General features: G+C 38.4%; 1 protein-coding gene and 1 pseudogene across 2 annotated transcripts; one reads left to right on the plus strand and one right to left on the minus strand.

Moving 5' to 3' along the window:
- Nucleotides 1-248: 248 nt before the first annotated feature.
- On the plus strand, nt 249-115754 carry VCAN (versican). Of its 2 annotated transcripts, XM_007193043.2 has the most exons (15): nt 249-794; nt 12654-12729; nt 27261-27638; nt 30784-30958; nt 31043-31170; nt 45818-46111; nt 52976-55960; nt 74270-79501; nt 82847-82960; nt 85200-85313; nt 90214-90372; nt 91636-91718; nt 109024-109168; nt 114291-114473; nt 114620-115754. In XM_007193043.2, the coding sequence occupies exons 2-15, from the start codon at nt 12660-12662 to the stop codon at nt 114745-114747; spliced, it is 10188 nt and encodes a 3395-aa protein (XP_007193105.2). In that variant the 5' UTR covers nt 249-794; nt 12654-12659; the 3' UTR covers nt 114748-115754. The 2 variants fall into 2 exon arrangements, with proteins under 2 accessions (XP_007193105.2, XP_007193103.2); XM_007193041.2 differs by lacking the exon at nt 52976-55960 and having other exon boundaries at nt 258-794.
- A 14682-nt stretch (nt 115755-130436) lies between these two features.
- On the minus strand, nt 130437-130879 carry LOC102999343 (40S ribosomal protein S15-like; annotated as a pseudogene).
- Between the last annotated feature and the right edge of the window lie 13300 nt (nt 130880-144179).

The raw sequence follows: 144179 nt of genomic DNA on the forward strand, positions 1-144179 counted from the left end.
CCGCGTAAACACACTGTAACCAAGTTCTTTGCTGATTTTACAGAGTTTCATTTGCTCCCAAGAACTGACGGTACTCAATTGTCTAGTGCTGGCCTGCCCCACAGGAGCCTGGGGGCTCCTTTCCCCTAACCCAGAACTAGCAGCACGGGGGGCGGGGAAGCGGGGGTGGGGAGGGGTGGGAAGGCAGTGGTTTCCTTGCGCACAGCGCGATGTTACTTAGTGAGTCGCTGAATGGGGAGCGCTGCTGTCCCCAAGCCGATTGGTACTTCTTGTCAGGAAGAAACGCCGAGAGGTGGGAGTGCCTGGGGAGGGAGGCAGGCGGTCCCTACCGCAAGCGCGGGGAGCTGCCTTTCCGCTCCTTTGCCTGCTTTCCAAGCCTGGGCTGTTAGGAGTGGCTGCAGCTGCGGAGCGCTCGAGGAGCCTGTGAATGAACCCTCCTCCTCTTCCTCCTCCTCCTCCTCGCTGAGTCTCCTCCTCGGTGCTGACGGTACTGTGATATAATGATGATGGGTGTCACAACCCGCATTTGAACTTGCAGGCGAGCTGCCCCGAGCCTTTCTGGGGAGGAACTCCAGGCGGGCGGGCGCAACAGCCGCGAACATTAGGTGCTGTGGACAGGCGTTGGGACCGGGCTCTGCGGTCAGCCCCGCATCCTCCCGCATCCTCCAGCACCATCCCGCACCCTTCCCCAGGCCACCGCGCTTCCTATGTGACCCGCCCCGGCAACGCCGAGCCCATTCGCGCAGCGCTGAGGTCAATTTTCCCCCTCAACTGCAGTAAAGCCGCCTTTCAAGGTAATCACGTTTCTTTTGTTCCCCCTTAAAAAAAAGAAAAGAAAAGAAAAGAAAAAGAAAAACTTATAGGAAAAAAAAGAAGTACGTTGTAATTGGTAGAAGGCTTTAATTAAGGCTAAGAGAACTAGCTCTGAGAAATTAAGAAAATATGTGCACTGTAAAAAATGCAGGTAACTTTCAGAAGGATGTTTGGAGAGAAGAATACAGAGGGACCTTGGTGCTGAAAAAGATCCAGACAAAAGAAGCCCGGGGTGGGGTGGGAGTAGAAGGACAAATGGAATTGGGGGAAGGGAGGGAAGGGAATGCAGAGAACCCCTAGAAACGTCGTGGGGTCTTGAGCTGGAGAGGAGGGACCCGTGGCACCTTGATCCTTTTTTTTTTTTTTTTTTTTTTTTTAACCTGCTCGAGGCAAAAGTTTGAATGGGGACCACCGAGACTTGCCCACATGCAAGTCCCCGAAGCCGCCCTGGTGCAGGCCACCTGGTTCCCGGCCCCTGATGTGTGGTCAGTGCCCGGCGTTCCTGGAAAGCTGCTCCCAAGCAGCGTCTGACAGGGCGATCCGGGACCTGCGCGGACGTGACCCCCTCAGCCTGCGGGCGCTCTGGGAGGAGGTCCGGTCGGGGAGGTGCGGGGTCCCCGGTCCGCGTCTCTTCGGCGACGCGGGGGCTGTCAAGGCTCTCTCCGGTGCCCCTGGGTTCTTTTGTCCTACGCGCGGTGCGCCGGAGCCGGCCGGGAGGGAGCAGGGGATGGGGGTGGGGTGCTTGGAGCGCCGCGGAGGTCTGCGAGGCGCCAGGGCGGGAAAAGCTTGCCCCGAACCAGTAGGGATGTGCAAGAATTTTATCTCGCCCTGAGGAGCGAAGTGGAGGCTTTTGCTCTCAACGAGCAAACCAGCACTCAGATCGCTCTTCAGACAAAGGTGGCGCGGGGACCCGAATCTGGGGCCTCTAGGACCAGCCCTCTCGCCCGGACTACTGCAGTCCTCCTTTTCCTTCCATTTCCCCACCCCCTCCCAGCCCGCGGCCCTAGTTGAGCAACTTTACTGGCGGGTCTTGCGGCGGCGGAGAGCGAGTGGCGGCAGCTCCGGGGGACGCCCTCGGCTGGAGCGCCCCACCGCCCTGCGGAGGCGTGGGCGCCGCCGGTCTACAGCCCTGGTGCGTGAGGGCTGGGGGGCATCAGGGCTGTCCAGGCTCACTGTCTGTGTCACTGGGCGTGGAGCAGTCAGTGGGTTAGGCAGCGGAGAGCGAGGTAGAAAACTAGTGTCGTAGCTTAAACTATTTGCTCTCGGATCCAGCTGCGCCGTAGCAAGTCCTGCAAGTCCCCGGGAGATGCTACGGGAGGGAGGAGAAATCTACGCGGCGCCTGGAGAGCTGTCCCGCGGTGCGCACACCCACAGGCGGAAAGACAGTCTCGCTATCTGTGTCCCGTTTCTCATCTTTGTCTCTCCCTCTCTGTCTCCATCTTCTCTGCCTCTCTTCCCCTCTTCCAACCTCTGCTCGGTCTCTTTCGCTCCTGCGTCCCCTCCCCCCACGGCTGACAAATGAATGGCTAGTGTGAAATCCCTGCCTCCCCTGTCCGCGGAGGCTGGCAAGGAGGGAGGAGCGAGGGAGGCGGTGCGCTCCTTCGGATCTACCCCCACTTGCAGTGCTTCGAGCTTGCGGAACCCAGATGTCTAGGAATAGGGAGTTTCTTGGTGGGTGTGGGCGCCCCCTGATGGAGAAATGCAGCACATGTGGAGGACAACGAGCCCCCCGCCACCCCAAACCAAATGAGCCGCTTTCACAGCCATGTATTCAAGGATGGAGCACCCTAGCTTCCCCTTTAGTTGTTAGTTTTCTACTTCGGAATCTGCGACGTAAATCTAGGGGTTTGGAGGGCCCAGGAAGGAGACTTGTCTTTAAGGGCCGAAGAGCCTTCTCCCCAGTCAGCTGAGACATGCGCGGCACTCTGGGCCAAGCCTGCAGTTTGGTGGACTAACGCACGTGGCCAAGGGAGAATCCAGGTTTCGGGGGGCTTGGCGCTCAATCTTTCATGGGCGTCACTTTAAGAAAGATCATACAGAATGCCGTACTTTTGGAAATTTTATTATGGCCCACGACCACTCGAACCCAAAGCTAGGGCCCCGCCCCAGACCATTGCCTAATAAGGGACCCTAATCCAACGTTTAAATTTTCTCAATTTCACAACACTCGCCGAACGTGGAAATTTGGGAGGAGGGCGCCGGGAGGAAAAAGGAGAGTTGGGAAGGAAAGGGACGGTGGGGAGAAAGGGAAGAAGAAAGGAACAGAGACGGGGCACATGCACGCAAACAGCCGGGAGCGGACCGGCCGGGTTCCTTTCAAGGTTTTGGACTAAATTTCGCGTCTGCTTTTAAGCCATTGTTTAAATCCCCAAAGCGATAACAAACCCTACTGAAGCGGCGTGCTGGGAGGGATGGCGGAGGAACTAGCCCCTTAGAGAGGCTGGGGCTGGGGGCATCTCTCCACTCCCCAGCCCGCGCGAAGGGAAGAACCGCACCGGGCGCTTCCCGCAGCGGCGGGGCTCACCAGCCGCCGCCACGTGGGCTGGGGCTTCAGCTCCCGGCCCGAGACGGGTGTGACTTCTTGGGATCGGAGACAGCTGCACTGCGGGACCGGCAGTCGCTCAGCGCAGAGGCTGGCGGGGCGCCGCCTGGGTCCCCGCCTAGAGGCCAGTGGGGGCGTGGCTTTAGTCCTTCCGCGGGACAGGGGCGGGGCGGGGAGAGCTGAGCCGCTGGGCGGGGAGAGCGCAGCGGCGGCGCACCCAGCGCTTAGGCTCCGGGAGGGTGCTGGAGCCGACCAGACTTCTATCCTGACGGCGCTAAACACTCTTATTAAATAAAAAACCATTTGAATTTTTTTTTGCCTTGCTTCTTGGGAGTGGTAGGAGGAGTTTTCCCCTTGCGACAGAAAAGAAGTAAAGATTTACTCCAAATAAACATTTTTGGCAGAAATATGAGACGAGTTTATTCTGTGATCCATATATTGACTTTAAAGATCACTTTTAGTCAATTACAGGATAATCACATTCCATACGTCCTAAAGAGTTCGTCTAGCATGGCAAACAATTGCCATTGACAGGACTGATAGATTCCATGAGCGCAAACCTTAGGGGCTGTGAGTGTAACCCTGGTCCCTTCGCATCAGGAGCTTTAGCTCGGGCCCGGCCCATAGTGGGAGCTCAGCTCATATTTATGAAATGACTGAGCGAGTGACTTGGGGGAATGCGGCTCAGAGTTGATGCTGCCACTTAGTGCTACATTTTAGACTCTCCTACTTCTTCGCTTTATCTTGGAAGAACAGAACTTTAATGATCTATTCCATCTCCAATTCTGACATCTAATTGATCCCCTTTCCCTTCCTTTTTGACTCCTAAAAGCTGTGACCTAAATTCTTTTAAACACTGCTTGGCAATTGTGCCAACCCTAGAGTGAAAATATTCCTCTAAAGACCTAAAATGGGATGTTTTGAGTCTAATATAAAAATAGGAAGGCGTCAATGGAAGCAACAACTAGTTTTCTGAGATAAAATCTGTTCCAGTTTGGGGAATATGTAACTTGGGATGTGAGGGCATATCAAGCAGAAGGTCTCGGAGGCTGACTTCTGGTTCTGAGTTCTATGTAAAAAAAGGAAGATTTTACAATTGTATGTGCCTGTCCCAACCAAACTGCAAAAGGCATGGATTCCAAAGCGGCTGAGCAATTACTTGCTCCAGCAGGAAGTCCACGGTCCTTCGTCTTGTGGGTGGTGGGAAGAAGGAGGGGATTCAAGACAGTCGCTAAAGATTTGTGTAAGAATTCAAAGTTTCGCTTTGTTTTCCTTAGTAGATAAAAAAAAAAGAAATATAAAGTTAGCCCTAAATTGTATTTCCTGCTTTTAATTTAAAGTTTAAAAAGAATTTAAATTTAATTTTAACTTTAATTCAAATTTAAAGTTTGAAAAGAATCCTCCTAGATTTATATATGTTTACAGACATAGGTTTCTTCTTTTTCTCTGTGCCTACAAACTGGAAGGAAATACCTGTGCTATCCTAAGATACCTATGTCTGCACCCTTGTGAATTGTTTGGAAAGGACCTAAAAAGTTAATTTAAGGCTGAATATGATTAATGTTAAAGATATGGTCATTGTTCTTTCTTTCCTCACATTATTACTCTTAAATACTTTGTGGTTAATGATTGGTCAGTAATTGAACATCAGAGCCTTTGAGAGCACAAAGATCAACCAACACTGTCACCCAACAGCCATATAAATAAGCTCTTTTTGCCTAGTGGGATTCAAACATTTTTGTTGACTTTATTCATGGACAAACATCACTAGATACTGTATTTAAAATGAGATATTGCCCTGTGACTGAACAGAACTTCTCCAGACCCATAGTTCTTTTGAGGAAGAGAATGAATGACTGTAGTAGGCTATTATTCCACCACCCACCTAGAGAAACCAGTTAGGACTCACAAATACTCATTGTTGGGGGTTACTGGCTCTGGTATGAGAAAACATGCTGATTGTTGCATAGGTCTGTACTTTACCAGAAAACACAAGGCCCGTACTCTCTCTGATTTGGAATCAGAACAAGGAGAAGTAGAGATAAATGTCCTGGCCAAGCTCCACTTCAGTTAGTGAACGTTTGCCAGTTTCCTCTGGTAGCCTAAATGTGGTTAATTACATATATATACATTTATATGTTTATATTATGTATATGTTCTCCAGGGTATTTGACTGCCGTGTTCTTATCACTGAATGTGCCAGGGGTGGTTCTATTTCAGTGGTCAGTGCAAAGCATCCTTATGTAATGTGTTTGTTTGTTGTGTTTCCCTGAAATGCCTCTGGATAGATCTATCATCTTTAAAAGGGTGTAAATGCAGATCTACATTTAAATTTACCTTTTTCTCTGTATACATCCTTCTTTTTTCTGTGTACATCCTACTTCATTCTTCTTAAGAATTTTAAGAGGTGTTTATGTCTATAAACATGAGATTACATAGTTTATGATAAACACATATATAATATGTAAGTTATAATGTTTTTATTATTAAATTACTGAGTTGGTATTACCTGTGGTGTAGTGGAAGGAGCATTAGGCTTAGAATCAGAAAGTTTGCGTTGCATTTCCTAGTTGAGAAAACCAGGTCAGACACAACTTTTAGACATTTGGTGTCAAAAATCTATTAAATGGATATGCAGTTATAAACATCAAAAGGGTGAATACCTGTGAAAGGGCTTTGATAAATGAGAACTCCACAAATAAATGGTGTTAAGATATATCCCTGGGGCTCATATTGATCTAATTCTATGATCTTAATAATAACAGCATTGCCCAAATCATGTATTTCCTACTAAACCTACAAAATGTATTAGAGAGGGACATACTGTTTTAAGAATTGTCTAGTTTCACACTTGTATGTGGAATCTAAAAAAAACAATACAAATGAACTTATTTACAAAACAGAAATAGACTCACAGACATAGAAAACAAATTTAGGGTCACCAGAGGGGAAAAGGGGAAAGGGATAAATTAAGAGTTTGGGATTAACAGATAACACACAACAGTATATATAATAGATGAACAACAAGGACCTACTGTATAACACAGGGAACTATATTCAATATCTTGTAATAACCTGTAATGGAAAAGAATCTGAAAGAAGAATATATATATGTGTATATCTATATCTATATATCTGAATCACTGCTGTGCACCTGAAACTAACACAACATTTTAAATCCACTATACTTCAATTTAAATAGAAAAAGAATTGTCTAGTTTCATTGAACAGAAGACAGAGTCCAGAAATAGGCTCAAACGAACACGGAAATTCAGTGGAAATGAAGAATTATTCAATAAATGGATTGGGCACAGTGGATTGGTTCACTCAAAATACAAGTCAATCTTTACCTCATTTCTTATCCCAAAATAAAGTTAAGATGGATCTAATATGAAATGTAGGGAATGACATTTAAAAAAATAACTAGAGGAAATTATAAGATTTTTAAAATAATAATCTAGGAGTAAGGAAACCCGGGCTAAGGAAAAGGTGAAACCCGTGCTAAGGAAAAGGTGAAACCCGTGCTAAGGAAAATGTAAAACCCAGAAGCCATACTAGAAAAGATTAATAAATCTGACTAATAACAATTAAATTATTTACATGAAAACAAATAACACATCTGGAAAATATTAGCAAAATATGAGAGACAAAGAGCTAACAACTATTTTGATATGCCAGGACCTTTTACAAAAACTAAACCACAATCTATCCAAAAGAAAAATTGGCAAATGTTTTATGCAGGCTGCTGGCAGAAAGAGAAAAATAAATGTTTTAAAATCATCTGAAAAATTGCTCAGTTTCATTCATAGTTAAAGAAATAGTAATTAAAACAACAATGATATTCTGCACCATTTTTTCATCAATAAGAGCTGTAAAGATAAAAAAGGTTCAATGAAAGTTTGTGTTGGTCAAGTTGTGGGGAAACTGGATCTCTCATATATGTAAATAGGTTCATCTTTTTTAGAAAGTGATTTGGTAATAGCTATCAAAAAAATTTTTAAATGCATATACCTTTTGACCCAGCAATTCCTCTTCTAGATATTGTCATATAGACATTGGTATGAATGTCACCCAAAACAAATGGCCAAGGATGCCCTTTGCAGCATTATTTCACAGCAAAAATTTGGAAACACCTTAAAGGCTCATCACAGGAACTGGTAAAATAAAAGATGCTACATTTATCTAGGGGAAAACTATGCAGCTGTTAAAAATGACACAGACACACTGTATTAGCTGATTCAGAATATTCTCTGAGATAAACTGTGTTTTAAGTGAAGAAAGTAATGTACCAAATAGTGTAAAATATGCACCCAATTATGTACAAAATGGGCATATTCATTCATTCAACAAATATTTACTGCGTGTCCTAGGCATTGTGGATACAGCAGTGAACAAAACATCAAAGGCTACGTTCCTGGAGCTTATATTATGGAGGGTAGAGAAAAGCAATTCCCAAATATTCATATACAATGGGGAGATGTGCTATGATGTAAATAGAGCATGAGAATGGGAATGCAGAGTGCAGTGTGTTTTAGATCGAGGAGGAACAGGTTCACCAGGCAGAGAAGAGAGCAATACTAAGGAGCAATGACATGAAAAAGCTTAGCCAAGTCCAGGTGCAGGAATCCAGCCACGTGTTAGTGGTATATTCACACGGTGCCATTATTCCTGTGAAGCAGATTCATGACACTTCCTGTTTAAACCATGATATCTCTCTCTGCATTACAGCGTTTCCTCCTTTGAGAAAGCACTCCGTGGCAACATGATAGACAATGCTCTTTACATCTACTTTGTGGCTGAGGTATCCTGGACAATTGGTTGTCTAGGGTAACTAATTCAAAAACTAGAACACAAACCACTGTGTCTGCATCCTTAAGTCACCCTTTGCTCAGTGGAGCTTCCCCAAGATCAAGGGAGAATACTAAATATCTGTTTACTAGAACCTTGGATCTCTCTTTCTCTGAGGCAGCCCATCACCGGCCTGACCGTTATCCCCTCTGCAGACATCTCTTATGGATAGGAGTCCTGTTGACCTTGTCTCTTGTGTCTCCCAGGCAATTAAACAGCTTCAGTCAGCTGTGACTTGATTGTTCAATGACTTTTTCCTCTTCTCATTGACTTCGCTGGAATAGAAGACTAAATATAGGCACTGGCTGTCATATCTCCCAGGTCTTTCTGTGCAGACAGACTCGTTATCACTAACAAATAATGCTTACAAGACCCACACAGAAGAGCAGAAGAATAGAGATGGGGGTCGGAGTGGTGCTAAAAACAAAGAAGCTCCAGAAAGTTTCTCATTTAGTAAAATCAAAGAAGGCAAACGGTGTGCTTTAACAACCATGACCATGAACACAGTCTTATAAAAATTAGAGAAATGGAATGACATCCCTGGACTCTAAGGAAGAGGCAATGGAAATATAGTTCTGAGGTCAGAACTGTGGGCATTTGAGTTGCAAACTCTGGTGACTACAGGGAACAGGCATGGAGTGGAAATGGATGAGAGGCTAAGTGGGGCCAGTGATAAGCTTGGATGCACAGAGCCAAGGCCAGAGGCTGCTGCTTGCTTAGTGCTAATGATTGGCCAGCTAGAATATGGACCTTGAGCTGCTAGGTCTGATTTTCCAAAAGAAGGCAGAGATCTGGGACTTAGTGTGAACTCTCCAATTTTTAAATATTGGCAACTTATTTAAACATAGTTTTGCAAATGTATTTAAAACATGACTGGGCTTCCCTGGTGACGCAGTGGTTGAGAATCTGCCTGCCAATGCAGGGGACACGGGTTCGAGCCCTGGTCTGGGAAGATCCCACATGCTGTGGAGCAACTGGGCCCGTGAGCCACAACTACTGAGCCTGCGCGTCTGGAGCCTGTGCTCCGCAACAAGAGAGGCCGCGATGGTGAGAGGCCTGCGCACCGCGATGAAGAGTGGCCCCCGCTCGCCGCAACTAGAGGAAGCCCTTGCACAGAAACGAAGACCCAACACAGCCAAAAAAATTAAAAAAAATTAAATTAAAAAAACATAAAAGTGCAGTTCCATCACATTTAAAAAAAAAAAAAAGAGTTAAAAACATGACTGATCTCTCCCTTGCACTTTTAATGCACTGGCTCCTTCCCTAGCCTTGTCTTAGTGACAGTCTTACTTGAGCAAATGATGAGTATACTTGTTATATAGATGAAGAACTGTTTCCTCCCCTCCTTCAAAAAAAAGCCACTTTTATAAGAATGAAGTATGGCACAAAGAGTTAGACTTTTGAGTATCTGCCTTGGACAGGAGATCAGGATGCAGAAGACCCATTCCTGGTCAGGATTACATCTTCCCCTCTGGTTTTGTTATAAGGTCCAACACTCTAGACATTGACAAACATCAGATATTATTGAGTCACAGTAAATATTAAATGTATTTCAGGTGTTAATTGGCCCACTCACCCATGTTTAAAGAGAGTGCTGACACTTCTTTTCAAAGTGTATTTCTGAATAGGAAATAGGGGCATTGGTCACACATTTGGTCAACAAACCTACCTCAAGGGTCTACTCTGAAGCTGGCACTGTGGGTGAAATATTGTGGGAATTAGTAAGCTGAATGTGATACCGGCTCTGCCTTCCAGAAGCCTACTGTTCTACATAGGAGATAAAACATGTTTCTAAATAATGATTCAGAACACATAGAAATAAGTTATAGGACAATTTACTGTGAGCATGAAGTTGTACACAGCTATAGTAGTAACCCAGGTTATAATTTTCAAATCTAAGAGCTTTAAATACTTTTCTTTTTACTACTAGTGATATGAAACCAGGAAGAGAACACTGGTAGAAAGCTTGAATTAGAAATTTTAATAATAAATATTGAGTACTGAATATGCTGTGTATCACTGAGCTATATTTTATATGCATTCTTTTATCAATTCTCATTGTACTGCTTTTCACTATTAAATAGCTACTGGAAATGAGAGAGTTAGTAACTTACCCAAAACCACAGAGTATAAGCAGAAGATTTGGAACTTGAATTCAGGGCTATTTGACAATGGAAATAGACTTTTAACATTAAGCTTATAAAAGTTTCCTGAAAAAAAAAAAGAAAATATTAAGAAAAATTTTTCTTGAAGGACAATAGGAGATTATTGTTTGTAAGCACAATTAAAGAAAAGTTTCTTATTTGGATTCAGTTAGTACTCATGGAATACACTGTCTTTAATAGCATTGTATGATACAATCTAAAATTTCATTTTGTTGAAAACTGTAGGGTATGTGAAATTGATGTCTTAATTTTTCCCTGAAATATTGTTATAGTATTGAGATACAGGTATATACTTCCTGCTTGCTGTGGTATCTTATTAAAAAAAAAGAAATGTAGAAACCTAATTTCCCAGTTAGTGTGTAACAACATCTATTAGCATATCTCAGTAATTATATGATAAATAAACTTAATTATCAAGGTTACTTTAGGATTATCAACTGTATACTTTTCATTGTAAGTTGTCAAATGGCCTATTGATGGAAAATATGAGACATATAATGTATTAGGTAAAAAAATGGTCTTCAGGACATATCTAGAATTTTATAATTTTTTTAGAAAGGTTCTAACACTTATTTCAATATATATAAAATAAAGCAATCAGGTAGAGAAGAATATCAAGAGTAAAGGTATAGCTGTCATAAATTATGAAATTGAATTTGAGCCCAAATTGGACTTGGATTCATTCTTATAGCACTTACTTCTTTTTAATCTAGGTTTTCTAAATCATACACAATTTAGATATTTTCTAAGGCAGTTATGCAGGGCACCAACTCAAATATGTGTCGGTTAGGATGCCTTCAGCAACAAGCAACAAAAATCCTTGATTTTATTGGTTTAAATAATAAAGGAATTTATTATCTACTATAAAGAAAGTTCAAGGTTATGGTTGGCCATAGGTCTAATGCCTGAGCACTTCAGCCCTGCCTCTCCTGATTCTTTTTCAGCTTCATCCGAGAGGGTATCTTATATACCCATGGGTGCAAGATAGATACAACAGTTTCACGAGGTATATCCTATCCTGATAATGTCCAGTGAAGAAAAGCAACCATCGCTTCCTTTTTTCTCTTCTTAAAATGAATATACCTTTCCCAGGAGCAACCCCTCCACGCAAGATCCTCTCACATCTCATTGGCCAAAATTGCATCATATACTCATTCCAAAACCAGTCATTGGCAAAAGAAATGGGACCAATGTAATTGACATAGAATAATCAGGATCATCCCCTTGGGCTGGGGTTTGACCCAGGTTCCACTAAAGTATATGGCTGTGTGAAGGAGGGTAGATACTAGAATGGAATTAGAGTTTTGTTAGAAAAGAGAAAGAGGAATGGCTACAGGATAGCCAACCAACAATGGCTGTTATAGAACAGTCCTAAATGTAACTGAGAAGGGAATAACTGTGGAGATCAAATAGCCTTCTGCAGTTCTTCTGAGCTTAGCTCTTTGATTTCTAGATGGTCCCCAACAATGGTACTTATCCTCCTCATAATGATAGCTTCATAGATATTTGAGCTGGAAGGGAACCATGCTGAGACCCAGATTTGTTAAATGTCTTCACACAATAAATTAATGGCAAAGCCAGGGCAGGGTTTCTTGACTCTCAGTACAGGGTGCTTTCTTTCATTCCTTACCCTTCAGACAGTTGGAACTGCTTTAAAACTCATGGCAAGCACTGGCTTTTTCTGCAATTAACAGCTTCTTATAATATATTTATTTTGTTTGTTCAGCCTCCTAGAAACTAAATTGAGTTTGTGCTTTAAAAAGCCTGCTGAGATCCTTGTTCTCTGTTCTGATACCACGTGCATGAACCACCAACGGGTTTCCTCCTATCTCACATTTGATGTGAATCCCTTTCTTTCAACATCTCTCTCAATTGCTTCCCCATCTTCTCTTGCTCCATCTATGACCAACTTCCTGTTTCTAAATAGATTTTGTGGTCGCCCCTCCCTCCTTGTGCCAGCTCCTAGCCACTAGTTACTTGGGCTGTGGTCTATATTGTTCTTCCAACAGCCTACCCTGTTGTGGTTGCCCCCACATCCACATTGTTATGTGTCCCCAGTTTGGGTTCTGGGATTATTTTGGTAACTACCACATTGGGTGAGAGTCAAACTAATAATTTAAGTGTTGGGACAACTTCTCCTACTGCAAGTCTCCTCCTGTTTTTACAATCCAAGAGGAGCTGCTTCTTGTACTCTTATTCCCTATAATGCACAAATAGAATGTGATGTATGGCCTCCCACAAACCTGAATGCTTATGATTTACTTTGTGTTTTTCTTCATTTCTAGGACAAGATGTTGATAAATATAAAGAGCATCTTATGGATGTGCTCTACCTTAATAGCAGCCCATGCACTACAGAAAGGTGAGTGTGGTAACAATTTTTTTAGGACTAATTGAAATAAAAATTGAAATACTGGGGCATGGAATGGGATTATGGAATCATTAAAATAAAGGATGAATTTTTGATCTATTCATTGCTGAACACTTTTAGCTAAAATATTATTAGGTTGAAAACAGTGGTTTTAAATAAATCAATCATAACAAAATAATGAACCAGGTGCTAAAGAAGCAAGTGGGCTTTCAGTAACTTCCCAGGTTACTTTCAGACTGTGCAAAAAGGCTCACATGTGGGCCTGGGCATATTTTTAAGTTCTGCTTTCTTCAACACTGCTCAAAAATTTTCTATATTAAAAAAAAAGACTATTAAACATTCAAGAGGATAGAGTTTGAAAAAAGTAAAGAAGATAGAGAGAGGGCTGATAGCCAAGTTTTTCCCCCACCTCCATTTCTTTTTTCCTTCCCTCCCTTCCCCTTCCCTTCCCTTCCTTTCCCTTCCCTTCCCTTCCCTTCTCTTCTCCCCACCCCCTTTCTAGTAACTGGATAAGTACACATCCACTGTTTTTGTTAGCTGTAAATTATATATCCATCTAATGAGGGTTCTGTGATTCCAAATTTGTGGACTCTGGTCTATGAAAAAAGATACTGTGCTGAGTTTCAGTGATCTGCTCCCATCAAGGGTCTCTCCAGACTCAGCTTCCACTTCTTTCTCATACTCATTCTATGCTTCTGAGTCTCTGCAAGAATTTACAATTCCATTCATAGACCTTCTTATTCCCTTTTTTTTACATGCAGTTCCTTCTGCTTGACAGTCCCTTCTCTTGTTCTCTACAGTTCCACTTCAGTTCATTCTTAAGACTCAGAATTTAAGTATCATTCCATCTATTCATCCATCCATCCTTCCACCTATCCGTTCATTTTTCCATCCATTGACAGTATTGTTTGAATACATTCTATGTGCTACATGTTAGTCTGGGTCTCCAGGGATATATCAGTGGATGAGTCATACATTGTCTTGGATTTCTTTAAACCTAATCTCCTTAGTTACATGAGGTAAGCGATAAACAAGTAAACAAACAATCCAAGTACTTCCGAATAGATGAATATAAAGCAGAATGACATCATAGGAAATGGCATAGGGTGGGGGGCAGGGGGGTGATAAAGCGTCTTTGAGAAAGTCATACTTAAACTGATGTGGGAATGATGAGGAAAAGCCAGCCAGCTAAGATCTGGCCCAAGTTAGGTAGTGTGTTTGAACAACAGAAAGTTCACTGTAGTTAGAGAGCAGTGATCAAGAAGAAAGTAGGAGATACAGACAGAGAGATAGCCAGAGGTCAGTTCATATAAGTAGGAACAATATCTAATACTTAGAAAAGAGCTTCCTATGAGCCAAGAACAGTTTTAATGCTTAACATTAACTTATTGAAACATTCATTATCTATAGAGGAAACTGAGAACCTAAGAGACTTGCTCAAAGCCACACAACCAGTAAGTAGCAGAACTGGGAGATAAACCAAGGCTGTCCCAGGAGTGTGTGAGCTTTACCTCTGTTACATTTCTCATCTATATAGGGCATTGTAGCTTTAGAAATGACTAGATTTTATTTCCAGGAAGCACTGAAGGAAGCGCTGAAGGGTTTCAGCAAGTGAAAGACATGAGTTGATGAATGTTTTCAAAGTTCCATGTTTGCTATTCTATGTAGATTTGATTGTAGGAGAGCAAGAGTGGCAGCAGGGAGATCATTTAGGAGGTTATTGTGGTCACCTGTGTGTGAAATGGGGCGTGGCAGAAGAGCTGGAGAGAAGTGAATTTGATACATGGAGATGGAGGAGTCAGACCAACAAATGGATTGGATGTGGTGTGGTGAGGGCAACAGAGGAATCAAGGATGAGCTGACTTCTGAGATGGTTCCCACCTCTCATTCCCCTTTCCAGCCAATTTAAAAGCCCTTTCTCTATGTTCCCGTTGTCCCCTGTGCTGTGACATCTATTATAGCCCATAATAGATGGGCTATAATAGCTATGATAAGTTATTCTTCATTTTTCTTCCCAAGGGGAGTGTAGTTTCAAGAGAGCTGTTTTTTATTTTCTAGCAGAGTTCCTGACACACTGCTAGCACTTAATCAATTTATGTGTTGAGTGAATAAGTGAATGAATAAATAAACAATGTGTGAATACCACAGTGAATGACCTGGCTGGCCATCAGAGTCTAGGCTCCACCACTCCAAGAGCCCAGGAGCTGTCCTCTTCAGCATTTTCAGGAAGTAAACGTTGAAGGTCACAGAGAGGAAAGGACAACGGCATCCAGTGAAGAGGGAAGACATAGAAAGGAGATAGAGAAAAGGAGTTGGTTTGGGTGGGAAGTAATAGGAGGGAATTATAGAGAAAGTAGTGGGAGAACCTTGAGGAACAGGGCAACTATCCCTCCCCTTAAAACAAAGAAAGAACTCATACAAACAGTAGGGAAACAAGCAAACACTTATGGTATAGCTCCTTGATGGTATTTTAAAATAGTAATAATAGCTAACAGTATTGAGTGATTTCTACGTTAGGCCTCGTTCTAAGTATTTTACTTTGTTAACCTTTTTTAATCTTAGCTCTCCGATGAGACAGATACTTTTATTCTCCCCATTTGGCAAATGAGGAAACTGCAATACCAAAAGATTTAGAGACATAGCTAATGTAGAAATCATACATCAATTTAGTGATTGAGCCTGGAGGTGAACCCAGGCAGTCTGGCTCCACAGTCCATGCTCTCAACCACTGTATTGTACTTTACCCCAAGCATCAAGTTCTTTGCAAATCTGTAATCACTGTTAAGAGATGTCATTAGTTTGGGGCTAATTTCAGAAGAATTTTTACTTTTTTATGTGAGGGGTAAAAATTGAAAATGTAAGATCCATATGAAACAGATTTGCCAAGTTCATAGTGAATCACAGAGCAGTAACTAGTTGAGTCAACACAAGTACTCTTATCTTAAGGTTTTCTCTGTTTATGTCTAGGCACGCAAAAGGTCAATAACTAATGAACACTCTGTCTATTGGTTTCTGGATTTATTTTAATGCATGAAGAGCTCTTTGCTTTAAAAATACCCTTTATATTGATTATCTAGCATTGACCCAGTTATTAGGATATTCCTCTAATATTAATAAATGGAGCCATGCACAATTATTAGTAAATGAATGAACAAGAGAGTGACATTAATACGTGAGAGGGTGATAAATTCCCCTATACTCACTCTGACATTTATTTGGCCAAGGTCTGTGTGTGTGTTTGATCAAATTGTGTAGATAGAATTTGCATCATCCTTGCTCTGCAGAATTTATTGGCAGAGAATGAAACATAACTGATCATTCATTGTTCAGAGATTTCTCCCTTACTGTATTCATTTAGACCACAAACTATCTGGTGGGAATAGTGAAATTTTTCTTTTAAAGCAATTATTATATATTTTTTGAATTTTATTTTATTTTATTTTTATACAGCAGGTTCTTATTAGTCATCAATTTTATACACATCAGTGTATACATGTCAATCCCAATCTCCCAATTAATCACACCAGCCCCCCCCACCCACTGCTGCTTTCCCCCCTTGGTGTCCATACGTTTGTTCTCTACATCTGTGTCTCTATTTCTGCCCTGCAAACCAGTTTATCTGTACCATTTTTCTAGGTTCCACATATATGCGTTAATGTACGGTATTTGTTTTTCTCTTTCTGACTTACTTCACTCTGTATGACAGTCTCTAGATTCATCCATGTCTCTACAAATGACCCAATTTCGTTCCTTTTTATGGCTGAGTAATATTCCATTGCATATATGTACCACATTTTCTTTATCCATTCGTCCATCGATGGGCATTTAGGTTGCTTCCATGACCTGGCTATTGTAAATAGAGCAGCAATGAACATTGGGGTGCATGTGTCTTTTTGAATTATGGTTTTCTCTGGGTATATGCCCAGTAGTGGGATTGCTGAGTCATATGGTAATTCTATTTTTAGTTTTTTAAGGAACCTTCATACTGTTCTCCATAGTGGCTCTATCAATTTACATTCCCACCAACGGTGCAACAGGGTTCCCTTTTCTCCACACCCTCTCCAGCATTTGTTGGTTGCAGATATTCTGATGATGCCCATTCTAACCGGTGTGAGGTGATACCTCAATGTAGTTTTGATTTGCATTTCTCTAATAATTAGTGATGTTGAGCAGCTTTTTGTGTGCCTCTTGGCCATCTGTATGTCCTATTTGGAGAAATGTCTATTTAGGTCTTCTGACCATTTTTTGATTGGGTTGTTTGTCTTTTTAATATAGAGCTGCATGAGCTGTTTATATATTTTGGAGATTAATCCTTTGTCTGTTGATTCATTTGCAAATATTTTCTCCCATTCTGAGGGTTGTCTTTTTGTCTTGTTTGTAGTTTCCTTTGCTTTGCAAAAGCTTTGAAGTTTCATTAGGTCCCATTTGTTTATTTTTGTTTTTATTTCCATTACTCTAGGAGGTGGATCAAAAAAGATCTTGCTGAGATTTATGTCAAAGAGTGTTCATCCTATGTTTTCCTCTAAGAGTTTTAAAGTGTCCGGTCTTACATTAAGGTCCTTAATCCATTTTGAGTTTATTTTTGTGTATGGTGTTAGGGAGTGTTCTAATTTCATTCTTTTACATGTTGCTGTCCAGTTTTCCCAGCACCACTTATTGAAGAGACTGTCTTTTCTCCATTGTATATCCCTGCCTCCTTTTTCATAGATTAGTTGACCATAGGTGCGTGGGTTTATCTCTGGGCTTTCTATCCTGTTCCATTGATCTATATTTCTGTTGTTGTGCCAGTACCATATAGTCTTGATTACTGTAGCTTTGTGGTATAGTCTGAAGTCAGGGAGCCTGATTCCTCCAGCTCCGTTTTTTTCCCTCAAGACTGCTTTGGCTATTTGGGGTCTTTTGTGTCTCCATACAAATTTTAAGATTTTTTTGTTCTAGTTCTGTAAAAAATGCCATTGGTAATTTGATAGAGATTGCATTGAATCTAGTTTGCTTTGGGTAGTATAGTCATTTTCACAATATTGATTCTTCCTATCCAAGAACATGGAATATCTCTCCATCTGTTGGTATCATCTTTAATTTCTTTCAACAGTGTCTTATAGTTTTCTGCATACAGGTCTTTTGTCTCCCTAGGTAGGTTTATTCCTAGATATTTTATTCTTTTTGTTGCAATGGTAAATGGGAGTGTTTCCTTAATTTCTCTTTCAGATTTTTCATCATTAGTGTATAGGAATGCAAGAGATTTCTGTGCATTAATTTTATATCCTGCAACTTTACCAAATTCATTGATTAGCTCTAGTAGTTTTCTCGTGGCATCCTTAGGATTCTCTATGTATAATATCATGTCACCTGCAAACAATGACAATTTTACTTCTTCTTTTCCAATTTGTATTCCATTTATTTCTATTTCTTCTCTGATTGCCGTGGCTAGGACTTCCAAAACTATGTTGAATAATAGTGGCGAGAGTGGACATACTTGTCTTGTTCCTGATCTTAGAGGAAATGCTTTCAGTTTTTCACCATTGAGAATGATGTTTGCTGTGGGTGTGTCATATATGGCCTCTATTATGTTGAGGTAGGTTCCCTCTATGCCCACTTTCTGGAGAGTTTTTATCATAAATGGGTGTTGAATTTTGTCAGAAGCTTTTTCTGCCTGTATTGAGATGATCATATGGTTTTTCTTCTGCAATTTGTTAATATGGTGTATCACATTGATTGATTTGGTATACTGAAGAATCCTTGCATCCCTGGGATAAATCCCACTTGATCATGCTGTATGATCCTTTTAATGTGTTGTTGGATTCTGTTTGCTAGTATTTTGTTGAGGATTTTTGCATCTATATTCATCAGTGATATTGGTCTGTAATTTTCTTTTTTTCTGGTATCTTTGTCTGCTTTTGGTATCAGGGTAATGGTGGCCTCATAGAATGTGTTTGGGAGTGTTCCTCCCTCTACAATTTTTTGGAAGAGTTTGAGAAGGATGGGTGTTAGTTCTTCTCTAAATGTTCGATAGTATTCACCTGTGAAGCCATCTGGTCCTGGACTTCTGTTTGTTGAAAGATTTTTAATCACAGTTTCACTTTCATTACTTGTGATTGGTCTGTTCATATTTTCTATTTCTTCCTGGTTCAGTCTTGGAAGGTTATACCTTTCTAAGAATTTGTGCATTTCTTCCAGGTTTTCTATTTTATTGGCATAGAGTTGCTTGTAGTAATCTCTTATAATCCTTTGTATTTCTGCAGTGTCAGTTGTGATTTCTCCTTTTTTACTTCTAATTTTATTGATTTGAGCCCTCTTCCTCTTTTTCTTGATGAGTCTGGCTAATGGTTTATCAATTTTGTTTATCTTCTCAAAGAACCAGCTTTTAGTTTTATTGATCTTTGCTATCGTTTTCTTTGTTTCTATTATTTCTGCTACAATCTTTAAGATTTCTTTCCTTCTGCTAACTTTGGGTTTTGTTTGTTCTTCTTTCTCTAGTTCCTTTAGGTGTAAGGTTAGATTGTTTATTTGAGATTTTTCTTGTTTCTTGAGGTAGGCTTGTATTGCTGTAAACTTCCCTCTTAGAACTGCTTTTGCTGCATCCCATAGGTTTTGGATCATCGTGTTTTCATTGTCATTTGTCTCTAGGTATTTTTTGATTTCCTCTTTGATTTCTTCAGTGATCTCTTGGTTATTTAGTAACGTATTGTTTAGCCTCCATGTGTTTGTGTTTTTTACGGTTTTTTTCCCCCGTAATTGATTTCTAATCTCATAGTGTTGTTGTCAGAAAAGATGCTTGATATGATTTCAATTTTCTTAAATTTACTGAGGCTTGATTTGTTACCCCAGATGTGACCTATCCTGGAGAATGTTCCATGTGCACTGGAGAAGAAAGTGTAAACTGCTGTTTTTGGATAGAATGTCCTATAAATATCAGTTAAATCTATCTGGCCTATTGTGCCATTTAAAGCTTGTGTTTCCTGATTAATTTTCTGCTTGGATGATATGTCCATTGGTGTAAGTGAGGTGTTAAAGTCCCCCAGTATTATTGTGTTACTGTCGATTTCCTCTTTCTTTTTCTTTTTCTTTTTTTTTAACATCTTTATTGGAGTATAATTGCTTTACAATGGTGTGTTAGTTTCTGCTTTATAACAAAGTGAATCAGTTATACATATACATATGTTCCCATATCTCTTCCCTCTTGCGTCTCCCTCCCTCCCACCCTCCCTATCCCACCCCTCTAGGTGGTCACAAAGCACAGAGCTGATCTCCCTGTGCTATGCGGTTGCTTCCCACTAGCTAACTATTTTACGTTTGGTAGTGTATATATGTCCATGCCACTCTCTCACTTTGTCACAGCTTACCCTTCCCCCTCCCCATATCCTCAAGTCCATTCTCTAGTGGGTCTGTGTCTTTATTCCCATCTTGCCACTAGGTTCTTCATGACCTTTTTTTTTTTTCCCCTTAGATTCCATATATATGTGTTAGCATACTGTTTTTGTTTTCCTCTTTCTGACTTACTTCACTCTGTATGACAGACTCTAACTCCATCCACCTCACTATAATAACTCAATTTCATTTCTTTTTATGGCTGAGTAATATTCCATTGTATATATGTACCACATCTTCTTTATCCATTCATCTGTTGATGGGCATTTAGGATGCTTCCATGTCCTGGCTATTGTAAATAGAGCTGCAATGAACATTTTGTTACATGACTCTTCTTGAATTATGGTTTTCTCAGGGTATATGCCCAGTAGTGGGATTGCTGGGTCATATGGTAGTTCTATTTTTAGTTTTTTAAGTAACCTCCATACTGTTCTCCATAGCGGCTGTATCAATTTACATTCCCACCAACAGTGCAAGAGGGTTCCCTTTTCTCCACACCCTCTCCAGCATTTATTGTTTCTAGATTTTTTGATGATGGCCATTCTGACCTGTGTGAGATGATATCTCATTGTAGTTTTGATTTGCATTTCTCTAATGATTAATGATGTTGAGCATTCTTTCATGTGTCTGTTGGCAATCTGTATATCTTCTTTGGAGAAATGTCTATTTAGGTCTTCTGCCCATTTTTGGATTGGGTTGTTTGTTTTTTTGTTATTGAGCTGCATGAGCTGCTTGTAAATCTTGGAGATTAATCCTTTGTCAGTTGCTTCATTTGCAAATATTTTCTCCCATTCTGAGGGTTGTCTTTTCATCTTCTTTATGGTTTCCTTTGCTTTGCAAAAGCTTTGAAGTTTCATTAGGTCCCACTTCTTTATTTTTGTTTTTATTTCCATTTCTCTAGGAGCTGGGTCAAAAAGGATCTTGCTGTGATTTATGTCATAGAGTGTTCTGCCTATGTTTCCTTCTAAGAGTTTGATAGTGTCTGCCCTTACATTAAGGTTCTTAATCCATTTTGAGTTTATTTTTGTGTATGGTGTTAGGGAGTGTTCTAATTTCATACTTTTACAGGTACCTGTCCAGTTTTCCCAGCACCACTTATTGAAGAGGCTGTCTTTTCTCCACTGTATATGCTTGCCTCCTTTATCAAAGATAAGGTGACCATATGTGCGTGGGTTTATCTCTGGGCTTTCTATCCTGTTCCATTGATCTATATTTCTGTTGTTGTGCCAGTACCATACTGTCTTGATTACTGTAGCTTTGTGGTATAGTCTGAAGCCAGGGAGCCTGATTCCTTCAGCTCCATTTTTCTTTCTCAAGATTGCTTTGGCTATTCAGGGTCTTTTGTGTTTCCATGCAAATTGTGAAATTTTTTGTTCTAGTTCTGTGAAAAATGCCAGTGGTAGTTTGATAGGGATTGCATTGAATCTGTAGATTGCTTTGGGTAGTAGAGTCATTTTCACAATGTTGATTCTTCCAATCCAAGAACATGGTATATCTCTCCATCTGTTTGTATCATCTTTAATTTCTTTCATCAGTGTCTTATAATTTTCTTCATACAGATCTTTTGTCTCCTTAGGTAGGTTTATTCCTAGATATTTTATTCTTTTTGTTGCAATGGTAAATGGGAGTGTTTTCTTAATTTCTCTTTCAGATTTTTCATCATTCGTATATAGGAATGCAAGAGATTTCTGTGCATTAATTTTGTATCCTGCTACTTTACCAAATTCATTGATTAGCTCTAGTAGTTTTCTGGTAACATCTTTAGGATTCTCTCTATATAGTATCATGTCATCTGCAAACAGTGACAGCTTTACTTCTTCTTTTCTGATTTGGATTCCTTTTATTTCTATTTCTTCTCTGATTGCTGTGGCTAAAACTTCCAAAACTATGTTGAATAATAGTGGTGAGAATAGGCAACCTTGTCTTCTTCCTGATCTTAGTGGAAATGGTTTCAGTTTTTCACCATTGAGGATGATGTTGGCTGTGAGTGTGTCATATATGGCCTTTATTATGTTGAGGAAAGTTCCCTCTATGCCTACTTTCTGCAGGGCTTTTATCATAAATGGGTGTTGAATTTTGTAGAAAGCTTTCTCTGCATCTATTGAGATGATCATATGGTTTTTCTCCTTCAATTTATTAATATGGTGTATCACGTTGATTGATTTGCGTATATTGAAGAATCCTTGCATTCCTGGAATAAACCCCACTTGATCATGGTGTATGATCCTTTTAATGTGCTGTTGGATTCTGTTTGCTAGTATTTTGTTGAGGATTTTTGCATCTATGTTCATCAGTGATATTGGCCTGTAGTTTTCTTTCTTTATGACGTCTTTGTCTGGTTTTGGTATCAGGGTGATGGTGGCCTCATAGAATGAGTTGTGGAGTGTTCCTCCCTCTGCAATATTTTGGAAGAATTTGAGTAGGATAGGTGTAGCTCTTCTCTAAATGTTTGATAGAATTTGCCTGTGAAGCCATCTGGTCCTGGGCTTTTGTTTGTTGGAAGATTTTTAATCACAGTTTCAATTTCAGTGCTTGTGATTGGTCTGTTCATATATTCTATTTCTTCCTGGTTCAGTCTCAGCACGTTGTGCATTTCTAAGAATTTGTCCATTTCTTCCAGGTTGTCCATTTTATTGGCATAGAGTTGCTTGTAGTAATCTCTCATGATCCTTTATATTTCTGCAGTGTCAGTTGTTACTTCTCCTTTTTCATTTCTAATTCTATTGATTTGAGTCTTCTCCCTTTTTTTCTTGATGAGTCTGGCTAATGGTTTGTCAATTTTGTTTGTCTTCTCAAAGAACCTGCTTTTAGTTTTATTGATCTTTGCTATTGTTTCCTTCATTTCTTTTTCATTTATTTCTAATCTGATCTTTATGATTTCTTTCCTTCTGCTAACTTTGGGGTTTTTTTGTTCTTCTTTCTCTAAGATTTCCTCTTTTAGAGCTGTTAGCAGTTGCCGTATGTATTGAGGTGCTCCTATGTTGTGTGCATGTATATTTATAATTGTTATAGCTTTTCTTGGCTTGATCCCTTGGTCATTATGTAGTGTCCTTCCTTGTCTCTTGTAACATTCTTTATTTTAAAGTCTATTTTATCTGATGTGAGTATTGCTACTCTAGCTTTCTTTGGATTTCCATTTGCATGGAATATCTTTTTCCATTCCCTCCCTTTCAGTCTGAATGTGTCCCTAGGTCTGTAGTGGGTCTCTTGTAGACAGCATATATATGGGTCTTCTTTTTGTATCCATTTGGCAAGCCTTTGTCTTTTGGTTGGAGCATTTAATCCATTCACGTTTAAGGTAATTATCGATATGTATGTTCTTATTACCATTTTCTTAATTGTTTTGGGTTTGTTTTTGTAGGTCCTTTTCTTCTCTTGTGTTTCCCACTTAGAGAAGTTCCTTTAGCATTTGTTGTAGAGCTGGTTTGGTGGTGCTGAATTCTCTTAGCTTTTGCTTGTCTGTAAAACTTTTGATTTCTCCATCAAATCTGAATGAGATCCTTGCTGGGTAGAGTAATCTTGGTTGTAGGTGCTTCCCTTTCATTACTTTAAGTATATCATGCCACTCCCTCCTGGCTTGTAGAGTTTCTGCTGAGAAATCGACTGTTAACCTTATGGGAGTTCCCTTGTATGTTGTCATTTTTCCCTTGCTGCTTTCAATAATTTTTCTTTTCTTTAATTTTTGCCACTTTGATTACTATGTGTCTTGCCATGTTTCTCTTTGGGTTTATCCTGTATGGGACTCTGCATTTCCTGGACTTGGGTGGCTATTTCCTTTTCCATGTTAGGGAAGTTATCGACTAGTCTCTTCAGATATTTTCTCGGGTCATTTCTCTCTTCTCCTTCTGGGACCCCTATAATGAGAATGTTGTTGCGTTTAATGTTGTCCCAGAGATCTCTTAGGCTGTCTTCATTTCTTTTCATTCTTTATTCTTTAATCTGTTCCACAGCAGTGAATTCCACCATTCTGTCTTCCAGGTCACTTATCCGTTCTTCTGCCTCAGTTATTCTGCTATTGATTCCTTGTAGTGTATTTTTCATTTCAGTTGTGTTGTTCATCTCTGTTCGTTTCTTCTTTAATTCTTCAGATCTTTGTTAAACATTTCTTGCATCTTCTCGATCTTTGCCTCCATTCTTTTTCTGAGCTCCTGGATCGTCCTCACTATCATTATTCTGAGTTCCTTTTCTGGAAGGTTGCCTATCTCCACTTCATTTAGTTGTTTTTCTTGAGTTTTATCTTTTTCCTTCATCTGGTACATAGCCCTCTGCCTTTGCACCTTGTCTATCTTTCTGTGAATGTGGTTTTTGTTCCACAGGCTGCAGGATTGTAGTTCTTCTTGCTTCTGCTGTCTGCCCTCTGGTGGATGAAGCTATCTAAGAGGCTTGTGCAAGTTTCCTGATGGGAGGGACTGGTGGTGGGTAGAGCTGGCTGTTGCTTTGGTGGGCAGAGCTCAGTAAAACTTTAATCCACTCGTCTGCTGATGGGTAGGGCTGGGTTCCCTCCCTGTTGGTTGTTTGGCCTGAGGCGACCCAACACTGTATCCTACCCAGGCTCTTTGGTGGGGCTAATGGCAGACTCTGGGAGGGCTCACGCCAAGGACTATTTCCCAGAACTTCTGCTGCCAGTGTCCTTGTCCTCACGGTAAGACACAGCCACCCCCCGCCTCTGCAGGAGACCCTCCAACACTAGCAGGTAGGTCTGGTTCACTCTCCTATGGGGTCACTGCTCCTTCCCCTGGGTCCCGATGAGCACACTACTTTGTGTGTGCCCTCCAAGAGTGGAGTCTCTGTTTCCCCCAGTCCTGTCAAAGTCCTGCAATAAAATCCCACTAGCTTTCAAAGTCAGATTCTCTAGGAATTCCTCCTCCTGTTTCCGGATCCCCAGATTGGGAAGCCTGACGTGGGGCTCAGAACCTTCACTCCAGTTGGTGGACTTCTGTGGTATAAGTGTTCTCCAGTTTGTGAGTCACCCACCCAGCAGTTATGGGATTTGATTTTATTGTGATTGCTCCCCTCCTACCATCTCATTGTGGCTTCTCCTTTGTCTTTGGAGTGGGGTATATTTTTTGGTGAGTTCCAGTGTCTTCCTGTTGATGATTGTTCAGCAGTTAGTTGTGATTCTGGTGTTCTTGTAAGAGGGAGTGAGAGCACGTCCTTCTACTCCGCCACCTTGAACCAATCTCTCCGGGAATAGTGAATTTTTGTTAGCATTCATTTTTATTTCTTGCATTGTCAGAGTTTCAGACAAGTTCTTGCAGGTAGCAGTTTTGTTTTGTTTTTTTTTTTTAGCTTGCATAGTTGGTAAACATTATCCTGTGAACTAAATTTCTAAATTTCTACTAAATTTCTCTCTTAAAATATTTAGATTTGGTAAACTTAGTTCTTGTTACCCAGTGCATTATGACCCAAGATTTCATACACAAAAGACTTGGCCACACAGCTTTTTGTTAATCCTGTTGTTAAGATGGGATTCTACATGAACATTTATTTACATCCAACTGAAGCTTTTAATTTTCTTGTATCTGTAAACATCCAGAACAATAAATAACCCTTGGGAAATTGCCTGCTGATGTAAGTTTGTTCTAATATATTTTTTCCTTACAGCACAGTTATTGAGTAATGCTCTAAGTGTCAGAAACCTCCCAATCAGATAGATAGAGGTGGATCTCATATCTGCCCCTATACCTCTAAAATTGTGAAAAGAACTGTAATTTAGTAATAAATATTAAGGAATTGAAAGTCACTTATCTTAAACTCATTTTAAAAGAAATCATAAAGGGTCTTATAATTTATATCATAATTGATGTTGATGGTAAAGATGTTTATTCTCCATTTAAAAAGCAATCTTTTATTTGTGAAGTTAATATTCTATAATTCTTCAGGAAGGAAGATGGGATTTCCTAGAACATATGATGAATATAAATTAGGAGATTTTTAGTTCATAAAATTTTCACCCCTTCCCTTCTCAGGACCCCTTTTCTTGGCAAAAAAGTACAAAATATCTTTTTGTTGTCTTCATCTTCCTAATGGGATCTAATCTTTTTGAAGTTAAATTTCATTCCTTAGCATCTGTATCATTTCTAATGCATGTCCATTTTGAGATGTGTGTTACTAATGCCTTTAAGCACTAATACACCAAGTGTTAGATACTTATCATTTTGTTGATTAACATTATTTCACTCCACCTAGAGGCTACTATTACTATTCATCATATTTGCATGAACTGGGAGTTCCTTGTGCACTAATGATAATTTCTATTCTTATTACCAACACATTGTCTACCCAACTAGTAGAGACTGGAAGATGGGGGAAAAAGGGAGAGGAGAGGTATAGATTCCTGTAAGAGTGAAAGAATGTGGGTTTTTTGCATGTAATGGTATTAAATTGTAGTCAATGTGTTCTTTCTCATTAAAAGTTTAAGGGCTTAAACAGAAAGGCATTCTGTAGATGGATACTTTAGAAGGTTAGGTGAACAGACACTAACTCCCGCCCCCCCAACCCCACCTAGGCCAGGATATAATCTAGAGGTAATGTTTCACTGCAAAGTGATTGCAGCTGGATTTCTCATTACAATGAAAGTCTTTGGTTCAAACACTGAACCAAAGAGCATTCTTCAAGTGCTGGACTTCCCCCTGTTTTACTGAAGTATGTTTTAAAATTTTAAAGTCTACTGAAGTATGTTTTAAAATTTTCACTTCCCCTTTGAGTTGTTTTCATTTCCTCTAAGGTAATGTGGCAGTTAACTTAATCATTTTTCTTCTTCTGACCTGTAGACTTAAATTTGTTTTTTAACTGTTCTTCCTAACATTGGTCCAGTCTTTTAAATCTGCATTGCTTAAGTCTGGTCTTCTCTTGCCCTTGATTCCTTGTCTTCCTACACTTGCCTTATTTTATCACTTATTTTGTTCATGTTAAACAATAAGTTACAAATACTTTAAAATGAATACCATATTTTTAGCACATAAAAAAATAAGCATTATTAATCCCTGTCTTTGTTATAAAACATTACTGAAATTGTGTACTATTCTCTGTATATAAAATCATTCTAATTATTTCACATATTGAGGATGTAACCAACCCCCTGTAATGGTTCTTATCCATTCACATATTTAATAGACTCAGTTTGTTAATTTAGTATTTTCTCTTTCCTCTAGTCAAAGTGGAAAAAAGCCCACCTGTTAAGGGCTCCCTCTCTGGAAAAGTCAACCTACCTTGTCATTTTTCAACCATGCCTACCTTACCACCCAGTTACAACACCACCAGCGAATTTCTCCGAATCAAATGGTCTAAGATTGAATTGGACAAGAGTGGAAAAGATTTAAAGGAGACTACTGTTCTAGTGGCCCAAAATGGGAATATCAAGATTGGTCAGGGCTACAAAGGGAGAGTGTCGGTGCCTACACATCCCGAGGACGTGGGCGATGCCTCACTCACCATGGTCAAACTGCTGGCCAGTGATGCAGGCCTCTACCGCTGCGACGTCATGTATGGGATTGAAGACACACAGGACACGGTGTCATTGGCTGTGGAGGGTAAGGCTTTGGGAATCTAGAAGAAGGTAGTATAACATGATACCTGGTTCAGAAGTGTGGTGAAACAATATTCAAAAGTAGCCATTGCTCAGGGTTTAGACAAGGGGAAAAACATCAATCAACCCAAAAGTCCATGTCTTTCACCAAAAATGAACTGTTATTTGTTCAGGAATCAAGGAAGGTGACTTTATACTAGATATAATGAATACCTCAAGACATGGTTTATAGCTCAAGAATCATTACTTCATTATTGAGACCTATCAGTGGTTATTTTTTAAGACTGTAAAGACTGTTCTACATTTTGTTTTAATTTTTACATATGTGTATATGTGCATATACATGCATACACATACACATACACACATACAGATATATACATACACACACACAGGAAAAAACCCCTTTCCTCCTTTTTCTCACTCTCCTAGGATGATTAGTAAAATCTTTGAATTTGCTTTTAAGAAATATAAATAATATCTTAACTTACATTGAAGAAATAAGGCACCTAATAAGTACCATGGTCTATATCATAGTGCTTTGAAAAGGCTAGGACTCAATAAACAGTTGAATTGGATCAAAACAAGAACTCAGTGAATTTTTTTTAAGGTCAATGCACTGGTTGTTATCCACTGTCTTGCAATGAGACATTTTAGTTTTAGCTCATGTTCAGTGGTGGTTTGTATGTCATTTGAATTTAAGTTAGGAGACAAAGCAAAGAAAAATTGCTTTAATTGGGTACACACATAATGCCATAGCTCTTGGAAGAAAAATATTTTGGCAAGTTATTAAGCAAAATTCTAATACCCAGACATGATGGAACAGATTTTTCTTCCAACCCTCCACTTCCCTATAAAATATTTACCTTTCAGAAATATATACAAAGGGTTTTATTAAAACTCTTTCTTGTGTAGCCAAAAGGAAATATTTTGAATTTCAGATGTGACAGATTAATTTTCTGAACATCCTTTTCCATTCAGATTCTATCGCTCCCTTCTATAAATCTATTTTTATGTTTTCCAGGCATCCACTAAACACCCTGGGCTCTTTGCTCTTTTAACCTTTTTATCATTTACTTTGGTTTGTCTAGTATTGTTTTTTCTACTGATCTCTCTCTTCCTCTTTTTGTATAATGTAACATACACTATATATATATATATATATATATATATATATATGGTGTTGGATACACATTGCATATAAATTTATATATACATATATGTTTTTAAAATCCCACAAGAAGTTTACAACTTCTTACAATTTTCATCATTAAAGAATTAGCAGTGGATTTGCCCCTTGCCCCCTTTGAAACAATGAAAATCCTCCACTTAATCTCCTTAGCCCCATGAGGTCTTCAAATTATCCCAGCAATTGCAGATACTTATACAGCCTGGTATTCCCTGCCTTGGTCATGGAGGCCGCTTTGTGCCCCCTTACTGCCAATCTTCAGTGCACATGGAAGATTTTTAATTACCAAGAAGGCTATTTGAAGCTTTGATCAACATAAGACTAATTTAAAACCATTCAAAGTCTGGCTTAAACCTTAGAGATCATTATAAACTATCTTTCATACTTACTAGATAGTACCATATATACTTCCTGGCAATTTTAGAGTCATTCTACAAAGCTACAGATTTTATGAAAGGCATTTGATCAGTTTTTTCTTAGCAATATCAGAAATGGGAAAATGAATGTTAGTTGTCAGTGCATCTACTTGGTGCCTCTGCAGGTCTTTCTGTATTGACACTGATCAAAGGTGCTTATCTATGACATGGCTAGTCTGTTCCCCGTAGATACTTTATTGGCACATACCTGTTTTGGAAGAGAGAGACAATCTAAGGATAGGCATGTGGGAGACAGTCTTATAGCTAGAAGTCAGGCTGTAAGAGAGAGAGAAAGAGAGAGAGAGAGAAAGAGACTTGTTGTCTACTCCAGGAAATTACTAGGAATAAAAGGAGAGTGGAAGATACCTTGGAAACCAAAATTAATTCCGCCTAACAAAAAAGTGGTCTTAAATGATATGACAATAAAATCTCATCCATAAGACCCAGTTACCCCAATTTCTATTTTACAGTGACTTCCTAGGCACATTAGCTTGACTCACTTTGCTCTTTTATGAAAATGAGTCACCATATTTACTCCAGTTAAAAATGGAGATGCTCTTGCTAAAGTCGGAGAAGAGGACCAAAGCTCCACCCCTTCAGCTGCTCTTTCCTCAGGGCTTTGACAATTCTTTGAGCCCTGAAACACAGTTCAAGAACCACTAGTTTATATAACTCCTAAAATACAACAAAGTGGAATTTGAGGCACATATCTGGATGCCTGGCTTCTGCCCATGGGAGTCTGGAGAATTTTATTTCAGGCCTCCTTTGGGATAAAAATCATACATCTTACCTGTCAAAGTGGAGACCCTAAATTATAAATATGATAAACATTTATCACAGCAGCCTATCTGACATTTTAAAATTCTTTATCTAATTTGACCTTCCTATCAATCAAATAACCTAAGCAATATTAGTTGTACTTTATGAAGGGGGAAATTAAGACTTATATATGATTAAGGAGCAAATTAGGGATTGGAACAGGCCTTCTCACTCATACCTAGTCCAGCGTCTTTTCCATTTTAGTATATTGTCTCTGGAAGTAAATATTACAATGTTTCATGTTTGTAGGAAGTGGTGCTGGTGAAGGCTCCACGTGCTTCTATTGAGTTGGCCCTGAGTAAAAACATGAAGTAGGAGAAGTTGATCTTGTGGCCCCCTTAACTCTGTATCTCTTGCAGCACCTACTCCATTTAATTGTCCAAGGTTCCCATAATAGCCTGAATACTACCTGCAATTAGGACAACTAGTCACCATTTGGGATTTAGTGGCTTAAATCTTTTTTTTTTTTAGATTGTTTACATGGGAACAGAAAATTCTTGAAACGCTAATGGAGCAGAATAGGACACCTAAGTGAACAACATTTCTGGGGCTCCTCAGATCACCATAATTTTGCATAATGCTACATAAAATAAAGTAAAAATAAAGAAGTATCATGATGTTATTACCGAGTTAGCAAGTAATTTGACGTATTACTCCAATGAGAAACTGCACAGTATGGTGGGAGACTTGAACTTGCCCATAATTGTTTGCTGCTATCTTTGCAGGGGTTGTGTTTCACTACAGGGCAGCGACCAGCAGGTACAGTCTGAATTTTGAGATGGCACGGAAGGCTTGTTTGGATGTTGGGGCTGTCATAGCAACCCCAGAGCAGCTATATGCCGCCTATGAAGATGGATTTGAGCAATGTGACGCAGGCTGGCTGTCTGATCAGAGTGTTAGGTGAGCGGACTGGGGGCCACCAGCTTTAATTCATCTCTTTGGAGTGAGAATAAAGTGCTACCTACTAGTCCTTTATTTCCCCAGGTATCCCATCCGGACTCCCCGAGAAGGCTGTTATGGAGATATGATGGGGAAGGAAGGAGTCAGGACCTACGGACTCCGTGCTACTCATGAAACTTATGATGTGTATTGTTACGTGGACCATCTGGATGGTAAGATGTTCAAATTTCTATAGCTTCATTTGACCTAAGAAAATTGAGGAAAGACTGGGAGCACGTGGGGATAGAGCAAGTCTTCATGCTTGTTTGGATTCCAAACAGCAACATTTAGTTTAAATAACCGTATGATTCTGTGGTGAAATAAGCTTAAATTAAAGTGGAAAGAGAACGAGGGCTGTGTAAATGGTTATGTAGGTTTGAAATGTCTTTAGTTAATGGCAGGTTTGCTTTCAGTCATGCTGCCATTGGCCTGTTTCCAATACACTTTTAGAGCATTAAGAATAGAAACCTGTAAGGGTGGTACCTATTCTTGTAAGAACTTCAGGTAAAATCCTGTGATGACAAACCACTGTGAATCCAAGTGCTGATAAACACCCCGAAGTGCAGCTGAGTAAGGCAAACTAGCCCAGGAAGGATTTTCATGGTTTGCTTCTCCTTGTGTTCACTTTGCTACACTAATATTTAGAGCAATCATTCATTCATTCAACCAATGAACACATTAAAAGAAAACACCTTCTGTGTGATAGGTACTCTGCTTGTAGTTAGGACTATGAAGCCAAGTAAGATATAAGCCTCGCTTTAGAGATGCTTAGAGTCTGATTGATTCTGGCACTACCATTTCTCACTTAGCATGAGTTAGATTCTTAGAGACAAGTTTGAGTTCTCTTGTGGCGATGTTATCTAAGGACACAGTGCAGTTTTATTATAAGAATAGAAATTTCTGTGACTTTTGAAATGGAATTTCATTTGTAGCAACAGGTATCTTAGAAGCCTAAATATATAAATAGAAGTATTGCATTGAGTTATACTTTTAATTTTGGCTGGCTCCACAAGAAAAGAATGATCTCAATTTTCTTATGTGTAAGATAAGGAAGTAGGACTAGATAATTTCCATAGTCCCTTCCAACATTAAAATTCTATGATTCTATGAATTGAAAAAACAACCTCAGAGCCTGAAAGCTAGAAAATAAGCAGCTTATATTTGCCTAATGCCCTAAATTTGAATAGGACAGCCTGCTTCCAAGAAAGCTGCTAAGTGTGGTTCTCTAGCATCTTAACATTCTTATTATAACTATTATTTAAGACTGATAAATGTGTTTTCTAAACCATAACTTTGATTCTAACAATTTCCATTTTTTACAAGGACAAAGGGAAAAGATATGTAAAATCCATGCTATGAGATATAGATAGATATAGCTTAGCTCCTTCCTTTAAATTTAATTTTATTTTAAATTTAGTTAACTTTTTTCATAGAATAGGAGCTGGTCGGTAGGGGATTCTGGTTCTAGGAAATAAATTTGGTTATTGCTATCTCAGTAAGATGGAAATTTGTATTCAAATTCACTAAGGTGGAATTTGTTTTATCACTGTGGTTCTCCTTTGGAATAATATCTATTAGAGTGATAGTTTTAAAAATTTCTGGAACACTGGTAATGCTGGAACTAAACCAGAGATAGTTTTTGAAAAAGTATACATAACTTCTAATTACCTAAAAGATCTTTACCAAATATAATTGAAATGTGGTTTTCAAGTATAAATCCGTGGCCAATTTGATCCCAGTATGAATAAGCATCACAAGCCAGACTCCTTGATGGAAAGACAGGCTTAAGTATTTACAATGCTACCGGAAGGAGCACCGAGGGGCCCCTCTGCATGTCTCTTCTTCAGTCTTATCCTGATGGAGCTACTGAAACCCCAGTCTCTAAGGCTTCAGAATCCCTAACTTCTTTGAAGGCCAGAGGACTTTCTGCTTCTGCAGAAGTTCCAGAAATTCCATGCCCTGTACAAATTCTGTGTGAGATACTTCTGACAGGTCTTGGTGGTAAAAGCCCTACCAAGGATTCCTAGCCATGTTGTACCCATTGAGAGCTGGCTTCCCAAAATCTGTTCAGAGGATCATAACTAGTGTTCGGGGAAAATTGAACTCTGTCAGAAGCATCATTCTGAGGATGTACGCGTAAATGTACGCGTACATTTACAGCGTAAATGAGAAGGATTTATTAGTCATACAGGAATTCTTCTCCACCTCCATAAACATCGCCACTTCTAGGGCAACTGGTATTGTTCAAACCAGTCTCTCCTCCAGTGTAACCCAACTGTATTTCATACAGTTGTATATTTACTTGGGATAAATGTTCCACATATTTGATAACTGAAAATGTGTAATATATGTGTAATATAGCATAACTTTAGTTGGATTATTTATACCAAAACAACAGAATTTGAACTTTTTTGTCTTATCACATAACAGCTGGAAGAAAAAGATAAAAGAATAAGTATAAATAGGAATTCAAGCACTGGCTGAAATTTGTGTCAGCAGAGTAACAAGACGCCCTGGCATGGGCAACCTTGGTAACCTATCGCCTCTCCTTCTCTGGCCTATATTTTCCACGTTAGCCCTACCCTTTGGCTTTTCTTTCACCTGGAACAACTACCACCCTACTATTCCAATTCCCTGACCTTCACACAAGCTTCCCAGCACTTGGATGTGTCTGTACTATGGGCTCTCACACTGATCCCATATCCCCTTCCTAAGTCCTAGTTGGTCTCTCTCACCTTTACCATCTCCAATCTTTGAATGTGTGATTATAATCACCCTCCTGCAAATGTTTGCTTATTCCTCCATCTCTCCTGCTAGACCATGGATTCTGGAAGGGAAGGAATCATGTGTATCCCCATTATGTCCTTGCCACATAGTAGGTGCTCCATAGATTGAGTTGAATAAAATGAGTGAATTAATAAATTAACCTCCAAACTAAGTGCCCACTCTACTCACATCGCTTTACACTTGCCCTTTGGATAACTTCACACATCTCCGGGCTTCATCACAATTCTACTTCCCAGTTTTTCATTGCTCCAATGCCCTTACTGGTTCATTTAATTTCACTTTTGCTCTTTTGTATGTACATAAGTCAAATGCCTTGTGGGATGAACAGGGCACAAAGAGACACCAAGCAAACAAAAAAAATGAAAAATGATAATTTTTAGTTTTGCATGTCTAGCCCTGAACTCTCTTCTGAATTCCATACCCACAGTTCTAGTTTGTGAATCTTTTTTTAAATAAATTTATTTATTTATTATTATTATTTTTTTTGGCTGCACTGGGTCTTCGTTGCCGCACAAGGGCTTTTCTCTAGTTGGGGCAAGCGGGGCTACTCTTCATTGCGGTGCGCGGGCTTCTCATCGCAGTGGCCTCTCTTGTTGCGGAGCACGGGCTCTAGGTGCACGGGCTTCAGTAGTTATGGCACACGGGCTCAGTGGTTGTGGCTCTGGGGCTCTAGAGCACAGGCTCAGTAGTTGTGGCGCACGGGCTTAGTTGCTCCGCAGCATGTGGGATCTTCCCGGACCAGGGCTCGAACCTGTGTCCCCTGCATTGGCATGCAGATTCTTAACCACTGCGCCACCACGGACGTCCCTGTGAATCATTTGTGTGTCTCATCTCTGGTTTTCTGTTTTATCTCGCAAATAATCCCCAAGCCTTTAACAGTTCTTCAGGGGACCTGTTTTATGACCATCAAAGCACGTAAACACCATGGCCATATCATTTCCCTACTCAGCGTTGTGTAGTGTGAATTTCCTGTTGCCTTCCTCCTCAGGCAAACTCTGCCTGACCTGCAAAGCCCCTCCATCCCTGGCTTGGGAGTAACCTATTCAACTGTGTTTCGCTCTCTTCAATATGATGCTACATATGTGCATCAGTCATCCACAGACCCTCTGCTACCTCCTGCCAGCAGTTCTGCTTTGATCCTCTCTGAAAACACAAGCCTCTCACCTTTCCAGCATTCTACTCTTCCCTCTGCCTATGAACAGACTGCCTCCAAGAGCCCATCTTTACCTCTTCCAGCTCACAATGACATTTCCTGATTCTGAACTCCCACTTTTCTTAGAGTTAGTTCCACATATCTGGTGTTTAATTCTTCTCTGGTTGCTTTATATTCATCAGACACAAACTATTACTTGTTATTTTTATTTCTGAAAAACTTCTGTAAGCTCCTGATAGAGATAAGGCCATAGTCATCTTCTGTAACTCTCCCAACCACAATGAAGAACCTATTCCAGTAATAGACACATAATAGTTACTCAAGAACTACTTGGTGGTAATTGCAGTATTTCTCCAGACTTTGTCTCTTTCAGAGGCTGTCTCTACCATGCTACCATTTCTACAGTACTTGAAAAAAATGCCAAGCTTTGTCCACCAAACTTACTAAAGATTTTTTTTTTAATTGGATCACCATGATACTAGTTTTTTCTCTTTGAATTTCTCCTCTCACTCTTTTCTGTGGTGTCTCTTAGAAATAATTCCTTCCTAGAGACACTCTTTTCTCCTTTCCAGCCTCTCACAGTCATTGCCTTTTCTTGCCTTCCCTGCCAATTGTCCTCTCTGGCATTGGTTCCTTTGTCCCTGTTCACAAATTACAGGTTTATTTTTCTACTGCTTCCTCACGTCAAAATCCATGATAGCTCTATCACCTCTATGACTTGTCTAATGCCTCCACGTTATGCTTGTGTCTGACCTAGAACCAAAAACAACCTTTCCTTTTTCTCTTAATGAGCTCCTTTAGATATGAAAAGCTAAAAGTTTAGGTAAAAGCCTGAATGTCATTAAACAGGTCTTAGAGCAAGGCTTAGTTCCAGCTTCTTTAGAGTCTTTGATAGGATCAAAATCAGATATATCAAATCTGGAAACTGTGTGATTTCCTGCCTGTGGATGCTCAGATTGACTTAATTTTAATGGAATTTACAGCATGTAATCTACAGAGTGCTTCACCAATGGGAGTTATTTAAGAATTAGTGATAACTGGGTTTATTCAGTTAAAAAGCCCCATGTCAGCTAGAATAGCTTCCTGTACACTCTGGTTCAGCACACGGGTTCAAATATTGATTTTGGATTATAGAACCTCTCCACATTGGTTGAGGGTGGTGCTAGAAGATGCTGAAACTTTTTAGTTATTCTCTGTAGAACTCACAGAATCATAGATCACAGTTATGGCTGTGGGTTCCCAAATAGACTTTAGATATTAACACACCTTGCTAAGGGTTTGAAACTGAACTTGGAGTTGTTTTTGTTTAAGTGTTTGAATGGTCTAGCTAAGAGCCACTGAGGAAGGTGACCCGGCATGGCACCCTGCAGCACCCATGGAAAATGCGTCCTCATTCAGTATGGTGACTTGAATAGATTTACTGTGAGGAAGCTCCATAGGTAGGGTAAGGAAAGAAACTATTTATTGTATGGTTGCATTGCCATTTAACTTAATTCTCACAAAAACCTTGACAGGCATTTATTTAAAACCTTTATTTTTACACATAAGGAAACTAAGGCACAGAGGTTAAGTGACTGGATCTACCCTTTTTCCTGTTCTACTGTAGTACCTTTTCAGGACCACCAAAGATTCCCCAGTAGAGTAACAGGCAGTCTTACAAACCAAGAGGATGTAAAGTGCTCTTAAAGCTCCCCCAGATCTCTGATTTCTCACAGAAAAATATCCTAATTCTTATTTGAGTAATGATTGCATTCCTGTTTGGATTGCAGTGATTGGAATTGCTGGGTTAAATGATAACTCTATTTTTCACTTTTTGAGGAACTGTTTTAAAATTCTTACCAGCAGTACATTAGGGTCCTGATTCTTTCATTCTTGCCAACATTTGTTTTCACCTGACTTTTTGATTATAACCATCCTAATGTGTGTACAATGCTATCTCATTCTGGTTTCGATTTGTATTTCCCTGATAGCTAATTATGTTGAGCAACTTTTCCTTTATGACTATTGGCCGTTTACATATTTTCTTGGAGAAATACCTATTCAGAACCTTTGCCCATTTTAAACTGGGTATTTGTCTTTGTGTTATTGGGTTGTAAGAGTTCTTTGTATACTCTAGATTCAAGAGAGTCTATTCAGATACATGATTTGTAAATATTTTCTCCCATTCACCGATCTGCATTTTTACTTTTTCAATGGGATCCTTTGACACACAAAGTTTTTAATTTTGATGAAGTCCAATATCTACTTTTGCTTTGATAGTTTGTGCCTTTGGTGCCATATCTAAGAACATATTACCAAATCCCGAGTCATGAAGACTTACTTCTGTGTTTGCTTCTAAGAATTGTAGAAGTTTTACTTTTATTTTTATCTATTTTGAGTTATTTTTTGTATATGGCATAAGGTAAGAGTCCAAATCCATTCTTTGTTTTTTTTTTTTTTTTTTTTTTTAGAATATTTTGATGACTCCAATTTTTTTTTTTTTATAGTTACTTTATTTATTTATTTATTTATTTATTTTTTGACTGTGTTGGGTCTTCGGTTCGTGCGAGGGCTTTCTCTAGTTGCGGCAAGTGGGGGCCACTCTTCATCGCGGTGCGGGGACCGCTCTTCATTGCGGTGCGCGGGCCTTTCTCTATCGCGGCCCCTCCCGTCGCGGGGCACAGGCTCCAGACGCGCAGGCTCAGCAGTTGTGGCTCACGGGCCAAGTCGCTCCGCGGCATGTGGGATCTTCCCAGACCAGGGCTCGAACCCGTGTCCCCTGCATTAGCAGGCAGATTCTCAACCACTGCGCCACCAGGGAAGCCCCCAAATCCATTCTTTGGATGTGGATATTCAGTTATTCCAGAACTATTTGCTAAAAAGACTATTCTTTCCTCATTTAAGGGCCTTGGCACCCTGTTTAAAATCAGTTGATCATAGATACATGGTTTTATTTCTGGACTCCCATTGATCTATATGTCAATACTTATGTCAGTGCCACATTGTGTGGAATACTATTGCTTTGTAGTAAATTTTGAAATTGGAAAATATGAGACCTCCAACTGTGTTCTTCTTTTTCAAAATTGTTTTACCTCTTCTCGGCCCCTTGAGTTCCCATATGATTTTTAAGATCAGCTTGTCAGTTTCTACAAAGAAGCCAGGTGAGAGTGAACTGAATCTCCAGATCAATTTGACGTGTATTGTCATCTTAACAATATTAAGTCTTCTGATCCATAAACATGTGATTTTTTTTTCCATCTTTTTTTTAGATTCTCTTTACTTTCAACAGTGTTTTATAGATTTTATAGCTTTCAGAGTATAAGTTTTGCTGTACTTTTGTTAAATTTAATCCTAAATATTTTATTCTTTTTGATGCAAAAGCAAATGGAATTTTCTTTATTTCTTTTTCTGATTGTTCATTGGAAGTGTATAGAAATACAATTGATTTTTGTATATTGGTCTTATATATTGTATCCTACAACCTTGCTGAAATTGCTTATTAGTTCTAATAGTTTTTTTAATGGAATCCTTAGGATTTTCTATATACAGTCCCTTTTATTTTATAATGTTACCTTAAATAAGCAGAAAGTAGAAATGTCTTGACATAAAACCCTTGAAACATGTGACAGTCATTTGCTTTAAGGTTTTGATATCAATTTCTGGAATTCTAAATTGGAAGAGCTTCTTTGGAAATACAGTGGCCATTTAGCTCTCAGCTGTGAAAAGTTAAAAAAAAAACTAGGCTGATTCTCCTGTGTTGACCTGCAGCCATACTGAGCCTGTCAAACCAAATAACACATTCAGTCTCATATATTTTGAAGACTCAGACATCCAGAAATGTTTTAGAACCTCTTTCTCACTCTAATTAAAATCTTACTGCTCTGTCATTGGGAAAGAATGAGATCCGACATCCTGCAAACCATAAAAATATGTTTAAATTTTAGTGGGATTTCCTGTGTCTTTAAACCTTTCAAATGACATATATAAGATCTTGTGTAATAACACATTGACAAATATGTGGATTCCCTTTCCCATGAATATGATCTGATTTAGAGAATGTTAACTGACTATCACAGCTGACTGATGACAATTCTCTAAAATTAATTAGAGGTTAAAATTTTCAAAACCCAGTGTCTATGCTTTAAGCCACATTATGCGTCTACTTCAGCCTAAAACAAGTGAGAAATTTGAAAGGTGCTGACCTGGCTTTCCAGTCTCATTACCCCTCAAATGAGAAACATTGCCAGCCTAACACTAGAATTGGATGAAGTTACCTTGGCAGCCCCAGAAGTTTTCTTGTCACTGTTAACAGAAGGTTTGTTTCTGTACAGGTTAAAGGATCAGATCTTAGGGGGAATTGAGATGCTGTTGAATTATCTACAAATATTGGCTGTCAAGAGATTATATAGTAGTGTAGGTTAGCTGTTAACCAGCCATGTACAGCTGATGGATTTCATGATCCAGGATAATGAGTATTAGTCTTTATTGCTTTGATCTTGTATATATAGACATGGGCAAAAAAGAGAGAGAAAGACAGAGAGAAAAGAGAAAAAGAAGCTTCCTTTGAAAAAAAATAAAAGTCCAAAACTTTAAACCTAGTAATAATTATGTTGAATTGTCTTTATCACCATAATACTTGCCATATACTCTAAGTGGTTTTATCCTATGGGCATTTCATGTGACTGTTTCCAGTTCACACACCATACCTACTTTTGCACACATTTATTACTCATATACCATTTTGACCCAAATAGGAACGAAATGTAGTAACAATCACAAATCTTGAACTTCCTTACAGTGAGCAAAAAATCAGGAAGTTCTGTTCTCAAATGGGCAAAGGGACTCATGATTAGTTTATAAGAATTGATTTTCAGACCAGACAGTTCAGGATAGAAAGGTTATGAGCACAAATAAACAGAATAAATATAAACATGGATCACACTACCCAGAAAATAGACGCATCTAGATAATTGTGGTGATATATCAGCTTTGACTATCACAGACAGCGGCCCATCAGCTGCAGTCCAGGAAAGAATTGAGTAATTATCTGTGATCTGCTGATGCCAATTCCCCGTTTCACCTTGGTGATCTCAGGGAATTTTCAGTGGAAGAAAAATATCCTATCTTTTCTTTGCTCTGGACCCAGGCTCTTTCATAATTTTTCTGAGATACTCCTGAGTGTAAAGTCTAGCTTTTGAACAGTGTAGGTCATCTTAATGTTTTGATTTGTTTTCATCATTGCTTGCCATTTTAGTATGTGTCATTTTAAAGTCTGCTAAGAAATAGCTTTTCCATTTAGCAATCAGAAGTGTGGAAAAATAACATGCATGGTCCACTTTCCAGGGAGTCTTTTAGCAGTTACTTGTCAAATTTAAGTATTTTTTTCTTAATATTTCTGATGATGTTAATTCCTATGATTAAGACGAATTTAGTTTGTAGAATGTCACCACATATTAAAGTCTCACCAGCAATGTCTTCCAGTTTCTTCTAGGAGATCCCTGGAAAGTTGGAATAACAGGAATAATTCAAAGCCAGATCATTTAACTTGAAATTTTGGAAAATTAGAGGTTATATATGTTTTCCATATGAACGTGCAAATTATCCTGTGTGTGAAATCCTCTGTTCTGCATTATAGTTTATGTGTGTACTAATGCAAATATATATGTATACATGTCAGTAAATTCTTACTTACAACAACTTAAGTTAACTTGGCATTTTACCTTAAGTCATGCATCGTTTTGTGTATAAAGGATATTTTGTGTATTTCTTTCCTGACATTTTATTTGCTCTCCTTAATCAGAGAAAAATTGATAGATAATTTTTATTATTTAATTATATTATATCATAGATAATTATTTATTATCTATAATAATCTATGAGAGATACAATTATCTCACAGATAGATAACATTTAGAAACATGTTTCAAATCTGTATTCTTGTTACAGATTTGATAATAAATGTCCTATAGATGTACCTGCTTTGATGAGGCAACTTCTGGAACTGAATAGTAGACTCCTTGTTAACTTACAAAAGTGATGCTTGTCTTCCAGGAAGGCATATATCCAGTAAAGCTAAAATACATTCAATTGTTCCGTCACAGTATTCAAGAGTAGAGCTAGAACACAGCCTTGTCCGACGCTAATAACAGGCGTTTTCTCCCTCAAGGAAGGCTTTGCTCTCTCCTCTCACTCTTAAGGTGATACTGTGATAAAATTCAGAAGGAACTTTTATTACTTACATCAGAGGCCAAAAGGTGCCTTTAAGATACCCTCAGGGTAGGAACTTATACAACCTGACCAGTGAAGTCCTGTTGGAGAGAGAGAAGCTAAGCAAATGCACTGAGTTGCTTTGCTTGATTTCCCATGTTTGCTTTCTCTTTCTCTGTTCCTTTGGTTCCTGGTTTGGCTTTGCCTCTGGACTTTAGATTTTATCTCTAATCTTTTGCCTCTTATCTCTTGGTATATCCTCATATGGTCATTCATTTTTGGACCAAGCCTAAGTTTACATTCCTGTTACTAGCCCGAACTTAATTTCTGTCTAATGTCATTAATGCTATGAATGACTGATGTTAGAGTTTTGAACATATAATTTGACCTATAAATAATTCCTGACTATAGATTTTAAAACTGAGAGTAGATCAATAAAATCTTTGAAAATCTTAACATCTTGACTGCTTTTCTCAGTGTAAAAATAGACAGTGTTTAGCCTAAAACCTGCATTTTTCTATGGGATATGGGATTGAAAGACTTGCGCCTACAGTTAGTGACTAAGGAGAAAGACTGCTACTTTTGTCTGCTCTACCTTGCTTGACTTTTTGCAAAAGTTTCTTTTTAAGAAATGAGACACTTCTGTGTTCAGCTTAAATATGGTCTTGGACACTTTATCAGGGTCCCTGCTCTGCGCCAGATTCCTTTGCTCCCTTGCAGTCTCTGATACACCCCTGGGAGGCAATGGACTTCATATGCCCTTTGCTTTGTTTTTTGGCTCCTGCTTTGATTCTGTCTGATTACCTGGTCTACGCAGTCTGCTTCTATCTCGAGCAGGTTAACTCATAGGCTACCAGAAACTTAATACTAAGTTATCTTTGTTATGGCTCAATTGAGATTCCTTTTCCTGATTGAAACATACATGTCTCTAGAGCAGTGTTTTCCACACTATCCCATGAAACAGATCCATGGACTGTTAATTAGTCTTCTATGAGAAAAGGAGATTACTCTGGTCAAATGGCTTAAAAATCCTAACTTCTTTGTGGGGACTCCCAAATAAATACTATAATATTAACTACTCTGAGAAGTCTTACAGAAACGAAGACCTGTCAGATGACTTGTATTTGTTTCCTAAATGCCAATGTCCACGAAACCTCTTTTCTTCGGAATACCTACTCACGTCTCAGGGATCACCAGTTTTCTGTAGAAGACATTTTTGGAAATTATGTTCTTAAGACTTGGACCATAAGTTAATAACCTTCCCAATCCACATCTTCAACAATAAGCTTTTAACAGGTTAATTCTGATTTAAACAGCAGATCTCCTTACATTTGTATTATGTTAGATAAAAAATATATAATGTCAAAGGATTATCTATTTAAAACCAGGCAACTAATGAATCAAAGAGTACTTGACAGGTGGTTATTTTAGTTTTGTCAATAAAATGTAAAAATAGATGTCTTAGATATCAAGGACACAGTAATATGAATTAGTTCAGTTATTGCTATCTGTGTATTACCTATTAATTCACTTTTTTTTTTTTTCTTTCTGGTTTTGGTTTTAGTATGAAACTGATGCCAGGCTATTCTGGCATATTTGAGAAAAGTAGAAGATGTCTGGCCTTAATAATTTGAGGTTGAAACATAGGAAGGGCAAAGTTTAGACATTCCACGTTTTGCTTTTGGTAGAGATTGAGTGTCAATTCTAAAAGCTTTAAGACTCAGTAAGAGAATTCCATAGTATGGATTCTTCACTATATCATTAGATTTTTGAAGTGGACAAGGTAATGTTTATGTTAAACAGTTATGATTTAGAAGGGCTTAGACTTTTTTTTTTTTTTTGGAACAGAGTTAAAGTAAATGTTTTTCTTTTCCTTTTCTCATTATTTTGAAATGAAACAACAATTATGACATATATGATGACAGGCCACACATTGTCTTTAGAGATGAATTGGTTTGATTTTCACCTTAGGGTAAACTCAGTTAATGCCAGTTAAATCTTCCTTTTTTCATCTGAGTTACATGAAACCCAATGGTGATATCTCTTTCAATAAGCTTTTAAAATTTTATTTGCAATGTTTGATAAAATTTTACATATAAGTGAAAAGGAAAATAGGTGGCCTTGGGGATGACAGAATTTAGTTAAATAAGTAAAATCATTATTTTTTGGTGATTGGATAGATGGAAATTGTATCCTCCAAACAAGTGAATTAAATCACTGTTTTGATATAAAGTCAGATTTAACAAGAGTTTTTATATGAAAAGTTCTATAAGTAGTTCTTTATTGATTTAATAATAATAAGGGTACTCTCTTTTTAACCTGCCAGCACCTACTGAAGCCTTTCTTTCCTTTAATACCCCAAACATGTTTGCTATTTAAAATAGGGAAACCAGTTACCCAGAAAATCATGCCGTCATTTTTCTTCGTTAGCCCTTTGGTATGGCTGTGTTTGGAGAAGTTGATTTCTTCCATCATATGGACTAAAATTGCTGTTCGGAGAAGCAGAGTTTTACTCAGTTAATTATATTTATTTCTCTGCCCTGCTCTGGTTGGCTGGTCACTCTTGTTACTGAAAAGGAACAGTACTCTTGCCTCATTGTAGAAGTACCTCACAATGCAGAAAACAAAGGCAACAAAACTGATATTGCAGCTGTAATAACAAATCCAAGTGTTCCACCTTGGAAGGAAGCGTGCTGGTCTGCTGCCCTCTTTCACACTTACATTCCTTTCAGGCCAAATGCAAGTGTAATGTTGAGGTGAACGGGGCTGTTGAGGCTGCTTGGGGTGACGCAGTCTCTCTGTCTGCCTTTCCCCAGGTTGCTTTGAGCCAAATCCATAGGTGAGTGAATCGCCTGTCTCAGACAGCAGCTACCCAAAGCTCTGCAGCAGAGTTAGTCCTCTTTAATGTGCTGCTTGGGAAGGATGGAAGAAAAAGCGCCCCTTGTTTCTGAACAAGAACTTGAAATGCCATTCATTTAACAAATTATTAAGTACATACTATGCAACTGGTCCTGTGACCCTTAAGCTTTTAAAACTTAGCGGGAAGGGAGACATTCTAGGAATGGGGAGGGGGAATCTTTGTTCTTATAGTATATTTTTGGATTTGAGATTACTGTCCTTTGCCAGCCTAGATAATTAAGGACAAAAGCCCATTCTCACCTCTACCTTGCTTTTTTCAGTCAGGTAAAAGTCATTTTTCTTTCTCTTCTTCAAATAGCTCTTATTGGGATTTGGCCTAGTTTCGTTGGTAGCATTTTTAGATTTGCAGTGAGAAGAGCTGATATGGGTGGTTTGGCCTTTTTCCCCTGACTGATTTTTCTTGTGTTATAAAGCTAGGACACACGCACAGAGAGTAATGGCTCTACTCATTTTAAACAATCCCTTGTTACATATGGATTTAGTTAGGTGAAGATACAAATCATGAGAGCTCTGCATCCCAGCTGTCTAATGTCTCATAGAATCAGACAGTGGCCTCAGTGAGATAGAAACAGGACCCACAGCTGCTGTAATAATGGGCTATCAATATTTTAGCTTCATCTCTACCTCATTTTATACTCCTCCTCCTGCCTGCTATATTTGCTTAGGTATTCTCTAATTCTGTCTCCTTTAGCCACTTATGTGCTCATGTGTAAAAAGCATCATTTAATTCACATTGCATTTATTTCAGCAAGTTGTTATGTTAGTTACCCAAGTAAAATTCCAATTTAACAAACTCTCTGGCATTTCCAGAATACTTTATTGTGACATGTTAAGTGATAATGAACATACTAATTGGGTCTAATTGAGCCTGGCGATGAACAAAGTAAATGTTCTACCTTTCTTTGTTCATCAATAAGCAAATGTAAGAGTCTCTCCAACCTAGTTAGAGCCCCTGCTAGCACATACAGTAACTTTGTGAGAACCTCAAAGGGCGCCCTTTCTGGGCAGACAGATTGCAAAAGGTATCCACCCTGGGCAGAAAAAGCAGAAAAAGGGTGCCCCTTCCTCCAGGGAGGCTTTGGTACCTTTGGCTGGTTGAATGGGATACTGGCCCCCATACACTCTCAGCCCTGCCCAGGTGCAGGCCATGACCTGCATAACTATCAAGGCAGCCCTGTGCCTAGGGCAGGAAGGCAGGAAACAGCATTCCATTCTGCCTCTTTCCCTTCCCCCCTCTTCAAACCCTGGAGGTCTTCTTGTTTTGTTGTTTGCTTTGATGGGAGTTAATCCATTTTGATGGTAGAGATAGATGAGAGAGATAATTACTATTTGATTTTAGGGTAGACGAAGAAAAATAACCTCAGTGACATTTCAATGCAACTTTCTCTTTCCAGCATGCAATGTTAATAAGTACATCACAACCTTTTTCATTCAAGAGAAAACCCGTTTCCTGGCTGGTAAACCAAAGAAACAGTTGGAAAAGTTTGTTCATTTTTAAGAATTGATTGTAACTTTATTATCAAATGCCTGCTTCTACGGCCTATGGGAATATATATAAAATGAAACTTTTCTGGCGTGTGTTCTCTTTTTTTATTGTGTTATTTCTTATCATACACTAATAATAACAAAATGAGGTACCACTGAGTTTTCTGCTTTAAAGTATAGAAGCTGCTACCTTGCCATGAAAAAAAGAATTACGTGCTTTTCCCCATCTCCCATAAACAGAAAGGGACTGAATAGTAAAATTTGGACCCTTTTTCCTCTTCTTATTGCAGGTGATGTGTTCCACATCACTGCTCCCAATAAATTCACCTTTGAGGAAGCTGGAGAAGAGTGTGAAAACCGAGATGCCCGCTTGGCGACAGTGGGGGAGATCCAAGCGGCGTGGAGGAGCGGCTTCGACCAGTGTGATTACGGGTGGCTGTCGGACGCCAGCGTTCGCCACCCTGTGACTGTGGCCAGGGCGCAGTGTGGAGGTGGTTTGCTTGGGGTGAGAACCCTGTATCGTTTTGAGAACCAGACAGGCTTCCCTCTCCCTGATAGCAGATTTGATGCCTACTGCTTTAAACGTAAGTGTTTGGTACCTTTTTAAACATTACAGATTTTTAAAAAAATACTTCGAAGCCATGCAATTGATGTTCAACGAGCCATTGGAATGATTCCATGTCTTGCAGTGTGTGCACGGAATGCAAACAGTTCAGTGACTTTCAAAAACAAGGAAATGCAACAGCAGTGATACGGTTAAAACAAGAAGTTTGACAAATGGTGTTTTTAGAGAGGATGAGGAAATGTCAGGTGAAGGCCTTAACCGTGATGCATTGCACTTAGAACCACAGAACATGTTTCTGCGTACTTACTTTACATTAATTGCAGTCCTTCAATGCAATTAGATTGTTGACGCTATAATGCTGGGACCAGCTGTGGCCGAGTTGAATCCTTGAATTCTGTTTATTTCATCTTTGTTTGCTGTCACCCTTTCTTTTAAATGGCGGAGGATTTAAATTTCAGTAATTGCAGGTGAGTACTTGGAGCTGACGTGGGTAATACCTAAAAATGAACCATGCTGTAAATAAAAATCTTATTTTATCTCATTTTATTTCAAATAATGGAAATATGTGCCTTCTAATGCTTAATTCTCTAGTATCACGTTGAAGTACAGTATATGTTTTTTGCAAGCTCTAACATAAATAGGCTATCTTTGGTCAGGTTTACTACTTAAAATGGATTTTAAGTAACATTTCTCAACATTCATGATATAATTATTTTAATTCTTCAGATGTCCTTAAATTATTTTAGCACTAGTAGTCACATGCTATATAGTGCTTGTAGAATGCTTAATTAAACAAGCAAGTAATCCAGAGTCTCATTGTGATATTTAGTAGGATCTATATTGTGCCAGCAAAACAAATATCTCCTAGAATTTTTGGTGGCCTTGAGTATGTCACGTTATATTGAAATACAGTGAGAACTTTTTACTAAGTTTCCAATATATATTGTAATAGCGATACATACAGTCATCCCTTGGTATCCATGGGAGATTGGTTCCAGGACCTTGGGAATACCAAAATCCACAGATGCTCAAGTCCCTTATATAAAGTAATAATTGCATATAACCTACACACACCCTCCTGTATACTTTAAATCATCTCGAGATTACTTATAATACCTATACTATGTAATAGTATATAATACCAACTAGGTAAATAGTTGCTGGCACATAACAATTTCACGTCTTGCTTTTTGGAACTTTCTGGAGTTTTTGGAACTTTTTATTTTTTTAATCAGAAGTTGGTTGAATCCTTGGATGTGGAACCCATGGATATGGAGGGTCAACTGTAACTGAAATGAGTAGAAAATACACTAACTTATTTTGTAATTGGTTTCTGAAGTGAAATATACAGACATTCTTCATCAACCAAAAAGACACAGAACTGGGATGTCTGAGTAGTCAGGAGAATAGATGTTTGTGCAACAGAAAGGTATGATTTCACATACTGCTATTTCCCAGCTAAGATACTTCTGTTTGGATCTCTTCCTGTAAACTCAACTTTCTGAGTGTTAAAGCCACGTGTTGTGTATCAGTGTGATACAAGCTGGCCATGAAAAGCCATTGAAAATATTAGTTTTTGTTCCTAGGCCCTGAAACTACAGAAAAAGTCTTAATCATTTTTAGGAAAACAAACAAACATCAACAATAATAACAAAACCTTATCCCTAGAAGTAGAAAGAAGTAGAAAGATATCATTCCTTTAAGCCATATACCCATAATGGGTTATAGGTATATTTTCAAGTAGTTCAAGCTTTAAAATCAATTTTACACTAAGTGACTGATGTGATTAAGGAAGAAAATCAAATCTGTGTGTGTGTGTTGGAGAGGGGATGGGGACACGTGGGTTAGAGAGGTTAAATTAAGGAAGGAGTTGAATTATCCAGCATGACTACCTTGTTTGATTTTATTTTCTTGTGCTTTACAAACCTGGCACTAGAAAACTTTTAAACATTTTTGTTCTCCTTGAGGACAAATTTAAACCAAAGCCTGTCTGTAGCCGCAAAGAATTCATCCTGATGGGTTTTAAATGATTTATTTAAATAAGGAATTCACATGAATGTACAAAATAACAATGTAGTTAGATTCAAATAAAATAACCACCTACTAAAAATCTATATAAAATATGAATAAAATTTGAAAGTTTAGGTCCATTTTTTTTCTCCCTAATTCATTTGAATCTATATAACTTAGAAATACATAACTGGCAAATATAATGGATTCAAATTTTCATTTTTCTCCCCACCTAAGCTAAAGGCTAGATTCTTATTTAGTTCTTCTGTAAGACTCTACCATACTCAAAATTTATTCAGCATATAAAAGTTTAAGAAAGTTTAGTCATACATAAAAGCCTTCCTTAAACCACACACAATGCCAACAGCCTCCCCAAATTTCCAATTCATTTTTCAAAGATTCTTTTAAAATATACATTTTTTTACTTTGAAAAATATTCTCAAAATGACTTGCCTGCTGTCCAGTTTCCCACATAGTTGAATAGTGACTAAATTTATGGAGTTTAAGTTGGTAAGAGTTATGGCCTTAAGGACAATTCCAAAAGTGATTTCAGAGATGTACCGCTAGCTGGTTAAGTAGAAGAATTTAGAAATATAACCATATTTTTCTTGTTTGCTTTTACCAAATGTAGAAAGTGTTTTTAAGGCCACTTCATGGTGAATAAATAATACCAAATCTCACTTTGCTATATAATTCCCTTTTCCTTCTAAAATCACTGAATAGAACATTAACAATGGCTGATGATAAATATAATTAGAATCTGTTCTTGTCAAATAGATTTGAAAAACAAGTAAATTAATGTCCTTGTGAAATAAAGTTTTCCTGTACCTTTCCCCTTGATGATTAAATTGTGCACTTTTCATTTTTCTTTGACCTCAGAGTTAAGCAAGTTCTATGAAATAGAGTTATGCAGGGCTTTGAAGGATCATCCATACTTCCCAAATTTAAGTGAATCAAAACTATTGAAGACTCATAATAACCTCTCATTTAATATTATTAAAGATCTCCAGGAGAGGGAGATAGGGAATGTTTCCTAGAAAACCCATTCCAATATCCTATTACTATCACTCTCAGATTTTCCAATTATCTAAATCCTTCGCATTAGAATTTGAGTCCATCTTTCCTTCTTAAGTTGGAGACCAAAGTCTAAATAACAGCGTTTCTACTATTGAAAACAACTGTTCGGTTGTCCCTCAGTGCCTCTCTCAGTTGAAACAATTTCCTTGTTCTGAAATTTTAATTTCGAGGCCTCTATTCACCTATGCCATCTTGCTTTGAACCCTCATTGTTTTTCACATCCCTCTGTTGGATTAAACTTGGAGCTAGAGATAGTGGTATAGAGAAGGCTAAATAAGTACCCACCACTTCCTATGCTATCTTTCTTATATATCTGTTCACTTTTACAATTGACCTGCCCTTCTAACCTATGGTCAATATGTTATATTTTTTGTGCCCTAGATCATAATCTGACCATAGGTGTCAAAACTTATCCTTCCCAAATTGGTATTTTTTAAATGTCTCTGTTTATTGAATTTGAATTGGTTAGCATTCAATCACTCGTAAAACTTTAAAAATTAATTTGAATTCTAATCTCAGTGTTCCAAACTTTACTCTTTCCGCAACCATGAACCTGGAATCAACTTATTGAATATCCAGTGATTTCCCTATAAATGTAGGCAGTATGGGTATAAGTTAAATCGACCATCATGCTGCTAATAGGGTTTTTATCTTTTATTAGGAAAATCTGCCTCATGTCTCACAACAGAAGCACTGGAGAAGATAGTCCATAGGCTATAAAATACCATAAAGTACAGTGATGTGAAACATCTGTGTGGCAGACAGCTGCAAATGTTGGAAGGGAGCTTTTGTGGGAAAAGAATCCTGCTGCTTTCTGTTGGCTTCCTCGATAATGAAGTTGAAGGGACACTGGTAGTTTTCCAGGGCAAAAATTTCTCCATGTGAATCCTCCTTCTGGAGAGACACTTTTAGAATAATCTGGAGTTGCGCTTTCACCTTTGTAATAGTCATCATTAATACACTGGCATTTATTCTTAAGATATTTCTTTGTAGATATTTGTGTTTTTTAAAGTTAGTTCCTTTGTTTTGCAACGGTTGAAGCAAATGGCGCAGATGCTCAGATATACTGAGTTGTGATGGAAATCAGCTGTTAAGTTGATGAAAAAGCAACCCAACCCCAAAAGGAAGTCTGAGGTTTCCCATTCCAAATAGTAGAATTAATCAACTTAATTATAAGCAGACTTTTAAACAGGGCTCTCAAATTATTGAAAACCCTTGTTTTTGAAAACAAAGTCACATAGAGCCTAGCTTTGTAAAGGAGATTCTCTGAGACATACTACTGTCATATTACTGTGTTCCAGGCCTAGAGGAAGGCAACACCAAACAGTTCAGTAATAATTGATAATGACAGACAGTTACGTAGTTTTTGAAATCTGAGTCCTTCATCTTTAAAACGCTATAAAAGTATTTTCATAGCACTGTGGAAAGTTGCTAACGTAGGACTTGGGTTGGAGCATAGGAAGACCTGATTCACAGGCCCTCTTTTGGCCCTATCACGGTTATCACCTCCTTTTAAGTGAATTTCATCAGCTTTGGAACTACTCAGAGGGAAAAAGCAAAAGTAGCTTTTTTGTTGCTGCTAATAATAATATGATTAAATTTTCTCTAATGTGCAGTGTGCTAAGTGTTTATATTATGTTTCCATGGGAACTTTCTCTGTATGTACATTTTACTGTTTCCCCAAAGAATGCAGTTATAAAACAAACATGATATTTGGCAGTTAAATGAGGTAACAGTTATGGAATTTCAGAGGATAGAGAATTGAATGAAAAGAAAAATAGTCAACCTCACTTAGGTTCCTTAAGTTGTTCATGTCAATCAAAATAACAAAAGCTTCTTCCAGGAAATGAATGCAGAAAAAGCTTTCTTTAAAAAAAAGGAAAAAAAAAAAAGTTATTTAACATGTTTTTGAAGAGTCCAATTCTTTTTTGTTCTGTTGTTTAGTTTTGTTTTAATACAAAGGGATAAAAAGTGGCAGACTAAAGAATTTTTAACTACATCATAATGAAATGGCCACCAAGTTTTTGTTATAAAATTGATGAATCTGGGCTTTAAAATGGTCTGGGGAATGACCACAGTTAATAACAGCTCATACCAGACAAAAAATAGGAATCTGTTACAGCTCAAGTCTGATTTACAGCAAAATCACATCATTTTATCATTAAATTTTTAAAATAGACTTTATTTATTAGAGCAGTTTTAGGTTCACAGTAAAATTGAGGAGAAGATGCAGAGATTTCCCATATATTCCCTGCCCCCATTCACGTGCAGCCACCCCCATTATCAACATCCCGCATCAGAGTGGTACGTTTGTTACAACTGAGGAACCCACATGGACACAACATAATCACTCGAAGTCCATAGTTTACACTAGGGTTCACTCTTTGTGTTGTACATTCTGAGTTCGGACAAATATATAATGACATGTATTTGCCATTCTAGTATCATACAGAGCAGTTTCAGTGCCCTAATATCATTAAGTTTTGATGGAGTAGCTGGAGCTCAAAAGTATCCAGTTTTGTTTTCCAACGACTCTGGTTTGGGGATTATTAAGAGTAAGCCACAAGATATTAAAGATACTACAGATATTACAACTTTTATCAGGGGAACAGACATTACCCATACAACTAGTTTTAAATCATACAGGATGTAGCAAAACAATGACTACAGATTTCCTCAGATCAGTTCCTTCTGAGTCTAGTGGCAATCAGTTTTTGATTTTTGAAAATCTGAATTAAAAAAAAAAAATAACAAAATCTTTATGTGCTAAGCTGCTGCATTTTCTTTATGTTGAGATGGAATCTTATCTACAACACTGTCACTTTTATACACAACTTAAATTTCTTTAAACAGGCCAGGCCATTCTCTGTAAATCTGGAGGCATTATAATGTAGCATTTTATGATGACATGTTACTTTTTATTGCCTGAGCCCATTCTTTCTGATGCTCAGGGTTGTTTCCAGTGATTTGTAATTACAGAGCTAAAATATATCATGTGGGTACTTTACTTCCTGTTCTATGTTTGCATTTCCTGCTAAAAGTAAGGCTGGAACCAAGACCCTTAAGAGTTACAAACATAATAGGTAGAACATAGAACAAGATGTAGAACTACAACAAATGCCAAGCAGCCTCGGCCAGAGACATTTTATTATTTATTATAAACAAGGCTACTCTGCAGACTTGAAAGGAATATGAAGACAAATGTCCAACACCTGGGATCAAGTGAATAGTGGTGTTAATATCCTGTTTTTATGAAAGCCTCCACATTATGGACAATGTAATCATTGATATGTAACTCGGGTACATTTGATGTGGCTTTTTTGTTGTTTTGCAATCTGAGGCACTCCCTCTCCCCAGAGACATCATGTAGCTAGAGACAGAAGCCTCCAGAATAGTAGCACTAAGTCCTCCTACTAGACTTCAAGTTGCTGCGGTAGTTTCTGATAAATAACATACCTACTGTTTCCAAACTCTGCATTTATTTATTTATTTATGTTTAACTTCTCCTTATCTTAAAACTACATAGTATTCACTTCCCTTAGCCAAGAACAGTCATTCATACCTATGGGTAAAAGCAGTGTTAACCCTTTCAGTATAAAACAAGTGATCAATTTGTGATGATTAATTGTTCAATTGTCTGTCTTCGGATTAATTTAAGTATAGTTTTTAGACTCCTCTCCATCAGAAAACACTTTGGGGTCACCCCAAAGTACACAACAGCACTTAACAAACACACTGGACGTACAACTTTTTATTAGTGACTTGTCTAATCAACTCTTTGAAATTATTTTTCTAGCTAAACAGAATATATCAGAGGCTACAACCATCAAACTGAATATGCTTGCAGAAACTGCCTCACTCACTTTATCGGAAGAACTACAAACGGGACCCGACAGAACTACACCAATCGTCCCTTTAATCACCGAATTACCTGTCATTACAACAAAGTTCCCTCCTGTGGGAAATACAGCCAATTTTGAACAGAAAGCCACAGTTCAACCTCTAACTATCACACACAGAATAGCCACGGAATCACCTGTGCCTGATGGGAGTACTAAGAAGCCTTGGGATATGGACTATTACTCACCTTCTGCTTCAGGACCTCTTGGAAAGCCAGACATATCTGAAATTAAGAAGGAAATGCCCCAAAGTACAACTGTCATCTTCCATCATGCTACTGATTCATGGGATGGTGTCAAGGAAGATATACAAATACGAGAGTCAGTTACACAAGTTGAACAAATAGAAGTGGGTCCCTTGGTAACATCAATGGAAATCTCAAAGCACATTCCTTCCAAGGAATTCACTGTACCTGAAATGCCATTTGTATCTACAACAATGACCCCGGAATCCAAAACTAAAAAGAGAGCAGTAAGCACAGTCTCTGAATCAGTGACCACAAGCCACTATGGGTTCACCTTGGGAGAAGATGATGGTGAAGACAGAACATCTACAGTTAGATCTGGTCAGAGTACCTCGGTCTTTAGCCAAATACCTGAGGTCATTACGGTGTCAAAGACTTCAGAAGACACCACCCGCACTCAACTAGAGGAGGTGGAGTCAGTCTCAGCACCGACGATTTTCTCACCTGTAACTATGCCCGACAGTGATGGGTCATCCATGGACCACTGGGAAGAGAAACAAACTAATGGTAGGATAACTGAAGATTTTCTTGACCAGTATATGTCCACCACACCTTTCCCATCACAGCATCATACTGAAGTAGAATTGTTTCCTTATTCTGGTGATAAAAGATTAGTTGAGGGAACATCCACAGTTATTTATCCCTCTCCACAAACAGGAAGAGAAAGAACAGAAACACTAAGACCAGAGATGAGAACAGTTACTTATACAGATGATGAAATACAGGAAAAGATCACCGAAGATTCATTTATAGGAAAAATAGAGGAAGAAGGCTTCTCTGGAATGAAGTTCCCTACAGCTTCTTCAGAGCAAATTCATCATACAGAATATTCAGTGGGAATGACCAAATCTTTCGATTCCCCAGCACTGACAACAACAAAGCTAAGTGTGGCACCGGCAGAGGCAACAGATGTGGAGAAAGACTTTACGACAACTCCAAATGGATTAGAAACAGATGGCTATCAAGATACCACAAAGTATGATGAGGGTATTACAAGAGTGCATTTGACCCAAAGCACTTTAAATGTGGAGGTGGTTACTGTATCAAAATGGTTATTGGATGAAGATAATACAGCATCAAAGCCTTTAGGGTCCACAGAACATGCAGGCTCTCCAAAATTGCCCCCTGCCTTACTCACCACTACGGGAGTGAGTGGAAAGGGTAAAGAAATCCCAGGTTTTACTGAAGATGGAAGAGATGAATTCGCTCGTATCCCAGATAGTACTCAAAAGCCATTAGAGGAGTTTACTGAGGAAGACACAACAGACCATAAAAAATTCACAGTTAGATTTTGGCCAACGACATCAATTGGCATCACCGAAAAGTCAACTTTGAGAGATTCTACGACTGAAGAAAGAGTTTCTCCTATCACAAGCACGGAAGGCCGAGTTGTTCATGCAACCATAGAGGGAAGTGCTTTGGATGAAGTAGAAGATATGGATGTCTCTAAGCCTGTATTTACTGTCCCCCAATTTACACACACTTCAGATGTGGAAGGATCGGCATTTTTTAATTATAGTAGCACCCAGGAGCCTACTACTTATGTAGACACTTCCCATACCATTCCTCTTTCTGTAATTCCCAAGGCAGAATGGGGAGTGTTGGTACCTTCCATTCCATCAGAAGGTGAAGTTCTAGGTGAACCCTCTCAAGACATACATGTCATTGATCAGACTCACTTTGAGGCTACTATTTATCCTGAAACTATAAGCACAACAACAGAAATTACACAGGAAACAACTCAGGAAGAGTTTCCATGGAAAGAAGAGACTCCAGAGAAACCAGTTCCTCCTCCCAGTTCTACAGCTGACACAGCCAAGGAGACAACAACGCCCTTGGATGAACAAGAGAGCGATGGGTCAGCATACACAGTCTTTGAAGACAGATTTGTGATAGGTTCTGAGAGAGTCCCAGTTTTAGAAACAACTCCAACTGGAAAAATTGAGCAGCGTATGTCTTATCCACCTGGTGCTGTCACTGAGCCCAAAGCAAAAACAGATGGAGTGGTAACACTAATACCAAGCATGGGGCCAAAAGTATCTTTAAGCCCAGGGCCTGAACAAAAATATGAAACAGAAGGTACCAGTCCAAGGGGATTTGTATCACCTTTTAGCACCGGTGTTACCCAGCTTATAGAAGAAACCACTACTGAGAAAAGAGAGAAAACATCCCTAGATTATACTGATTTAGGCTCAGGATTATTCGAAAAGCCCAAGGCCACAGAACTCCCAGAATTTTCAACAATTAAAGCCACGGTTCCAAGTGATATCACTACTGCTTTCAGTTCAGTAGACAGACTTCACACATCTTCAGCATCTACTGAGAAGCCACCTCTCATTGACAGAGAACCTGATGAAGAAACAACCAGTGACATGGTAATCATTGGAGAATCAACATCTCGTGTTCCTCCCACTACCCTTGAGGATATTGTAGCCAAGGAAACAGAAACAGATATTGATAGAGAATATTTCACAACTTCAAGTACTCCTTCCGCCACACAGCCAACAAGACCACCCACTGTGGAAGGCAAAGAAGCCTTCAGACCACAGGCACTTTCCACTCCAGAACCCTCAGCAGGGACAAAATTCCACCCTGACATAAATGTTTATATTATAGAGGTCAGAGAAAACAAGACAGGTAAGTCTTTGCTTTCTAGACATACCAGTCAAGGCAACCAGCATTTTATCTTGAAAATTACTTTTGGAAAAAAAATATCAACATGCCAAATGCTGCCATTAGAAGATAACTGGAGTGTGAAAAAATTCTGTTTTAGCTTCATGTATTTGTACAAGAATTGGAAGAATATGTTAAACAATTTGGAAGAATGTTAGATATTATTTTATTTAAAAAGTCATAAGAAGCCCTGCTTTGTCATCTAATATAACCAAATCATCACTGTTACATCACTTCAGAACATGCAGAACAAAATGTTTTAATTTCAGTGTCTTTCCATGTGTTACTACTCAAGTGTAGTACCAGACTGTGTTAACATTCCATTGGTCTTTAACTATTAACCTTCAGTACTTACACTGTGGACAGCTAAAACCGTATTGCATATCCCTAGGGCTGATAAAAAGACATCTAAAGGTTTGTTTTGGGTTTTCTCTTCCATGATTTGCAGGTTTATTATACAATTTTTAGGGTGGGTGATGTGGGTCTGTAGTTTAAATGTTATTTTAAAGAAAGTTCAACATATTTTCAAGCTGTTGTCCTTGGGTATTTTAATGAGGCTTTACATATTTAGAACAAATACAGTCTAGCTCAGTTCTAGGAAATGCTGTCATCTATTGTGTCAAATATAATTTCAGAAAGTGGATATGTCAGCATTACCTCTGTTCCCTAAAAACCAGGCTGTAATTTTATTTATTTTATGATTTAGTTATTTTATCTCTAGGAATATTCACAGTGCCTTCTGTTCTGTTCAAATATTTTATATATCTCTCTGGCAAAATTCTTAAAAGCTGTTTCTTTACGTTGACTAATACTTGCAATTTTTATCGTCAAACATAACTTATTCCTTCCTAAAGGTCAGTCCCCTGTATCTTCTAAATTCGGTAAGCTGAATTGCGAATACATAGCATATGCAGTTCAATAGATCTATTCAGCTTTGTTTGTCTTTTTTTAATTTAGAAGTTAAGATCATTGATTTTAGTTAAGTTGCTGTGTTTTAGTTTTAATATGTGGATTAAAGGAATAAATACTCATTTTTTCCTTGACCTGGCTCTGAGAAGTCAGGCTAGAAGAATGATCTTGAGCAGGTTTTCTCTCTTAATGTTGGGCTATACCACTCAAGGTGTCGTTTTTCTTAAGAGGGATGCTACCCTCATTAGCCCGCTCAGGGGCGCACCTGTTGGGAACACAGGTGGCTCTAACATCAAGTCAGCTGGCTTCTAGTGCTGTTAGATGGTAACTTGGCTTCTATCATCCGGAACTTTCTCAGTGTAAAAGTTTGTGTGGGGCAGTGAACAGTAGAGAAGAGAATACACTCTCAGAATATTGACGTTAATCTCCACTTCCCAATACCGTTGAACGAGACCAGGATTGGAGCATTATTTTCCTGCTAATAATGCTGTTTCTTGGAAACCATAACATATTTCTTCTCTCTTACATTCCTCTTCTGCCTCTTGGAGCTGGAGTTGGAGAGAGAAGGCGAGCTGCCAAGTAGTGGGAATGAGGATTCCTGTTAGTAGGGTTGGAAAAGTGACAAGAAGATATTACTGTGAAAAAGAAAGAATCGAAGAGAAGCATAGGGATTACTATGAACGCTTAATTTGAGAATTAAAAAGAAATACTTGAATGACTAACTATACAGAAGTTTTTCCCAATTTAGATTACTCTCTTGTTAGTGTAGATACTACATTGAATCAAATGATATAGAAAACAGTAAAAAAATGTTCTGCATTTAAAAATTCTTCTAAATGGGAAACTGTGCGTTCAGGTGAGGATGATCAAATTATAAAGTGGAAAAAGTGAAAGTCAATCTCCGTGGAAGAATTGGCAGTCCTCAGGGAAAAACAAAATCTAAGTTTATAAATGGTTACTTGAAATGGAGGGTCTGAGTAACCTAACTCAGAAACCATTTATACAAAGCGTGTATTTTTATCTGAATTGTCAACTTAATTCAGCTGGGTCTGGGAAACACAACTGGGTGTTTCCTCCTCTTTCTTCCACTTTTAAAACATGTGACCATGATTTCCCTTCAAACTAATTTTTGTTCAGCATTTATAACAATGGGTCAGAAAACTGTGGAAAGGGAATACTTGGTTATCTCCTTCGGCACCGGGTTCCAGTGAGTGGGGCAGGGTCTGGGGGTGAGGATAGGACATGCCTCTATCTAGTTCCCTCCCTCCATCTCTCTCTCTTTCCCACCACCCCGGCCCCCTCATCTATCTGGCTTTTTTGTGTGCTTTATATATGCCATTCTCCTTAAGAATAAAAACACTGTTTATTGTCTTGATAAGACAATGAGGTTGACTCAGATCCAACTGCTTTACTTATACTCATTTGTTTCCTATGAGAAATTTAATTTTTCAAGGATTTTTCATTTTGACAAGGGCAAACCCTAAAGCAGATGTTAAATTAATGAGTTTTAGGGCAGGTGTACATTGATAAGGAAAAATACATATGTGCCTGGAAAACCAACCTTTTTATGTATTAAGGCACATTTTTCCAAACTGGAAAATCCTTGGTACATGTACAAATTTATATAAATCTATCCATAAACATAAAATTGAACTCTACACATACTGTATATTCAAGTAAGCAAAAATACCACGCATGCTACACTAAACCAAGGCATTCATAATTTTTTTGCTGCACTCAGCAAGTCATATAAATCTTGATTTTTTAGAAAAAAGTTTTACTATTATGAAACAAAACATGCTATGCAGGACATGTTTATGTTATATTTGTTCCAATGGATCTTAATAGCAACTTAGGGTGCTATTGCTAGAGGGCAACTGTAGTTAGCAGTTAAACAAAATCTGAAGGAACTTTTCAGCTCATAAAACTTTTATGAGCTGAAAAATGCTATAGGGTGGGTTTAACAGTGGTTCAGGGGATACTGAAATTATGACTCCTGTCTGTTTCAGGAGTAATTTGCACACCTGCGTTTGAAAAATTATTGAAAGGTTTTCTTTGTGAATATGTATGATGTCTATAGAGTTTAAAGGCATAGGAAGAGTTTTATCAATTCTGGACTTTTTTCCTTTTTTTTAAAGAATATTCCTCGAAATCATCTGAAATGTCACAAGTTAGTGTAACAGGATTCTGAATGTTTTTAAAAACTGATATACTGTACCTTTAACTCAGAGAATAATGTGGAAGTGTACAGATATTAAATTTAACATTATTATGCAAATGTTCAGGGTTATAACCTTAAAATAGGTGGCTTATTAGTTTTTTTAAACAAGTTCGTGTATACTACATACTATTTGTCAGACCTGCTTGTTATTATTTTCTTGCCAGGTGTTCCTTTTTGCTAGTTTTATAATTTATATCTATCCAAATCTAAGTGTAAGACAGGTATTAAGCCAATATTAAACTAAAATGATATATATATATTTCATATTGATAAAATTATTAATGAAATGGCATTAAGATTAATGAGGTTTTGAGAAGAATAATTTTGGCCTCTCAATTAGAGTTCATTTTGCTCTGTTTCCTTATTGAGAATTATGGTACTTTATTGCTGACATCATTCAGAAATAATTCCCATATGAGTAATCCCATCTGCATTTTTGTTTTATACATTCAAGAAATGTACATAGAGATAAAGATTTCTTTTCTGAATATGATGCTGTTGAGGAGAGGGGAAAGAATAAGGGACGTTAGTTCTGAGAACGGGATATCTGGGTAAACACCAATATTTATACCATTGATTGCACAGTCATCATTTTTTGAAAGGTAATAGTAGCCCAAGATAGCCTCATATAATTTTTTAAAATCACATTTTTCATTTTTGTAGAATTTATTATGTAGGAAAATTATTTTCAGAGTTTTAATTCTAGGATCAGATTCCTTTCTTCAAATAAAATGTTATTCAGGGCCTCTATATTTTGAGTAGATAAAAAGAGTGGCTGCTCTGGTTAGTGTTTGAGGGGGGTATCAGGAGGCCCGCTTTCTTGGGACCTCTCCCTCACCCCCAGTGACAGTTTCTAAAGTAACATGTACCTCAGAACACAGCTAGAAAGAGAATGATAACATGTAGGCAATTCAAAATAAGCAGCAACATTTAATTCCTGAATGAATTGATTTTTGTAAGTAAAAACATTTTCTAAATTGGCCTAATTATCTATCTATCACTATAATGATACACATTTATTAACTTTGACCTTTGAATAACTCTGTATGATCCCGAATAAAACAAATTAAGCAAATCTAGCTTCAGTCTTATTGATACCTGTGTGTAATCAAAGTCATAGATAATTACATTTCAGAGTATGTGCAGAGCAAAGTCCTCAAGCACACACTTAGAGTCTGATACTTTCAGACCACTTTTTACATATTTTATCATGTTTAAACCTCAGAGATAATTTGTGAGGCAAGTAGGGAAAGTATCGCAGATGGGCGAACGAAGGCACACCGGGTCTGACACTTTGGCACTGGTCTATGTCTTGGCGCTCCTTGGAGCATTTTTGCAGTGAGGCAATTCTCTCCCCTGATGAACTCACAGGAATAATGACTCTCTATTGGCTCAGGTGCCCCCCTGTCCATCAATTTCTGAAAGAACATAGACTCTGGAAAGACTGGCTTCTCGTTGGCATTCTATTGGTTTAAAAGCAGATGGCTTATATTTAGTTTGCTGCTAATATGGGACACTGTGTATGCTATTCAGATACCTGCTATGGCGAGAGAACAGCATGCTGAAATCAGTAGCTCTGATTCTGGGCTGTTTCTCTCCTGCAGAATTTTGGAGCACTTCCCTGAAAGTGGATGGGGCGGGTGCCTGCACATTTGAGTGGTTCCCTGTGCTGGGCTCCAGCTATGGCTCCCTTCCAGAGAAGCACATTTTTTTCTGCAGGGAATTAGGATGGCTTCCCCCATTTCTTCTTGGCTGTCTAGAAAAGGACTGAGTTCTTCTATTAGTCAAATAGTGGAAAAAGAAGAGACTGTCTATCTTCCTTTCGCTTCTATAGTAGGAAAAACAGAATTGACCTTAATGTTTCTAAATTATTAATGAGCTTAACACTGCACTACAGACCAAAAGTTACCTTTTCACAAAGTCCTCCTAAGTGAAATATTTTGTATGTATAACACATACGGTCCCATAGAGACACACGTACAAACATACATAGAGTCTCGAATTTTTAAAGCTTTTTTTTTTTCTAATTTATTTTATTTAATTTATTTTTGGCTGTGTTGGGTCTTTGTTGCTGCACGCGGGCTTTTCTCTAGTTGCCGCGAGCAGGGGCTACTCTTTGTTGTGGTGCGCAGGCTTCTCATTGCGGTGGCTTCTCTTGTTGCGGAGCATGGGCTCCAGGTGCGCAGGCTTCAGTAGTTGTGGCACGTGGGCTCAGTAGTTGTGGCTCTCGAACTCTAGAGCGCAGGCTCAGTAGTTGTGGAGCACGGGCTTAGTTGCTCCGCAGCATGTGGGATCTTCCCAGACCAGGGCTCGAACCCGTGTCCCCTGCATTGGCAGGCGGATTCTTAACCACTGAACCACCAGGGAAGCCCTACTCTCAAATTTTTAAATGCTCTATAAATATTTTATTAACCCACTAATCTCAAGGAAAAATTTAAGAAATTGAAATTGTATTTCTCACAGGTTGAGTTTTACTAATAAAAGAGATGTTCCGTAGATAGCTAAAAGGAACTTGTTGTCTTCTTCCTAACATGAACTAATGCCTATTCTTTCTGAAAATGGCATTTGCAATTACAAGTTGCTATTATCAAAACTACTACTGAGGTGGGGCGTTAACCAAAGGCAGATACCACTGAGTTCTTATTGGCAGTGACCTCTAGAGAAAGGCATACACTGTCTTCCAGCAGAGTGCAGTCAATCAAGGGTTCTCTTCAGGTAAAGCAACAACATGCCTTGTTCTTTAACAGAATTAAAAGGGGCACAAAATAAACATAAACCATAGGCCCTGCTCCCAAGGATTTGAAATGTATTTTGGGGAGCCAATATTAACACAATCAAATATAATTGCAGTACAGAAACACATAATTACACACTTGGTATGAGGTACTAATTGTGAATGACAGATGAGGTCAGCAAAGAAGGGATCAATGAAGGCAGGGGATTCAGAGAATAGTTCATGAGGAGGAAGATATATAAGTTAGTCCTTGTTGGAGGGGTAGATCAAAAAGAAATTACCAGAAACTAGTTATTAGCCAATTGCTTCCCAACAGAGGCTCACCAGTGGGGCTAAGGAGCCCCAAGTACAATCAGGCATTTTTCCAGATAGGGCTGGGATGACAGAGCGGGCATCCCTCCTTCGGAAGATGAATGCCTTCTTAGGATTCACCTAGAAACCTATACAGATTCATGGATACCAGAGATATTCAGGCAACTTCCTCAGGAGGGATTGTTCTCACATTTTTCTGTTTTAATGACTGATGCTTTTTGATAAAGATAGTATCTTCTGTAAGTTAAATACGTTGAACTTTTCAAAATACATCCCTATGAAGTATCACGGTTCAGAGTTACACACTTGAAAAGTTAAATGACAGAAAACTACTTTTTAAAGAGTGGGCTGCATGTTCTAAATGGTGATCTATAGGTTTATGACATCTTAATTCAAGTGAAATTTGAATCACTAATATTACAGAAGCAAGTGCTGGGGAATCTAGAATCAGTCTCTCCTTTGATTCTCGGTAATGTGGGCCCAGGAATTTCTTAAATTTTCTGTCAGAATTTTTTGCCAGTAAAATGGATGTAGTGGTGATTATTGTATAAAAAGAATAATATTTCCTAAATTCTGACCCATATTCTTTTTTCCAAACCACAAGGATTATGAAATAAAAAGATGATTATATATATATAAACACATATATGTATCCAAACATATATATAATATACACGTATTCAACAAATAGTCAAATAATTGCCATGCACTAAGTACTACACTAGAACTGGATTTTTGAAGCACACACTGTCTGATATTCTGAACGACCATGGATAAATAGTTGGTTTGCTCCATGGGATACATGGAAGAGGCAGTTGATGTAGTGGAAAGAACCTTTGGAAACAGACCTGGGTTCATGGTCAACATTGTTATTTGTGATCTGTTTGGTCTTGAGTAAATTGCTTGATCTCCATAGACCTCAGTTGTTATACCATTAAAAATACATGCTAATACTACAAACTCACCAGATTGCTTAAAGGAGAAAGGATCTCTTCCAGGGCTTGCCAGTCATGGTGGCAGACACATTGCACAATTAACACTCCTTAAGTGACTAGAAAGCACCAAGCACAGTGCCTGGCACATGGCAGTGACTTAGTACAAATTAATTCCCTCTCAGCTTTAGCACTTATTTCATTCTGAACTTCTAAATGTAGGAAGATTTAGACTGTTTTTTATTAAATAGGTTAAAAATGGAATTATCTTAAAATTCGAGATGATTTATACCAGGGAGCCAAATATAATTATACTATAGTATCTGCTTAACTGCAAGAGCTTGTTAAAATTTTAGTCTTCTATGGATCGTGTTTGTCTAGGGTGATGCCATTTTGGGTGCAAATCAGAAGCAGCTGCAGCCCTTATTTAAAATTTAAATATAGTTATAGTATTGATTCTATAGTATCTACATGTAGAATTCATTAGCTTTCTGCTCTTTTTCATGTGTGAAAATTGGGCTTGTGATTTTTGATAACTACCAATTTAATTTTGTTTCAAAGAAAAGATCTTTTTACGAATTCTTTATAAATTTTTCCAGGTGCTGGGGCAGGCCTCTTCTTGCATATTCATAGAAAACATGGGCATTCCCTGCTGTCTTTTTGTTGTTGTCAAGGAAACCCCCCAGTTCTCTACACAGGGATTACATTCTTCTTTCTTAATAGCTCTTAGATCATTCATTTGTGCAATGAATAAAAAATGTATTCACGGGCCCAGACAGTGTTCAGAACTTTTGGGGGGTGAGGGGGAGGGGCGTAGCCAAGGGGAGAGACGTGTGGTGAGAGGAGCAATAGGGATAAAAGAAATGGAAAAAGAAATGCTTTGTGAGGTTCCATTTTGATGAGGTAAAGTGAACATTTTATTTTGAAAAAGGCATTACCTATTTTGGTCAGTTTACAAAATTTATAACATTGCACCTCAGTGAGGCCAGTTTGTCACGTACAAATAGAAAAGCTGGTTAATAAGTGGCTTTATTGATAGAAGGATTCCAAGAATGGGGCCCTGGTTGAGGGCGTGGGGATGTGTTTTAGTGAAAACTGTTGTATATTTTTTTTCATTTGTATGGAAGTACTTTGATTTTTTTTTTTTAGTAACGCAATTGAGGCAATAGAAAAGGTAGACTATTCTTTCAACCTAGGGCATCATGTGGACAATTGAGAACCTATTTTATTGCATTAGAAACTGTGCTCCTTAGAGAGATATGCCAGTGTTTAGACTTTGAGTATGGATCAGGAAGGAAACATTGATCTATTGGCATGAAGGCTACAATTATTCTTAAAAAGAGTGGTTTGATTTGGGGGAGGAACATAAATTATGGTGAACCTTCTAAATACTTGCTAGAATTATTGTGATAATATATAAAGCATTTTTCCATAAATAATTTGAAGTCTAAGTAGGAGATCTGAAACTGGAAAGAAAGAATCTGTGGAGTGAGAGGAAAAGTTTAGTTGTATATCAGCATCCGTGTCTATGAAAATTTGACGTATTGTGTCACAGTACTATACCCGGACTTGCTTGCACCCAGTATATAATCAGCACACACTACCTTGACTGGCTTCTAGTGACTTTATCTTTTCATTTTAATACCACAGTATTCCTGGCGTCTCACAGGGTGAGTTCGTTTCTTTGGCCGTATGCTGCGCATAGTAGGTTTTGGTTTTTCTAAGTTGAGAAAGGGAAAAGAAAATATACTAATGTATGCTTTTGTAGAGTACAATGGAATCTACTAAAATTATCATTTTTTATTGTGTTGCAGTCTTATCTTGCTCTGCTCTGCTCTATAGGGGAACCATTTTACTCTCTGCAGATAAAACATTCTCTGCCCATCTCTTCACACTCACCTCCAGGAAATATTTTAAAGGCTTGTTGAAATAAAGTCATTCAATCAAGCTACTCTGCGGCTGGGGGAAAGAAAATAATGTCATCCATAGCTTAGTTGGGAAGGCAACTTGAAATAATTAGTAAGCAACAAGAGTATGCAATAAAGGCTAGTTGGTTGCTTTAATAAAAGGAAAAATAGAGGTAATATGAAGTAAGTTAATATAAGCGGCACCTTTTAGCAGGCAAAGTCTCAGAATTGAGCTCACAGGGAACTCTGGGTGTTTATCCCCTCACTGAGCAGCTGTCCCGTTTACTCAGGAGGACCCAGAGTAGCACCGACCACGCGTCAGCCAGCTGACCAACAATGATGCCATTCTGTACAGGGGCTTGAGGAGCACCAAGAAATCCCCCAGGGCATAAATACGGCTCACACTGCTTCTCAACCTTGGCTCTATATCAGAATCACCAGGGAGCCTCCAGATAAAAATATCCACTACCCCATCCTCCACCAGATAATTTGAATCTGAATTTCTAGTGATAAGGCTCAGGCCTTTGTACTTTTTTTGTTTGTTTGTTTCTTTTCTTAAATTTGCTTTATTTAATTTTTTTTAATATTAGGTGTCTGTATTGTTAAATGCATGTGATTTTGATGCCTAGAGAATGTTGAACTCTACTGGTAAAGTAAAGGCTTTCTGACCTCAGACAGAGGCTGAACTATAGACATTCCTGGGGAAGGGGCTGCTTTAAGCCTCTGCAAGTTTAAGTTGTATTTTACCATTTTTAAGGAGGAAAAATAATATGCTTAATTTAGTCTCCCCTGAGTGAAACTGTGGTCTTTGATCATGTTTTGGGAAGTGTAGCTTTTCTCACAAATGTTAAATGAACCTTGGCATCTGTAAGTAAGGAAGAAAGTAGAATTAACTATCATTGAAATATATGTTTTTTAAAGTCTCAGAACAATTGTAATTGAATCAAAAGTGATAGTGAAGAGTGGAGAATACATCTGGAATTACCCGGAACTGCATACCTCACTTTGCTGTACCCATATTACCTTCTCTCTATCAACATGGAAATTAAAAGGAAATAAATATGCTTATAGCTTAAGGACTCTTTTGGCTATACTGCCAAAGTGAGTTTGTTCATTATATATTTACATTTGAGAAAAACAGTGTGATAAGCCTATACAGCTTCTAGATTTGGAAAGAAAAAGAATGATAAAAAGAATATTGAGACTGTGCCTGCATATTTACATTATCTGATTTTTATAACCATAAAAGTCCTTAGTATTTGAGTTATCTGTATGCTCTTTTAGTTGTATCTCAGAATTTGAGCTATTATTGCAGCCAAAAAACAACAATTTTCAGTCCAAAAAAAAGGCAAGTCTTTCAAAGGAAGTATCAAAGTAGTAAATGTAAATTTTTCCATTCTTTTTTTAAATTAATTTATTTATTTTTGGCTGCGTTGGGTCTTCTTTGCTGCACACGGACTTTCTCTAGCTGCGGCGAGCGGGGCCCACTCTTTCTTGTGGTGCACAGGCTTCTCATTGCAGAGCACGGGCTCTAGGCATGCAGGCTTCAGCAGTTGTGGCGCATAGGCTTCAGTAGTTGTGGTGCGCAGGCTTCAGTAGTTGTGGTGCGAGGGCTTCAGTAGTTGTGGCTCATGGGCTCTAGAGTGCAGGCTCAGTAGTTGTGGTGCATGGGCTTAGTTGCTCCGGAGCATGTGGGATCTTCCCGGACCAGGGCTCGAACCTGTGTCCCCTGCATTGGCAGGCGGATTCTTAACCACTGCACCACCAGGGAAGCCCCAACTTTTCCATTCTTGATGATAAATAAATGTGTAGGCATTCATCCAACTAAATTCCCAAAAGAAGGGCTAAGTGGCTAGTGTAAGGAGAGCATTACATGTTTAAAGGATCCCTTCACTTTAATTATGGAATATAGAAGTTAGTAAGGAAGGTGAAACAAGTATATAATAACAACTAGGGAAGTTATAAATAAGAATAATATGACATAAGTCCTATGGCATACAAATTAAAGATACAGCCAATTTGGGCTGATGAGTTTTAGTGAAGAGGTATCTAGGGGCTTCAGCTGGATCATTCATAAATGCAGGGATAAAGTTCAAAGGAGGGTTTATGAAGATTCCAAGTTGGGGGCAGGAGTGTTCTTGTTGAACAGAAGTGTGAGTTGGGAATGAGGAAGACCTTGAGATGGGGGCTTGGATTCTCTGCATCCAACTTAGAGATGCAGAGAATGAGAACAGAGAATAAAAGGCAGAGGATAAATGTGGGTACAGTGATGGAGCTGTTTGAACATGCTATTGAAGAGGTCAGGTGGCAGAGATGACTTTTGAAGAAGGGGTGGTGTAATTAAAATAAAATGGTGTTTGGTAAGTTTAGTTTAGTAGCTATAATTTGGAGGCTTAGAAGGAAGTATATATATATATATATATATATATACACACACACATGTATATGTATATATGTATGTATGTATGTATTTATGAGAGGCATTTGTTTTACTTTAGTCAAAGCTTTTTTACTCAAATTTTAAATCCTTGATTTTGACCAAAGTACTTTTCTGGTGTTAGGACATCTGGTAATTATTTGTCTATTATCTCTCTCTCTAGCATCTATTTATCTATGAAAAGCTTTGACAATCTTAGAGAACTAACATGAAAAAGATAAGAAAAGTACTGCGGGCATGGTTGGTTTTTGTTTATTTGTTCTGCTTTCAAAGAAACACTTAGAAACCAAAATAACCTGGATTTTCTTTCATATAGCTCTTTATCTTATTGTTCAAAAATGCTTGAAGGGCCCAAAATTCCTTGATTAAGCTCTCCAGGAAAGCCCTTACTCTTTAAAAATTGGAAGTTAGGAAGTCCCTTGAGCCTCTTCTATAAGCAAGAAAAGCCCACACTCAGTGATAACTCCTTAAGCGCACTTAGACCAGATGACTGTATCTAAACACATTCTTTCCACTTGAAAGAACAGCATTATTAGAGGATTATCTGAATTTGGGAAAAGAGATGATTCCCATTTATCATCCCCATATCATGTCTGCCTCAAAAGTGAGGCCATCAGAGACACTTACCTTGTTTATTACCCTTTCTGGGTGTAAAATTCATGAATTGAAAAATATGGAGCTCCTTGCTCAGCAAGAGGGAGCTGTCAGTAAGATAGCATGCTTGGGTGGTCCACCAAATGAACCTCAGCTAGCAGAGCTAATAGGGAGATGCAGGTCACAGAATCCAATCTTCATCTCCCAGCCTCTAGCGTAATCTCTCACCTCTGGAGGAATTGTGTATTGATATAAATATCACGTGATTTTCAATTATTAATGTAATTAAGTACGCAAAAACAACTGACAAGATTTGGGGAAGATGTTTATATCTTGATCACTAATGTCAATTCTTTTTTCAACATCCTGAGTTGGCATCATTTTTAGTGCCTCAGATTTTCAAAATGATGGGGAATTTAGGATGTCTGAGACAATCTAGTTGAAATGCACGTTAGGTGGTTTTCTTTGCCTTATAAGGTGCCAGTTAGCATTTTACTTTAATTAAGAACATATCAAAGGTGAATGAAATTGAAGCATTTGCTTATGTCTGGTTATTAGGTTCATAGGTATGTGTCAGAAAGCTTAAACATCTTAGAGAACTTCAAGTTTTCTCTATTTTAGTTCTATAAGTGTTTCTTAAGTACTTCGATATGGCTGTCTATTGTACTTTTTAAATAAAGAACCAAAATCTTTTTTGATGCACATTAAGATGAAATCTATTTTAATAAAGAAATGTGATCCTAATATCTCTCTGCTGAGTAGATTTGTATATAATTACATTTAATTAAAAGCTCTTAAATTGTAAAATTCCCTATAGAGAACATGAACTTTAGCCAGCTGCCTCTGCATCTTAGCAACTATGTTTTGTGTCTGCTAACAGTTAAGACTGGAAGACTTGTGCTATGTCTACAAAACTCTGCCATGAAGTACTTAAAAATACTTGGTGAATAGTTTGAGGTCAGCTAGCAGTAAAGCTTTGTGTGAAATGCCATTAAAAAAAAATCTATTAACCGTGGTACCAGTATATTCAAGTCAAGCTGTTAAAATACATTCATGTAAACATAGAAAAGATTATACATACACCTTGTGGAGTTTTGTGGTTTGACTCTTGCAATCCAAATAAAAGTTATATCACCCTTAGAATAAAATTCTGAAATAGAGCCGTCTTTTATAAGGACTTGTTCATCTAAGAGCTGGGAATATTAATTACTCCCTGAGGTTGCACTGTTGGCACAAAGTAGAGCAGATCACAACTTTGTAATGAAATACCTGCTTTCACAATAGCACAGGTGTCCCCCTGCCACACCCTACAAAGAAACTTTTCTGGTTTGCAATAATTATAGCTCTTGCAACTCTCTCATAGCATGCGTGGTGGGTGATGGTGGTGACAAGAAAGGGGGATGAAGAAGTAATTTCAGAAAATAAATAAACAAAGAGGAGCAAATAGGAATATGGGTGAGATGTAGGTGGCAGCAGTAGGAAAGAATTCACCTATCTATACTAGGTAGGTTTCATGAAATTTTTAAAATATGGAAACAAACTAGCCACGCTGAGAATGAAATGTAGATTTATCTGTAGAGAATCTGTTGGCAGAAAATAATTATCTTCAAAGCCCTGGGCAATGAATATTTTTGTCACCCTCAAAGCAATACTAAGAAAACGGAAGAAACCATTTGGAACACAACTTATTTTAATAATAAATACTAGTAACTTAATTGTGAGAAGATTCCTTGGGAATCTTCCTTCAGAAGAAGGAAACAAAATAATTCCAACTCACATTTCATATCTTCATTTTATTTAAGAATTCTCATTTAGTGAAATATTTTTACAGTACATATCCAGTGAGCACTTTTTTTTTTTTTTTTCCAATGAGCACTTTTAAAATCACTGTTTATTACGATGTGCTGATAGTTCTTTGGTCAGTGCCAGCTTCAAGGTACCATGAGAAGTATAAGATGAAACAGCTTAAAGTATTTCTGTGTTTTCTACCATTCTGAGGCAAGTCAGATCAGATCCTTATAAGGCAAGTGGAAAAAGGAATCCTAATTTAAATTTAATGATTGGTACATTCGCAATATGTACACTGAAAAAGTGTCCTTTTTTAAAAAAAAAATAAGGAGAAAAGAGTTATAGTAAGGTCATTTCTCTAACCTATTGGCAAGAGCATTTGTTTCAGAGAGAGAGAGATTTGGAAGATACCCTTGGAGGTCTTAGGTCTCTGTAAAGTTGGTAAGCATGTGTCTGCCATATAGTCTCATAGATAATAGGTACTCGGTAAATTTTGTGCAATCAGTTGGTCCTGGGGAGATGACGTGTTTGGGTGCCATGCATGTTTGTGGTGGTACGTTGAACTTTGCGTGCGAAAACCAGTATGATGCCGAGCTGTGTTGTGAAGTATATGCAAAGACCACTCTCTGCTGTGTTTGTATGGCTGTGATTGAAATATTGTGATATTTATTTAGGTTAGAAAATATATTCCATCTAATATTTGAGTCTTTTGGTGAAATTTTCTAATACAATGGTCTAAAATACTAAGAAGTCCTCATAGATTTATGAGCAATAAGAAATGTCAGAGTTCCTTACCCAAGTGGAAAATGGACTAAAAGAATATTATCCTTTGTTCATTGAACTAAAACTAGAGAATATAAAGTGAATGTCAGGGACACTGATTAATTGAATTAAGTAGACAATAAGAGTTGATAGTCAATGAAATTACTATATAAATTGTTGATTTACAATGACTTCTTTGTTTTCTTTGCTAGAAAGACATTTTATTTTAAATTATTCATTCCTTTGTGAAACATGTAAGTGAGCATCAGGGTGTCAGTTCCTTTGACATGCTGACATGTGACACACTGACATGCCTCTGTGTCTTTTCTCTTTCTGCTTTATTCCACCCCACTTATTTTTAGAGCTACCAACATGATACTTAATGAAACCTCTATCTATAATTATTCACTAAGAAGATCGTGGGATATGTTTATATCAGTTTTGTTTTCTAAAAAAGTAAGGAATTTATTTAGAAATCCATACAAATCTATAATAACATTGAGTATTTTTACCCTATTCCTAGCCTAGGAGTTTATAAATAAAGAATACCAAGCAGTTATTTCCTTATTTATCCTTGTGTTTGGCTGGAGAAGCTTGGCTGAATGGTTAGTTTAATCTCAACTTCTTGTAAAAAGGTACAAAATGTGGTGGGGATTTTTTATATGCTTGACACAGACCCATGCTGCTTATTGAAATTCTTTCTGTATTTAAATATAAGATGCTGTGGGAATTTAGCAACTGTATGTGTGATAATTCTTAATAGTGAATTCTCATTTACACCCAGTGAAACCTAATGAAAAGGGTTGTATGTAAAATGACACTATAAGCAATATAAGATAGGCGTATTTTTGAAGTTCCTGTTAAACCCTACAGAGTTGAACAGAATAGTTTAACTGAGTGTGGCTTAATTCTACTATGTTCAAATAGTATTAACAATGAGAGACTACTTGATTTGGTGATTAGATAAGATTCTCAATGTGACATTTCAAGAGATTCATTTGTACAGAAGGCATTTAAAGATGTATTCTCTCATATACCTATATATGCACATGCATGTAGAGTCTCTCACATTCTTTTTTCTTAGTGAAAGGTAGCCTTCAACACAAGCCATATTGAAAGGTGTTTATCATCTGAAGATGTTTCCTTTTAAAATATATACACCATGAGGCAATATAAGGTTACAGTAACAACTTCAGTGATCTAATATTGAACGAACTTATTCTTTTTGGGAAAAAAAGGTAAGGCATTTAGCCATTTCCTTAAGTTTGGCAGTTAGGAGTAGTTGCAACATCTGTGGCAGAAATCACCTGTATTAATTTTATATTTTCATAATATACTGGAGTTATGTATTGACCTCATTTCTCTTTATGGTAGAAATATTTTTCATTCATTTGAATACCTATACTCCTTTGTTTACATAGTTGAAAGGCTGAACGTATGGGGTGGAGATATAAGGAATGATTTGTAGTGTGTGAAAGTTAAATAGAATGGACATATATATGTATATATATATATATTTAGGGAAGAGTATCCCACTCCAACACAAATAGTGTTTTATGGAGACAATACAGTGAAAATGGTATACAGAAAAAAAAGAGTTTTCTTTTTTGTTTTTATTAGAGTGAAAGGGATAAATGTAAATATGGTATATGTTCCAGTTACATAAAAGTCTTATGGTCTTTGGGGTTTTTTTTAGCAAACCATAGTTAAAAACAGAAGGAGCTCCGTAAAGTTTCTGTTTTTTTTTTTAGTTACCTTTTTTTTTGGCTGAGTTGCGTCTTCGTTGCTGTGTGCGGGCTTTCTCTAGTTGTGGTGAGCGGGAGCTACTCTTCCTTGCGGTGCGTGGGCTTCTTATTGCAGTGGCTTCTCTTGTTGTGGAGCACGGGTTCTAGGCACGTGGGCTCAGTAGTTGTGGCACACGGGCTCTAGATCTCAGGATCAGTAGCTGTGGTGCACAGGCTTAGTTGCTCCGCGGCATGTGGGATCTTCCCGGACCAGGGATCGAACCTGTGTCCCCTGCATTGGCAGGCGGATTCTTAACCACTGCACCACCAGGGAAGCCCCGTAAAGTTTTTATTGGTAGTTCATATACTTCTTATATATTTATGTTGACATAAAGAATATAAACAATATTGCTACCTTCTCAATAGAGTATTTTTCTTTTTTGACATCGGTAAATGCTAGATACTGATCCTTTCATGCGTGGAAGGGTGCGGCTTTTTAATTAATTAATTAATTAATTTGTCTGCCCCCAGTCTTCGTTGCGGCGGCATGCCCCATCTTTCGTCGTGGCATGTGGGCTCTAGTTCCCTGATCAGGGATGGAACCCAGGCCCCTGCCTTGGGAGCGCCAAGTCTTGACTTCTGGCCCACCAGGAGCATCCTGGGAGCAGCTACTTACAACAGGAGCCATCTGCCTACCGATGCGGGGCAGGGGTGACTCCGTCGTAATTATTCCCCCTCTAAGTTCTCAGGTTCAGCCTAAGTGTGCGTGGCGTGGATCAGGGCTAGGCTGAAAGTTAACTCTGCGACAGTGTTCCTGGGGCCAGAGGAGGAGACACGGGGCCATCCTCCGTGCTTCTCTTTGTCTTCTTCCTGGGTTAGCACACCCGCAGGTACCTTTTTGCACTGCCGTGACACTGAGACTAGGACAGCTGCAGTGACAGGACCCTCTCCTAGGATGACTGAATTCCTCTCTGATGAAAGTGAGGGTGCAGAATGGCCTCCCTCCTGGCATTTGGACAAGGAGCTTTGCTGGTGTATATCTGGAGACAGAAAAGGCAATTGGGCTTAGTGGTTGGTACCCTGTGGCAATCTACAATCTAGGAAATGTTCTGAGGATAAGTGTTATTTAAAGTATGCTAGTTCTAATGTTTAGCTGTGACTCCTGAACTTCCTTTGGAGAAAAGGTTAATAAAAAGAAGGATAACTGACTGAATCCAGGTCACCTCTCATGAAGGATAAAGGTGTAAAGGTGTGGAGGGCTCTTCTTTCCTGGTGCTTTCAGCGAGCCATCCCTGCATGGAGACCCCCCTCTCCCTCCAGGGCTTCCTGCCCTCGTGTATGGGGTGTGCCTGCAGCCTACGCAGCTAAGTCTTGTCTCACTGTTGCATTGGGGTGGGGTTGTCATCACACTGTGAAAGGGCTATAAAGAAATCTCTCTTTTGCTTTTCTAAAAACGGTCTTCTCTAGGACAAATTATGACAAAAGGCCAGAAGGAATCGCTTCTCATTTCCTTATTGAATACAGGGCGTCTAAGCGTCCTCCTACATTAAGGACAGCAGTCAGTTACTTTTTCTGTATGATCTGGTGAAGTGGTCTTAACTTTTAACTTTTTTTCAGGTCACACATCGATCAATTCCTATATTTCATGATTACAATGTGTGTATGTGATTCCTTGTTCCATTTTAAGGACGTTGCTGTGTTAAACATGTTGAAGACTTTTCATAACCCGTTGCTACAATCTTAAATTGGATTTATTTTTCCCATTGTTAATATCAAAGAGCAAATTCGAAGACTGAGAACCATGTATAGAAGGGTGATTGCTCTTAATGTGAAAAGATTTGAATCCTTCTTTGTGTGTGAGAGTGTGATCAGCCAGCCTTGCTATCGATATCTTCTGTCGTACACTGCCAAATCTTCTATTTAAGTATTGTGAAAACTCTTTGTTTTTTTCAGGTCGAATGAGTGATTTGAGTGTAATTGGTCATCCAATAGATTCAGAATCTAAAGAAGATGAGCCTTGTAGTGAAGAAACAGATCCAGAGCATGATCTAATTGCTGAAATTTTACCTGAGCTAATTGAAATTGATCTATACCACAGTGAAGAGGATGAAGGGGAAGACGAGGAGTGTGCCAATGCCACTGACGTCACGACCACCCCATCTGTGCAGTACATAAATGGAAAGCATCTGGTTACCACTGTGCCCAAGGACCCAGAAGCGGCAGAAGCTAGGCGTGGCCAGTTCGAAAGTGTTGCACCTTCTCAAAATTTTTCAGACAGCAGTGAAAGTGATAGTCATCAGTTTGTAATCACCAAAACTGGAATGCCTACTGCCATGCAACCTAATGAGTCTAAAGAAACAACTGAATCCCTTGAAATTACATGGAGACCTGAGATTTACCCTGAAGCACCAGAGCATTTTTCAAGTGGTGAGCCTGATATTTTCACCGCAGCCCCAGGCCGTGAGGGAGAAGCCACAGAGGGGCCAGAATCAATCACAGAGAAAAGTCCTGACCTTGATAATCTGGTACATGAACATACTGAATCGGTACCTCTGTTTCCTGAAGAGTCTTCAGGAGATGCTGCCATTGACCAAGAATCTCAAAAAATGGTCTTTTCAAGGGCTACAGAAGGAACATTTGGTGAAGAGGCAGAAAAAAGTACTTCTACCACATATACTCCAAGTATAGTTGCAAGTTCTGTATCAGCGCATGTTTCAGAGGATGTATCATTTACCTTAACAGGGACTCCACGGCCTGATGAGCCATTGTCCACAGTAGAAAGCTGGGTGGAAATAACCCCTAGACAAATTGTAGAGTTCTCAGGAAGTCCTTCAATTCCGATTCCAGAAGGCTCTGGGGAAGCAGAAGAAGATAAAGATCAAATGTTTGCCATGGTAACTGATTTATCACAGAAAAATACTACAGATTCTCTCGTTACTTTAGACACTAGCAAGATAATGATCACAGAGAGCCTTTTGGATGTTCCTGCAACCACCGTATATTTGGTTTCTGAACAATCTTCTGCAGTAGTGCCTACCAAATTTGCAAGGGAGACAGACACTTCTGAGTGGCCTTTCAGTACATCTCTTGAGGGAAAGACAAGGAAAGATGAGGAGAAGGGAACTACAGGTACGGCTTCTACAGCTGAGGTACATGCGCCCACACAGAGATCAGATCAATTAACTTTGCCCTCTGAATTAGAAAGCTCAAATGAAGCTACATCTAGTGATTCAGTATCTGCTACCAGGAAGAGTTTTATGTCCTGGATGACACCCACAGAGTCTGAAACGGAAACAGCAAAGTCTACTCTTGTCTTTACAGAAACTAATGTTTTAGACCATCTGGGGGCACAGACTGCTGAGCCCAGCCTTAGCAGTCAACCTGGGGTTCGGGAAGTGCCACCCACTGTCCCAGGTAGCCCCGTCTCTGTCTTTATGGAGCAGGGTTCTGGAGAAGCTGCTGCTGACCCAGAAACCACCACTGTTTCTTCATTTGCATTAAATTCAGAGCCTGAAATTCAAGCCAGAAAGGAAGCATCTGGCACTTTGTCTCCACACGTGGAAATTGTATTCCCTTTTGAGCCAACTGGACTAGTTTTGAGTACTGTAATGGACAGAGAGGTTGCTGAAATTAAAAGCCAAACATCCAAGGAAAACATGATTTCAGAGATCTCAGGAGAGCCAACTCCTGGGGCAGAAATAAAAGGCTTTTCTACAGATCTTCCTTTGGAGGAAGATTTCAGTGGTGACTTCAGAGAATACTCAACAGTATCTCATCCCATAACAAAAGAAGAAACGGTAATGACGGAAGGCTCTGGGGATGCAGCATTTAAGGATACCCAGATGTCACCATCTGTAATACCTACTTCAGACCACAGTAATCACACAGCTGGCTCAGAAGAGCCTGGTAGCACCTTGGTCAGCACTTCAGCCTTCCCTTGGGAAGAGTTCACAGCCTCAGCTGAGGGCTCAGGTGAGCAATTGGTCTCAGTAAGCAGCTCTGTTGACCAAGTGTTTCCCAGGGCTGTGGGAAAAGTCTCTGGGACAGATTCCCCATTTATTGACCAAAGATTGGGTGAAGAAGGTGCTATCAATGAAACTGATAAAAGATCCACCATCGTGCCAACAGCAGAAGCTGAAAGTACTAAAGCTTCAAAGGAAAAGGAGGAAGTGACGGTCAATGGCACAGTTTCAATGGACTTTCCTCCAACTATGGAGCCGGACAAATTATGGCCCAGGAAAGAAGTCAACCCTGTAAGACAAGGAATTGAAAGTGAAATAGTGTCAGAGGAAAAGATTCAAGAACAAAAATCTTCTGAACCCCCTCAAAGCTCTGTTGCACCAGAACAAACAACTTTCGATTCCCAAACATTTCCTGAAACTGGACTCCGAACCACAGATTATTCTACACTAACAACAAAGAAAACTTACAGTAACAATAAGAACATGGAGGGGGAAGGCATTTCCTCAGTTGACGTGTCTACTCCAAACCTAGATTCAGAGAGCTTAGAGTCGTATACTACTCTCCCTGAAGTTACTGAAAAATCCCATATTTTCTTAGCTACTGCCTCAGTGACTGAATCAATACCAGCTGAAAGTGTAATTACAGGTTCAACAATCAAAGAGAAAGAAAGTATAAAACCCTTTCCCAAAGTTATGAGACCAACAATTGAAGAGTCAGATACGGATCTTTTATTCTCTGGACTGGGATCAGGAGAAGTTCCGCCCGCTACAGGATCCGTGAACTTTACTGAAATAGAACAAGTCATTAGCACATTATATCCCCAGACTTCTCAAGTGCAAAGTTTAGCAACCAGCATCTTAAATGACACAACTGGAGACGATGAGGGAATGGGAAATGTGGCAAATGAAATCAGACCACTCATTTCCAAAATAGACAGCATTTTCGAAGCCAGTGAGACAGCACCCAGCACAGCCTTACTAGAAATTTTAAGTGACACCACAACAGAAGGACCCTTCACGGCAACTCTTACTTTCTCTACAGAGACGGAACATCCTCAAAATCAGACACACAGTTGGGCAGAAGAAATCCAGACTAGGAGACCACAGACTATGACTGATCAAGTCTCTAACGAGAACACTTCAACAGCAGAAACTAAAGAAACAGCAACCCCTTCCACTGATTTTCTGACGAGAACTTATGGTCCTGAAACGGCCAAAGGATTTGTTACATCAACACCAAAACCATCTGACTGGTTTTATGAACATTCTGGAGAAGGATCTGGGGAATTGGATGTGGTTGATTTAGTCCACACTTCTGGAACTACTCAGGCAACTAGGCAAGGCAGCACCACATTTGTTCCTGATAGATCCCTGGAAAAACATCCTGAGGCTCCAAGTGCTGAAGCTGTTACTCTTGATGGATTCCCAACAGTTTCAGTGGCGCTGCCTCTTGATTCAGAGCAGAATGAAAGCTCCCCTCGTCCAACTAGCACACTGTCAAGTACAGTGTCATATGAAACGTCCACAGAAGGTGCTGCAGACAGTTTCCAAGACCACTTTAGGGGATTCGAGGATTCCACAGTAAAACCTGACAGAAGAAAAGCCACTGAAAATATTATTATAGATCTGGATAAAGAGGACAAGGATTTAATATTGACAATTACAGAGAGTACCATCCTTGAAATTCTACCTGAGCTGACATCAGATAAAAATACTATCATAGATATTGATCACACTAAACCTATATATGAAGACATCCTTGGAATGCAAACGGACTTAGATACAGAGGTACCCGCAGGACCACCTGGCAGCAATGAAGACAGCACTCAAGTTCTAGAGAAGTATGAGGCAGCTGTTAACCTCTCTTCAACCGAGGAAAACTTTGAGGCCTCTGGTGATACTCTTCTGGCTAATTATACTCAGGCAACACATAATGAATCGATGCCTCCTGAAAACAGAAGTCAGTTAGATCACATGGGCTTTATCTTCACACCTGGGATACCCATCCCTAGCCCAGAAACAGAATTAGATGTTTTGCTTCCCACAGCAACATCCCTGCCCATTCCTAGTAAGTCTGCCACAGTTAATCCAGAGATTGAAGAACCAAAAATTGAAGCAAAAACCCTGGATGACATCTTTGAATCAAGCACCTTGTCTGACAGTCAAGCTATTGCAGACCAAAGTGAAATAATATCAACATTGGGCCATTTGGAAAGGACACAGAATGAGGATGAAGAAAAGAAACATGTAGGTCCCTCTCTTCAACCAGAATTCTCTTCCGGGGCTGAGGAGGCACTGATAGATCCTACCCCCTACGTAAGTATTGGTACTACCTACCTTACGGCTCAGAGTTTAACAGAGGCACCTGATGTGATGGAAGGATCCAATCCCCCAGCTTCCACGGATACATCAACAGTTTTAGCTGTTGCAAAGCTGTTCTCTCAGACACCATCATCTCCTCCACTCAGTGTCCACTTAGGCAGCGGGGTCTCTGAGCACTCAGAGGACCCCCAGCCAAGAGCTCTGCCAAGTACAGATGCCAGCACGTCCCCAATACCCCCAGGAAAACTTGCAAATATTGAAGTGACTTTCAAACCCTCAAGTGAAGAGGACTTTCACATAACTGAGCCTCCGTCCATATCTCCTGACACAGAGCCTTCAGAAGATGGAAGTGAACCTAAATTATTAGAACAAATGGAGGCTTCTGCCACAGAAGTAATTGCTCAAGAAGAAACTGAGATTTTCCAAGACTCTCAAAACAAAACCAGTGTTCAACTTTCTGGAGACACTGTCAAGGTATCTCCCAGTATTGAAACACCTGAGGCTGGGACTGTTGTCACAGCTGCAAGTGAAATGAAGTTAGAAGGTGCTACACTGCGGCCACGTTCTACTTCTGCTTCTGTGATGTATGGGGTCGAGGCCGGTGTGGTGCCTCAGGCCAGCCCACAGACTTCTGAGAGGCCCACCGTCCCTTCTCCTCTGGAAATAAACCCTGAAACACAAGCAGCTTTGATCAGAGGGGAGGATGCCACAGTAGCAGCACCAGAACAGCAAGTATCGGTGAGGATTCTTGATTCTAATAATCAGGCAACACTAAGCACCGCAGAGTTAAATACTGAGCTTGCAACACCGTCATTTTCCCTTCTGGAAACTTCTAATGAAACCAGTTTCCTGATTGGCATTAATGAAGAGTCAGTGGAAGGCACAGCAATCTATTTACCAGGTAAGGGCACAACACTGATAAATCTGTTTCCAAGCTTGGAAACAGTCCCTTGGTCCTAACATAGATGTGTATATAATTTTTGTTGTGATGTTAAAATCAGTGAAGGTTTTTGTATTGTTCATATAACAGCAGGATAGGCCATAGTATTGATTCCATAATGAGATACAAAGAAAGTAAGTATAGACTATTTGGGGGCTTTAAAGATATGCTTTGTATTTTTCTGGGTGTAAGAAACAACACACAATTGCAACATGGAAAAATTGAAATTGTTAATGGTATAAAAATTCAATTTGGTTTTACCCACAACTAAAGTATTGCTTTGTCTTATGTCCCATAGTTATACATCTTAGTTTTAAAAACAGGAAAAACATCTTATTTTTAAAATATCTCTCATGAATGGGTGCAATTATGGCAATATCAAGATCTGTCAGGTCTTTAAAAATGAGACTAGTAAATAACTTTAATAAACACTTCACATAGTTCATGCAATATTGGTTATCAGTTCATACTTTTGTGTAATTCCCTTACTCCAGATAGTCTGCATAATGCTTTTAACACAGTGCCTAGCCAGAGGGAGAATTCATCCAGTATATATTCAAGCTCTGCCTGTTGAGAGAAGATTTCTATTTTTTTACTGAATGGACAGAAAGCACGAATTTGATGCTGGTTCATATAGACTGTGTCATTTAAGCTTCACAAAAAGGCTACAATGCACACGTTATTATCCCCATTTAAAAGGGTAGGACGTGGAGGTTCAGAGAAGTTCTGTAATTTGCCCGGGGTTGTAGCCACACACATCATGGCAAAAGTAGGATTTGAACCCAAATCAGCCCCACTCCAAAGTAGGTGGTTTTTTCTACTGGTCTTTGGTGGTTTCCTATTAATATAGTATAAAAATGAATAATTGATATTTAATGATATGTAAGTCAGAAATCTTGGACTGTTTACTGTGTAGAATTTATTTTCCTTTTAATCTAGCTTGATAATGTTGAAAAGTTCACTTTAATGGTGTTTTCCAAGAACAATGGAAATAACAATGTCAGTGGAATCCACAAGTAGCTATCACCACCTAGTTGCTACCTAGAAAAAGAAAAAAAAATCAGTACTTCTAGGACTGTGTTGGTTGAAAATATGATATTTTGATATCATATTTATATGATATCAAATATATGAAAATATTTTCATGAATATGTTTTACAGCATGGCTGTACTTAGAATTATTCTTCTGATCGTTTCAAACTCATCTTTTGCGCTACCAATGCTTCAGTTTGTTGTGCTTCAGATAGAGTGAAATAGTCATAAAGTGTAACTTTCATAAATGACTTGAAGTATTTCGTGAATAAAATTGATCAAAGGTGGCTGATGGATCTTTTTGTTGTCACTCTTTACTTAATCTGTAAATGATAACCTAGTAATCTGGCCAATATTTATTCTTTTGTAATTTAGTTGAAATATACTTCAGGTTAGAGAAAATATGATATAGAAATCACTGGTAATAACTATATAGAGAGAGAGAGTTGGATTTGACAAGCGAATGAGAAATGTGTACCAGTTATCCAGTCCACAATGTTTACCTAGAATCAGAGCTTGCGTCTTCATTGCAAAACACATTGTCACTTTAGGCTAATTCAGTAAACAGTAGCTCCTGTTGGATTGCCTGGTCTGTCTGTTGCAGTTTCAGCTTTCAGAGATGACTACAAAGTGTTTAGGGGAGAATAAAATGCACAAAAACAAAACTATTCTAATCTAAAGTACTTCAAGTTCACAGCCCCCTTCCTTGTCAGGTCCTTGTCCCATACTCTCGCATGGTTTCTCGTGTCTGTGGTGGGAATAATGCTGTACTTCACATGTGTGTGGTACGTCGCACTTTACCAAGCCCTTTCACTTAAATGTCATTTTGATTTTGCACTAAGAGCAGCATGTAGGTGTGCTGTTGACCATAGCCTTGTCATCTAGGCAGTGTGCTTTCAAAAGCGGAAGGCTAAAATGGCTAGGGCGATTTTAAATAGCTTTAGGACTATAGGAGAGTCTTAGCAAAATTGGGGTCGCTTTTGAAGAAATAGTTGCAACCATCTGAGTTAACCTAATTATCATGTTGAACCCACACACGCGAATGTGTATCTATCAAGTCTTTCTAGTAGTCCAGAATTTTCTTAACACTCAGAAAGTGTGAGTTTGACTTTCCTGGGTGGGAAAGGCTCAATTATCTTCTGTAGCAGTACCTGTTTATCCAAATATTCATGTTTCATAAGTAGGCATCTTTTCTTCACGTACATTATTTCAGACTTTCAGGACTTCAATTTTTGACAATATGGTTTTTATTCCATATATGACCTATTTATTTCAATTCTTTTGTAAAACATTTAACTCTCATTTGGATTCTTAAACATTTGAAACAAGCAATTCTGGAAAAGTATTCAAATAATATATATAAGCTATTGATGTAAATAAAGTTATCCATGCAATATTACAGAATAATATAATATATATATTACAGAATAACATATGTAATAATATATATATTACAGAATAATAATAATATATTACAGAATAATACATAGTGTAAAAGTACTTGCATTTAGAAAATACGTATTAAACTGTTTTCTCCTCATAAATTTGTATCTCTGGCCTTTATATTGATCCGCTAGGAGTGTCAATTTTGTGTTTTAATAAGAAAATTGTAATAAACATTTGGGGTTTCATTTAAGGTGAGGTTTTTGTATTTGGGTTTGTTTTTATACAGTAGAGTTTAATCCATGTGTTGCTTTTCTTCAAGTATAGTTTAAAGGAGTACATTTGGAACGTGTTTTTGGAAAAAGCATATTAATGTAGCAGAAGAGACTTCAGTGCACACTTTCGAAGAAAAAGTTTCTGAGCATTAAGTGGTAAAAGGCAATAATAATTCAAATGATGGTAACAAGCCAATGCTAAAAAGAATGCATGTTCTGTGTATCCAGCCATTTCACATGAACTAACCTCGTTTAAAAGAATACATTTTCCATTCACTGTGCACATACGTGTAATCATTTTGACTAAAATCAATTGCCATTATCATGCCAACTAAATCTGCAGTAGAATGTATTAGTTGCCAGATACCATACAAAATATTGTTTAAAATAATGATGATTGAATCCCAGAAATGAATAGATGCAATTTGTAATAATTAGTTATAATGCCAAGAAACACTCCAGAGAGAAAAGTTAATGTTAATTTTTAATGTGTAGTATCTCTAAATTGCTATGGTAAAGCTTATGTTATGGTAGCAAGAAGTGGCATTTTATGCTAAAATATGTTGAAACTTAGAGATGAGCCTAATTGCTTTTCTTTCTTTCCTGAACATGGTAGGACCTGATCGTTGCAAAACGAACCCGTGCCTTAACGGGGGCACCTGTTATCCTACTGAAACTTCCTATGTGTGCACCTGTGTGCCAGGATACAGTGGAGACCAGTGTGAACTTGGTAAGATGTTCTCGCGTGAAAGACTGTAGTGCTTTTCCAGAAGATGTACTGGGGGAGAATTTATATTGCTTGAATCAATCAGAGAATTTCGGAGAAACCTATGTGTAGATGAATTACATGTTAAGTGAAATTAAAATCATAGAGTAAGTTAAGTAGGGTGTGGGAAAGAGGGATAGATATTTACTGAATTTTGTTGATATACCCAAGACTCAGTGAAGCTTACTGGGATCAGCTGTGTCTTTGTGTGTTTTTTACACAGAGGCTTTACAAATGTAAAGTTGCGTTAAGTATTGACAAAAAATTTTAATCTGTCCCCACATCTGCGCATCAATAAATTATCAATTTCAATACAAATTTTTTAAGAAAGCTCTTTTAAAAAATAGGGAGTTTTTATGTTTTGAGATAACTTGTTGCTCTGATGTGGAATGGGAAAGCTCCTTCTCTGGCTGTCCCTAGAGTCCAGCCTCAAGGGCTTGTGACATTGGTGTCTTCCTCCTCTCTTTTGGGTTCCAAAGAATATCACTGTCTCTTTACTAAATCAGTTCCTTTTACTCCCATTCTTATTTAAGTTTCCTTTTCCTTAAAAAAATTTTTAAAAAGGACCCCAGTTTTGATTTGGCTGAATATAGATGTTGACTCTAGGAGAGAAATGATGGGATCTACTGACTAGGTGCTCCTTTTAGCAGCACCATAATGGTTTACTCATAATGATCGAGTAAGGAAGGCCCATGGATTACACTTTAGATTACCCAGCAATATTGAGATAAAACCCTCAGCATTCATGTTAAAAGAATACTTATCTTTAAAAAAAAACAAAAGTCAACAGAGCTAGTAAGCTCTATTTGTGTGCTAATCAGTGAGGATATAGAGATCGCAATAGATAACATTTAAGAAGTAATTATATTTTAAATATCAAATTTACATATATATGTATAAAAACATTTCTGTGGCCCCCATTCTTTTTCACATTACAATCAGTTAAAAATAATGAGTTATTATATGTGAAGCTGTTAGATCAGTGGTGGGCACTTAGCAAACACTATAAAAGTATTTGCCATCATTATTATATAATATTTTCCTTAAGGCCATTTCTTTAGGGAAGAATACAGTATATACCTTTTAGAAATTTAATTTACTTTGAATATTCATTTTTAATACTTAACATAAACATGAATTAAATTTTTAGTGGAATTACAAAATGCTATGGAATAAAGGCATTCATTTCATCACAAGAGATCATAGAGGTCTATGTTAGAAAGGTTGCATTTGATATAGATAAAAGTTGGGGAAGCTTTTGATAAGTGGGAGAGGGAGACTCAACACAGCAAACAAAAGCACAGAGACCACAAACTGCAGAATGAATCCTAGGGGCTATGAGTATTCAGGATGCCTACTTAGGGGTTTGTGAGAGGGAAACATTGGGAAAGAATATTGGAAAACTGGTTGGATCTAGATAGGTCTAAGAAGTCCTGGGTCCAATGTACTGAAGAGGTTTACTTCATACTTCATAGTCGAGTGATTCTGAGACTTTAGCATGCGTGAGAATCCCTTATAGGGCTTGGTAAACTACAGTTTGTTGTTCCCATCCTCCACAATATCGGATTCAGTAGATCTGGGGTGGGCCTGGGAACATGCATTTCTAATCTCAGGTGATGCCAATACTGCTGGTCCAGGGACCACACTTTGAGGACCACTGCCCTGGATAATTGGGGCCCTTGGAATGTTTAGAAGCCAATGAGTAAAATTATCTTGATTGTGTCTAAAGAAGATGACAATCAGCAGAGTGAAGGATATATTGGAGAGGGAAGAGCCCAGAGGCTATGCTCAGTTAAGTATTTTCAGTGTTTCACATGTGAGGTCATCAGAGTGTGAGCTGGGATAGGGGGTGGGAAGGCTAGGGGGATTCTTTATTGGTTTTAGGACTCATGTGACTCATCTAAAAGCAATGGAGATAATGACCCTACTCTGAATATATCTGAAATTTTCTTTGGGTTGCCAGATTTAGCAAATAAAAATATTAGAAGATCAGTTAAATTTGAATTTCGGATAAAAAAAGATAATTTTTTTTAGTATAAGTATGCCCTAAATATAGCATGTGACATACTCAAGTTTGTCCTTTTTTTAATCTGAAGTTAAAATTTAACTGGCTATCCTGTATTTCACCTGGCAATCTTACACTAAATAAGATCCTTTGACCTGTTTTGAAAGTACTTTTGTGGCTTTTACGATTTTATTTCAGATTTTGATGAATGTCACTCTAATCCTTGTCGCAATGGGGCCACGTGTGTCGATGGGTTTAATACCTTCAGGTGTCTCTGCCTTCCAAGCTATGTTGGTGCACTTTGCGAGCAAGGTAAGAGCTCTTGCAACATTTGTATGATGAACAGGTTGATACTTCAACCGTTTGTTCTAGACAGCCCCCTTTTTTTTTTTTTTTTGAGCCATTTTGGCCATGCTGCAAATTCTTTTTTGCAGAGGAAATTCAGAGGTTGCCTAAATACATTAGGTTTCCTGATGTGTTCGTAGCTCACAACATCTGAACAACAGTGTTGATTTGATCATTGTTGTTTTACTGATAGAATGGAATTGCAGACAGGCACACTGAGCTGAATTTAAGGACATCTGTCCACCTAAAGGAATGTTGTTGTATGTATTCTTCCTGGGGACAAACTAGGCATTGATCTTAATCCATGTGTGTGGCTTGTACCAAGGAGTATTGAATTCAATGTTAGTTGCCTTTATTTTCTCCCCCTAAGCACGTGAGACTCAATGGACTTATTGTTCATAGTCAATCATCTCTGGAGAATGAGTTAATACAGTTGTGCGAATACGTTCGCCTTGGCTTGGCAAATACTACAGAAAAGATATTGTGAACCAGGTTTCTTTCCTACTGAAGAAACATCTACTTTTTCTGAATGAAAGAAAGGCTTAAATTCATGATGGCTTGAATCGCGTGATCCCTGTCATTTGCATTTTATGGCCAACATGAGAGTGTATTTTGGGTGGTTAATGGTAACATTTCTGAACCCATCAATCAGAAACAGATTGCATACTCAGCACACTCCGTTTTGGACCATCGATTTCCTCTACTTAAAGTCATACGGTGGTTTGGCTTTGACAAAAGCTCTTAATGCCAGACTTCCATTCCACCAGACAAAATGAAAATGAGTGTCTGATAACTCAGGCACATTGGGTCTGGCCTCACATTCAGCTTTTCAGAATTAATCTGGATGGCACCACAATTAAAGCAAAACTAAAAGGAGCATGCATTGAATTGCCAGTGGAAGGGAATGGGTGATGCTTGGGTTTTTTAGGGTTTTTTTTTTTTTCTTTTTCTTTATTGCATAGGATGGGTCTGTTTCAGAATTTTAAAAGGTAAATATGATAACTGACCAGCCAAGATCCTCTTCTTTAAGAAAAACAGTAAGAAAGATGCTATTTGTTGAAGAAAACAAAAGGGTGAGATACTTGAGACATTCATATATCTTATTGATAAAAACGATTCTGGCTTCGCTTAGTTCCAAGTACAAGGAGTGATTCAAAAAATCATTTGTTCAACAAGTGTTTATTGAGAACCTACTGTCTTCCAGGCACTGTTCTGGACACTGGAGATAGAGCTCTGACTAAAACAATGTCTCTGATCTTCCTAACCCAGCATAATTCTTGGCAGGGAATAAAAAGAGATAGTATTTGTTGGATACTTTTTAATTTACCCTATGCCTCCAGGGTACACCATTTCCTTTGGTTGACAGCAGTATTTCTGTGGGTTAAGTGGGCCAGAAATTGAGGCTCAGGAAGGAAAAGTGATGTGTTCAAGGTCACAAAGCTAGTAAATTAGACAGTGGGCAAAATGAACCTAAGTGGCCTTGGAAAGCCCAGGTTTTTCTCAGTATCTTCACTCTTCTAAAGTAACTTTTAAATATAAGCATTTTATTTATATGTGAATCTGATAGATTCAGCAGTAACATCCTTGGAAGGGAGTTTGGGACCAATTACCTTTTTCTTCTCTTTAAAAGAATATTAAAAAGGAAAAGTTTTAATTTTTTTCCCATTTCTGGTGCCACCTAACTGTCAGGTATATTCTATTTTGTCTTAAAGCAAGTTTAACTTTCATCCACATTATTTGCTGAGAAACAGCTATCCCAGCCTGTTTACCAGATGCAGCTGTGCTCTTGTGATTTCTTGCCAGGACACTGAAAGGTTTTTTTTTCCTCTTTTCAGGTTGCCTAAGAACAAATGTTTTCTTCATTCACAGCACCATTGTTGTCTAAACAGTTTTCTATCCAAATTTCGGAGATGACCGTGTGGTTGTTTCTTCAGCTGACCTATTCTGTTCTCTGCTTTAGAAACTTCACAACTCCCAATACCTCTGAAATAGGAGACACATTTGGTGGAATGATAACAGATCTTAAAATCTAGAAGAAGGTCTTAGAACATTGGCGAGACAGTTCTGTACACACAGTTTGCCCCCAAAGTCAAGATACAGCTTGCCAGCCAGAAGTGCTGAAATGTTGACAGTTTCTTAAGGCTTGAGGGCTATATGTCAGAAGTGTTGAAAACATTACCTATATAGCATAAAGAGAAGAGATTTGTAGGGAGATTGTTTAAGAGTGACAGTTTCAGCTTCTGTGGTCATGAACAAGCGTTGTCGTACCCTTCCCGCCTCCCCCGAAACACACAGGCAGAACTAAATCTGGGACTTTGTAATGTAACCTATGCACTATGGGAGTTTTAAAGTATAAGAAATATTTCCCAGTGTAGGATAACGCTTAAGAAAACATCAATCCAAAAGAGTTGCCTTTTAATAGATGATATGTATGTCACATTATTTTTAGGTAAGATTGAAAAAAACAGACTGCTTCTGAAATTCTCCTTTCAGAATAGCCTCCTAGAAGATGCTGCTTTACACATAGTCCTTAATTACATATGTGATGAATTCATGAGTAGTAAAAATTAGGTGAATCAGTGTGGATATTTGACTTTTTAGAAAATAAAAACTCGTCTGTTAAGTGTGATTTGCACATTATTTACAATCATTGGGAAGTTATGAGAGTACAGATAAATAATCTGTCCCTATTTGGTTTTAGCAGAACCACTGCCTCTATGTTTTGGACCCATGTCCTGATAGGAATATACACACCTGCTAATTGAGGAAGGCATTATAACAATGTCGTTGTCATGCATCTAAATTTTAGGGTCCTTTGGTTTTTTTGTGTGTAAGAGGAAAAATACTTAATTTATCTTAGTGATCAAAGACAAAGAAAGAAAACCAGACTAAAACCATTTGGGTTAATAGAGGATAAGAGTGTATAGAATAATTTTTTTTCTGATATATTATTCAGTAAGTTATGGCTCCTCTAGAATTTTAAACTGCGTGTCTTCAAACAAATGATAATTTCCAAGGTTAAGGGAAGCTATGCTATTACAATATCATATCATTGACTTTGTCAGTAAGGGTAGTCTAAAAAATTTTCCAACTCTCCTCCCCTATAAACTAACCCCTTCATATGTGAAGATCTGTTTCCTCCCCACCCTTCCTACCTCACTTCTGAAATCTTCTATGTGAACTTCCCCCCCCAAAAATCACTACATCCAAGTAGCCAAAATATGCTTCACTCTTGGGTGCCAAGTGCTACTGTTATACCAAACCACCTAACTGTGTCTTGAGTCCTTTCCTGTGAAATTTGGTGATGTCCAAACAACTCTGTAATATAACTCAAAACTTCCGGTGCACATTGTTTAAATCAATTAGTCAGCTGGCTCTAACTAAGCAACAGGCCTGATAGACTAAACTGAAATAAAGACTGCTCTCAGAGATAAGCTGCATCTGTTGTATGATTATGGTCTAAATCACTGAAGCCAGGAAAAAATTAACTCTGTCACCATGCAAGCTTTCCCAGAATTACAGGACGAGGAGGAAATGCAGTGAGAATCAGGAGACAATCTGACTTTCAACTTGACCACCAAGTCAGACATATAAAACGAGCATTCATTTCATCTAGTAGAGTTTTATCTTCATCAATCAGTAAAATTAGGGGAGGGGAGGATGATCATTAGATAATCTGGAGTTTTCACAGTGTCTCCAATTTCATAAACTTTGCAGTTTTGTTAGTTTTTACACGTAACTAGTTCAGTATCTTTGTGAGATGTTTTGTGAAAGTTAAAATTATTTCTATTGATTGATCAATACATACAGTTTAATCTCACCTGTGAGTGGGCAAGTCTGAGGGAAGATTGCCAATGAGAATGCAGTTCTAGGGACTTCCCTGGCGGTCCAGTGGTTAAGACTCCACGCTTCAGGGAACTAAGATCCTGTATGCCGTGTGGCACGGCAAAAAAAAAAAAAAATAAAAAAAGAGAGAATGCAGTTTTATGAGCAAGACTGCTTTCCTATGAAATACTTAAAAACTGGCAATCTAGAAAGTATAGCTGAAGCTTACTGCCAGTGTAAAATTTAGACATATTTGCAAAGTGTTTTCATCTCACCAGGATACTGGTTACAGTGTGCTTGTTGCAAAAGAGAAAAATATATATGCATATACACATACACATATGCGTATGTGTATATGGCGTGATGGAATGAGGGGTACTAAATTAAAGTCATTCTTGATAAACTTCAAATCCCGATGCTTTGGCACTGGGAGTTACCTATATTCCCTCTCATTTTGGGAAAAAGTCTCACAGTCCTTAGCTATAGCCCAGAAGCTGCCGACTGATGAAGAATTTTTTTCTCTTAGTAAATCTTACAAGAGCCTGTGGCCATCCAGCTCTCTCTTCGGGAAGTGGGAAAGGACTATTTCCAGAGCCTTTGAAGTCCTTAAGCAAATAGAGCATTCATAATCCTTTTAACCAGAATTCTTATCTTATCACTTGAATGATGCTCTTTAGAAAAGTTGTGTTGGTAAGGAATTAGCCCCAATTGCTTCACAAGTGAGTCAGTAGACACTGCAGTCTAAGGAGGTTTTGAATGGCCCCTTTTCCAGTTTTTCTCCTGCTGAAACTGACTTTCATCAAGGAAAGAGCAGTTCGATAGTGCCTTTCCAGTCCTAAGATGTATTGCCACCCACTTGGCAGGAATCGTTAGGGCTCTCTTTATCATAATTTTTTTGTCATCATGACCAAAATTTGTGAATCCCTTGCTTCGAGGACATTGCGTTGATATTGGCTTGGGTCTTCTATGAACTTTTGGATGGGTGAACCAAGTCTGAATGACATAGATGAGTTTAATAAGCCCCTGCCTTGTTTCTTCCCAGACACGGAGACATGTGACTATGGCTGGCACAAATTTCAAGGGCAGTGCTACAAGTACTTTGCCCATCGACGTACGTGGGATGCAGCTGAACGGGAATGCCGTCTGCAGGGCGCCCATCTCACAAGCATTCTGTCTCATGAAGAACAAATGTTTGTGAATCGTATGTACCAAATATACATGGGTTTTCTGAAGCTTCATTCATTCTTACCACCTTCTTAGTTTTTCCTGTATCTAACTGAAAACAAATAGCTTTCTCAGTTGTGACTCAACTTATTAAATCCTTCATCTGTGAACTAAAATCATCTCTACTACATGAGCCCCCTACTTTGAAAAACATTCAACTGTAACATAGGAAGGCATTCCATGGTTTGCCAGCAGTAATAGTTGAAACAGCATGCTATAGGTCAAATCATATGAAATTACTATTTGATCATATTTTGACTTACAGAAATGACCACCTCTTACGTTTCCAATCTAATTCTTCCCAGGCTTTTGGTCTCTATTTTGAATATGTACATATGCTGTCTAAAGTAAAAGAGAAAATTGCTTTCAGTTATTTTTATCCCACTAATTAAAATTGAATTATAAATAGCACCCTAATCTTATCCTCTGTGCATAATTGGTTCTCATCCAAGTTTCTAATTATTTTAGACCATAGAAAGGGGACGTCATATTAAGAACATGAATAGACGGAGACTGAAAGCTAATGAAACTTATTACCAGAGCTGTTTAATAACTCCTTAGACTACAGCAAAGAGGAAGACAGCTAGCTTTTATGTAGAAAATATGTAGAAATTTTTTGCTCATGAAGCATTTTTTGATGCTCTATTAAATATGTTCTCGTGATTCCTGCTATCTCTTAGAAGTTTGTTAATTTGCAATCTGAGTAGAGGTTCATTTAACTTTTTTTCATGGTGTCTTTGCCTGTGACTCATTTCATGGTGAAAGTAATTATTTTTGAGGAAGTTTTGCAGATCTGTCCAGTCTAGGTGTTCACTATTAAAAATGCTTTGAGAAGAAACATGTGGCTTCCAAAATGAGGCTAGCATGGGTGAGATCTGTCACATTTTATTGGTTCACTGAATTTTTGCCAATTGCACAGTTTAATAAAAAAGTAAGTGGAAAGTTTGTATCATGAGTAAAGATGGAAAAAAATACTTAATTGTAGTGCACTGCTAGGGAAATAATTGTCCATGTCTGATATTTTAATGTTTCACGATATTCGCAAACTAGCTTTTTGGTTTAAAACACATTGGGCAGAAGAACAAAAGATAGTTAGACCATGAAAGATTTTTATGAGCAACTAAACAGAAATCCAGCCAGAAAAGAGGATGCATGATTCATGCCAAAAATAGTTTGCTTTGATACATTTCGTCCATATGTGGGAAAGATAATAAAATGTCTGTGTTGTTCCCCTTCTCAGGTGTGGGCCATGATTATCAGTGGATAGGCCTCAATGACAAGATGTTTGAACATGACTTCCGTTGGACCGATGGCAGCACACTGGTAAGTTACTGATGAAAATGATACTGATTCTAGAACTTGGTACTGTGGGTTGATTGCAGAGGCACATTAGACTGGAGACCAGTTAAACATCTTGCTCAGGGTCACTGGGTGAACTAGACGGGGGTTAAAAATAGAGGTAGTTCCCTGAGAAATGATCCATCTACCAGTACTCCACTCAAGGTGGCTCTCTTAAAAGAAGAGTGTACCCGATTTCCATTGAACCCGTAAACCGCAGGCTCAGCAGAATTGCCTCAGGTCTGTATTTCAGATGGTTATCTTTGTTTTTTATAGCTTCAAAGCAAAAAGGAAAATAATACACATAAGAGAAAAGGTCCTTTAAAAAATATCTTTTCTTCTTACATAATTGCACTGGAAATCTGCTATAAGGCATGGCTCATTTTTATCCAAGCAAACATGCTCATTTTTTACATCTTAAAAAAGATTGTTGAATTATGATCTTGTAAATTTCTTTCCATTCACTCTGCTGACTAATTATATGGTTTTTTAGCTTTTTCTGCTTCTTGAAGAAAGGAGTGATTTGATACCCACATCCTTGAGTAAGCTGCAATAAGGTTCTTAAGTCAGGATGGGTGAAGCTGTTTTGAGTCACTACTAGTAAATACACAAGTCTAATTCTTTATAACTAGTTCAAGTGTGGTTACCTATAGTGGTGGTTCTGGGCTCTGGCTGTTCATTAGAATCACCTGGGGAGCATAATTAAAAAACTGGTGTCTAGGCCTCAGCTCAAATTCATTAAAGCAAAACCTCTGGCAGCTGTATTTTCTAAGTGTTCCCTGGGTGACTCTAAAATGCAGACAGAGTTGGGATCCACTGGGCTAGACAGTTAAGTGTAAATTCAATTCTAACTTAGATAAACAAGAGGAAGACTTGAAAATTAAGCACACACAGAAAGAGTTTAAAAATTAAGTTTCATTCATTACTGCCATTCATCTGGATTTAATGAGTTTGGCAAAACGTAAAGTTCATTCTAGAACAGAGGCCAAACGAATAATTGTTTTCAGAAGTTCTGCTCTGCCTGTTCAGGAAAGCTTCTCTGTGCTCTCCTGGACGTGCCCCCCAGTTTATGTCTGTGTCACTCATTGTACTCAGTGCTTTGCACTCATTTATTCTCCACAGTAACCTATAAGAGAGGCATTAAGTGTTTTATAGGTAAGGCAAGGGACGGTCAGTTAGGCTAAGCTATTTGCCCACAGTCACAATGCTATTAAGTGGTGAAGCCATAGGCTTTCTCCTAGCTGGTACCTCCTTGACTTTAAAAAGGGTATCCCTTATCACATGTTGCCTTTAGGAGCCCTAAAATAAAGCCTGGCTTGCCATCTCTCTGTCATCACTCCTTATGTTTAATCAGCACTGTTTGTCACTTGCGTGCATAAGTAGATTCTTTGGCAAGATGCAGAAAAAGTAGGGCAAGTAGATTGTTCATAAAATATGTTCCCCGTAAGGTATAGGATTACACCTTCTACATCAATAGTCTCATTTTCTTCTAATTGTCCTAGGTGGATGGTATATCTGCAATTGTTGTATCTGTATGTTTTCATTTTGCTGAAATGAATAATAATTTCAGGGAGATAATTTTGGTCAGGTTAATAGTGGTTGGTATAGCGTGACTTCTTATGTATTCATTTTAATTGAAGATAGACTTTTGTTTTTACTAATTTAATTTATAAGTGAACATAAAAATTAGAAGGATTTTTTCCTTTATATTACAGATAGTTAAGACTTTTTATAATTTTGTTAATGTATATTATAAAGTATAGGCATTTAGTAAGTTTTCCCTTGTTGAACGTAGGCTTCATTCCTGTGGGAGAAATTAGGTCTAGGATACCCACTATTAAGTCTTCCTCCCAAAGACTTTCCCTTATAAGTGGTCCAGTAAAAGTACAGGTTCTTGTGAGCTGTAGTGCAGAAGCTAGAATGCCAAGGACTCAGGTGGCCAGTTGCGGTTGCTACTTCCTTGTGCCTTGCAGACCTGGACCACGACTTATCTCAAAGTGTAACTGTTGGCTGGGTGCCTGTATGGTCCTGCCCTGAGCCTAAAATAGTTGCATTTGCCGCAGTGAAGTGAATGTAAAGTCTGTCATTTGCAGCATACTGACCTGATAGGCCAAGTCCCTGACTGTTTCCAGTCTGTCATTGGTTATATAGAATTGATTTGTATATTTTCATTCTCAGCATTTTTCTGTTTTACTAGATGTTTATTCTGGTCTCTCCATTAGCAATTCAGCTCTTTAAAGAAGTGGTTCTCTTGCCTGCTTTTTATTTCTGAAGGTGTGTAGGATAAGGCCCTATGCTCCCTGTGAGCTTGGTTAATGGGACTGAATATTGGCTTATAGCTGGCAGATGAGTGAGGTCTGTAAATTATCTTAGGGAATTTATCTTGCCTGGCAGGTTCCATCCAGGTGTGCTTGATTTAATCAGATGTCATTATCCCACTACGCTGAAGCAAGCCAACTCAACTCATTTTTTTTGTCTGTGTCCATTAATTTTTAATGGACCGTGCTGTGAAATATACTGTGAAAAAAATAACTTAATTACAATTTCCATAGTCTAGACTGGTCCTAAATTTGGTAAATAAGTGGGCATTGCACTTTGTCGAAGGAGAAATATTGATCTTCCTATGAAATTTTCAGAGGAAGATAACATAACCTAAGATAGATAACTATACAACATAAACAAGAAACTTACCCTTAATTAATTCACATTTTCTAATTGGAACCTAAGGGTTATGGAGAGAGCACCAAGGAAGGGCCTCAATTTGAAGAGGGTAGCAAATGAATTACATACACAAGGCGAAGTTTATCAAAGAAAGGACACAGGTAAATCCAGGAAAAACTCTGACAGACCCTTGGTTTCTTCTTAATTCACTCTTTGTGTAAAATAAAAGTGTGCTAAGGAGTGTCCTTAACTTTGAATATTTTGGAACAGAAGAGACCATCTGCCCAACAGCCTGTCTCCCTCCCATTTGACTGATCTCTGGCCCACTGTCTGCTTTTCTAACCACCCTTGCCTCCATCCCTTCCTTTCAGAGGCAGCCTAGGTGTCTCTTAAACTTGTTTGTAGTTCTCTCTACAGCCACCATCCCCTTAACAGGTTCCATATGTGCTCAGGCCTTTGAATAAAATAGTTCTCCTTTGTTTCGCTGTTTACTCCAAGTGTCTTGCTTTTGAAAATATCCCTAATAGTAAACTCTTCATCGGGAAAAGCAGTATCTGCTTACAGTTGGGAATGGTGTTAACTTGACTGTGTGCAATTTCAAGAACTTTGTTTATGTTTTAGAGTGATTTCTCCCCTCTCCCCTCCACCCCCAGTTTTTGTTTGAAAGGTTTATTAGAGCTTATCCTTCTTGGGAGGTAGAGCAGTATTAATACAAAAAGAACCTTTGATATTTACCGTATATTATCTTTTGTTATTCAGTCTTAGAGTAAAAACAAATAAGTTTATATTAGGTCTCAATTTCAATCATTTCTTTTCTTGAAATAATTAAACTTTGCTTCCAATAAACTTGTAGTGTATCGTATTTAATATGATTATCCTTTATAGCTAGACTAATTCAATTTATATGCTTTTACTAAATTAATAATTTTATTTGGCCAAGTTATCTACTTTGCCCTTATTCTTCAGATTCTGATGAATTCATCCCACATTATTGGTTTCTATAATAGGATGTTGATATCACTAATAAAATGCCAAATTCTTGATTTTATTGGATCTTTAAAATCTTTTTTATTATTTATTTGGGGTGTTTACCCAGTAAATTTCACAGAAGTGTACTCATGAACAAAATTGGTTCTAGCCTTACCCTTGTGATTTCTATTAAGGTTATTTTCTCTTAACACATTTCAGTTTTCACTTTGTCGCTTGGTTTCCTACTAAGCAGTCACATTTCAGTTTGTCCTTTGGTTTTCTACTCACCGGTCATTCTTTAACTTGACTATAGATTTCTAACAGCAAAATGCCCCAAGTGCTTATTAGAAACCCTGACAAATAACTTCAATAATGAATTACTTTACTTGTCACCCAAGTAATGTCTTCAAAGACACTAAGTTAAACCATCCAAGTTAAATACACATTAAAGCTGGTGAACTTAAACAAACATTTCTTATCTAGCTTCTGTACTATTAGCTGACTTTTAAGTTCTTTCTTTAACCTATTGTTAAATGAATGACTAGTCTGAAGTGTTTTCCCCTAGATCTGTTTTCCAGTGCCTGTGACCTTCCTCTCCCCTTGCTCTGAACTCTTGTTACTCCCTTTTTAATTCTGCAAATGTCTTCCTCTTGACTTCAGTATAAAATTCCGTAATTATTATCAAGGCATACCAAGCCCACTTACTCCATCTGCTACTTCCTAAGCTGTCTCATCTCAAAATACCCACAGTTCCAGGAATAAGCCATGACATCTCACTTCTGCTGGTCCTTGCGTCCACTTGCCCTCGTGCTTAGAATGTCCTCACCTCTTGCCCTAATTTCATTTGCTAAATGTTTGAATACATTGCTTAGCCAAGAGTCACCTTCTTCCAGGAAGCCTTTCTAGCTGGGTGTGACTAAGAGCTCCTCCTCTGTGTTCTAGAAGCCCTTTGTACCCTCTTCCCATCCTACCACTGGCCTCTGTGGTGTTAATTTCCTGACACTGAGCTTTCTGAGGCAGGGATTAACTGTCATCTCTATTTTTTCTGCACCTAGCAGAGTGGTTGACAAAAATAAATATTTGAATGATAATCAATATCCATACATTGCTCAACTAATTCACTTTGTTATCTTTTCAGTCCTGAAAGGACCAATTAAGTCTTTTGGCTGAATCTCTATATGACAATTCTTGTTTATCTAAATTAAATATTTTATTTAAAGTCGTATCAGTATGAAAAACATTAAAACATAATAGGTGGTACTTCAGATATGACGAAAAGAAAACAAATGTTTCTCAGAAACAGAAGTATGTAGCTGAGCATAATGCATCTTACAAAAGTTATTAACCCAAAGGAAAACAGATGTTCCTACTGGAAATGATGACGACTTTGTCCATGGTTGTCCCAAGAATACATAAGCTTTGGGAAGAGAAGATGGAAAGCAAACTTTTCGAAGGATTAAGTTATATCAGGGCAGATTTTCCATGAAGTTTTAGGAAACTGACAATTACTCAAAACTTTGACTTTAAAAAACCTTATTATCCAAATCCAAAATGTAGTGAAACAAGCAAAAGGAAATCTCACTCCTAAGTGTTATCAGCTCATTTCATTTTTTATAGGCTGCTTGACCAAGGATGACTTGGTTGCCTAAGGTTGGACAGGGCTTCCGTTATTTATCCACTATCTGAGTCTGTTCTTTCAAGCACAGAGGGAGCCAGACATCAGGGAACACTATGGAATCATTTATGTTTCTCCACCTATATACATCCTGGCAAAATCATTTTTACAACTTGCTTTTCAACTACAGACTGTAGTGTGTCCATGGACAGCACAGTTAGGGAGATACTGGAAACCGGTAGATGCCTTAATCACACTACTTTTTATAACATGACTCCCTAGCCAATGGTTTAAAATCAAACTGTGGACCTCAGAGATTTAAAGCTGTTACCGTCTTGCCCCCTCCTCTCTCCCTGAGCCCCAGGAATAAGATTCTCGCAGGGGCAGTTCTCCCGAGGTCTGTATTGCTCCCTTCTGTCTTCTCTTTAGCGAGCTCCTGCAGTACCTCAAAGCTCAGCCCTCACCACTGGGGATCGGATGCTTCAGTGGATCAGATGCAGTTACTTAAAAGGAAAATGTCACCTTAGGTTGCGTTGTCCAGAGGTTAAGGACTGAGTAGAACTGACAATCCAGTTCTCTTTTAAAAATGTTGAGGAGCTTTGGGAAAGTTTGATTTGTAAGGAAAAAAAAACAACCAAAAAAACCTCTGACTTTATCCTTATACATTAAGAAGAACATTTTCTACATCTCTTTTACATTTTCCATCTGTCAGCTCTATTTTGTCAGCACTCAGTGTCAACCCATGCAAGGCTGCTGGCTTGTCAGCTTCCTGGGAAGTAGTCACGGCCTCCTTCTCGCTCTCCAGTGTCCTGTTTGGAGAAAACAGAGACCTCCTTTCCTCTGCACTTTCTGGATCTAGTCAGAAAGCTCTCAAGCAAGTTACTAACTCACAGATCCATAAATGTCTTATTTTCTAGCTCTAACCAACTTATCTTGCCCCTTGTTAGTTATGATATAGATTCCAAAAGGCTAATTGATAGCCTTTTTTGCTTAAAAAATGTTACTTGAAAAAAATATTTCTGGAAGATAACTGAATTTGGCTTTTTTTTTTTTTCATTTTGATAAACATGGTCCAGCATTGGCAAACTGGCACACCTAGAATTTGGGACACCCACTTGCCCTCCTGGTTATGCTGCAGAGTTAGTGAAGGAAAATAGCCAAATTGGATGTGAAATTGACTTTAAATCCAGAGACCCCTTTTCTTCTTTCATAAATAAACATGTCAGTCTGTCAAGCAAAGTATGGTGAGAAAAAAAACAGCTTTTAAAAAGGTAGAAACAATAAAGAAATAGCCCTTAACCCAGGAAGAGACACCTAAAAAGGAGTAACTCGCAGGCCATAAACCATTATTCTTTTTTCTGCAGGAATGTATTATTATTACCCTTTTATAGACACAAAGGTTCATATCCTCCTCCCTCGCCCAGATGTCTTGGACATTGAAAAGAGAATCAAGAGTATTAACTAATTCCTTGTGTTTTCTAAGCTGGTTTGTAGGTTTGAAGGATTGCGAATGATTTGGCAGAAAACAATGATGCAAAACAAAACCCCCAAACCAAAACCTTAAGTTTTACTTTTTCTACCTGAAAATCTTAGAAGACTTCCTGTAAAATGTTTGCAGATGGGTGTGTGTTGGCTGTGCTGTGGTTTTAGCTCCAAGTCAAATGCCACTTCTCTGTGAGCAAGTCACACCGCATATCAACATTAACTTAATTATGTTAAATCTCACAGGCTTCATTAGATTAATCTAAAAGCCAAGGAAAACATATGCTGTTTCTTCATCCTTTCACACATTACTCACCAGTAGAAGAATTTTCAGTTTCTTTTCTGAAAGACCATTGAGCTCTTAGTGAAAATTTTTACTTGTGTTGCAGTTCAGTTTGATTTGAAACCAAGAACTGGTTCTTCTGATTCTTCACATAAAATATATCGAGCCATAGAGCAGTTCTAGAACACAAAACCCTCATCTCCGCCTTTCCCTTCCTTGAGTGCAGATGGCTCTTGACGGGCAAACAGCTGGAAGAACAGTATTTACCCAGCACTGGAAAATCATTTCATATTTGACAAGATTCTCCTTGAAAAAAAGAAGAATTTATCAACGTGGTAGTTCCTTTTCGCAGATGCTTTTCCAAGTGTTCTGTGAAACCTTAAAAATCACACACGGTTATTTAAATTTAATTGCTAATTAGTTTAAGGCAACGCATAACCATGGAAAAGGCCAAGAAAATGTTGAATGGGTTTGGCAGTTTCAAGTTGCATTTGGATCGTGAGCACTTCCTGACTGAAGACCTGTACAAACAAACTTGGGGCGAAGGAACCCACTGGCACAATTCACGGTGGGGATTAAATGCAAGTGGCTTAGTGGGGCTGTGCCTGGGACCCCGTCTCGAGGGGTCTCACAGTGGGAGGAACTCACATCCTTTGGAAACTGCTGTGGATAATTACTACTTTGTAGGGCAGTGAGCTCACGCTATTACACAAGATTAGTGCTGTGCTCCAGAGCTGGCAGATTGTCTCTCCCGCACAGAGGTTTGCCAGCTAGGAAAATAGTGGGCATATTGCCACTTTAACGACTATCAGGAGACCCCGAGTTACTTTTTTTCCCTTCGACATATTCATGTTTGTAGGATCCCACTCCAGGCTGCCAGCCTTGGGCGGTGACACCAAAACAAACGTCTCTTTCTCCTTTAAAACAAAGCTGCTCTTTTCCTTTTGGTTGTTCAACTAAAAGACAACAGCCAAACCATAACCTCCTTTAAAACATAAATAAACAAGGACCCAGACCGGAGTAACCCGCAGCAAGTACACGGAGCAGAGGAGGGTATATTTCTACCTTGCAGTGAGGTCATTTGCCCCAACAATTTAAAGAAAACAAAATTAAATATAATCCCCCACAGACTGCAAACAAATGCCTCTTGTGACCACAGCCATCTAGGGAAAAAAGGCATTTTAAAGTTAACACATGTTTTGATTTCTCTAATAAGCAGTCCTTCTAAGCTCCTGGCAGATAACTGTTTGACCTGTGTTCTGAAAGGTGAGGGCCAGGGGATAAACCCAGAGTGGTTATTCTGAGTTCTTTATTTAGTGCAAAGGTGGTTTCTTATCACCATATGTTTCGAAAGGGTAAGCCGTCCTCTAGGGACTGTGTTTTCTATTTGGAGTTTGCTTTTATCCTTTGGTGGTTATCTGCTTACCCCTGGCATCCACTGCATTTGGATGTTATTTGTGGCCATGTGAGTACAGCAGTGGCACTACTGGTTCCAGGTGATAAAAGGAGTTTGAACACAGAGAAGTCAGCTTTTAGTACAGGTGTCATGTTTTTATAGCTAATCTACATAAGTTTTTACCTAAAAACAGACTAAATCACATGCAGACATTAATTGTGTGCATTGGTGTTTATTTATGATCTGCCCTGTCCTAAGGATTTTAGGTGTCTATTATAGATTTGGCTTTGCTTCTGATGCAGCTTCACTGTTGATGTAAATCATCTGATAATTTTAAAAGGACAAATAAAAAAAATAAATATTGTAGTTGAACGTTTTAGTCAACTAGAAAATTCAGATTATAGCTACATTGGCCTGTAGCTAAATGGAATGGGATTGGTAAATACTGTTTAGCTGAGGTCTATCTTTTAGCAAAGTGTTCTCTTCTTACTTTTCCTCACAAAACTGAGGGGACGTATCACAGATAATCCTTTAATCTTTTTTTCCATACGGAGGAAATAATCATGGTTTGGGGCGGGGGGGTGGTGGGGGGACGTCTACATTGCTTTGTTAACAGTGACTTAGTTGGTAATTCAAAATCTAATGATGGATGGATATCACCACCTAGTGGCCATATAGTATTTTGCGTTTCAAAACTTCACATTCCCAGAACTCCACTTAGGTCTCTGCAGGAATAATATTCTCTGTGAATTAAGTCCCTATAGCTTTGGGTTTTAAAATTCTAGTATGAATTGCATTATATCATGAACCAGAAAGTTAAATGTGAAATGAGATGATTTTTCAAATGCAGCGTAAAGCTAATACATGGAATCACATGCTTAGTAAAATCCTAGCAACTGAGGCAAGCATTAGGACCAATCTTTCCCGTATCTTCACTTTATACACAGTAATAGCAGTGGAAAGTTTTCCTTGGCTGGTTCCCTTGGCATGTGAACCTAGAGGACATTTTTGGTTTTCTTATGAAAATTTTTTTGCAGTGAATTAAATCAGCAGTGTTTGGGGGAATAGAGAGTAGGTAGAAAGCAGAGACTGGACTGTTCATGGAAAAAAACTCCAAATTATAGCTTGAAGCCTTAAATTCTCCCAACAATTACCATAATATATTATGTCAGAGCATGGCTTTACTGGACAAATGTCAAGAGCGGTTTTTATCAATGGAATGTGTGTGGTTAATTGTTTAAACATACTTGGCAAAACTCATAATAGTTCTAAAACATAAAGCCTTTAATTGGCCGTTTTAGATAATCTAAATTACAGTGAATTTTAAAGAATAAAAGGTGATTCAATCTAAGCTGAAAAACTATAGGTAAATATGTGGGTAGGTACAAGGTCGATGATAGAGTAGGCCCTTGGCAGATGTAGATTCAAGATTTGTAGTTTCAAATATACATGAGAGACCCTGAAGATCCACAATATGAAATAATTCGTACTTTTTGCTCAGGCACAAATTTGAACTGTACCCAATGGCTGGCTAGTAAGTAAAAATCGTTCAATTAGCTAGCAAGTTTGTCCAATGGACAGCTCAGTTTTCCCATCTCTAGGGGTCTGTTGATGTTTATTCTACTAACTATTTAACCATTTTGGACCTTCTCTATTGTGTTTATGGTGGGGACCGCTCTGCTATACAGGTCTGTGTGAACAGGGGCATTCCCAAAGGTCTATCCTAGATATATCCTTCCCTGCTGCCAAGAAATACTGTATTTGCAGGGGTGTGTGTATGTGTGTGTGATGGTAGTAAATCTCAGATTTGTGTCCCACAAAAAGATGAACTTTAATTTTATCTAGTGTGTGAAAATTCCGTTTTCTTTTTATTAGAGAGGAAAAGAAACCAAGAGATTCTAAACAGAGTGTCTAACTGTTTAGGAGAACTAGTTAGTGCCCATCGATTATCCTTTATAGCTATTTGACCAAATTAAATCATAAAATCTCAATGAAAAGAATTTGAAATGGGTCAAATATTATGGAGAAGGGCTAGTTATCAACTAAGTTTTGATGAGCCCAGTTGCTTTGAAAACTTCTTAGCTTTAAATTCTGATAAAAGGGATTTAAAAACAAAACTCTTTCATGTTCCGGGAATTCTTTCTCTACTAGAGGTTGAAGCATGACCTTATTATCGTCAGGGTTTTGAATTTTGAATTGACATTATCTTTTAAAGGCAAAAAAAATCTTGATGTGGAAAAACAAATACTATTTTGGAATGTTGCATGAAGGGTAAGTCATTCTACGGTTCAAGAGCCTTCCCTGATCCAGCCTTTTCTTTTCACCATCCAGCTGCTTGCATATTTCCTCATAAATCGATTTGCTTATATATGTCTCATATAAAGGACCAGCTGGGACGTGGCTGTCACAGCAGTTAACTGACTAATACTGGATGGTCTTGTTTCCTTTCTTGAACTGAAAGCAGTGCTCAAAGCTGAACCAAGCAAACTCCTTTTGTAGAGCAAAGCAAAGTACCTGATTTATTTTTAAATCTTGTGTATTTCTGAAATAATGCTTTTTTAAAAACTGAAGTATAGTTGATTTACAATGTTGTGTTACTTTCAAGTGTACAGCAAAGTAACTCAGTTATATGTGTGTGTGTGTGTGTATTCTTTTTCAGATTCTTTTCCATTATAGTTTATTACAAGATAGTGAACATAGTACCCTGTGCTATACAGTAGGTCCTTGCTGTTTATTTTATATACAGTAGTGTATATCTCTTAATCCCAAACTCCTAATTTATCCCTCCCCGCCCTTTCCCCTTTGGTAACCATAAGTTTCTTTTGTATGCCTGTGAGTCTATGAAATAACACTTTTTTAACCTTAGAAAAAGAGACAGTGATCCATCTCTAGTTCAATTACATTACAGTTTTATCTTCCATTTATTTTGTACATGCTTGTGATACTAGTTATCTGCTGAGATTTCAGGGCCATTGATCATGGTGGTGTGTATTTTAAAGGTAAAAGATCATCTGGTATCTCTGAATGACAGTTGGGACTCCTAGATACTATATAATCAGAGAGTCACCTTGAAAGGATATAAACCCTGTCTGACTTTAGTAGACTGCTGGTAACTCAAAAGCAGAGACCCTACCCCCATCCCCAAACACAACACACACCTTTTCCCTCCCCGCATGTTGATTGAATTAAGTTGGAGACTTTGCAAAGAGCTGGGAAGGAGAGAATAACTCTTCAGCCATTCTGCTTGAGAAACCTAAGTCAAGTTTGTCTTAGATCTGTGGAATTGAGGTCACTCTCCGAGAGTGGAGAATATTGGCAGGCAGGGGAGTCCCGTATACTCCAGAAGACCTACAGGATAATTCTCCACTTTTACGTTAATATAAGACAGAAGTAAATTTTTGACAATAAAATACAGATTATTTGGAATAAAATAATCTAAGCATTTGTAAAGTTTGATAGATTGTAATGAATAACTTCAGTCTGCTCTGACTTTGTCCTCTCAATATTAGGATTGGTTCAAAATGAACTCTCTGGTTTGTGGAGACAATTGTCATTCAAGAGAATGGTACTTAGCTGTTAGATTTTGGCCAGGATTTTTAGAATCATTTTATGCCTTTGGCAGCTAACTTGTTTGAATCTGATTGGGGGGAAAGGAAAGAGAAAACAATAATTGAAAAGTTAATAAATCCAGTTGAGATGAAATGGTTGTCTTTTGGGGCACTTTTTATTTTATTTTTTTACACATACAGAGAGGTAATCATTTAATTGGAACACTACAAGTAACTTTTTCATATACTGTACAGCATTAAGCAGTTCATACTAGGTATAAAAAATTAGCTCTTAATAAAATGCATGTTTGTTATAGAACATGTAGAAAAGTTTACATCTGAGCTGGCTTTCCTTTACATCAACTATGTGACTTTTATGTCATAATTTTCTCTGCCATCAGAAGAGAACAAAAATGCACAGTAATTTAGGGGTTTCTTTTCAGACATGGGATTGAGCTAATTCTGGTCTCTGGGGGAAACAACGAGAGTTCAAGGTTTGGAATAGAGAACATGAGTCTCTGAGACAAAAACAGGCTGAGGTCTGATCAGCATTTATTTTTGTCAACAGTGTTAAAATGAATTCTCCCCAAGCCATGCTGGCTTTTTGGAATAATTTTAGTTTGCCCATCCAGCCCTAGAAGAGGGTCGACCTGGGCTAGATCACCCAGGATGTTTGCTTATAATCCCAGAGAGGAGAAAAAAATCCAGATGGGAGCAGAGAATTTTTCTCTGCTCATTCCAAGAGTCTACATTTCTGTATGTATGAGACACCGTCTATGTGAGAGAGGCTCGATTACATTCTTATAGCTCAGAATTGATTTCCTGAGGAGAGATCTCTTCCTAACATTTAGCTTTAGTGAAAAAAATACATTATTGAACCTAAAATCAATGATTTATTTTTTCTACTCTTTTTCTCTGCAAGTGATATTAAATAAGGCTATAAGAATTCAGGAGGAAACAAAGAAAGTTGTTCAGAAAACTGGAGTTTCCTTTGCTAAGTCAGTTTGGCAGTAACATGGAGCAAAATCAAAGCATCCTAGCCAAAATAAATCTGCACAATGGAGCAATCAGATATGAGGTAATAGTGTGACATGCCTGTGGGTATCAAACATTCTTGTAAAAACCACAGACTTAAAATTTGGTCCTGCACCATTAAGCCACAGTTCTGCCAAGCAACAACACAGAACACGGGTTTTAAATCACTGCGGCGAGCCAAATGCAATTCCCACCCAAAACAATTAAATCTTTTACCAGAGGTCTGAGCCTGGGAAGCTTAAGGCCTGAGAATTACTTTGGTGGCATGGAATCAGAATCTCATTTCAGTGTGAAAATGAGATGGTTATTGTTCAGATCAGGAGGAAATGTCAGCTGCAAAATACATGGCAGTCGAGGGACTTGGATGGCTTGAAGTGATGTTTGTTGAGGTTAGATTAAAAAAGGTTAGCTAAGAAATCGGTAAGTTCTTTCTGATCACTGCATAGCTCATATTATAATGTTCATTTTTACTGATTAGAAAAATAATTCATGCTCATTCAAGGGAAGTTGGAAAATCTGTAAGAATATATAGAATAAAATATTACCTTAGTCTCATATCACTAGATATAAACTTTATCACATTTTACTGCATTTTCTTTTGGTCTTTTGCATACACACACACACACACACACACACACACACACAGCTGCATCTTGAGAGTATGCGTAAAATTTGGATTACTGTACATTTTTAGGACTTTACTTTTTATTTAACTTAACACTTCCTTTAGTATCTTCCATCTCCTTGTACAGTGCTCAAAGACAAGATATTTGATGGTTATATACTGTCCCATTTGTCTGGCTATACCATGATTTATTGAATATGTATTTGCTCTATAGATTTTTCCCACTTACTGCTAGTATAATATTTTAGATAAAATGTTGTTCACACCTCTGATTATTTTTTAGGATAGCATTTTAGAAGTAGAATTATGAGGTCCAAGGGTAGGAACTTTTTAAGGCTCTTGGTATGTATTGCCAACTGTTTTCCAGACCGGTTATTTACTTCTGCTGACTTTGCGATTGTCTTGCTTGCTGTTTGCCAGCAGCAAACAACATCTCCGATCAGGGGCAGGTATGAATAGGGAGGAACGCAGCACACTCTGTGGTTCATTATTTCTAAATATGAAATTATTTATTAAACAACACCAGTATGTGCCAGGCATAGCTCCTGGCACTGAGGATACAGGAGTAAACAAAAGAAGCCAAAATCCCTGTCCTCAATGAGCTTACACTCTACTAAGGAGAAAAAATATAAGTAAGTAAAATGCATAGGATATTAGAAGGTAATAAGTGTTATGAAGAAAAATAAAGCAAAGAAGGGAGATGAATAGTGCGGTAAGGACAAGGAAAGGGGAGCACTGCACAGTTTACACGTGGTATTGGGATGCTGGAAAATTTTCCACCTTTGAGGACATTCACTGGTTTCCTGAAAGAGGTTAGTTAGAAAGTAAACTAGAAAGTACTGAGCTCCAAAATCCAAATTAAGTGTATGAGGAACTCTGGGATCTTTCACCATAAAAAGTATTAAATGTAGATCTTTGTTAGTTTTAAGGAATTCTTATTCTTTATTAATTTAATTTTTAATTTTATCCTGCTTTAATTCATCTGTTAAAGACAGCTTAGTTATACAGCAGCAGCAGGCTGAATGTGACGTTTATATCTGCATTGTTACTCCATTTCCTTTTCTGTTATCTATTAAAGGAGGGTAGCCGGAAAGAAAAAAAAAAAGGCAAAAAATAAGGCTTGGTGGGTGGAGGGTAAGAGATGATAAGAAAAGGGAAATAGGCAAAGAAAAGGAAAATAAAGAAATAATTAGAAACCCAGGTCAGATCAAATGTCAGTTCCCGGTCGCAGGAAGACCTGCCAGACAGAGTGCTTTGGTGAGTATGGTCCTCTCAGCATCTTTCCCAGCGCCACCTAGGGGGTAACTCAGTGGTACCATTCAGGCTACTAGAGTTGAATTTAAATCCATATAATTTCTGGATTTCCACCAGAGAAATAAAAACACCCTTAATTCTGTGTTTTGGAAAAAAAGTCTTTATTAATCTTCCCTTGGTTCTTTGAAGTTTTATCACTTTTCAGAGACTCTTCTTTACATAGCAGAGGTCTCTTGTCTCCTCTCTTAATTTTGGCATGATTGAGGTGTATTTCAAAGCAAAGCTAAGCAAAGAGATTGAAGGAAAAGTAGAAGGTCTCTTAATCCTGAGGTTTTCAAACTTTAGGTCTTCTTCTCACAAATTATTTTATCAAAGATCTAGGTTTTTACCATATTTTAAAGCTTTAAAAACCGCATTATTTTCTGAGAAGAAAGAAAAATTAGAGCCATTCTGTAATATATTTATTATACCTTTTTAAAAGACATAAAGATAACCATGGTGCTTTCGGGAGTAACTAGGAGGACCGTTTTTTGGCATGCTCTGAATTGGAAACAATTACCTTATCTCATATACAGTTCTTTCTTCTCTGACTTTGTCTTTTTCAAATAAAATCTCTTAACTCACTGTTTCAGCCACAGACATTTTTTTTCCCCCCTTGGTTTTTTTTTTTTTTTAATTTTTATTGGAGTATAGTTGATTTACAATGTTGTGTTAGTTTCAGGTGTACAGCAAAGTGAATCAGTTATACATACACATATATCCACTCTTTTAGATTCTTTTCCCATATAGGTCATTACAGAGTATTGAGTAGGGTTCCCTGTGCTATACAGTAGGTCCTTATTAGTTGTCTATTTTATATATAGTAGTGTGTATATGTCCATCCCAATCTCCCAATTTATCCCTCCTCCCCCTTTCCCCCTTGGTAACCATAAGTTTGTTTTCTACACACAGACTTATTTTAAATTTAATTCAAGGAAAGACTAATAGATCTGTAGGCCCAGAAGAAACAGTCACATTTGCCATTGTCACATAAATCTGAATACGTACTTCTTTCATATGAAGGAAATTTGTCTCCACCAGTCTGGTCAGCATTAGATGTGATTTAAATGTGACAGTAGGCAAAGCATATTGGGAAAGTGATACCCAAGTTGAGCCAGAGAGACAATGAACAAACATGTCCCATATCACATTCTAGTTAAGAGACCGGAGGCTAGAAAGCTTCTCTCTCATTTATGGTCCAATATTATCTTCATCTCACTAAAGTTTGTTATTTTTGAATAGGCATAAGGACTGTGTTTTTCATATAATTATTGGTTGATATGGAGGTCACATTTTAAGGTAACAAAAAATTGAATGTAAACCTAAAAGTCCTGGGTGTTTAACATTGCTAAGTTTCAAGTTATTCCCAGTCTTGCTGGATTACTGTAAGAGATAATGCATACCAAATACCAGAAGAGGGCTTCATTCATTACTGGTGCTGAATAAAAGACATGTATTACTGTGATGGAAGGCAAAAGATATTTCTGGTTATATGTCATTGCTCAAACTAGGGAATCAAAAGGTATCATCTAAAGATGTAGATATAAAGGTAACCAGTAGAAAAACATCAGGTCAATAAAATTCCTTTTAATTATCTGAACACACATTAAAGAAAAGCAAACATATATTTATAGTAAGACATATTTTTTAAAGCATTATCTTGTATATTAATATGCATAAATGTGATAAATGTTCCTATTAAAACAACTTCCAGATTAGATCATAAAGCAAAACACAACTGGATGGTGCACATAAGAATCATATCTAAAACAGAATTACTCAGAAAGGTTGAATATAAAGTGATGGGCATAGGTATATCGGGTAAACAAAAAAATAAATATAGCAAATATATCAATTTATATGTATATCGACATAGCAAAGAATTTGGATGAAAACAATTACAGTCAATAAGACAAAGGTACTTTATAGTGGTAAAAATATAAAAGAAGGAATGACCATTTTATTGCACTATAATCATCTCTACATAAAATTATATGTGCACATAGGGTTTGGAAGAAAACATGACAGGTTAGAGTGACGAGATTATGAATTTTTTTCTCTAGTTGTTCCATTTCCATTAATGCTGTTACAATTAATAATAATGACATGGTTAAAATCCTTAAATTGAGCATTGATTCCTTAGATATATCTCATTGCCAAAGGAAAAAATATATATATTTGTTGAAGAGAGACTTTGAGATATATACATTTTCCACTCAGAGTGTAAAAATCTTTTTCTGTACCACCAGAATTATTTCAGCTAGATGGTTCAACAGAAATTGTTGAGTCCATTCTAGTTTAATCGTGCAGTAATGGCACTGTCGCTTTTATAATATGCTTCTCTTTGACTGTCAATAGTTATCTTCTCCCTCCATTTTTACAGCAATATGAGAACTGGAGGCCCAATCAGCCAGATAGTTTCTTTTCTGCTGGAGAAGATTGTGTTGTAATTATATGGCATGAGAATGGCCAGTGGAATGATGTTCCCTGCAATTACCATCTCACCTATACCTGCAAGAAAGGAACAGGTAATGATTACCCCATTAATAATGTATACTTAATCTGCATTTCAATTATCAAGTAAATTCAGGAAGAATAAATGTCATTCTTTAAGACATAAGCTGGATGTCACATATGGCATCTCTTATTGCTCTGGAATGGTTTACTTTTTCAATATAATTGAAAAGTTTGTTTTCAGTAATGTGTTCACCTTAGATTTCAAGTGCTTAAGATAACAATGTAGCATTTATGTAGAGAAACTACCTGGCAGTATTTTTAAAAAAAAACAATTGCCAGCCTGAGGGCCTATAAAGCTGTTTATTTTGATGAGGAGAGCATTAAAAAAAAAAAAAAAAAAAATTAGTTGTAGAATAAATAAATAAATAAAAATGTTAAAGAAACAAAAAAAATTTTAATTAGTTGGCAACAATAAAAAACTGGTATGTATCATAAAATAATGTGAAGTTTTTACTTAAAAAAAAAAAGAACACCTGGTACCATCTGGCCCATGTTCAAATCTATCAGTGGTTTAAATACTGCAGCTGAAAACTACCGCCCTCCCGTGGTGGGACTGTGGTCTTCAATTCATTGCAGTCCTCATGCAGACCTTTCCTCCTTTTTGGTTAAGTTCCTGGTCTTTATAGACACTTGAGTTTTTCACTCATTCCCTTAGAAGCTCCATCTGTACACATCAACCATAGAACAAAAATGCCATCCTTATATCTATTGTTGAATACCTTCAAAATATGATACAATAAAAACATTTATAATATGTTTATAAGTTAATAATATAATAAGAACTGCTTAGTTGATATTAAACAGATAAAATTAAGAAAGCTGATTTTTGAAAGTGTTTATCATTGACCAATATGTTTGAATTCTAAGGCACACTGTATAGACGTCTTCCTTTAAAAAATAGGAATTCCATAAAAATTTATAAACCTATTTGCAATTGATAATGGTGTTAGAACATGAGTATTTAATCTCTATACCCAGATTTTACCCACCTCAATTAAACATACAAAGTACAAACGCAAAATACAAAATCCATTTGACTTATTTTTGAATATAAAAATAATAAAACTAATAATACACTCTATAGGTATTTTAGGAAAGACAAACACCACTAGAGAAATTCTATCAAAAGAAAGAGAACAGTAAGATACACAAAGCTGAGATGAAACTCAGCTGTTATCCATGACTACTATACTCTGCCATTCTCTTGTCTAAAGCAGAATTCATTCTGAATATCTTTTATGTGTGAGCAGCTTTCCTGACTATGTACGTTACTTCCGCACTTATGCGATGGAACTTGTGAAAACAGCAAATCAAGTTATTTGCTCTTTTCCCTGTTTCTAGTGTAAGAAGTCTTTAAAGAACTGTTTGTCTTTATCCAAATGTCATGTTTGCCCTCTTAGATCTCCAAATGTTCCCTGGAGTCATGCTTTTCATTTTGTGATCCAAACATTCTTTTATTTCCGGTGTTGTTTTTTCCTATGCCAGGGTTTATTAGCAGCAGTATTAACATTTTGGGCCAGACAGTTCTTACTTGTGGGAGCTGCCCTGTGCATTGCAGAATGTTTAGCGTCATCTCTGCCCTCTATGCACTGTATGCCAGTAACATTCTCCTCCACTCCACATCCTCCTTTGCTTTGTGACAACCATCCATGTCTCTAGCCATCGCCAACTATCCCTGGGAAAGGAGGGAGAGGAGGAAAACTGCCCCAGGTTGAGAACCACTGCCTTATCTAAAAAGGATTCACAAAAGTAACATCATGGTAGACATTTCCCAATGGGGAAAGATTTACAAAACATTAGGTCTACCTCATTAAAGGAGAAAAATAAAACAAAACAAAATGATTCATATATTTTATCTCCCTACTGTCTGATTTTTATTTGTGTAGACTTAATTCTTTGTTAATCAGTACTCTGGGGAATGTTACGAATTTTATAAATGTCTGTAAACTTTTATAAATGACACTTATTTTTCCTTTCAGATATTTTAGACATCTTTAAACATACAGACCTAGGTCGTTTTAATTAAATACTTGCAAAGAAGGATTATATTATATATAAAAGACTTTTTTTTTAAAAAAAAACACCACCTCGTTGCATACTATCTACACATCTTTGGGGCATCCTGCAGGTTCCTTCCAATCCCATCCATTTACTTCCCCAATCCAGCCATAGATAATGATTTAATACCCTTTCTTTTCTCGTTAGAATTATCACATATGCTTGTATCTGTAAACAAATTGTTTAGTTTTGCACATTTTTGAACTTTAAGTAGAATCATACTGTTTGTATTTTGTGCATTGCTTTTTTTGTTCAGCATTATGTTTGTGAGATTTATCCATGTTGATGCATGTAGCTGTATTTCTTCATTTTGGCTGCTGTGTAGTATTACAGTATATGACTATATAACATCTTATTTATCAGTTCTCCTGCCAGTGGACATTTGGGTTACATTCAGTGTTTTCACTATTATAAACAATGTTTCTACGAATATTCTTGAACTTGTTTGTGGTAGATCTCTGCAAGTTTCCATAGGGTGTTTTTCCAGGAGTGAAGTGCAGATTCATAGGATAAATGCACCATCAAATTCACTAGAAAATGCCAAATTATTTTCCAAAGTGGTTGTGCCAATTGTCACTCCCACCAGCAATGTGTGAAAGGTCCCGTTACTCCACATCTTCTCCAACATTTGATATTAATGGACTCTGAAATTTTTGCCAATCTGGTGGGTATAAAATGTTATCTCTTGTGACTTAATCTGCGTTGTCTTGGATACTTCTCCCTGGATGTCTTTTCATATACTTTTATTTATAGCTCTTCTTTTTGTAAGGTTTCTGTTCATGTCTATTGTGTATTTTTAAAAATTGATTGCTTCTCTTTTATATATTGATTTGTGAGAGTTTTTAAAAATGTCCTTGTTATTAATCCCTTGAAAATTATATGTTGCAAATATCTACTCCCAGTTTGTAGCTCGTCTTTCCCCATGGCATTTTTTAATGAACAGAGTTCTTCATTTTGTTGAATTTTCCTTTATGGTTTAAACCTTTTTGTGTCTTAAGAAATCTTTACCTATCCTAAAGTCAGAAAGCTATCCTATGTTGTTTTTAAATGTTTTATAGTTTGTCTTTTACATTTATATATTTAAACCATCTAGAATTGATCTCCCATGGATTCTCTGAGGTAGGGAACCAAATACATATTTTTTTACATATGAATACCCAATTGTCCAAGTGAAAAAACTACCTTTTCCCCACTGCTCTGCCATGTTGCTTCTGTCAAATATCAAGCATATATATGTGGATCTATTTCTGGTCTGTTTGCCTGTCCTTGCCAGTAGCACATTCAGTACCCTGAATTATTTTAACTTTATAATAAATCTTCATTTATAGTTTTGGAAGAAATCTGTATATTGCTTTCCTCTCAAATTTAAAGACAACTTTTAATTTGTCAGAATCAAGTATAATGAGTTATCTAATTGATAATTTTTAACCTTCCGTATCACTTCCATCTCATTCTATCTGATACTTGCTAGTATCTGGACCCTAGTATAGACTTTCCATATTACAATAAAAGAAGTGTAGATATCCAGATGTGGGTTTTCATTGAACTATATACATAGTGTAGATTATTAAGTGAAAATGACATATTATTATAGAAATCTCAGTTTATCTTCTAGGAATTTGTAAAAATCAAATACATACACAAATGTTTCTAATTTCTTAGTTATAGATAGTAGGACTTTATAATCTATTTTTAGGTTATGTCTATCTGAGTGACAATTTCTTATGTGAACGAAAATATATGCTTGGATTGTGTTTCATTAAAGACAGTTTTGTTTGCTATGGGTCAATACATTCTAAGCTGTTTTGTCAGGCAGAAGTAAATTAAAGGAACTAAATATTTAAGTTAAACCTACATTTGTCATTGCAAAAGAATATGGTTATAAACAGCCTTTTGAATATGTAAATAAATTTAATATTCGTGAACTTTTGACATCCAAACATCTTGGTACCAAGGTTTCTGATAATCATCCTCCCATTGAAGATTTGCATTATTTCATGAGAGAATATGACATGCTTATCAGGTGGGCCTCATGATGGCATTCTTAAAGTAAACTATTGATAGGAAATGTCATTTAGGGAAATTATATTGAAGTTAAATTATATTTTTATTAGAGATGTATAGCAAAACACAATCACTTAATAAAAGTTAATTTTTGAAATATATCATTTAAAACAAGTACACTAATATTGAATAAAATTACAAGTTAATACAAATTCAGTTGAACCAATTTTCCCAGCTTCTTGAATTTCAAAATTGTGAAGTTTCTTTTACTACTATTTCCTTTTTACTATTTCTACCATCACTAAGTTTGTTGATATACAGAATTTTTTATTGTGGGTTAAAAATGATGGTTATATATTCCAAGATTTACCTTTACTTACCCTGCTTAAGAGTTGAAATTTATATTTATAAGGTAATTACAAAATTGAAGCATGAATACTATGTCCTGACTTGCTCCCTGTCTCTGTACAGAAGACAGAAAAGAGCAAATAAACATAATTGAACCTGGAGATATTTTATTTATACTGAAGAGTCCGTATTTTATCCATATTTTGGACATATTTTGTCCGCATTTTGAAGCTATGATGTTATTATAGATTGTAAGTTTTTTTCAGGGAAGTGACAATAATAGTTAATTATTACAAATCTATTATTATTTGAAGTGAAGTTGGGTAATAAATAAAAACATTGGGATGGTGATGAAGATAACATCAACAGGCCACATGGTGGCATGAGACAGGAAATTCCAAATTCCTTTTAATTTGGAACTTTTTTCAGAAAAGTAGCACCTCCAAATGGACAGATGAATGTATGACCATATGCCCTATGGTTCTTTAAAAAAAAAAAAAAAAAAAAAGCACAATTCAAGGTGACAGAATCTGAGATTCAAACTAGGCCCAGAGCCTTACTATTTAGTTTTGTCTTGAAAATTTTCAATTTCTTAATCTAAATGACTGCTGAAGGTGCTTGATTGGGTATAATAAAGAAGGAAAGAGAGAGAAAAAAAAGAGAAACTCATGCCAATAGAAATATTTAGATTATTTGGAAATAACCCAATTTACTTTTCTTTAGTTGCTTGCGGCCAGCCCCCTGTTGTAGAAAATGCCAAGACCTTTGGAAAGATGAAACCTCGTTATGAAATCAACTCCCTGATTAGATATCACTGCAAAGATGGTTTCATTCAACGCCACCTTCCAACCATCCGTTGCCTAGGAAATGGAAGATGGGCTATGCCTAAAATTACCTGCCTGAACCGTAAGTGGTCCTTTAGAAAGAATGGACAACCATGCTATAACAACTACTAGACACCCTCATTTTACGGCTACGGTATTGGTAGTTTAGGGTATGGAGCAAGTAATATTGTTGTGTTTTCTTTTCTTTCTTTCTTTCCTTCCATGTAGCATCTGCATACCAAAGGACTTATTCTAAGAAATACTTTAAAAATTCCTCATCAGCAAAGGACAATTCAATAAATACATCAAAACATGATCACCGTTGGAGCAGGAGGTGGCAAGAAACAAGGCGCTGATCCCTAAAATGGCGAACATGTGTTTTCATCATTTCAGCCAAAGTCCTAACTTCCTGTGCCTTTCCTATCACCTCGAGAAGTATTATCAGTTGGTTTGGATTTTTGGACCACCATCCAGTCATTTTGGGTTGCTGTGCTCGAAAACATTTTAAATGAAAGAATTGGCATTCAAAAAGAAAGCAAACAAAAGGAAAGAAAATAAGGGCAGAACGTAACCATTTCCAGACTATCTAATTTCTTTAGTTTTCTATTTGCCTCCAGTGCAGACCATTTTATAATGTATACCAGCCTACTGTACTATTTAAAAAGCTCCATTTCAGCACCAATGGCAATGTAAATAAGATGATTTAATGTTGATTTTAATCCTGTATATAAAATAAAAAGTCACACTGAGTTCGGGCATATTTAATGATGATTATGGAGCCTTACAGGTCTTTAATCATTTGTTGGGCTGCTTTTGGTAGTTTGTTTAGGCTGGAAATGGTTTCCCTTGCCCTTTGTCAGCAAAATGGAGGATGGCTTTTCCTGGACAATTAACAAACACAAAGTTTTGTAGGTCACCGCACCATTTCCGCCCTAGGTACAGCCGGCTTCCATGTGATGCTGAAGCCTGGCTGGCTAATGGGATCCCAACGGAACTAGAGACTGCAACGTGGAACTCTTTTTTTGCTGCATTCCTTTTTCTTCACTTACAAGAAAGGCCTGAATGGAGGACTTTTCTATGACTAGGAGCATTTTTTAGGGGTCAAAGTGCTAATTATTAACTCAACTGGGTCTCCTTTTTAATGGCTTTTATAACACTAACTTGCAAGATTACAGATCAACAACATTTCAAATGGATATAGACCTAGGGTTCTGGAGGGAGGGGGGTTTGTTAAAACAACACACATTCAAAGAAAGAAATTTTGTATATATAACCATTTTAATCTTTTATAAAGTTTTGAATGTTCATGTATGAATGCTGCAGCTGTGAAGCATACATAAATAAATGAAGTAAGCCATACTGATTTAATTTATTGGATGTTATTTTACCCCAAACCTGAACATTGACATAGTATGCTAGTTATTTTTCAGTGTTAGCCTTTATACTTCCCTCACACAGTTTGGAACAATATAATCTCAGTACTCTGTCCCTGATTAAATAATGTGACGGATAGAATGCATCAAGTGTTTATTATAAAAAGAGTGGAAAAGTGTGTAGCTTTCAGCAAATGATGTTTGCCCATTCTAAGCAAGGAGCATATATATAGAAATAGTGTGGGCGTTGCTTCCTATTAGGTGGAGTGTATGTGTTAAAATTTCTCCCTATCTCTTCCCACTCTGTTTTCTCCCCTTAATTTGAATAAAATGACTGCTGAAGATGACTCTGAATCATTATCCACTTAATTTAATGTTTAAAGAAAACCCTGTAATGGAAAGAAAGCATTTAGGAGTCTTTCCCTAATTTTAGTTAGAATGATCTTGAGAAGACAACAAATAAAATGCAAATAGAAGAAGAGCAGACCCAACATGGATTCTTTTTCACAGAACCTCTTTTGACTTAGAAGGAACCACAGTGGCCCCAATCATACACACTGTCTTTAGGCAAGTTCTCTTGGTTGCTGCATTAAATGTGATCCACCTTTGGGTGTTCTAGAGCACAGAACAGTTCTGTGTCTACCTATTAGGTTTTAATTTTTCCTCTTTCATTACAATGCACATAATACGTTCCTGTATTTATATTATAACGTGTATAGTGTAAAATGTGAATGACTGTTTTTTTTTTTTTTTTTTTGTGAATGAAAATCTAAAAATCTTTGTAACTTTTTATACCTGCTTTTGTTTCACCAAAGAAACCTAAAATCCTTCTTTTACTATACTGTGACTGGTCTGGTTATTTACAACTTTAAACCCTAATGTGCACCAACATTTTTACATTCTAGATCTATCATGAAGTACAAGCTGCTGGCTTGGATGAAATGATTTTATGGCTAGCAGAGAGGTGATTATAAATGTCCCTGCAAAAGCTGAGATAGTAATTCTGATAATGTTTACATATACATTCTTAGGCATTAATCTCAAATATGAAGGAAACATGCAATAGGAAAAGTGATAGGTCACACTTACAGAATTCTTCCTATTAACCAGGCCAAGTGTTTTATGTGCATCATCTTTCAACAAGCCTAAGAGAGAGGCTGTTAATGTCTGATTGATGAGGGATCAAGCATAGAGAATTCAAGTCATTTGTCCCAAGTTACATAGTTTGTTTGTAGTGGATGCAGGTAATCTCCAGAACCTGCATAATACTCTCAATAAAAACATAAAATAGGGGCTTCCCTGGTGGCGCAGTGGTTGAGAGTCTGCCTGCCGATGCAGGGGACACGGGTTCGAGCCCTGGTCTGGGAAGATCCCACATGCCGCGGAGCGGCTGGGCCCGTGAGCCACAATTACTGAGCCTGCGCGTCTGGAGCCTGTGCTCCACAACAAGAGAGGCCGCGATAGTGAGAGGCCCGTGCACCGCGATGAAGAGTGGCCCCCGCTTGCCACAACTAGAGAAAGCCCTCGCACAGAAACGAAGACCCAATACAGCCATAAATAATAAATAAATTAATTTAAAAAAAAAACATAAAATATTATGTTCTCAATTGTTATACGTTTAGGAGGTTAATTTACTGGCTAGAAGATCATATCTAAAAAAAAGATCAGAAGATGTCAAAAACACCAAGTTCCTATCCATCCAGATACTCATCCATCCCTTTATTTTCATTCATTCACTATTACTAAGTACTTACTATGTATTAGGCACTGTACTAGGCCCTGGATATTCAACAGTAAATGAACTAGACAGGTCTGTGCCAATGTAAGATTTTTATACTGGATGCATCCCATGGGAGTTATTTTACAGCCCATTCTATTCAATATCTTTATTGATAATTTGGAAGAACAAATCCATTATATATTCTGCAGTGGTATAGAAGATATCATAAAGGACAAAGGTGAGTGGAAAATTATTCTGAGGTTTCTTTCTTGGAATGTCAAAAATATATGGGAAGTTAGGCATGAATAGATACAGAAGAGATTCTTTTCCTTGCTTAGCTTGTCCTTTTAATGTGCAATCTGTCATATCTTTATACAGAACTTTAAATAGAAATTACCCAAGGGAGTATATAAGAATTTGTATTACTTGTGCATATACACCCTTATTAGATGTTTATAAATCCATCAGATAAATTTTTATTGATCTAGGTGCAAATAATAGAGTCTATGGGATGTTCCATTACCCACAATGCTGGAACAGAGTGAGAAGTTTAAGGAGACTCAACACTAAAAGTCAGCCAGAGGTGGTTTTCTATTCATCTCTAAAAGCTAGGTTGCATATCAGGGGAAGAAGAGGTGGTCTTCTGGGGTAGCTGAAATGGAAAAGAGGTATGAGAGATTATATCGGGAGGAATACATCATTTTAATGTGATAGCAAGTAGAACTTTGCTGATCTTAAGTGAATTTTCAATTACAGTACAGGAAGTAGGAACTGGATTAGCCTTGAGCTAATTGTGCAGGAGTCATATATCATGCAAAATAAAGTTGTGGAGTTTGAAAATGGACAGAAAAAATATAATAGGTTTCAAAAAAGTTCAGAGTTGATTTTGTGCATGCCTGTGCAAGACTGTCTCCCAAGAAAAGAATCTCCAAGAGAAAATATATCTTAGATAAAAGCAAAAGATGTTATTATCAAGAAGCTAAAGACTCAGTGATGACTTCAACATTTTTTAATGTGTTTCTTTTTATGTTTCCCAGTATTACAAATTCAGTGAAGTGGTTTTTGAAGGAAAAGGCCTGCAGTGATGGTTTTGTACCATTTGTGCATCCTTTCTTTTTTTCTTTTAACTGTGCTGCAATTCCCATTTGCTAAACAAACCAGAATTCACCCAAATGATTCTTTTCTAAAACAAGTCTATATACAAAGTTTATAAAGGTCTTTGAATGAGTCATTCAAGAGTGTATAATCTTTTCCCATTATTACTCATTTCTGAGTGTTTGGATCCCATCTGGACAAGAAAGAGAAAATGCCAAACAAGAACAAGAATGGTTTTTGTTGAGATGTTTACAGAATAGGCAAAGCCTGGGTTTTCATTGGAATTTAAATTCACGGTTCTGTCTGAGTCCATCAAATGATCCCTGCTGAAGATTAAAAGTTGATTGCCTTAAGGCAGTAAGTCGTGATTTTTTGATAGTGTGTACTCTAAAATAAAATTTTAAACTATGTATCCATCACATTTTAAGTTGTCAACCAAAATGTTTTTCATTATAAAGCAAAACAATTGTAAAGGATTTTAGTTGTGGCATATTTTAAATATTGCCGTTCTAAAATAAACATGTAACATCACTCTCTTAAATATATTCACTGGATTCTAAATACCATAATAGTTTGATTCCCACTATCATCCATCTAAAAAATACTTGAAGAAAAATATTCTTTTAATAGTCAGACATTTTATGTTTTTATTTTTGGACTTGCTTTTTTATTTCAGTTCCCTCATGGAATTGTATCTAAATATTATACATTTATGTGCTTGAAAGTCTTCTATTGATTAAGCTATCAACATATATACATCAAAATTTGTACTTTCAAGTGGAAAATTAATTTTGTCTTATGAACATAAACATAAAGGTATGAAAGTTAAAAATCCTCTCCTGGATTAAGTTATCATTGTAATTTACAGATATACAATTGATCCAAACAATATTACACTCTTACAAAATTTGAAAGCTAATTACACAAATTGTAACATTTTATTAGAAATGTATCTCAATGAGATGATTAGGGCTGTTTTTCCCAATTCACATTTCCACGAGTAAATATTACCTAAAACTGGAATGTGTCATGGCTTAGCATCAATTCTATTCCTATTTTATTCTTACAGATTTAAACATTGAGAAAACTTTCTCACTTAAATAAGTAAATGGAAATGATAGTTTTATTATGCAGAGCTACTCAATATTTTTAAACTTCTTTCTGAATTATATGCCAAAAATCATATAGTGGTCTGTCAAAAATTACTTTCAATTACCTTTCAGTTGACATCTCAATGAAGTCCTTCTTAAATTTTTTTGGTAAACACCTGACTTAAAAAAGGTTTTGATTTGTACACTGTCACCAGAGTCATTCATTTTGATTCGTCCTTTTCTCTGTTCATAATTTTTGCATCCCGTGTCAATGCATCCTAAGACTCAGGATGGATGAAAGGTGTGTTCGATGTGGTGGTTGTTTTTTATGAAGTCGGAGTCTAAAGCCTTTGGTTTTCAAAGCTTGTTTCCTGAAACAACAACATTAACATCACCTAGGAACTTGTAAGAAATGCAAATCCTCAGGCCCTGCCGTACTGAAATAGAAATTTTGGGGAATGAGGAGAGCAATCTGGGTTTTCACAAGCACTCGGGATGAGTCTGATGAATTCTAAAGTTTATGAGAACTGGTATAAAGAAGATGATATCAAAAAAGTTGACGTTCTGGAAATTTCTTCCTTTTGTGTGCCCATGTATGCCACCCGCTCCCCCCCCCCCCCAAGTCTTTATTTTGCATGATACATGACTTTTGGACAATTATCTCAAGGCTAATCCGGTTCCTACTTCCTGTCCTGTATTAAAAATTCACTTAAGATCAGCAAAGTTCTGATCAAGCACCACTGATTTGGAGACCACTGCTTTAAGATACACAGTCCTTAAAGTATTTTTAGATTTTTAGTACATTATCTATCTGTACTTGTGAGCATGTTTGGTGATTGCTTTCCAAATATTGAATGGGCCTCTGCGTATGCAAGAAAAAAGTGAGAAAAGCTTTCTCTACAGGGAAAGCTGAATAAAGAGGCATGGTTAAAAATAATCATTTCTTAAAAGACAGACCTGAAACAAAGCTTGAAATGAAAGAATTAAGACAAATTTAAAAACTGAGAAATAGAAGCAAAAAAGGTAAGACTTCCTAACAATAGCTAGCCAAGAAAAGGAACTTCAAATTCAGTGGGGAGCCCTAAAAGAGGTCTAGATGGGAGAATCCTTCAGAGTGAGTTGATCTATAAATAACTCCAGTTCCTAAATCAGATGACCCTCTCCAATGCCCATTAGCCAGATTGAACTCATCATTCATTCAATAATGTATATTGAGACTTACCATGTGCCAAGCACTCTGCTAGATATCGGGGATACTGTTATAAACAAGATAGGCCAAGTCCCTGTCCTCACTGGAATTTACTGTCTGTTGGGAAAGATTATCAATGGCACTAAAGCAGGAAGAGATCTGAATTCTCAAAATGTTGTTGCTAAAGTCTCCATTCTTGGCCATCTCTTTGCTCTGCTCTCCATCTTCACCTGATTCCAACCATAACCATAGGCCTTAACTCACTCCTACATTATAACTTCCATATCTCTTTCTTCTGTGGGAAAGGTATGTATCCAGCTGGTTGGGTTTCAGAGGTACATTAAGTTCTATATGTCCCAAATTGAAATATTATCCACCCATCCTACTAATTGTCTACACATTTTTTTTTAAACTAGGAGTCTAAGAGTCATCCTGGACGCCTAAGTTATGCCCATATTCAGTCAAGAACCAAATTCTATTAATTCCACCTCCAAAAGTTTCTCATATTATCATCTTCTCTCTATCCCAACTGTCCACAATATCTCATATAGTATCACTGTCTCTAGATGCATCACTTTCAAAATGATCTTTTAAACTACAGAGTATTTTTTCAAATGTGCAATCAGAGCTTGGTGTTCTACAGCTCAAAATTCTCCAGAAGCTATTGTTTACAAAATAAAATTAATTTTACATGCATAGCAAAATGCTTTGGGGGGAAAAAACTGTTATAGGTATTATGTGCTTGAGAATGGAGGAACTGATTTAGAAATCTTAAGTAAATCAACAATTAAATTTAAATAATTTAAGTTTTAATCAATTAAATTTAAATTTTAGGGTTTTTTTCCTAATTAGATCAGTTTGGCTTCCTGTTCAGTCTCTGATGAAAAGTCAGGTTCCCCTTGTAGCGACTGTGTACAAGGTAAAAATGGAAGACCAGAAATGTTCTCTAACTTAATGGGACAGAGGGTTTACCCCTCCAGATACACTCTCCACCCTTCTCCTCCAGCTTTGTGCCCTGGGAGATTGACACCCATCTCCACATAGCCCTCTCTACCTCTTATTCTCTACTGCTCTCTCACGTTGACCCTTCAGGACTGAGGGAGTAAGAGCTCTCCACTATTACTGGTCCATGGGTACTACACTATAAATTGTGATTTCTTTAAGCTGCCCATCTGTATATTAAATAGTCCTTTTGTTAAACTCTCTTCATTTTACCCAGTTTGATTGTGTCGTTTCCTACTGGACTCCTGACTGACAAAGTGTTTTTAGATGCAGCGCTTCAGGGAAATTATGGAAGTAACCCAGTCCCTATCAATCACAGGATGGGCATGCTACATTACAGTCTGGAAGCAACCACGTTGGTTCTCTTGGTTTCTTTCATAGCATCTTACTGTGGGCTTTTATGAGGTTATATCTTTAGTCCTTCCTTACAGCCACTAAAAGCTAAACATGTGATTGTTGCAACTGCCAGCCATTTTTCTGCCTCAGCTATGCATAAACATAGCCACGCTGCAGACTGCTTGGTCCTAAGGCTGTGTTCTCTGGCTTGATTTCCAAAATTAAATGTGATACTTCTCAGCTTGAAATCACAGTCAAGTTCAGTAATCAATGCTTGTCTTATAATAAGGAGCAAAGAAAAGAGTAGGTGTCGAGGTTTACATGTGCATAGCTTTCTCTGAGATTAAACCCCCAATATTTTTGAAGTTTTATGACCACACATGGGGAAAGTGGGAAGAGAAAGGAAGGGAGACTGGTATTTTAAAGCTGCCAGACCATTTTGCTTCTCTGGATAGAGGTCTGCTTCTGTCTTTCAGAGAAGTTTTTTCTCCATTTGTTTTTGGAGGAGCCATTCCAGGGGGGTCTGTAAGTTATACAAGTTTAAGACCAAGCTCCTACTTTGGAATGAATTGGTAAAAGGAGAAGCTGAGTTGCTCTGCATTAAAAAGTGGATGTTATCTTCTCATGCAAAGTGTTGTATTTTTAGAGTAAATTTTTACTTTGAGAAATATTCTGTTTACCTTCTCTAGGGTCTTGATTCCAAGGAGTGGAAAATCATTGGCAGAAGGGCCTTCCTGTGTCGAGGAGGGAAGCTAGTTTCAGCAACCTGGTAGTAGATGTGCTGAAATTAAGAAAAACAGGTCTCCACCTGTGGAGGGGCCTGTAAACTCTGGAAGTAGTCGATAAACTGCACAGTTCTGAGTTATTTAGCTGTGTTAGAATTCTTTACATTTCCTCACGTCCTCAGCATAGTTTTCTTAAGTTAGGGCTTAACTGAGCTTTTCAGAATTAAGGGATAGGCCATCCCCGCCTATGGGAAGAGTGGAGAGGTAAAAGGATCAACAGCAGCCTTAGAAAGCCAAGTACAGATGGCGTGATGGGATCTAGAGTCATGTGCCTGGTACCAGAAGGCTGGCTGGGGTCAGAATGACATGCCAGGTGGATTTATGGGATTGGGCAGTGTGCCGGGAACATCTGGTGGAAGGAATCTGCTAAAATGTTTAAATTTTTTGTCAAGTAGCAAGTGGTCTTGGAAATATTGTTTGAGCACTAAAGGGAAGTACAATTTCTTAAAACTAAATGTGGGAACATCTGTTTACATAGGCTTTTTAATAAGTAATATCATTGTGTAATACGTGGCAATACTTATACTTTTACCATGGAGTCTCTTCTACCTTAAGATGTGAGGTGAATTAACAGATTCTTTGATTTTGCATAAGGATATGTAGGGCAAAAATGAGTAATTTGGGAATTTAAAAATGAACACATAAGCCAGAAAAAAAAGTAACCCAGTAAAATGAATAGAAGAAAATTAGCTAAGTAATTCCAGAAGAATGAGAGTAATAAAACAATACTATGCTTTTGGATAAGGATTTAGGAAAGGAAGGAGACATGCTGGGAGTTTGGAGGTTGTACTAATCTAGGCAGAGACAAAACATGTCATTAAAAAGCAGGCATTGGGATTTGGTGATGCTCTGATTATGAAAGAGGATAAAAGAAAAATATTAATTATAGCATTTTGAGTACAGCATTAGGGAAAATAGAAATGCTACAAAGCATTCACGCTAAAGAGAGAAGACAGTTTACCTGGAAAACCAAGCAATATTTGAAGCTCACTAACAATGGGCAAATATCAGTTGCCTGAGGGTTTCTGATTGTATAAGAATGAAAAATGAAATCATTTAGAATGATTTTTAATTAACTGAGGCCTTGAACACAAAGATACCAGTCCTGTCCATCCAAAGGAGGAGGCTCAGGATGGAGACTAGACCAAAGGATGAGAGATGCTAAAGTTACCCAGCATAAATGGACCACTGTGCAAAAGCTGGAAAATATGCATCCAGGCCGAAAACCGTGTGGGCAAGTAATGTTTGTTGAATCTTGTCCTGAATCGTAATTCTCATTTTTAGATGCCTGAAAACACTTTTAGGTATTTGTTGAATTATGTCATTGCTCTTTCATTGTTCTTAATTTATTACCTAAGTAATCCCTGCTCATTGTAAATGCATTGGAAAATTCAGAAAAGCACAAATAGGAAAATAAATGTTCAAGAGAATATTTGCTTGAGGTCACTATTTGTTACCCATACCGCCCCAAAGAGTGCTCAATAACTATGTGTTGAAGGTACTATTTACTGGGTGCCAGTCACTCTCATAAGCGAATTGCCATCTGTCTTCTTTCATGAGAATGTAAGCTCCGTAAGTACAGGGACTCCTCTGTCTTGATCATCACCATGTTCCTAGCACCTGCAATAGTGCCTGGCATGCAGCGGGCACTCAATAAATATTTGCTAAATGAATGACTAAATCACCTCTCTTAATATTCATGTCAATTTTACTGTCATTCTTATTTCCCGGTGGAGATACAGAGGCCCAGGGAGATTATACTGGCAGCCCCAAGTCTCCTAGTGCGTACTCTCGGATGTGCACCCAGAAAGCCTGACTCAGGAACTCATTAATACATTTGGCCGATACGCCTCAGACAGAGGGGGAGCCTGTTGAAACTAAGGTCAGTGGGATGAGTTAACAACGCCATACTGAAACCAAGACAGAAATCCCTTGTCTCCTTGCCTCAGGTACCACCAAGAGCCTGTTATATTCATTGAGCAGTTCTATTAACCAGCAGCATCAGATGCTAAGGACAGAAAAAGAAAAATGTGAAGCCGTTTCTCTCTGTCTCTCACCACTCTTTGCTCCAGAAATATGCCATCCACTGTTGTCTGTCACCTAAGTTAGTGGCTGGCTGAATGGTTTAGCAGATGAGAAACTGTTGGGATTTCTAGAAAATCACGTGAATGTTTGGAAAAATGCAGCTGCAATTTGTGTCTGTCTAAGTCTGCAGAGTCATGCAGAGTCAGAGGGAATGTCAGTGTCATTTCATGCTAGATGTCAGTCCGTTGTGACCTTCACTGTTGCCTCTTTAACCAAAGTAAATATTTGCCGTTAGAACAGAACCAGAAGTTGCTTTCCAGCAATATGTGAACAAATCTCCATGCAGCCATTTAACTTGATCCTGGAGATCAAGAAATTATTGCATGAAATTTGCAGATACAGCCATGTTACAGCATTCACAGTAGTCACTGATATGTTTTATCATGTGTCCTGAGAATGTTTATGTATGTGAATATGTGAATTTTTGAAGTGAATGTCGAGATTAAATAAAATACCCAACTTACTGCTTCAAAGAGGATGTAGCAGAAAAAATATGAAAATAATGTGCTCCAAATTTTCATAACCCTTAAAAATTTACTAAGATTTAGGGTACAGATTTAAAAGTACACATTTATTCATTTGTGCACTCACTTTTACATTCATTCAACAGATATTTTTTTGAGCAGGAACTGTACTCCAGGAACTATTCTATTTAATTTCTTAGATTCATTTCAGACTTTATTATGTTGTTCTGACAATAGCACAAGGCTCTTCTGGTTTTTAGAAGTTAGAAGTTACTCCCGACACATGAAAATTTTCAGCTTTCCAGAAATAAATTGAGAACATCCTACACCTGTACTGACACACTGAAAATATATATGATCGGCCTCAGGATTAAAGACGTTTCAGAGTAAAGCAAGCTGTGTTGGCAGCTAGAAATAGCCTGTGAGTTCAGAATGGAAATAAATGTTTGGGGCTAGGGAGGAAGATTTGTATCTAAGCAACAAGTGGTTTGTAATAATTCTGTGATAAATAAGGACCTTCGTCTTGAATACGTTGCTTCAAATATTTCTTTTAAACTCATGTCTTCTGCCATATTGTAAGGAGATTTACAGTGTACTGACATAGTGCCAAACAATGTTTTGGCTGAACTTTCTGTTCTTATGTCTCCCAGTTCATTGTTTGGGAGTTGGGAACTGAATACTTATGCTCCAAGTGGATGGCAGAGCCCCCTGCATATCCTGAAAGCCACTGAAAGGTCCTGAGTTGACCCTGCAGAGGGTGCCTTCAGGGGGAGGAGTCATTATCAGACCACAGGCACTAGAGGCAGATTAGGTGTGGTAGAAAGTAGATCCGCCTGAAATCAGAAGGTGTAGGATCAGGCCCCAGCACCTCCATCTCCCATCTACGAGGCTTCTTGAGACTTGGTCCCTATGGGACTCAGTTTGCTCACACAGTGTTGCTGGCTCCTAACTGGTGTTTAGGATTTGGTGATGTCCGATACACCATGAAGAGATTATTCTTAGGAATCAAGTTTTATGAATACATTTCTACGGGGAATTTTGGTTTAGCTGAAAACTGAGGCAAAGGTTTTTTCTTTGTTTTTTCCAGGTGAGGAAGTGAGAGGACAGGGACCTACCCCATCCATGTCTACCCCATGAGGCATAAGCTGAAGGCTCTATTTTTATTAGAGACTCTGACATCAAGGCTTATGCAGTGCTGTGCTTTAGGGACAAAACAAGCCCATAGTTAGGGGAAGAAAAGCAGAGAAAGTTGAGTGGCTGCAGGCCAGGCAGCAGTGGGAATGTTGAGACACGTCAAAAGAACCAGAGGCAACTTTGGGAGCTAGGGATGTTGTGAGGCCCTCTGAGCACAGACAGAGGCAGAAGTCAGACAATTTTAGTTATTTCAGCCAATGTGATTCCCTCTGAAGCTGTTCTAGTGAAAAGGGCAGGAGGGGAGGCCACTGGTAGCAGAAGAGCCCTTCTTACTGTGAAAGCTTATTCCAAACCATGACAGAAGAGCTCTCTGTGTTAAAAGGGGGAGAACCAGGAGCTGCCTGCTCAGCACACCAGGTATCTATATATATTATTTTACAGCTCCTCCAAGTGGTTCCGATTTGCAGCCGAGGCTGGAACCAGTGTCTTAGAGTAGTGCTTCTCAAACTTGAATGTGCCTGCGAATCACCTGGGGACTTTGTTAAAATGCAGATTCTGCTTCGGAAGGTCCAAGATGGGTCTGGGGTTCTAACAAGCTCCTAAGTGATGTTGATCTTGCTGGAAGATAAAACACACTTTTAATAGTAAGAGCTTGGAGCACTGGTTCTCATACTTTAGCGGGCATCAAAGTCTGCCAGAGTCCTTATTAAAACACAGATAGTCATGCCCAGCTCCCAGTTTCCAATTCAGTTGATCCAGGGCAAGGCCTGATAATTTGCATTCCTAATAAGTTCACAGGCAACGTAGCTCTGGACATGATCACGTCCGGCAGTGGTTCTCAAACCTGCCATAGCTGGGAAACTTACAAAGCATACTCAGGCGAGGCCCTCCACCCTTCCCAAGCCTCCCCACCTCCCCAAACCCTGCTCTCACAGAATCTGTTCTAAAGCCCCCTGGGTGATCCTAACGTGCCCTCAGGTTGGAGAACCGTTGATAGAAGGCTTCATGGGTCACATAAAGGCTTCAGATTTTATTCTAAATATAATACCATGTACTAGTTGGCTCTGCTTTTAGAAATAATTTGTGACTGGATATAAAGGTGTTTGAAGGCAGATCACTGATGAAATCCTGACAACTGAACTACATGCCTTTATCTCGAAAGGTGAATGAGTAATCTCTTTGAGGCAGACACTATCTTCACTATCTCTTTTATTACAAATAAGGGAGACTCAGAAAGGTTAATCAGGTGACTCTTTAATTCCTGTGGAGATATATATTAAAAGGTACACAAATTGGTTAATTTTGAAATCTACTCATGCCAAACTGGCTCAGTAGATTTGCTCCCACTTTCTATTAACTTTGGTCTATTCCATTATGTGTTATGTGGCAGAAGCTAATTACTGGGGGCCTGTAATTTGAAGTGACAGGTAATTGAAACTTGGGTTCTGTAGGAATATCTGTGTAATGCATAATACATTATTAAACACGAATTATTTAAAGCACAAGTGAAGCCAGTTGAAGTCATCTCCAGCAGTTGGTGGTTCATAACAAAATTGAAACTACAAATAATTAGCATGGGTCCAAAAAAACTCATTTCAAGTTGGCCTGCAAAAATTATTTTTCATCATTTGATATTAATTATGACATGCTAATATGTCTAATTTTATTTGGCCCATCTACATTCACCTCATGTACTCAGAATGAAAAGCAGAACAAAGCTCTAAATCCAAGAAAGAAAGAAAATGATCTATCCCACACTTCTATTAATATTTAATCTTCTTTACTGGATTAATACTCTGAGGTTGCCAACACAAACCTCAGTGGAAATGGTGATTCTTTTGAAAGAATATGAAATCAGATTTTAGCTTCAAATGGAATATTATTATCTTATAAAATTTGATCACTTGATTTTTTTCTAAATGGAGAAAAGCCTGATTAGAACAATGGGATGTGTATCACCAGTAGTTCATATATTACACAGTAAATATAATAAATATGTAACATATAAATAATATATAACATAACATATAATAAATAGGTACATATAATATAAAATACCTAGCTCTACATGTATCTATATAATTTCCTTCCTGGTCTTTGCTTCTGAAATTGTCCATCTGAAGCTTTGGATCCTGCAGTAGCATCACTTATAATGATGCTTGTAAAAGAGTAGACAAAATGTGCAGATTTCAAAAAGTATAGTCAAAGTAATAGCTATTGATGAACGTACCACTGTGCACTGCAGAAAAGCCTCCAGAATCATGCAGTGTGCATTTCTCCAGTACAAATAATGCCATACTGCTATGAAAATAACAGCTCTGACTTCCTCTGCCACCTGTCTGCAACGTGGGGCATTGGCAATAATATCCACTTCTAGCCCATTTTACCATCTTTGTGGGATCTTTAAAACCCTAACCATCAGTATTTAGTTTTCTACAAGAGCAGCAATCTCTAAGGCTAGTTATCTTTGTAATGAAAACAAACTTACCATCGGTGTAAATATTTATAGTTATAAATATAGCTAGAAACTACAGACCTTTCTGACCCCAGGTCTTTCTTGTTGGCGATCCATAAATAAATAAATAAATAAATAAATAAATAAATAAATAAATAACAAAATCTCTTCCTAGTCCAATCCTTACAAGAAAAAAGGCAAGATTTTCCTAAGGTCCTCTGGCCACGGAAGACACAATGGCTATGTTTTATGCCAGGTACATTTGATCCAGTTGATCAGTCATTTAAACTCCTCCTGTAAACACTTCATTCACTTGACTTCCAGGAATCACATTAACTTGGTTTTCTTCTACTCCTTGGGCATCTCACTTGCTGGTCCCTCCACATCTTTTCTATTTATACTCTTTCTCTTGTTGATCTCATCCAGTCTTGTGACTGTAAAGGCCATATACGTTTATGACTCAGCCTGGATATTTCCCTTGAATTCCAGACTTATATGGCCAATTGCCTACCCTACATCTCCACTTAAATGTCAACAGACATCTCAAATTTAACATGTCCAAATACAAATCCCTGTTCTTCCCTCCTTCTTCATCCAAGGAAAAAACAGAGCATTGTAAGGAAGAGTAACAGAGGGGGGAGGGTATTTACTTTTGATGGAATGGGAAGACCACCCTAAGGAGGTGACGTTTAAGCTGAGGGGAGGTCTGAAGGATGAGAAAAAAACCAGGAAAGCAAAATATAAATCTGGGGTGGGGAGGGCATTTCAGGGAAAGAAAATCTTATGTGAAGACCCTGAAGGAGTAAAGAATATGGCATATTTGAGAAACCAAAAGAAAGCCCATGTGACTGAAGTGAGAGATTGGCAGTTATTTTCTGTAGGTTCTACAGTATCTGTAATGGTTAAGAGAGGAGTCCTAGAGCTGGATTCCTGAGGTCAAATCCAGGTTTTGCCTCTTAACAGCTTGTAATATTTGACAAGTTACTTTACTCTGTGCCTTAGTTTCCTCATCTCCTAAAATGGGGATATTTATAGTGCCTACCCTATATGGTAGTTGTGTTATCAATGAGCCATTGCATGAAAGTACTTAGAACAGCATCTGCAATGTAGCCTATATTTTAGTATAAATGGGAACATCTATTTTGAATTCAATTACTTCTCCCCACATCTAGAACTGCCACTCTGGTCCACCATCATTTCTGGCCCTCCTCCTAAAACTGCCTTCCATTTGGTCTCTAGGTATTTACTCTTAACCCAATACAATCCATTCTCCAACAGAAGTCGGGGTGATTTTTTTTTAAGGGGAGTCTATGTCTTTATTGGCCCACAGGCTGCGTGAGGGGGATGAAGCGGGAGGAGTGGGGGGCCCTGATGCCAGGCAGCCGTGTTTCACGGGCTTGTAGGTGATGGAGAACTCGCCTAGGTAGAATCGGATCATCTCAGGGTTGATTTCCACCTGGCTGAAGGTCTGGCCGTTGTGAACCCACCATGCTGCCCCGCATCTCGGGCGAGATAATCACCTCGAGCAGGGGCGTCTTCTCCACCTGGGGCTTCTCCGTGGGCGGTGCTTCCTCCCCGGCCAGCGCAGGCGCTGCAGCAGCAAGTGCGGCTTCCTCCGCAGGCCAGGTCTCAGCGGCGCGCGCGCTGTGCAGCTGCAGCCGTCGCTCCTAGGACGGATGTCCGGCAACTGGTCGAGGTCCACGCCGAGGCAGGTGAACTTGCGGAAGGTCCGCTTCTTCTTCGGTTCCACTTCGGCCATTTTGTTGGTGTTGGGATAAGCCAGGGTGAGTTACTTTTTATAGAAATGTAATCATGTCGCTTACCTGCTCAAAACTTTCCTAGATTTAAAGCAGATTCATTGAGAATAAAATACGAAGGTTTTCCATGGCCCTCAAGGCTTTCCATGCTTTGACTCTTCCCTGCCATCCTAGACTCATTTTCTGCCAGGTTCCCTTCACTCTCTCTGTTTTCTGTCTCGTTCTTATTCTCATCTCCTGGCCTTTATATGTCATGTTTTCTGTATCTAGAATGTTCTTTCTGTAGCTCTCCACGCCTTGTTTTTCAGGTCTCTGCTCAAATGTCCTCTTAAAAATGACTTTCCTGATTATCACATCTACACAGGCACATGCTTTGTCCTCGGTCCCTATGAAGCATTTACTATTTTATCTTTTACTTTATACTCTTCATCGCTGAAATTTTATTACTTATTTCGTTGTTACTTGTTTCTTGCTTGTCTCCCTTACTTAGCCCTCAGTGTTTGTAACTGTAACATACTGGAGACTCAGTACCTATTTGTTGAATGAGGGGATGCTTTTCCATATTCTGGAAAATTAAAGAAGAATGAGGATATTTGCTTGGAGCTTGTGAATTAGTTCCACTTGTCAGAGATTTAGATGGAAAGGCATTTTTTTTTTTTTTTTTTAGTTGCCTCACCTGTTTCTCTATCAAGGATTGTGGTCTGGTGCTGCCTGTTGTTCAGTATCTGAAAACCATTGTTTTTCTATAGCTTATCTGTTTGTTTGTTGTTGTTTAAAACAAAAAAAGTAAATCTGGTCTCCATTTCTCTATCTTGGCGGGAACTAAACAATTGCACGTATATGATTTTTATGACTCCAAATGGTTGTTTGTACTTTGTATGGACTTTTACAAATGGAGAGCATTTTACATGAAGGCAATTCATGCAGATCATTGTGTCCTTTCTCCATTTGTCTCCAGGTTCTTAATACCTAAGTCACTGTGCTGCCATCTTGGGACACCATGCATGATAATGGAAGTTCTATGAATACAAATTTAGAAGGGTCTGATAGCATTTCCTTAGTTTTTTTCCCTAGAGCTTATCTCTGTATGTCATATCTAGTTGGTTGAAGAGCCAGGGCAGATCCCAGAGGAGATGTTTCTGGGAGACCCATAATCCGAGATGTGACTGAACCCTACATGGTGCTTTGAACAATTCTTGCTTATTTTTCACTAAACCGGATAGGTTGTTTCAAATCTGAATGCTAGAAAAGGGAACACGCTAAGCTAATATCTGCAAGAATTTAGTTGTTCTAAGAGTCAACCCAAGACTTTTATTGTAAGGAGAGGTCCCGCCTCCCCATCTTGGAGATATGTTTAAACAATAAAATTGAATGTATGTGGAAATTTATTCAATAGGTCTATACTTGGAAATCTGGATTACGATTCAAAACAATAAGAAATATTTTCTATAGAAAAATCAGGCTTCTATTACATGGATTTCTAGGCAGAATATTTCAACTTAAATATCCTGGGATTGCCTTTCTACAAACTGAGAAGTGGATAATTAGATATGAATTAATCAACTCGCACTTATAATTTCTATTTTCATTTCAAACAAAACAAATTTTCTCCATCAGTTAAAAGGCTGAAAATGGGTGATTTTATGACAGCATAGAAAATTCTGTGTTACTTAATCCTTTGTGTAGTGAAAGGGAAACACGAAAAAGAACTTTGAAAATGACTTTGCTGTTGGTAATTGTTCTGATGTGTGGTGCCAATTTCTGCATTCAGACCTGGTGTGAAGCCCAGAAGTTGTGTATGGTTACTCTTAATGTATTTTTATTATAATAGAAAGAAGGCATGAAGAACATAATGATACCCTGGAAGGAGGGAAAAAACTAATTTAGAATGAACAACCAGTTCTGCCACAAATGAGGGATATCAAGTAGTGAATTTTTTATAATGTAACTTGAGTTTAGATGTAAATATAGCATTGAAAGTTAGTGTTCCACACTACTAGGTTAACCCTAAGGGCTTGACATCAATGTCTAGCTTTTAGGGGCTAACTTTCAACTTGGATTAAAAGCTTTGTTGAAGTATTGATATTTTGGTTAATGAGTTGTTTGGAAGACTTTACTTATGAAAATCTCATTCACCAGAAGTCTCTGGGAGACACTTGCTATTTGTTGGGTAGGAAAGAGAGGGACGATTATGACAAGGAAGGAAAGGAAAAATGATTTTCTCAGTCAAACTTACATGGACCAGTCCCCAAATGATAGGTCCAAATTGCCCTGAAAATATTTCCATGACACTGGAACAAAATGTGAATTACGTGCATTTATTCAAGAAATGTATAAATATATGATATGCAGGAACTATGCTTCAGTCTTTCTTCTAGATATTTTGGAAACATCAGTGAACAACAAAAAATCCCCATAATTCCTGCCCTCTTAGAGCTTAGGCCCTATTAGGGGACAGACACACAATAAAAATAAACATAACTGAATATATTGCAAAGTAGAGAAAGTGAAAACAACTTTGGGAAAAGTAATAGTAAGTGGAGTGGGGGCAGGCAAACTGAATGCGTTGTCAATGATGTCTGAGTAGGTCTCATGCAAAATGTAATATTTGATCAAAAACTTGGAGGAGATGAGGTCCTTGGCTAAAATGATATCAGAAGAAACAGTGGTTCCAAGGGAGGGGTCAGTACAAAGGCTCTAAGATGGGAGATTCCTTGAAGTCGGTAGGAAACAGCAAGAATGGTGTGCACAGAGTAGAATGAGCAGAGGGGAGGAAAAGATATTATCTCAGAGAGATAACAGGGAGCTAGACCTTTGGGTTTTACTCTGAGGAACGAGATCCACTGTGTGAGTCTACTCACCTACCCGTTCTTCAAAGATTCTATCCCAGGAGACCCATTTTGTTCTGCAGGTCTAAAATTAATTATGTACATCGGTCACTATGACTGAAGCTGGACTGCTTCCGATTCCAAGCACCAACCACTGTCTTCCCTCCCAGAGCATCAGCATCGTCACTTACTTTATATTAAGGAGCGATAAGTCAACAGTACTTAACCAGTTGATGAAGAAGTCAGTAGCAAAGAGAGCTTCATAAATTGCCACAGTCAAATTTCTTTTTGCAATGAGCTAGGATGTGGGTCAGCAAACTTTTTCCTGTAAAGGGGCAAATTGTAAATACTTTCGGCTTTGCTGGCCGTGCGGTGTCTGTTGCACATGCTCAGCTCTGCCCCGCTGGTGCAAAAGCAGCAATAGATAATGCGTAAACAAATATGCACAGCTGGGTTCCATAAAACATTTATTTACAAAACCAAGTGGTGGGCTAGATTTGGGCTGCAGGCTCTAGTTTGTTTTCCCTTATGATAGAGCACAGGGAATGTATTAGCTTTGGAGGGCAGGGCATTAGCTGAGGGGGGATGCAGCATGGTGCAGGAGAAAGAGCAGTCATTAGACTCTGGACTCATATAGACCTGTCCTTCAAGCTCAACTCTTCTACTTACCCAGTGCATGTAGCAGGTGTTATGGGGTGAATGTTTGTGTCCCACCCCATGCAGGGCTCCTTTTCTGAATTTCTCTCTCAGAAATCTGTTTCTGGAGTGTCCTGCCCTTGCAAGACAGCCACTGTCTACTTAGGCCCTATTTCCCCATGCTTGAATGTGGAAAACTACCTCAGAGGAAAATCCAGGGGGGACGTGGAGCTCACCTTCTATGCTTCCTTCTCTCAAGGATTCCAGCACCTATATTGCTGGTTCTTCAGTGTCAAGCAGTTGTTTGCTATATTTTATCCAGTTCTCATAATGGCCTCAGCCGTAGCATTAATCCAGTACAAGATACTCTGCCATGGCCAGAACTGGCTCCCCTTTATGCTTCAACTTACTGTAATATAATTTCCATCCCACTACCCCATTGGAACTGCCCTTGCTAGAGTCACCAATGACTTCCATGGTCCTACTCCAGTGGATTCTTTTTAGGCCTTATCCTGTTCCATCTCTTAGTAGCATTTGACACAGTTGACCACTTTCTGTCTTTGGCTTTCATACCATACACTCTTGGTATTCCTTCTACCTCTGTGGCCATTTTTTCTCAGTCTCCTTCATTGACTTAATTCTCCTTTACTCAGCCTTTAATGTTGGAGTTCCCCAGGCCCTCTGATAGGACGAGTCTTAAGGGCTTTTTTCTCCTCACTGTACGCCCCCTGTGTAGGTGATCTCATTCAAATCTGATGATTTCCATAATATGCTGGAAACTTTAAAATTCATATTTCCAGCCCAGGCCCCACTTCTAAGCTTCACAACTTAGATCTAATGGCAAACTTGAGAGCTCCACTTGGATGCCTTACAAGGTTTCCAAATTTAGTATGTCTAAAATGGAACTATTTTTGTGCTGTATGCTGACCTCCCTCTCCCGAGTTCACCATCTTAGCACAGGGCATCCTTCACCCCTCTCCACCCTGTAACTCTTGCCAGGCACTTGGGAATAACCCTTGATTCTTCCCTTTCACTTTAATCCACCAGGTTTCAGTAGCTCATCTTTTGATGAAACTTTCAACGTTATGAGAATCCATCTCTTTGCTGGCTGATGACCTTAGTTTGCTTTGTCCTGGGCCAAGTGCATTGTTCTGGAGCCATCGGAGTCTTTTTTTATTAGGGTATGTGAGGGTATAGGGGCTGCAAACCCTGAAATCTCACTGTATGGCAGCATAGGATACATACAGATATTCATAGGCAAGACCAAAGTCATCAAATAAAGACTAATGTATGTTCTCTATGCTTTAAGACATTTAGCACATTTATGGTTAGTTTTAAAATAATATGTAGGAAATTTTAGAAATTTGGAGGCTAATTTTCTGTAGATTCTGTAAGGCTCGCCTTATGGAAAATAGTCTTCATCTAACAGAACTGTATTTACAATTTGTGGAACTGCTGCTAGCTAGATTGGCTTTCAATTTATATTACACAGGCTGAAGTTTTAGGGTTTTTTTAGTTGTGGATAAGTGGGGGTTTTAGATGTCTGCAGGCCATGTAGTCTATTAAATGTCTTGAAAATTAAAATGCGTATTAGAAAGAACGATATGTTTTAACTAATGAGAAATGGTCTAAGTAAAATGGTACTCATATTTTATATATTTTCTTCAGAACCCCTAGTCACAGCACAGTACCCACTGACCGTGAGTGACCTTGGGTATGTCACTTACCTCACATATAAAATGGTGATGGTAATAGTGTCTGTCTCATCGGCTGCTATGAAGCTTAAGGGACTTAGTGTTTATAAAGTGCCTAGAACAGTGCCTGGCCTAGGACAAACATGATAATCACTTGTTAAGTAAATTAAATGAAGTATTCCTAGCTTCTCCTTTTTAGTTTCTCTATTGTTTTGTGAAAGAACTAAGGAGTCAGGAACCCTGGATTCTTACCTCAGAGGTGTTATTGCTTAGCCTTGTGGCCTATGTGCCGCTTAGTGTCCCTTAGCTTTGATTCTGCATCTGTAACATGATCAGTAACACTTACTGGGTACTATTTTTGTGCCAAGTACTCCATGAAGCACTTGACCTACATCATCTCATTTAATTCTCACAACTACCTCAAGATAGGTGGTAAAATAATAACTTTCATTTCATCTGAGACTTGGAAAAGATAACAACTTGCCTGGAGTCGCACAGCTGGTAAATGTGGCATCGGGCAGCTTGTCCATTTCCAGAGCACAAAGCTCTGACCTCCGCTCTGAGATCCTGAGCCTCGCTCCTCGTTCTCCCCCCGGTGGCTGCTTGTTTCTTACAGAGCTTTTAGGCATTGAAAAGCAGCCCAGGTTTCATCCAGGCCTCTGCCTCTGCAAACTGTCTGCAGTTTTGTCCATGGGAGGAGTCCTGGAGATTGTCTCCGTGTCGGAGCCAGACTTACCCCTTGTCTCCTGGAGCAGGCTGGGGTCCAGCCCACTTCAGCAGCTCACTAATTCTCTCCGGAGATGAATAGTGGGAGCCTGGCTGGGCCTTTGTTCCCTGGCTTTTGGTTCTTCTCTGTCATTGCTTTCTTTCCAGGATGCATTTGCAGTTATAACAAAGAAATCATGCAGGCCCGAAGCCCTGTGCTGCTTCTTTGGCATTTTTCTTCTCTGAACCAGGTCCTGGTTTCCATTGGCAACCGTGTAACTTGATCCCCCACAAAGCAGTTCTCCCTGTAGTGTTAGCATTTCAAAACTGAAATGGGCAGAAGATCTAAATAGACATTTCTCCAAAGAAGATATACAGATGGCCTACAGACACATGAAAGAATGCTCAACATCATTAATCATTAGAGAAATGCAAATCAAAACTACAATGAGATATCATCTCACACCGGTCAGAATGGCCATCATCAAAAAATCTAGAAACAATAAATGCTGGAGAGGGTGTGGAGGAAAGGGAACCCTCTTGCACTGTTGGTGGGAATGTAAATTGATACAGCCACTATGGAGAACAGTATGGAGGTTCCTTAAAAAACTACAAATAGAACTACCATACGACCCAGCAATCCCACTACTGGGCATATACCCTGAGAAAACCATAGGTCAAAAAGAGTCATGTACCAAAATGTTCATTGCAGCTCTATTTACAATAGCCAGGACATGGAAGCAACCTAAGTGTCCATCATCGGATGAATGGATAAAGAAGATGTGGCACATATATACAATGGAATATTACTCAGCCATAAAAAGAAATGAAATGGAGGTATTTGTAATGAGGTGGATGGAGTTAGAGTCTGTCATACAGAGTGAAGTAAGTCAGAAAGAGAAAAACAAATACAGTATGCTAACACATATATACGGAATCTAAGGGAAAAAAAAAAAAAGGCCATGAAGAACCTAGTGGCAAGACGGGAATAAAGACACAGACCTACTAGAGAATGGACTTGAGGATATGGGGAGGGGGTGGGGTGAGATGTGACAGGGTGAGAGAGTGTCATGGACATATATACACTACCAAATGTAGAATAGATAGCTAGTGGGAAGCAGCCGCACAGCACAGGGAGATCAGCTCGGTGCTTTGTGACCACCTAGAGGGGTGGGATGGGGAGGGTGGGAGGGAGGGAGATGCAAGAGGGAAGAGAAATGGGAACATATTGTATATGTATAACTGATTCACTTTGAATAAAGCAGAAGCTAACACACTATTGTAAGGCAATTATACTTCAATAAAGATGTTTAAAAAAAAAAAACAAACAAACTGAATCCCTTGTCAATATAATTGTTTGTGGTCCAGAATCCAGATCGTCCTTACAGTGGCCTTCAGGAGACAATATGTATGTCTGTTTGTTGTTTAATACTTTTGTGACCCTAATGGTCAGAGGAGCAGGCCAGGAAGGAAGGAGGCATCACAAGGGTAGAGTGTCCTCAGACCAGCAGAATCTTGCGATTCCTCTTAAGCCAAACTGTGTGTAGGGGGATGGGGGAAGGCTTCATCTGTTCCTCCACTCAGGACCAGTAGAATCATTAAATGTCACCACCAGAAAGGATCATAGACCGTATCCCAGCCACCGTGCAGATGAAGAAATCGAGACCATTATTAGTGGCTACTTGCCTTGCTCAAGGTCTCACGTCACCTTAACATCGGACTGGGACCAGCCTTCCTGACACCAGTGCTCTTAACCCTGTGTGGTGTCACCTCCTCCACACCAAACTCGTGTGTAGCAGGGACGGATCCCAGACCACAGATTCAGGTGTGCAGTGGGTTGAATTGCGTCTCCTCAAAGAGAAGGGACCCTGGTATCTGTGAATATAAATGTATTTGGAAATAGGGTCTTTTCAGATGTAATCAAGTTAAGATAAGGTCCTATTGATTAGTGTGGATCCTGAATCCAGTGGCTGATATCCTTAGAAGAAGAAGAGAGGACACCCAGGGACACGCACCAAGAGTAGGCCACGGTGAAGACGGAGGCGGAGACTGGAGTGACGCAGGACTGCCAAGGCCTGCCAGCAAGCACTAGACGCTGGGAAGAGGCAAGGGCCGGCGTCTCCCCTAGAGTCTTGGTGGGGAGGACGGGCCTGCTGCCACCTTCATTTCGTGCTTCTAGCCTCCAGAACGGAGAGATTAAATTTCTGTTTCTGCAAGCCACCCATTTTGTGGTAACTCGTTGTGGCAGTCCTAGGAAACTACTACAAGGTGACTATTAAATATAATTTTATTTTTCTGTAATTCAGCATGACGTTTATTTTGTCCTTCAGTTCTGCCAGGGGGTAAACACTTAAACCCAGGCAACTGAGGTTCCTCCCACCTCCCAGGGTTGTGCCTGAACTACAAGTTGGGCCCATCTGCCCAACCCAGTTGTCTGGGAACATGCCTTGTTTCCGTGCCCATGGCCTCTACAGCTCTGATGGCTCCAGCAGCTTCCAGAACACCGCAAGGCACAACAGTCTCAGACAGGCAGTTTGCACTCATGTAAGCCTGGTTGAGGTGGTCTGGACATTTCTGCAGGAGTGCTTCTTTGTCATTGACTCAGCCAGGGTAAAAAGCTTTAGGGCCCCTCTTTCCAAGACCCACCTGTTTCTGTTCTCTCATCTGTACCCCAGCTCTGCAGTCATGGAAAAATAATTATACCCACTTCGCTCTACCTCATTTCTTGGCACTCTTGCTGTGCTCATTATCGATGCCTCGATCCTCTAACTTCCTTACCTAGACTTTTGGGGTACAAAAGCCCAGATATTTGCTGGGTCTTTCACCTTTCTGTCTGGCCACATGCCTCCCCTGAGGCAGTGAACCCAGAATATCTACTATAGGGGAGGGGGGAGCAAGGAAAGTGGAAAATAGCAGTGGAAAAACAAAGAACGTTAGCTGGTTTATCAAAACTATTATCTGGATGAATGTGATATGGAAGAAAAATGTACTCCTGAAGCCAAAGAGACATGAAATCAGATGCCAACAATGCTACTTTCTAGCTGTAAATAGAGCAAGTTATATTTAGTCTCTCTGAGCCCTTGCACTCTCACTTACCAAAATAGGGAATTAAAGACCTACCTTCTGGAGTTGTGAGGATTAAATTTAGTGAGATAATATATGCAAAGTCGTAGTACTTCCATTTAGCAAAAGCACAAAGAGGCTACCAACTAGCCAAGCCAACATTGTCACAGAAATGACTTAAGAGTGGGTCAGTGTCCCAGTTCTTTCTTAAGCAACCAGCATCCATGAAGACACCAGCTATTTAGCCTGAAGATTCATTCTGTTGTGGCCTCCCACTACTAAACAAGATGCCGCTACGGAGGCTGGCCAGCTGCTTAATTGTCTTTCTTGTGCTAAGGAATAGCCTGAGGATAGGAGCTAGATTTTCAGTTCTTCCCTATCATCATCATTTTCAGGCTTTGGTGCACTTTGTTTTTTGTGCTTTCCTGAATCCAGATAAATACTCTGCAGACAGACAAATGCCTTATATTTTAATCCACTTGGCTCTTAAACTGGAACACTGCTGAACTCTTGTGGGGAATGAGGAGTGCTCTGGTGTTTTTTCAGGAGTTGGAGAAATCCAGCAGAGCCCTGCTGATGTCAGTTTTTCTTTTCTGGCTACGAAGTTGTCATGCAGGTGCAGAGCCACTAGATGTCACAAGTGGGGAACTGTTGTGCCCTGCTCCCTGTGGTTTCTCCTGCAAGGAGAGATGGTGATGTACTATAATCCTTCTTTTTAAAAAATTGTTCTAAAAGACAGTTTTTTTAGGGCAGTTTTAGGTTGATAATGAAATTGAGAGGAAGGTCAGGAGTTTCCCATATACCCACTGTCCCCAAACATACCTGGCTTCCCCTATTATCAACATCACTCACCAGAATGGTACTTTTTTTTTTTTTTAATCAAGGATGAACCCACACTGACACATCATTATCGCCAAAAGTCCATAGTTTACCTTAGAGTTTACTCTTGTTGTTGTATATTCTATAGGTTTAGACAAATGTATAATAACACATATGCATCATTATACTATCGTTACTATGGTCTGAATGTTTGTGTTATCCTCACAAATTCATATGTTGAAATCCTAACCTTCAAAGGTGATGCTTTTAGTAGGTGGGGCCCTTGAGAGCTGGTTAGGTCATGAAGGTGGAGCTCTCATGAATGGGATGAGTGCTCTTATAAAGAGCTCCCTAGCCCCTTTTGCTATGTCAGGATATAAGGAGAAGTCAGCCACTCAGAAGGGTGCCCTCGCCCTACCATACTGGCACCCTGATCTCAGTCTTCTAGCCCTCAGAACTGTGAGAAATAAATTTCTTTTGTTTATAAGCTACCCAGTCTGTAATATTTTGTTTTGGCAGCCTGAATGGACTGACGCAATCATACAGACTATTTTCACTGCCCTAGAAATCCTTTGTGCTCTATCTACTTATCTCTTCTCCATTTCCCTCGCCCCTGGCAACCACTTATCTTTTTACTGTGCTATAGTTCTGCCTTTTCCAGAGTGTCAGTATAGTTGGATTTATACAGTATTGTAGCCTTTTCAGATTGGCTTCTTTTGCTTATTAATAAGGTTACTGCACGTCTTTTCATGGCTCAATAGTTCATTTCATTTTATCACTGAATAATAGTTCATTGTCTGGATGTGTCATAGTTTATCCATTGACCTACTAAAGGACATCTTGATTATTTCCAAGTTATGGCAATTATGAATGAAGCTGCTATAAGCATCCATGTATAGGTTTTTGTGTGGACAGGAGTATTCAACTCCTTTGGGTAAATACTAAAGTGTGTGACTGCTAGACCATTGGTAAGAGTATGTTTAGTTTTGTAAGAAGCTGCCAAACTGTCTTCCCAAGTGGCTGTACCATTTTCCATTCCCACCAGCAATGAATGAGAGTTTCTGTTGCTCTACATCCTTGACAGCATTTGGTGTTGTGAGCGTCCTGGGTTTTGGCCATTCTAATAGATGTATAGTGGTAACTCACGATTGCTTTAATTTGCATTTCCCTGATGCCATATGATGTTGAGCATTTTTTCATATGCTTATTGCTATCTGTATATCTTCTTTGGTGAGGTGTCTGTTAAGGTCTCTGGCCCATTTTAAAAATCAGGTTGTTTGTTTTTTTTTATTATTGAGTTTTACGAGTTCTTTGTATATTTTGAATTAAAGCCTTTTATCAGATGTGTCTTTTGTAAATATTTTCTTTAGTCTGTGGCTTGTCTTCTCATTCTTTTAATATTGTCTTTCACAGAGCAGAACTTTTAAATTATAATAAAGTCCAGCTTAGCAATTATTTCTCTCATGGATCATGTCTTTTGTGTTGCATCTAAAAAAGCATCACCATACCCAATGTCATCTGGGTTTTCTCCTATATTATCTATTAGGAGTTTCATAGTTTTGCGTTTTACATTTAGGTCTGTGATCCATTTTTGAGTTAATTTTTGTGAAGGTGTGAGGTCTGTGTGTAGATTCAGTTTTTGCATGTGGCTGTCCAGTTGTTCCAGCACCATTTGTTGAAGAGACTACCTTGCTCCATTGTATCACCTGTGCTCCTTTGTCAAAGATCAGTTACCTGTATTTATGGGTGTCTAGTTCTGGAATCTGTTCTGTTCCATTGACCTATTTTCTTATTCTTTCACCAATACCACACTGTCTTGATTACTGTAGCTTTATAGAATATCTTGAAGTTGGATACAATCAGCCCTCCTTAAATATTGTATTGGCTATTTGGGTCTTTTGCCCCTCCATGTAAATGTTAGAAGTTTGCTGATATACATAAAATAACGTGTTGGAGTTTTGTTTTGTTTTTTTTTAAATAAATTTATTTATTTAGTTTTGGCTGCATTGGGTCTTTGTTGCTGCATGCGGGCTTTCTCTAGTTGCGGCAAGTGGGGGCTACTCTTTGTTGCCGTGCATGGGCTTCTCATTGCGGTGGCCTCTCTTGTTGCGGAGCACGGGCTCCAGACGCGCAGGCTCAGTAGTTGTGGCTCACGGGCTTAGTTGCTCCGCGGCATGTGGGATCTTCCCGGACCAGGGCTCGAACCCGTGTCCCCTGCGTTGGCAGGCGGATTCTTAACCACTGCGCCACCAGGGAAGACCCCGTGTTGGAGTTCTGATTGGGATTGCATTGAACCTATACATCAAGTTGGGAAGAATTGACATCCTGTGTATTATGCCAGTCTCAAGCTTTAGATAACCCGTGTGGTAGCTGGACCCGCCCTTGTGGTTCTTACTATGATTGCAGAACGCCATCAGTAATAACCATCAAAGAACTTTAAAAAAGTGGTTGTTATTTACAAGTCCTGGAAATCACGTGGCACATCTGGGGGCACACAGTGAAGTCACAGGTAGAGAGAGCGAGCGAGAGCACGGACCTGGGGCTCCACTTTTATTGGGGTCAAGGGTGCAGGTCTAGGGAGGGGGCCTAGGGTTTTCAAGGCTCCCTCTGTATTGGTGAATTTAAAACACAGAAGTGGTAATTTAAGGCACGGGAAGAGAAGAAATACAAGCAGTGCAAATGGTTAGTTATTGAAATCAACCAAGATGTGTAAAACAAAGGAGTCTGGGGGAAAGATAAGGGAGGTGGCAGCCTGACTCTTTACCTAGCCGTGTGGTTCTTACTAAGGACAAATGCTGCAGAAGTCAAGAATATGGTTAAATGAAGGCACATGGCTCTTTTCTCTAGAGTGGTGATGGGGCAGAAGGTGGGAATGGACCGAGCATTTCAGAACGGGGGCTGGCTGCGGCTCAGTGTTCCGCCTTGCCCAGGGACACACCTTCCTGGGGCGTCCGCAGCCAATGACTGACTGGAGTATATAGGCTCCGTCATTTCAGTGCAATGTGGGACAACTGTGCAGGGCCATCTTAACTCCAGACCTCCCCACAGCATCAGCTGAAGCTGTTTATGAGGCCTGCATCATAGCTTGGCTTCTCCCTCAGCTAAGCCCCCTTCCTTCTCCTCCCCCCCACGGGCACTCCCTAATAAACATTCCACTCCGAGCCAGCTTCTTGCAGAACCTCTCCCACATCTGTGTGCTTGGAGAGGCAGCTCATGCTCCACAGTCAGGGTTCCCTTCCCCTCTGGGAGCAAAACTGGGTATTCCCCAGTGTGAAAAGGCAGAGAGAGCAAAATAATTGACTAATTTTGAAGACTAGCTGTGGTACCTCTTAGCTGGTTATGGATGGAGATAATGTCGAACACAAGCGTAAATGAAGAGTGGTGTCCCACACAGAACAATGGGCATTAATTCCCTAATTCCAGTAGGAATTCATATTTTATAACTTTCTAACTCAAGATAATTAGGCGAACTCCTAGTACTTTTCAAAATTCAGTTTAAATGTCACTGGTCCTGTTATTCTTTCTGTAGCTTCCTCAGAAAAGGTCTCTCTCTTCTT

Source organism: Balaenoptera acutorostrata, chromosome 2 (genome assembly GCF_949987535.1).
Source record: "Balaenoptera acutorostrata chromosome 2, mBalAcu1.1, whole genome shotgun sequence".
Classification (NCBI taxonomy): domain Eukaryota; kingdom Metazoa; phylum Chordata; class Mammalia; order Artiodactyla; family Balaenopteridae; genus Balaenoptera; species Balaenoptera acutorostrata.

Bases quoted from the DNA above. Each gene is read 5' to 3' on its own strand.
- VCAN (XM_007193043.2), top strand. From the start codon at position 12,660: ATGTTGATAAATATAAAGAGCATCTTATGGATGTGCTCTACCTTAATA. The intron at 30,959-31,042 runs GTGAGCGGACTG...TTATTTCCCCAG, and splicing joins CTGTCTGATCAGAGTGTTAG to GTATCCCATCCGGACTCCCC. The intron at 85,314-90,213 runs GTAAGAGCTCTT...GTTTCTTCCCAG, and splicing joins TGGTGCACTTTGCGAGCAAG to ACACGGAGACATGTGACTAT.